The 143,008-nt window shown below is 52.7% G+C and overlaps 2 protein-coding genes across 2 annotated transcripts in view; both read right to left on the bottom strand.

The window, feature by feature from the left end:
• Window positions 1–8,943: 8,943 nt before the first annotated feature.
• OSBP2 (oxysterol binding protein 2) lies at window positions 8,944–103,743 on the bottom strand. The gene is made up of 13 exons (XM_059827537.1): window positions 103,535–103,743; window positions 43,858–44,108; window positions 23,944–24,142; window positions 21,909–22,026; window positions 21,117–21,181; window positions 20,540–20,658; window positions 16,647–16,892; window positions 12,565–12,685; window positions 11,720–11,823; window positions 11,242–11,337; window positions 10,639–10,823; window positions 9,481–9,701; window positions 8,944–9,296 (listed from the first exon to the last, which is right to left on the bottom strand). The coding sequence occupies exons 1-13, from the start codon at window positions 103,728–103,730 to the stop codon at window positions 9,154–9,156; spliced, it is 2,064 nt and encodes a 687-aa protein (XP_059683520.1). The 5' UTR covers window positions 103,731–103,743; the 3' UTR covers window positions 8,944–9,153.
• A 34,735-nt stretch (window positions 103,744–138,478) lies between these two features.
• IQCD (IQ motif containing D) overlaps window positions 138,479–143,008 on the bottom strand; it is a 5,549-nt gene continuing 1,019 nt past the window's right edge. Inside the window, exons 2-4 of the mRNA XM_009815312.2 lie at window positions 141,856–142,089; window positions 140,062–140,133; window positions 138,479–138,760 (exon numbers count right to left, since the gene is read on the bottom strand). Coding sequence (XP_009813614.2) covers window positions 138,479–138,760; window positions 140,062–140,133; window positions 141,856–142,089 — 588 coding nt within the window. The remainder of the gene's footprint in view (window positions 138,761–140,061; window positions 140,134–141,855; window positions 142,090–143,008) is intronic.

Consider the following 143,008-nt stretch of genomic DNA (forward strand, 5'->3'; position numbering starts at 1 on the left):
GAGACGGATCAGAGCGGCACCTGCACCACCCAGATCTGCCCCCCAAGTCCACTCAGCCTCTTGTATAAGAACTGTTGGCCTTGCAGTCAAGTCGGAGCTTCTAGGAAAGACCTGGAGCCACCTTGTACACCCAGCGCTGAGCAGGGGAGGCTTGGCATGAGCAGGTCAAGCGTGGAGGCACGAGGAGGTCATCTCCTCTGCCCTCCCAAGGCATCCCCAGCTCAGTGCACAGACCTAGCCCCTGCGAGGCAAGCTGCTGAGCTTGCTGCCCAATATGCCCAGCAGACCCCACTGTCCCTGCACACCCCCTCTTGTGGGCAGGGTGAAACACCTGGGTGACCTCGGGTGAGCAGCACATCTGGGCTGCTGTGCTCCCCAGCGCTGCTCCCCCTCCCTGCGCGAGCCACAGCCCCCCGGCCAGCCGAGCGGAGCCGGCAGTTTTCCTGTGGCTGGAGGTGACCAGCCTTGGTGTGCCCTGGCAGCTGCCCCCTGCCCGGCAGAGTCCCCATCTTAACTCAAGCTCCGGGGCACTGAGCTGGACTTATCCCGTATCCCCATCCATTCCCTTCTCCCTTTCCCAACCTGCTTCACAGCCTCCTGGAGCTGCTGAAGCGCATCCACCTTCTCTTTCTGGAGCAGCACGTGGAGTTGGTCCAGGGCTTCCTGCCTCTGCCGCAGGAGGGAGCGGGTACGATGCTCCAGCTGCCAGAGCCTCTGTAAGAGAAGCTGGGGTCGTGTCACCCGTTTTGGCAGCCCGCCCCCACCCTCCAGGTCCAGGAAGGCTCTCCCCAAGGGCAGTCTCCGTGTAGGATGCCCAAGTCCCTTCTGGACAGGGTGGCACTGCCCCAGCCTGCTCTGGCACAGGGCCTGATGACCCCCCCTGGCAAGAGCTGAGGTTTGGTGGGGAAGCGTGGTCAGCACAGGGATCACCACGCTGGCATCAAGCCCTGCCTGCACCCAAGATGCCGGCTCTCCCTGCCTCAGCTGGGACTCTCCAGGGACCTTCTGACCTGCAGACCAAAACCTCAGTCTGCGTACAGCCATAAGAGTGGTTTTCCCAACAAATTCTTCCCTTAAAAGCTTCAGCCCCTCAATAAAACCTTCCTGCAGATAAATTGAGTTTGGCTCTTTAGGAATTTGGGCAGCACCAAACACTTCCCATGGGATATGTGCATGCCTGGATAAGGGGCTTAGCCCCTGACAGGGGATGCGATGTGCTTCTTCCCAGGGTCCCTCTGGTGTGATCTTGGCCCCACTGGAAAGCCAGGAGGGCACTGACCTTCTGTAGCTCCAGTTTCTCTTCTTGCAAAGCCGCTGTTTTCCTCCTCTCCTTCTCCAGCCCCTCCCAGCAGTCCGCAAAGGCTCTCTGCCCCTGCCGAGACTGGAAAATCCCCCTCTTTTCCACCTCCCACGTCTTCGGCTCTTCCAGGAGCCAGCTCTGGCCCTCGCATCATGCACAGGAGCAGCACTGCTCTTCTCTCCCAAAGCAGAGGTGGTGGCTGTGGCCAGCACAGCCCACTGCAGCCTGCTGTCCCCCAGCCCAGCAAGGGCACCCCGGGACCACATGCCTTAAGACCCCCCCAGCCTGTCCCTGCCACCCATGGCTGGGCCTGGCCAGCCCCCGCTCTGGCCATCTCAGGGTCATCTCACCATCCTCTCCAGGTCCGTCAGGTCCCGGCGGCGGGCATCCTGGTTGTGCGCCAGCAGCGCCAGGCCAGCCCTGCGGCAGGGACACCGTCACCCACGTCTCTATCTGCACCGCTCCCCGACTCCGCAGGCTGAGACCCCACGGGAAACCCACCCAGCACCCAGGGGTCCAGGACCCTCCTGGGCTTCCAGTGCCATCTTCTGCTCCCAGGGCACTGGCAGGCATCTGTGGGCATGCCTGAGCCTGCAGCCTCAGGGCAGGATCCATCCCTGGAGCCCCCGGCGTACCTGGCTCTGTCACTTTTGCTCCAAATCCCCTTCGCACCAGATCCCAGCTCTCGCATCCCATCCCGGCTCCTCTGCAGGGACCCTTGCAGTGACACCGGCTGCCCCGCTGTACGCTGACAGCCAGGAGCGGGGTTACCAACCCATTTACTCCTTTCCCTGTGCCTTTCCATGGCCACCACGTGGGACCCAAGGACCGGGGCCAGGCTTGGTCTCCCGGCCACATCCCCTCTGCTCTCCACACCCCGGCAGAGAGTGGGGGCAGGAGCCGTTCCCTCACCCATCGCTGAGCACCCGGCGCACCCTGCCACAGCCAGGGCTGTCCCCTTGACAGCAGAAACACCCACCCCACTATGCCCCACAGCAGGGCATGGCCAGCCCAGGGACATACCTTGTGGGGTGGGATGGCTTTCTGCTTCCCACGCTGCCACCAGGACTCAGCTGCTCCTCCTGCCCCGGTTCCGCATCTCCCAGGGGATCCTGCTGCCGTGTTGGTACCTGCGGGAAAAAAATGGCATTTTGAGAGGGCAGCCCACACACCACAGACAAACCCCATGAGTGACTGGGGCTGGTCCCTACCACCACGTCCTGCACGCAGCTCGCTGCGCCTGCCCAGAGAGAGGGTCCCTGGCCAGCCATGCCCCTTCGCCCTTCTTGGTCCCGGTCCTCCATCCTCCTCCAGCATTGCCCCAGCACCCCAGGGCCAGCCCAGACTCACGGAGGGCCAGGCAGGGAGATCTCCTCTGCCTGCTGCCTGCTCCTTCCTTCTCCACGTCATCCACAGCGAGGGTCCCACGTCCTCCAGGCCGTCCCTGGAGAACTGGTGGCTCCTGCTGTCTCCGCCCCGGGGGTTTGCTGGCAGGATGTCCCCTGGTGCCGGCACCATTGGCCCCTGGCAAACCACCGTCGGGAGAGCCCCTCCTTGCCCCGGCCCTGCTCCTGCTGGCAGAGGTGCCCGGGGCTCTCCAGGGACAGCCAGCAGCCGGGTCTTCACTGCGCAAGGCAATGGCCAACAGGTCTTCCCCGGAGCATGGACCCTGGTGCGGCAAGTCCTCCCGGCACGGGGCCGGCTGCGGGGAGGGGGCTGGCCGGGGACCCCCCGAGGCCATCCCCAGAGCATTGGTCTGGCTCAGTCTGGATATCCGCCCTCCCAGAGACTCCAGGCTCTCCCTCCTCATCAGAGGTGGAGTCCTGCCCTGCAAGCGACGTCTGCCCGGCTCCACCGCCAACTGTTGCCAGATGTCCGGTCTTCTCCCTGCAGGGAACAAGGACTCATCCTGCCCAGGCTCCTCTCCCCCAGCAGGGACATCCCCAGCGGGCTCGCCTTCCTCCTCCTCCTCGGAGAACAGCAGGGGCTCCACCATGTCCTCCCGAAACCTGGCAGCGAAGTCTTCCGTGCGGATAGAGCTGGAGCTGCTCCGGTCCCCCAGGCTGGGCTGGGAGCCGAGGAGCTGAGCCAGCCCCCAGCAGCGCTCCTCCCATGGGACAGGGCCGGCGTCACCCTGGGGACACCCTGCACGGTGTCCTTCCAGCTCTGCGTGGGAGAGCAGAGCGCTGTGAGCCTCCTCTACACCCGGGCCGGGGTGGGAAGGAACCATCCCATCTGGCGGGATCCGAACCAGCTTGGAGGCGCTGGCAATGCCTGTTCTCACCAGGGAGCATTTAGTGCACGCCTAAGCTCAAACACGGAAGGCATCGCAAAAGAAAAACCCACAATATCATCCTTTTTTTTTTTTTTTTTTTTTAAACCAGGGTAATTTTTCACCCGGACGGATGCTCCCAGGCTCCACCACGGCAGCACAGCTCAGCGGTGGGCGCAGCTTGCCGGGGCAGCAGGGCACGGGGCTGGGATGCTGTTAGCTCTTCCATCACGAAAAGGGGAAGCCACTGCCTGGTGGAAGAGTCCTGATCCCAAACTGCCCTTTGCAGAAGCCCCTCCAACAACATTTGTGTTGCAGCCCCAGGTTCCCAATTTTGCTTTCCTAGCACTTGCTATTTTGGTCTCTATGGTGCGCTGTTGTTTTATTTAAATAGCTTTAGCTGCAAAATCCTCTGCCTGGGCATCAGAGCATCTGCTGGTCCCCAGCGAGGCATCGCTCTGCAGGAGGGTTTGGACCTGGGGGGCTGGGGAGGCAAAGCAGAGCTGAGAAAGCACCGAAGTGCCCTGTCCCCACTCACCAGCCGCCCAGGAGCCGTCGAGGAAGGTGTCCAGAGAGTTGTCACCGTCTCCGCTGCCGCCGGTGCCCTGCGCACCCACACCGTGCCGCTGCAGAGGGGAGAGTGGGCAACGGGGCCCCGCCGGTGAGCGGTGTTCACCCAACTTCAGTGCACCAAGGGGTGGGACAGGGCAGGAGCACCCCAGTGTCGGTGCCGCATCGTCCCCTGGGTGGTCTCACTGCACTCCCCACACCTCAGCCCCACGCTGTGACCCCCTTCCTGCACCCCACACCTGGCTGAGCCGGGCATCAGCAGGGTCCAGCCCACGGTCCCGGCGTTCCCTTGCCCAGGATCCTGCAAACCCCGGCTGCTTCCCTGCGTCCAGGTCTGCAGAGAAGAGGAAAGAGGCACTGCTGGTCAGGACAGAGCAGCAGGTCTTAAAGCCTGGGGGGGAGCAAAATCCCCCGTGTTTTGTTAGGGGGGTCACAGTCCTGTGGCGACAGGCAGGGAGGGCAGCGGGCAGCAGCCCTGCCTTCTTGCACCCTGGGCTTGCAAACTGCTCCGCTATGGAGTGTTTGGGACAAGCCCCTCCCCAGCAGCACGGGAGCAAAGGCGTGTTGGCCTGGGAGGGGGGAGAGCTGGGCACCCCCATGCCCTGGGTGCAGTGCCAGGCACCAGCATGAGCCTTACTGCGTTTCTGTCCTTTGAAGCCAGCCTCCTCCAGCTCCATGTCTGCCGCCTGCACCTGCAACACAAGGCAAGGTGAGGGTAACACGCTCTAGAAGGCCCCATGAACTCATTAGGCTTCAGAGTGAACATGCTGAGAAGCCACTTCTTGGAGCCCTGGTGCCGGGCTGAGGGCCACACCACAGGGGTGACAGGTGGATTTGCAGGTGCTGCAGGGCACGGAGGTTTGCCTTTCATTAAAGTCAAGATGCCGGCACGCTCCCTGCAGCCGGGAGCTGCCAGGCCCTCTGCCTGGCGCCCCACTGCCTGCACCCAGAGCAGGCAGGGAGGCTCCTCCCCACCACCGGGCAGGCTGCCGGCATGGGCCGAGCGGGTCCGGTGCTGGGGTCCCCCACCCCATCCCCGACCCGTGCTCACCTGGCCGAGCTGGGCAGGAGCAGGCAGGACAGCAGGCAGGACAGCAGGCAGGACAGCAGGCAGGACAGGCAGTGCTGTGTGCGCCTGTCGCCTGGCAACGCCGCAGCGGCCGGCCAGTCTCAACCTGCCCCGGGCTTCCCTACCCTCCTCCACAGCCCCTGCCTGGAGCCTCCTCCACCTCCCCTGGGCCTCCTCTCCCGGGCCACCTACTCTTGGCCACCTTCTGCTCCGGACAACGTCCCCTGGGCCATCTCCTTCCCACCATCCTCAGAGAAACTCCTTCCCTGGGCCACCTCTCCTGTCCCTCCTCCCCTGGGCAACCATCTTCCCCCTTGGCCAACCTCCACTGGGACATCTCCTCCCTGGATGACCTCCTCCCTCCCTGGTCTTCCTTCTTCTGAGAGCTCTCCCTCCCGGAGAACCTCCTTCCGTGGGTACCTAACCCTGGGCCACCTCTCATCTTCCTGCTTTCCTGGACCTCCTCACCCGGGCAACCTTCTCGTGGACATCTCCTGCCTTGGAGAACCTCTGCTGGGCCATCTCCTCCCCACCAAGCCACCTCCCCTGGACCGTCTCCTCCTCTGGGCAACCTCCCCCATGACCCTCCTCCTTCCCTGAACAATCCCTTCCCTGGACCTCCCTGTCCTCTGGGCCACCTCCCATAGGCTTCCTCCCCTGGGCAACCTCCTCCTTTGGACAACCTTCCCTAGGCCATCTCCCCAACTCCTCTCCTAGGTCTCCTTCTCCTCTGGGCTACCTCCTGTGGTCCCTTCCCTGGCCACCTCACCTGCCATCCACCACATGCCCAGGGCCCTGTGCACGCCCAGAGCTCACCCACCTCGGGGTTCCTCCAGGACCCCCAGCTACAGCCTTGAGGAGTGAGTGACAACCTCAGCACTGCGGCTTTCAAAACTCCCGAATCCAAGTTTTATTACCGTGTAGAAGAGGGATCACTCACAATATATTGTTCAAAAAGAAATACATTCAACAGCATTTACAGTGGAATGACATTAAAATCCTCTATGGGGGGAAACAGAAAGACCAGGAGATGGTGCTCTGATTAAGTGTTGCCGCTTAGATGATCTCTGGAAGATACAGCAATTTTTAAAATTAGCCTAAAAAATGGGGGATTTCTGTTTCTGGGGGTGCTCCTCCCACTCCCCCGAGCTCCGCTAAGCTGTGCAGGTCCGTGATGGTGATTTCTAGACAGACGCAGCGATGGGGGGTACATCAGAGAGGACCTCTCGGGGTGCCAGAGCCCAGCAGGACCCTTGGTGCCAGCACTTACTGAGCAACATCTCACTCCCCGCTCTCCTCCGCTGCGGGAACACTCAGATCCTGGTTTGGGGACAGCCTGTGAAGGAGTTTCTCACCTCTCCAAGCTCTCGGGTAACACTTGCATTGACAAAGCGAACAAGGAAAATAAGGCATTTTGAAGAGCTCAATTTCTAGCCCATTTTACAAAACTCCCCCGGGCAACTTCGGTTGCCGCCACGAACCAAGCCAGCGGCATGAAGGTTTAGTACGGAGCATCCTCCGCTCTCCCAGGCAGGTGAAAGCCCGAAGGAGATCTGCACGCCCTGGGGCCGGGACACCCGGCAGCTCTCCGCAGGCTGCATCCCACAGCGAATGCAGAAGTTTGGATCATTTCAGAACTGCACCGGCTTTACCGAGCCACAGGCAAACCTCAAGGAAGGGTCTGGAAGGAGCGAAGATGCCAGACCGGCCGCTCCAACACCCAGAGAGCCGGGAAGCGCCTTGGAGCACCCCACTCCTAAACGCAGGGGATACAGACTGCCGCCCTTCAAACCCCAAACGCATCGTTTCTAGAAGGGAATGTCTTTGTAACACCTTTTGAATGCACTCGCATCCGGCTTTGGAGCAAAATGCTGCTTCTCTACTTTGGGAATTACTCCATCACCATCACCCCTACACGCTAGCTCCGGGACAAGCCCAGGGAAATCGTACTCGTGCTACAAAAACTCAGACAGACACTTCTGTCTTCATTATTTTTCATCTATTGTGTACCATAGAAATTTAAGCAAAATAATTTTATATATATTTATATATATATATAAATTAGAAGCAAATAAATAAGATTAAAGGGTACATTGAAATCAGTGGGTGTTGCCACTCCAATAGCCACTCACTACTGTTACGCCGTAGAAGGTCTATATATACTGTACACGTAGGTTTGCTGTAGGTAACAGGTACGGAGGTGCTGGAAGAGAAGCCGACCAGGAGGAGACCGATGGTTAAGGAACCTGATTGCATAAGTGTCCCATGTGCAGCCTGGGTATTCCAGTTACCATTGCCTCAAAGTTCGTTATTGCTAATTATCTTCCAAAGTGGATGTGACAGTCCGGCTAGGGGTGGCCTCTGACCCCCGGGAGGCAGCATTCAGTACGGTATGATGAAGACCCAGAGAAGACGATGTCAAAAATGAGATCCGACGGGGCAAACGTGGGTGCCCAGGTCCTCCTGGCCCAGCGGATGCCATCTTCGGGGTCCTGCCACCCCCATCCTCCCCTTCGGTGCTGGGCACCGGTGGTACCTGCCTGCGTGGCCGGTGCCTGAGCACCGCTCGCTCCTGGTCCTCGCCGATCATCGGCAGGGCTTGCTCCGCTCCTCCCAGCGGGTCCAGGGCCGCAGCAAGGTGATGGCACGCAGGAGGGGTGAGCAGGGGACGTGGGGCTCCCCCAGCCCCGTGCTCAGGCTGCTTTAGTGGTGACCTGAAACTGCTCCTGGAGAGACCAGCCACGAGGGAGGAGAAGGAACGGAGCCGGGCACCGGGCTGCGGGTGCCCTCCAGGCTCAGCCTGTGACCCCCCGTGCCAGGGGACCGCGGACCAGACCTGTCTGGCTTAACGGGGAAGACACAGGGATGGGAGACCCAGGACCAAGGCTGCATCCCAGGGAGGCTCCATCCCAGCGGCACCACGCCGTCTCTTCCCTCCCCTCCCGCCCGGCCTCAGGCAGAGCTCAGCAGGGAGACGCAGCCTGTAAACCCGGCACCGAGGTCCAGGCTCCTGCCAGCCCCTGGGCTGCAGTGAGACGGAGCGGGAGAGAGCCGACACGCAGAACCCGGAGCATCGCTGGTCTACAGACCTCTTCACTCTGTGTCTGCTGGGCATTCCGACCTCGGCAAGGCTGTTTTCCCCTTCGGATGCGGTTGCAGGAAAACCAAACCAAACCAAACCTCACTCAAATCAGTCCCACAAAGCAGCATGCTAAAGACAGTCCTAAGCCTTGACTAAACACAGCAGACTGCAGGGAATCTGCTCAAATGCTTCTTTAAAAAAAAAAAAAAAGGTAAAAAAAAAAAAGTCACCAGCTGAATTATCCGAATTGGTGTTACTGGGATGACTGGGCACTGTGGGAACCACCAAGAGCCTCCAGGATCCAACACCACAGCCCCTAGAAAGAGTTTTCTGAGCAGGACACAGGGTTGTTCGCGTTCGCCTTTGAAGGAACCTGAACCAGGAGCAGATTTTTTTTTAAAAAAATAATTCCATAAAGTCCACACACAAATGGGGAAAAAAAAATAATGCCAAAGAAAAGAGCTCACACAAATGCACGGCATCCCCACAACGCAAGCATCTTTGGAAGTCGACGTCTCAGCCGATACAGCCGAGGCGCTGAAAGATATAGGCAGCAACTCCTGATAGCAATAAATATGCTAGGCTAAAACCGAACCAGATTCACGTGTCCTCGTTCCTAGTCAGTCGCTGAAAAAGCCATCATTAAAAAAAAAAAAAAAAAGGATGCTATTTATTAGTGCGTAAAAAAATAGGTTTGGAATCCCTGTTTAGTTTTTCTTTTCAAATTTCTGCGTGTATTGACTCTGTGTATGTTAACTGTTAACCGCCGGCGGGACGCTGCCAGCGTGTCCTCACTGTCCCTCTGTCTGTCCTGGTGAACTGAGGCGCGAGGCCGGCCACCCCGGCGCGAGCGGAGCGGCTCAGAAGATGTCGGGGCACGTACTCCAGTCCTGCTTGTCCTTGGCCTCCCAGTAGCCGCCCTTATAGACGCAGATCAGCTCCCCCGTCACGGCATCCACCTTGCGCTCAAACCACAGTGGGATGTAGCCTTCGTAGTCCTTGCCTGTCCGGGGAGAAACAAGGGATAAGGGCTGCTTTTCCCGGTGAGTCCCGCGCTTCCCCCAGCCGCCCAAATTGACGGAGGGTCCTTCCTTCATCGCCAAACCCAGCGGGGTTTCTTCGCCACATTCCCCTCCTGCAGTGAGGGGCGGCCGGCCCCTGCCCGCCGGCATCCCGAAGCATCTCACCTTCCTCCAGGGCTTCCACGGCCTCGGCCTCTCGCCTCCGGCGCACGGCTCGCTGCTTCTCCTCCAGCCGCTGCTTCTCCACGTTGGCCTCGTCCCAGCGGCCGTTCTCCATCAGCCGCTGGTCGGGTCTCAGCCGGCTGTCCGTGGGGGCCACTCGCTCCTCGGGCTCGTTCAGGGTGAGGGCCAGGTCAGAGAAGAAATACATGTTCTCGGCGTTCTCCCTGCGGCCGGAGAGCCCCGATCAGGATGGTGGAAGTGGTACCTACCTCGAGCAGAGCTCCCCAGCCCTTCGTGTCCTTAAGTCTCACCCCAGACCCCCTGATCCTGATCCTGCTACCCCAAACCAGACACGTAGCAGAGCTCCCCAGCCCTTCGTGTCCTTAAGTCTCACCCCAGACCCCCTGATCCTGATCCTGCTACCCCAAACCAGACACGGAGAGGTCCTTTAGGGAGCCCTGCCTCCCACCCTCTAAATGGAGATGCCAATGACACCTCGATGGGCGTCTCGGAGGGCAGCAGACCCCTCCTCTGTTGGCTCCACGTGGGGAAGCTAAAAGCCAAGCCTACGAACTCCGAGTGCTGTATTGCACAGCCGAGACACGAAACAGCTTCGCCCAAGAGCTGCTGGATCCCTGACCGCAGAACTGGTGGCAGCAAGCAGAGGACGCTTTCCACCGGGGACCATTCCAACAGAGCGTCTCCAAAGCAGGGACTCGCTGTCGGTGCTACGAAAGGTTGGAGACTGGTTTGGTGTCTGCGAGCAGCCCCGCTGTGGGTAAGAGTGTTGGAAGAGGGTTGGTCCCCGGAGGGCTAAAGTTACCGGTGTAACAGGATGGCCAGGGACTCACCAGCAAGGCAAAGCAGCCAACGCATCTCCCTGCCGTAGCCAGCAGCCCGAAAAACCTAGCCAGTAACCCCGGCTGCCCAAAACCTACCTGCCAGGGTCCCCCAAAGCCACCCTCCCCTTGCAGGGACCTGCTCTACCCTCTACACCCCAGAAAAAGCCACACAGCCACCCGAGTCCTGGTCCCCTACTCATGTCCTCGGGGCCGGGCACATGAGCCCCCGCCATCCCGTGGGGCTCAGGGCAACACCATTAATCCCCATCCAGCTGTTGCACCCCCGAGCACAGCACCCGGCGCTGAGGAGGGGACTCACGGGAGGGGGTACTTCTTCCACAGGACCTTTGGAGACAGCGTCTGGTAGACGGTTTTCTGCTTGCCCTCCGTGCTGGTGCTGCCGTGGCTGCTCTGGACTATCTTGGAGCACTCCATCTTCTCGTCCCACGTGCCGGACATGACGTAATGGGCTTTACCGTCAGCGTCACTCACCACCCCTGTCACCTGACAAAAGGAGATGGCTCTGGTGAAAAGTGCCCAGAGAACAGGGAGAAGTGCAGGGGGGCAAAACACTTTCCAGGTGTCCCAACCGGAGCAGCTGGACCTGGCGCTGCGTGTCCTCGGACATCAGCTGCGCCCAGCGCAGGGGGAGCGTGGGCCCATCCTGACCATGCAGGTGGGTCTCCAGCCCATCAAACCCTCTCCAGCTCTCCAGGAGAGCCAAAACAGGCTACGCCTGGAGGTGCCCCCCCAGCCCTCCCTGGTGACCCACATCAGAGGTGCCAGAGCGGCTCCTTGACCCCCTGCTGGGGCTCATCCTGGCTCTGGAACTGGGACACCGTGAGCCCGGCTTAGAGGAAAGACCCAGGTCTCACCCCACGCAAGGCTGCCGGAAGGAGCAAGGAGATACTTGGATACGTACCTTTCGGGGGACGTCTCTGGAGAAGTAGCTGTAGGGGGTAAATTTCAGCTGGCATTTATCTTTTGACTTATGGTTAACAATCTCTATTTCACCAGACTAGATGAAAGACACAGAACCACAGCGAGTGAGAGACTTTGCAAAGAGACAAATCAGGCGTTAGTTGTAGTTTGTGCAGGTACAAATCACTTCTGGCTGCAGCCACCACACCGGCTGCCCCCACCAGCCCCACAGCTCGCCAGCAGCAGGGTAAAACCCATCACGCGCAGGACCACCCTGCCCCACGGAGCTGCTGGCCTTGGGAAAAACCAATTAGGAGCTCCAAGAAGCCCCCCCCATCCCTGCCAGGGCAGGGCAGTAGGAGTACGGTGGGGACACCAGGCAGCGCAGGCGTACACCCCGGGGGGCAGTGCCCTTCCAGCCCCCCTGCCCTTCCCGGGAGCCAGGCAGGACCCATCACCTCGGATCCGTAGCCACCGACCTGGTCAATCCAGAGCTTGCCCACGATGATGTTGTGAACAGTGGAGGTGACTTTCCTCCAGACGTAGTGATTCCCGCTGGAGTGAAACTCGAGGTGGATGGCGCCTGCAGAGAGAAGGGTGCCCCGAGCTCAGCGAGGGCAGACGGTGGGGCAGGGCTGCGGGGACACTCCCCTGGAGCACGACGACACCCCAGCACCGTGCTCGCCCCTCTACCTGCATCTCCCATCATCAGCCCCCAACCAGGGCTGGGTCTGGATTCATCCCTCCCCTTGCTGCACGTTCCATGGTCTGCTGCAGACCCGCAAGGCTCTCTGCCCTCCTCCAACTCCCCGAAAGCACTGATTTTAAAAGCAGGTCAGAAACGTGCTGCTTGGTTGTCTCTCAGTGTCACGAGACCAACCAGGCACCAGCACAGCTCTGGGACCAGCCCCGGGTGTCCTGCCCAGCCCAGGGACAGGCAGCAGACAAATAAAACCTTGCAAGGAGGCAGCTTATTGCCTCTGGCTGCCAGGGAGAGGGTTAAAACAGGCAGCAAGCCAACTTTTAAATATCATTTAAGGAGAAATCAATTCATGGGCAAGCAGGATATTTCCAAATCACATCCACTATGGTGCTAGCAGCGAGCAAAGCGGTCTCCCTTTGCAGCTGGCATAATTTCCATTTCCAGGGCAGACAAGTTATCATGATCGGGAGCACGAATCTGTGCTCCTACGTCGCTCGTGACGGAATTCACTGAGCCCTGCGTGAGCCCAAGGGACCGGCATGTTGCTTTAACCTCTGGGGTACTCCATGAGCAGTGCAGGAAAAAAACCATGTCCCGATCCTCTCGGCATAAGTCACCTACCCAGTGGCATGATGGAGAGGTATTTGCCCCTGAACTTGCTGGCGATCGTGATTTCCTGCCACAACGTCCACCCTCGCTTGGAGTAGACGTGATGGGCGGCTGCCGGGGGGTGGTGGCTCACCTGGGGGAGAGGAGAAAAGAGCCCGTAAGGTGACAGCCACCAGCACCGGCAAGCCCTGGCGAGCGCTCGGCCATCGCAGCGTGACTCCTAGGAGAGGCGATAGCTCCACACCAGCTTTGGCCTTGAGGATGGTCCACTGCGCTGACCTGAGCCACCCCATCTTCTCCCGGGCATTGGGGTGAGCTCCTGGGAGGTACCCCGGCAGCACGTGGAGGTGCACTGAGCTCCTGCCAGGATTTTCTAAGGCTCATTAGCAAAGCTTCAGCTGTAAAAAAAACTTAACTTGAGCAACTATGGCTGTGAGATGATGCTGTACTGTGACCCCAGGACACAGCCCCGCTCTCCAGGGATCCTGGCTGAGAAACAGGGATGTGCCGACACCCAGCCCAGATCCCCAGTAATCCCAGTGTAACAGCGTCTCTGCTACCAGCAGTGGCTCCCACTGCTCTGCCTGGGAACTCCCGGGGGACACAGGTCCCCAAGTTGTCCGAGACACATGGATCTGCCCGGTCAAGACTTGGCTTTGCCCGTACAGACCCACTGCGCTGGAAAAGCAGATACGACATCCTCCATCCTGGGGATGACTTGTAAAAGGACAGTGCTCCTGTCCCCCTGCACTGGAAAAGCTGTCCAAAACCAAGGTGGGACCAGAACATCTCAGCCAGAGGGCTCTGCCCTCACCCGGGGTCTCACCCAGCCGACCCGCAGCGCTCTGGCATGGCACACGCCGCCCATCACCCGGGGAACCCGCCAACCACCGAGCCCCGACAGCCACGCCACCGAGTTCAGAGATTATTTGCACTGCTGTAATTACAGGCTGAGCGCCCCGAGCTACTGGATTACAAACGTGAGCAGAGCAAAAAGCTCTCCATTAAATCCCACCGTCACCGGTAGGAGAAAATCCTATTTGGGTAACTGGATTTCAGACACAAGATTCTTAATGCTTTGCTAAGCGCATTGGCGGACTGAGCAGCACACGCAGCATCCAAGGAAAGTTCAGAGGAGTGGGAACATTATCCGTCTGTCCATCCCATGCTGCCCGCACCAACCGCAGCACCAGGGCAAGCAGCACTGCCAACGCTGCGCCGGTGCAAAGCCGTGCTGTCGCCAAACGTGCCCTTTGAGATGGCTCCAGGAGGGAGATTTAGAGGCTCTGCTTGTGGACCGAAGGCTCCAGAGTGCTGCAACGGAGCAGATTTGCTCCGAGTTACAACAAACCTAATTTTGGATGAATTTCGCATGCCGTGCCAGTGAGGGAGGGACTCAAGGACCAGGCAGGAGGGCTGTCCCCACGGGTTCAGCCCGGCTTGCGGCTCAGCTAACGTGGAGGTGTCAGAAATACCAAATTTGGGTACAGATGTGGGAAAACCGGGACCAACTGGAAAAAGTAATTCAGGGCAGGTTATTTATTCGGGAGGGGACAGGAATGGAGGAAGGAGGGTGGTGAAAAGAAGGGTGAAGGAATGAGAAAAGGGATGGCAAGTGGCGTGGTTGGGGCTGTCCAGCGGTACCCGGTGGGCAGCGCTGGGCTTCCTCACCGCAGCCCGAATGAGGGTAATAAACCCATCCTGTTGTTCTGACCGTATCCCGGGAGGATGAGGGGTGGATTGAGCATCCTGGTAAGGAATCACCCGCTTCCTGTAACACCGGGCTGAGCAGGGTGACAGCCCGGGGAAGACACCCCTAATTTCTCTCGGCTGTGCATAAAGCCAGCTGGGGAATTCGGCTGTGAAGCAGGATGGGGGAATCGCCGCCGAGCGAGGGGAGGTGAAGGTGTGATGCTGCTGAGGTGAAGGTGTGATGCTGTGATGAACCTGAGCTCTGTGAGGTTCACAGCAAAGTGCCGGGGGATGCCTGGGGGGATGCTGCCACCTCTGATCCCCCTCCCGGGAGCAGGCAAAGGGACAGGCAGAGCAGGAAGGGGAGGCACATTCGTGGCTGTAGCTCATTACACTCTGGTCGGCAGTGTCCTGGCTCGCTGCAGCCCAGGGCACGAGCTCCCAAGGTGGGGACAGACCATATGGGCATCGCTGGGGACACTCAGAGGTGGCTGACATCGGGCATGCAGCTTTGGATGGTGCGAAGGGACAGCAGAAACACGAATCCTGGGGATTATCTCCTGAAGCACCTTTCCTTTTGTCATGAGCAAGGGGTCACATTTCCAGGACACCCCACAGAGCGTGTTCACCGTCACTGCCTGGAGCAGCACAGCCGAGAGAGACGGGATGTGACAGGAGGTGCTGTCTTGCCTCGGGCCAGAACTTTCCAAGAGTCTGCTGAGCTTGGGCACCTGTTACCACGGAGGGGTTTTGTCCGCACCTACGTGTCCTGCGAGGAGCTGATGGCAGAACATGGCACCTGCTACAGGGGCTCCTCCAAACCTGGGTACGAAGGGCCATGACTTGGAGAAGATGATGATGAGGGACAGAGACAAGCTAAACCACATCAGGGACACTGGTGCAAGCTTGGGCTTCTTCACTGCATATTCCCAGCACGCCCTGTCGGCATGTCCAACATCTGCCTTGAGCATCACTAGCACAGCACGGCACGCCCGGATTAGCAGCAAGACCCTTTTCCCATGGAATGCCCTGCCAAGAAGCCCGCAGGTCTTGGGGGAACGGTCTGCTGAACGGCTCTGCAGGTCTTGGACCTGCGTCGGCCTCTGCAGAGCGACAGAGGTTTGTGATTTTTTTTGATGCTTCTGAACACTGAAAGACGCAACGGTCGCTCTGTCCCCGAGACAGCACAGCCACCCCCTGGAGAACACAGAGCCCCCACCACAATGTCTTGCTTGCAAGGGGTGATAAATGGCCCCATCCCTCCCCAGGAATTCAGGATGGACCAGCCAAGTGTGCTAAATATTAAACAGTCGATTTTCTTCAGAGGTCGCAACTCATTAAGCACTCCAGGTTTTTAATTAAAACCTGCTGTTTGACCGATGCGTGCCAGATGCGCTCTGTGGTTAGAGCATGGGTTGTCAGAGGTTCTCAGGTTGTCCCCAGGATGTGAAACTAAAAACTTTCAGTCCCTCAAGAAAGAAACAAGACCCTGAGACACCCTGAAACAGGGAGGAACCACACCAGAGCTCGCGGGCACCACTGACAAGGCTAGGAGGGAGCTTGGGTGAGGAGAGCTTAGAATCATGGAATCACAGAATTGTTTGAGTTGGAAGGGACCTTTAAAGGTCATCTAGTCCAAGCCCCCTGCCATGAGCAGGGACATCTTCAACTAGATCAGGTTGCTCAGAGCCCCGTCCAGCCTGACCTCGAATGCTTCCACGGATGGGACAGCTACCACCTCTCCGGGCAACCTGTGCCAGCGTTTCACCACCCTCATTGTAAAAGATTTCTTCCTTACATCTAGTCTGAATCTCCCCTCTTTTAATTTAAAACCATTACCCCTTGTCCTGTCGCAACAGGCCCTACCAGAAGTCTGTCCCCATCTTTCTTATAAGTCCCCTTTAAGCATTGGAAGGCTGCAAGAAGGTCTCCCCAGAGCCTTCTCTTCTCCAGGCTGAACAACCCCAACTCTCTCAGCTTGTCCTCACAGGAGAGGTGCTCCAGCCCTCTGATCATCTTCGTGGCCCTCCTCTGGACTCGCGCCAACAGATCCATGCCTTTCTCGTACTGAGGACTTCTCCCTTTCTGCTTAAGTGTTGAGACGTGACAGCAACCCCAGCCCCAGGCAGGCTTCCAGGAGACCCCGGCAGGGTGATGGATGCCCTTCTCCTCCCCTTCTTCCCCACCTCCTGTTCTGCAATGCTGGCATGGGCACACTGTCCTCCTGCTTGGGCTGTGCCCACTTCTGCTTCTGCCAATGCCAACGGGAATTTGCTGGCTGTCTCGGCCAGGAGGAAGGCTCAGCGTGAGGAGATGCTGGGTCTCCTTCAGGGAAGCGCTGCTTTGGCTGGACACGAGCAGCGGGGCAGACACGCAGAGCCCCTCCGCAGACCCCGGCTCACCTGCTCGCACAGGGAACGGAAGCCAAACTCCTCCAGCCGGTCAAGCTCATAGGTTTCCCCCAGCAGTGGGTTGAATGGCTTTGCGGTGCGGTGGACAGTCGTCGAGTAGGAAGACACCGAGAATGCGGCGACGAAGCACATCTGCTCCGTGGAGCTCTCGCACTTGACCGCTTTGTCCAGCAGCTCGTGGTACTCCAGGTCCTCCGTCAGCCTCTGCAGCATGGAGAGCGGCTCGTTGAAGTTTACCTGGAGGGGAACAAGTAAGGGTTAGCAAAGCAAGAGAGATGCCAAGCCGGGCAATTCACCCTTTGCCTTTTTCCCCCAGCACAGTGCCCTGCTAAGCAGCGGCATCCCACACATTTGGCTCTCCGAGCACGGTGCGATGCACACCAAGAGCCAGGGATCCAGGGTGGATGGAAACTGCACCTAACCGAAGCAGCAGCCCCGCAGGACAGCTCACGGCGCGGGGCTGGATGTGCCAAGGCACGCTGCCTGCACGCTGCCTCTGCAGCATCACGCAAACGTTAAATAAAGGCAAGAAATGCGTGCTCTGCCGTGCTCCCCGAACTGTACCATGACAGCATGAAGGCTTTGAAGTTCCCAGCTGAGGCGTACGAGAGAGCCGGCAGCCCTGCGAGCTAACCAGATATTGTCCCAGGTATCACTTTGCTCTGGTGATGGAGCACTAGTGACCCCCAAAATGAGCCTCAACAGCAAGACCAGCTCCCTCCTGCCTCCCGGCCAGCATCCCGCCGGCCACGAGCAAGAGGCGACACAGGGCAGAGCTGTGCTGCTCCCCGGGCTGCCCTCCATCGCCTCCTGGCAAAGCCATGCCCGCACCGGGCTGCAGCCCAGTTGCTCAGAAAACCTTGAAAAGCCGCATTTTGGAGTCTCGCCGCTCCTGGGACTGCAGCCCCACGACAGCACCCGAACTGCATGCGTGAGTTAGAGGCAGCAGCGGCAGCGATGCCCTGTGGGGCAGAGAGCGGAGGGGAAGCTCCGTCCTGGGAGAGCCCAAATGGGTCGGTCGTATTTCCACGCCCAAGTCATTGCTTTGTCAATTAGAAAACTTTGCCGTACGTTGCCAGGTTGGACAGGCTGCAAACATCTCTGGGGGAAAAAACCAAACGGTTGATTTCAGCAATATTTTTTGTTCTGAAAAGAATTGAAATAAAAAAAATAATTGAAAGGAAGATGGAGCTACTTTGTCTCAAAGGTCTTCTGCCTCAAAACCACATGAAATTCACTTTTTACTTTCAGTTCAGAACAAAGGAATATATTTTAGAACGAGCAGATGGTTGAAGGATGGGAGAACCAATTCTGTAAGTCACATTACATTATTTCACACTAAAGAAAACAAACCCCAGATCATTCCACTCAGGGTTTTAAGCAGCAGGGATCTTACAGCATCCAGGAAAGAAAGAGCTGTGTAGAAAAGGCAGCATCACATCCACACAAAAAAGCAAATCACAGCCGGCTTGAGATAACTCTCGGGAGAGATGCAGGCGGCACGAGAACAAAGCCGGCAGCTGCGTTCTCTCCACTGGCACCGCTCAGGCCATGGCAAAGCAAAACCCTTCCACGACAGGTTTTACCCAAAACACAAAATCCCTAAAGCTGTTGTCTTCCTTTCCAATGCTGCAGGTTTGTTTGTCCAGAGGAAAAACTAAGGAGCAGTTTTTCAGTCCATCATGTTCCCTGGGTAGGGGACGGGGTCTCAGAAATGCTCCTAATTTGCCAAGAATTGGGTGAAGCGCACGGAAGGAGAAACTCCCATTGCTCAGTGCACCCAAGAGGCTCACCGATGGTTTATACTCTAATTAACCACGTTTCCCAACAGCCCTCCCCGAGCCGGCTGCTCCGCTTCCTTCTCCTCCTCCTTCGTTCCGTTTACCGCGTCGTCAGCGTGAAAGCCCTCCGTCAGCAGCTCCGTCTCGATTTACAGAGCTGTCGGCTTTTCCTGCACTCCAAGCACACGTACTACAGAGACAGAATTTAAATGCCTGTTGAAAGGAGATTAAATTGCCCCGGCTGCCTTACCGCGGGCTGCTTGTTCTTGGGGTGAATCTCCCAAGGAAATACCGTGTGCGGCTGAGCTTGAGCTGTGCAAAGCATCTCCCTGCCTCTGTATCTGTACAGATATCCAGAGAGAGGAGCTGACAGCGAGCAGCTGACGTGGGGCTGAGCCCCTTCTTTACAACCCATAGCCCTGTTGAACAGTTTACAGAGACAGCAGTGCTGGGAAACCAGATCCATTCGCCCCAGGGTGGGGATGGAGTAATTACATCCCCCGAGCTGGCACGGGGGGTGGCTGCGCAAGCAGAACATATTGCTCTCAGGTTTGGACAGCTTTAGCAGCTCCCAGAATGATTTGATTGATAGGGAAGGTATAAATTTCCTCTCTCCAGGCACCGGCAGCTACTGGTATTTCAAGTCCTGAGCTTATTTCTGTACCCATCACGCCTTTATTTGATATTGATGCTGCTGCAGAAATGCTAACGGACAGCGCTGGGCTGTGTATCTCAGCTCGAAATAGCACAAGGAAGAGACAAACTCACCGTTCTCACTCAGAGATGAAAGAGATGAAATACAATCAATTCAGCATCCAAACCTCTGTAACACACTCCTTCCCCTTTACCCGGCAAAGGAAGGACCCCAAATACGGCTCCAGGGCTACGGTTCACGCTTTGCTGGGCTACTTCCACTCCAGCCAGCGCCACAATAAGCCCCAGCCACCCCCGGCTGTTTTACAACTCTCCCAAGCTTGCCAGGACTTCATGGGTTTTGGGGAAATAGATTCTTCACCCAGTCCCATCCATGCCGCTCACTGGGCTGGTCAAGACCCGCTAAAGAACCGGCAGCCTGGCAAGGGCTGGTTTGCTCTGAAAAAAAGGGCTGCGGTTTTGGGAGAGCTTTGGCATGGGCAGCATTTCGTCCGGGTACGTGAGGCACAGGGTTATTTATCTGCAAGAATTAAACGCACATCCCACTTACCCTCTGTGGCAGCCCATGTGAGGGGACGTTCCTCCAGACAGACCCCTGCCAGCCAAACCCTCTCCTGACCACCCGCAGGAAGTCTTCGCCCCAAGGAGCAAACGCAGCAGTGCTGTAAATCGCCCCCATGGCACCTCCTTCACTAAAGGGCCACCCTTTGCAAGGAAAATAAAGGTACTCTAGGTCCCTGGTGCGAAACACGGCCCTGCCCGCTGTCGGTGCAGGTGGGGCTGCTCTCCGAGCATCGTGTGATCAGCAACGAGGTCTCTTCTTCTAGCCCCTGGGTGAGACACTTGAATCCTCAAGGATTCAAGGCGTCCTGGTTCTCTGCTTGCCTCGGCACCACCTGGAATTGTAGAGGTCACTTGGGCAATGTCCTCTCTGCTCCAGCTTGCCCTGGCGCTCGTGTGACCAGGGGCACGGGCACTCCAGGGCTCTCCGCAGGCACCACAGAAGGGACCAGTCCCAAAGAAAGAGCCGACCCAATTCAAGTAGTCCCTAATGTAACAGCCACGACGTCAGAGCCATTTACCACAAAGCAATGAGCATTACAGCTCCGTGTGACTGAGAACAGCCTCCTCCTTCCTGGCTGGTTCAGCTTTCTGGCTGTGCGGATGGTTTCAAGGGGCAAATAAATTGCAGGGAAAAAAGTAAGGCTTAGAGTCAGCAGAGCTGAGCAGCGAGGACACATCGGTGCTGCGGAGAAGAGTGAGGTGGTTTCAGAGGGCTGGTGACATGCTCCTCTGTCCCGCTCGGGGCTGCTGTGCTGCAGGACCACCTAGAGCTGTAAGCCAAATCCTTTGCACAGCCAAGAGCCGTGCCCAAACTAAACCCTCAACACCGGCATCATGGCAGTACCCTCTCCGTCGGCCCTCGGCACCTGGGACACGCTCACTTACGGGCATGGGGATCTTGGAGAGCTCTTTGCCAATGCAGTTCTTCATGATGCTCCAGAGGTTAAGGCTGTAGTTGGGTTTGTCGGGGATGCGAGTCCGTCTCCTTTTCTTTGGCAGGAGATCTTTGCAAGTGGACTCATTGTAGCTGCTTTGATTTGAGCTTTCAAAGACCTGAGGAAGCAACAGAAGAAACACAGGTCTAAGCTGGACTCACCCCGCACGACCCAAACGCTCCTGGGAGCAGCAACCACAGCTCAGGAGACACTGTGTGAGCTTGTGTCGGGGAGCAGCGCTGGAAGCCTGTTCTCCAGGGCATGGGGGAAATAAGGGTGCAATTGCCCCCCAATGCTGTCCTGCCTCCCTGAGGAGGGTGTTTGGGGTGCTGCTGTAAGATCACTGACATCCGTCCCCCGACCATGGCTCACAGAGCAACCAACTCTGCTCCATCCTGGAGGCATGGAAGGGACCTGGATGGAGAGTCCCTCCAACAACCTCCTCCTCTCCTCCTCCTCTCCTCCTCCTCTCCCCTGGCTTCATCCCATCGGGATCGTCCCTCCCGCTCTGCGCAGCCAACTCACACTGTCCTCCAGGTTCCAGTCCTCGGGGTGGCCCTCGCTGGCCCCACTCAGGTTACTGCCCGAACGCCTGCGGGGAAGAAAGTACCAACTGGAAAACACGAACAAAGGCAGAGAAGAGGAGAGAAGAGCCAGGGTCGGTGCAGCACAGCTACCATCACCCGGAGCATCTCCCCGCACCACCCCAGGGTGCTGCCGGGAAGGCAACAGGGTGACGGAGGCCGTGCGCAGGCATTGGGAGGGGATGCTCAGCGCGGGGTGTCTCAGCCTGGGGGCCCAGAGCCTCTGCGTTTGCCAGCGAGCCCAGCGGTGTGACCGTGGTTCAGACCGCAGGTGCCTCCAGCTCAGACTGAAGCCCAGGGAGGTGAAAGAGCAGGTCAAGGCAGATGAAGGCAAGGTACTCCCCGCTTCTCCCAATGCTCCAAGGGATCTGCTTCCCAGTCTCTGTCCAGGCTCCCCTTGAGCCTGTATCAGCTGCTGGGGAAGAGGACTCACCTTTACCACAACACAGGCTTGACGCCTGCCCTTCCTCGCCTGCTTTGCTATAGCTGGGGCCATCCTCAGCCTCGCTTGCTCCAGGAATGCAAGAGCAGACGGGCGCAGTGCAGAGCCCTAGGCAGAGGCAGCTCCTTTGCAGGGGGACGTGCACGCAGAATAACCCTCCGCGGGAGAGGATGCTGCCCTCAAGCCTAAGCGCAACACCGGGCAAACCGTCTCGCCCCTGCTCTTCCCGCACTGGCAGCAGGTTTCACCAGATTGTACCGTGCAACGCGTAGCCCTGGGGCAGCGGCTCGTACCTGTGGTGCTTGGGGTCTGCGGTTACAGTGATAAAAGCTGGTGCATCCTCCATGGCATCAAAATACTCCGTCTCTTCATCTTCATCACTGGCCTCTCCCTTGGCAGACTGCACACTCCCTGTTGGTGTGAAGGTTTTCAGATGCTCAGGTGCTGCTGGTCCCCTTTTGAACTCATCAAACACGAGTCTGGCCCCAGAGCTCACCCTCCTCCCGCCATGTCCCCCCCCAATGCTGGTTCCCTTTACAGCTTGTCCCACTCCTCTCCATCCCACTCCACGACGAGAGGACGCCGTACCAATTTTCAGCTCCTAAAAGCAAAGAAGTGCCCTGGCAGTGCGTGTCCTGCTCCCCAGCCTGGGCACACAAGGCTTCCCTGCTGTGCTTGGGAGCACCTCTAAAAATGCCATCAGGCTGCCTGAGCCAGACACACGTGCGTGACTCGCACGCCCATCCTCGTCTAACAAGGCTGCCACACCAGCACCACCCCATCTGCCAGGAAATAGGGTTTGGATTAAAATGGGGAAAAAAAAAGGGTCACATGTTTCAGGTGACGCTCAGAGAGACTTCCCGGTTGTCACGTTTTCCAGCCCTGCACTTCTAAACATTTCTCTTCTCTGCTGCAGCAGGAGAGATCGCTACGAAGCCGGGAGCAGATGTTAATTGCAGTGACTTTTGAGAGCCGGTGCAGCTCCCCTGCTCCTGCCCTTCCTGCGCTGCTCCCCGAGCGCAGCCTCACCGCTCTGCCACAAAACCACCGCTCGAGCAGCCGCGCCGAGCAGTCGAGCAGCTGCACCAGTGCAGGACACGCCGCAGAGCTGACCACCTCTCTCGGGACCTCTGGGCGATACTGCTGCTTCGGCAAGGGGGATGCCGCCGGCGTCTGGCACAGCGCTGCCGAGGCCACGTGGAGGGACCAGAACAGCCACCCCGGCTCCAGCCACCTTGCCGCAGCAGCCCGTCCGGCTCAGCAGTTTGCTTGGCTTCCCGGCGGGGTTCGGCAACCTCCTTCCCTGCATCAATCCCACACTCCTCCAAAGGAGCAGGGCCACCCCTTGCGATGGGGTCAGGCCATATTCGTCCCTGTCCTTACAACGACTACACCCCTGCCCTCCCCAGCTGTGCCACAGAATCGCAGAATCATTTGGGTTCGAAAAGACCCTTAAGATCATCGAGTCCAACCGTTAACCTAACACTGCCAACTCCACCGCTAAACCATGTCCCTGAGCGCCACATCCACACATCTTTTAAATACCTCCAGGGATGGTGACAACCACCTCCCTGGGCAGCCTGTTCCAGTACTCGACAGCCCTTTCAGTGAAGAAATTTTTCCTAATATCCAATCTAAGCCTCCCCTGGTGCAACTTGAGACCGTTTCTCTAAGGCCATACAAGAATGAGCGCAGCGCCTGGCACTGCCATCCCCCCCTAACAGCCGCTGTTCTCTCCCTTGAGTCTATAAATCCTTTAAAAATAGGACAAGGCACTATTTGCAGTTTTTGGCTACTAGGCTGTAACTAATGCCTCCTGCGGGGAAGGAGATTTAGCACAAATATGCAAAGCTGTTAGATTTTATTGCCCAGTAACTCTTGCGACCAGCAAATGAGTCCCGGCTGTGCCACCGCCACCCCACGCAGCCGGGAACTCGGCAGCGCCAGGAGACCCTGGGCTTCCTCCGAGCACCACGGCTACCTTCCAGCAGCCAGAGATGTGCCCGCCAGTGAGGGTTAAAGCTGTTGAAATATTCTGAAACAGCACAAGCAAGCTGGGGACACAGCCCTCTCCTGCATCCCTATCTTGGGAACATCCGTGTCCCCAAGCAAGGAGCAGCAGGACAATTAGGGACAATTATCGCATAATGGGATCCATTAAAAAAAAAAATCATGGGCATACAGGACATTGCTTTGTGCATCCTTCCCGACCCTGCCAACTTGCTGGGAGCAACCGAACAGAAAGCCCACATCCATCCCAGGGCTTCCCGCAGGGCTCTGCCCCCCGTAACGGCACCCAGCCCTGCGGCCCAGCTCGCCGGCGCTCACCCTTGGTGGTGCTGGTGATGCCGGTGCTGCTGGAGGACAGGCCGGGAGCTCCGCGGCAGGCTCGCTCCAAGCTGTTGTGCTGCTTGGCTAACTGCTCGATGGTCTCCTCCAGCCGGATCCTCTGCTCCCGTTCATACTGCAGCGCCCGCTGCCATTTTCGGCTGTGAGTTTCGGCTAAGTCCAGGAAATCACGGCAAGCCTGGAAGGGAGGAAGGGACACATCAGCACCCAGCACAGCCCTTGCAGCCCAGGAGCTCATCACGGAGCCAGCGCCAGCACATAGTGACTCCAGAGCCGACTTCCCACGACTCCACCCTCCTCCTCTCCCAAGATCGTGGTTTTACGAAACAATCTCAGAGCTCTGCACAATCCCCCGTATCCGTGGGGTAAGGACAGTTCAACTCTGACCATCCAAACCTGAATCATCTCCAAGGAGATGGCTGCAACACGGACAACTGCCCTGAGTCCATGAAGCTTTTGTGATGTCCCATCTCCCGCGGCAGCCTGGCTTGCCGTGCCCCAGCCCCGCAGCCTGTTCTGTCCCCGAGTCCATCGCTGGCCCCCGGGAGCCCAGGCTGAGCTCACACAAACCTCAGCCAAGCCCAGCTTTTCACGGACACCCTGAGATCTCAAGAAGCCACCTCCATCCCCAACCCTGCAGAGGAGGAGAAGCCGGACAGGACAACGGTCCCTAGGGTGACAGTCACAGCCAGGAGAGGACGGTCAAGCTGGGAGCCGGCGAGCCCTCTGCTCCAAGGAGGCAGAGAGGGAGGATGCCCAGCTCCTCCCCAGAGCCACACAGCCCAACAGGCAGCGAAGGGCCTGGCCTGACCCCCGCAACACACTGACGGTGGCCAAAAGCCCTCTCCTTCAGAAACTGTGGCCAGTGGGAGTAGGGAGGTGATCGTGCCCCTGTACTCGGCGCTGGTGAGGCCGCACCTCGAATGCTGTGTTCAGTTTTGGGCCCCTCACTCCAAGAAGGACACTGAGGTGCTGGAGCGTGTCCAGAGAAGGGCGACGGAGCTGGTGAAGGGTCTGGAGCACAAGTCTTGTGAGGAGCGGCTGAGGGAGCTGGGGGTGTTCAGTCTGGAGAAGAGGAGGCTGAGGGGAGACCTCATCGCTCTCTACAACTGCCTGAAAGGGGGTTGTGGGGAGGTGGGTGTTGGTCTCTTCTCCCAAGTGACAAGCGACAGGACAAGAGGAAATGGCCTCAAGTTGCGCCAGGGGAGGTTCAGGCTGGATATTAGGAAAAATGTCTTTACTGAGAGAGTGGTGAAACATTGGAAGAGGCTGCCCAGGGAGGTGGTGGAGTCACCATCACTGGAGGTGTTCAAGGAACGTGTGGACGTGGCACTGTGGGACATGGTTTAGTGGGCATGGGGGGGTTGGGGTGATGGTTGGACTTGATGATCTTCCAGGTCTTTTCCAACCTTAGTGATTCTGTGATTCTATGATTCTATGTGTGATTCTCCTCTCCACGATGGGCCCTCGGGACCCACCAGCCGCAGGGACACACGCAGACGCACTGGGCACAAAGCACTGGGATGCACTAAGCACTGCCTTGCAGGACACACTGTGGCCCTGTCCTGTGCCACCAGGCAGGGGACAACTGGGACACCGCAACTTAGGCTGACATCAACCTCCGCTGCAGCCCCCCGAGCCCCCATCAGCATCGCCACGATTGCAGGCGTCACCCATCCCCGGGCACGCTGGACGCCCAGCGGGAGATTTCCAGGCGCAGGACGTTTGCTCGGGGATGGGACGCTGCCAGCTCCCGCAAGCTGCTTTTCTACCGTCTGAATGGAGAGAGCCAGCCCTCAGAGTTCGAGTTTCAGGTTATTTTTCACATTAGACTGAAACATCGAGTCCCCTCGGCTTCGCCGCTTCCTTTGCGATCAACCCCAGGTGAAGCTGAGCACAGAGGCAGGGCTGCACCTCCTCCTCCCTCCCCTAAATCTCTGCAAGTTGGGATGTGCTAAACTTCTTCTTACGTTCAAACGTAGGAAAATACGATTTTTATGGCAATTCTAGAGGAGGTTGGAGGCAGGCTGGCAACTCGCAGGCAGATTAACTGTGCCTGTGCTTGGGCTAGGTCGAACTCATCGCCATACCAAGGGAGGTCCTCTTTAGAGAAACGCTGGCCTGAAAAACTCAAAACTATTCAAAAGGACTAAAACCAGAGAATTTTGACTGTCTAACAGACTTCTAACCACCCCCAGGACTCAGTTATTTTCTGTGTTTCCATCTACTTGAATTTCACATGTGATTTATTCAGCTCCGGGCAGGTTACTCTAAATTTAGGCTGCAGGTGGCACCTGAATATCGAGGTATCTCCTGGTCAAGCAACAGGCACCTGAATATCGAGGTATCTCCCGGTCAAGCAACAGGCTCAGGGCTTCAGCTTCCATGACCTGGCCTGATTTTACCAGGATTTGTCCAAGAAAAGCTCCAATTCATCCGTTCTTCATCAAACCTCTCCTTTGGATAGGAGCAGAAATTGAGTCTCATCCAGGGAAAGAAGTTTTTCCTTTGATAACATCAGAAATGAATCTCTGGAGAAGTGACACAAAGCATCAGGTTTTCGTGTTTTAGGTGAAGAAGCACAAAGCAGAGGGAACGAATATCCCAGCATAATAAAGAAAAATGCAGGAGGTGGGTGCGTGTGCTTCCAGTGAGACCCTCACCACCACTACCACGTCCACTGGGAGCTCACGACCGTCCCCAGCCTCACCTCGAGGAGCCCCCAGTCGCGGGAAAAGGCAGGAACCAAACTCGGATCAGATAAACGAAGGACTACCACGAGTTTGCGCCTGTCCTTTGGAAAAGAAAAATCAGCGTAACCCATCGTATTTAAAAAGATGTTTCGCTTTGTATGCACCTCTGCTCTCTCCTGCTTCCTAACATCTGCAGCGTGGAAGGACCTGACCCTACGTCTGTGTTACCTCCATCCCCGATTGCTCTCACGGCGCAGAGCTCAGTCCACCCACGGTTTCTGCAGGATCAATCCCAACATCAAACTGGCCAGGGTGAATTTAAACTCAAAGACCATGCTCTTGCAAACCTGCTATTTTTTCCAGTGCGGACGGGTATATGCAAGCATCCCGGGGGTGAGCTCCAACATCCATCAGTCTTCAGCATCGTTAAGGCTCTCCCATGAGACGCAGTCATATGTGGTTTTGCTAGGCAGAAATAATTCAGCCGAAAAGTGTTTGCAAGCTCTGAACGCGGGTTTCTCCTATGGCGTCACCTTCTCAGCCTCTCTATTTCCAGTTGTGGCCATCAGCAACTCTAGGAAACAACTCAGCGATGCTGTCACACTGACGGAGATACCTGCCTGCCCGAGCTCAGCAAATATTCCCCTGCGAGCACCACGCTGCAATGGCATCAAGGCGGTATCATTAGCCAGGAGAACGGGTGGAAATCCCCCCAGGAAAGGAGAGGGGCAGAGCCCTTCGCCCATCCTCAGCGCCACGACGGGCAACGCGGCTCCTGCAAGCTTGGAGCAAGGCGGCAGGTCGCCCCGCTTTGCTGTTTCTCTGCAGGCAGGGAGGTCCTGTCCCCCCCAAATTCCTAGCTGTGCTCTCACCCTACATCCCCCCCAGCCCGATGGGGACCACCCAGCTCCTCCTCAGGGACCCCCTGGGGCTCTGCAGATGGGCACGGGGAGGTGCGAGACCAGACTGCGGATTTTCAGGGCACTTTGCACCGCATCCTCACCTCGCTCTCGGCTCCTCTTGCTACCCCGAGAAGTCCCGTTGGCAGCCACCCACGGCCACAAAGCCCACGGACGGACGCTGCCCTGATGCCTTCACACCCAACTTCAAGCTGAAGGCTCCTACCAATTAAAACTAACCCATGCCCCAAGCTGGCACGTTGGCTTCTTTTATTACGCTGATGCATTGCAATAAGAGGATGAAACCACAAGGGCAAGTAACGAGATAGTGGCTGCGACCTTCCCAGCCCGGCAAAGCTCATTATCTGCTCCGAAGGTTCCTCTCTGCAAGCAGCCCACATGCAGTAGGCAGAGAAATACCCGTTTTGGCACAGCTCACTGGCACCGAGGACGGAAACTGCCGGCTGTCCCCGGCTCAGGGGGTTGAGTGTTTTAAAACGATGCGCTAGGAGATCACCTGTAATTATTCTGCTGCAATTAAACGCGATTTGTAAGGTATAATGGTAAATTAGGGGGAAAGGAGGTAATTACAGAGGAGCCACGCGAAGGCAGCCCTCCAGCATATCACCAGGGAGCTGGGAGCCACGGGATGCGGAGGAGAAATTGCTCCATCAGTCAATGGAAATCAACGTCCTAAATAAAATCACAGCAGATAAAACCTCAGGTCCTCCCATCCCAAGGCTGCCGAGCTTCGCGGAGGATCCATGCTGTATCCCAAAGGGAAATCTGCACCGACAGGCTTCATTTACAGCCATATAAAAAAAAAAAAAATCCACGTGATGGAGAAGTGGCCATTGGCATTGCAAACTTTCTCCACTGAGCATGGGGAGGTTTTGGGAAGATGACCAGGATGGTCCTCGCGCTTCCCCAGACCCCGCCGGAGGCAGCGGTACCTCCACGCAGCAGGTTGGGACTATGCTTGCTCCTGGGAGCATCCCACAACTTGTGTCCACGTGGATTTAGAGGCCGGCTAGGGTATGTACAGGGTTTATTCCGTTTTCGAAACTGTCGGGCCACCTTTCCGCAGCCTCTTCCTCTGTAATTCAGACACTGGCACAAGCGTCCTGCCCGTGGTCTGATCCAAACCACCCCGCTCACGAAGCATCCACATCAACCCGGGCAAGCATCACGTTTGCCCGTTGGAAGAGAAGCGATGCCGAGGGTGGTTAACAGGAGAATGTCCTGCAAGAAAGATCCCCCAAGCCCAGCTCCCCAGCTGCCGGCAGCAACCAAGTAAATTGAAGTTATTACTTTGGTTTTATACCTTCTACAGCCAGACGGCGCAGAGTTTCACAGGGATGCTCGCCGCAGGTGAGACTGGCACTGAACAGGGCTCAGGGTGTATTTTTCCATCGCCGCCTCTGTTGACAGAGCTCATTCCTGAGCCAAAACGTGTCCCAGACCCCCAGCGCGGAGCAGGGGCAGCACCGCAGCACCAGCCCACAAGCTCCCTGGGCTGCAGGGAGCCGGGGGCGAGCAGCTCAGACATGCGCATCTCCCCCAGGGAGGTCGGTATCGAAGGGAAATGAATCCCAGCCCTGATCGCGGGTTCGGCTGTCTGGTTTTCCTGAACCCCCACGGCTGCTTGCGCGGTCCATGAGGAGCCAGGTCTCGGCCTGAGATGCCTCAGCCACGTCTCTGCTCCATCCTGGCTCACCGCCCGGCACGGATCCCCAGCCCCTTCAGCGGCTCAGACAAAACCCCACCGTGGCAAAGGCTGTTTTGGCCGTCCCCACCTTTGCTGGCAACAAACCAAGACCGGCAGTCATTGCGTTACGGCGTTTCCTTGCACAGCACCAGCTCGAGCGAGGAGCCACCATGACCCTTCCCCAAGACAAAGAAAAAGGCACATCAAACACGGCCGCAAGCCGACATCCTCGGAGTCCGCGTCCTCCTCAACCGTCAGCAGCGGTAATTAAAACGCCGCTGGCTGCTGCCTTCCACCGAAGGACGTGACCCAACTTACTTCTGGTTACAGCTGCAAAAGCCCAGAGAGCTGCACCTTCCCCTTGGACGCACCTTCCTCTCGCAACGAAACCCCTCGCGGCACGCTGTCCCCGTCCCCCCGAGATGCAGGAAGGAGCCCACGGACACACCACACCGGAGTCAGCACGCCAGCGCGGTGCTGCTGCTCGGTGCGGTGGGACACACCAGCGAGGCCAGCCCACCGCTCCCGGGGGAAACAAATCCGGAAGGAAACAGTTCACAAGGCTCCTCCGGGACGGGTCAGCCGGGTTCCCTGCTCCCGGCTGGGATGGCTTCGCTACCGCTCTCCGTGACATCCATCACCGCGATGCTTTTTCCAGCTGGCTGAGCACCACCAGCTCCCAGGGCTGTTTGGTGCTGCCGCGGAGCAAGAAAACGCAGCCAGGAAAATGGTCCTGGAAGAGAGGGGAGCGAAGGGAAGAGGGAGACAGGGTCGGAAAGGGGGACGTCCTGCCAGGTGTGGGTTTGGGAGATGATGGTGAGATCCTGAGCAGCGAGTGGCCGTGCGGGGAAGGGAGGAAGGAAGAGCGACGTTCACGGAGCACAACAGCCGGAGCAGGAGGCGGCACGACGGTGGGATGGTCTCCGCGTGTCTTCCCCCACGCAGAGCCGCAGCAGAAGCTGGGACGGGTGGCAGGAGAAGCCCCAGAGCTGCTACTTCAAAGCCCACACCCTCCCATGAGCAACCCCAGCGCAGGATTTGCAACACCCCACAGCCAGTTGCCCAGGATCAGGCCCGCAGGTGACACCAGCGCGTTCCCAGCAGCACAAGAGGCACACGAAATACCTGCTCTAGGATTTTCCAAAACCGGTCAGGCTCTGCGGTCCCTGAGATGGGGCTTTCACAGGCGCAGCAGCCAGCACCCCGATTTCTGATCGCTCCTCTGCCGGTGGGTGAAACAGGTCAGGCCAGCACCCATTGTCACTTGCACCCCAACCAGCAGCACCCAGCTTGCACCAGCTACAGGTGGGGGGCAGCTGGGGATCTTGGGGTGCTCTGCGAAGCTCCCGTCAATGCAGGGGGTGCTGGCAGACACCATGCACAGCCCAGGGCAGGATTTAACCCTTGGGCTCTTTAATATCAGCTGTCACACACTGTTAGCAGGCGTCTGCTCAGCACCACGGGCATCCCAGCAAGGGAGAGCAAGCGTAGGAATTACAAAGAGGGATCTCCCCACCGCTCTCCAACTGGTTTTCTTGGATGTTTGCAAGCAAGGATTGGAAATCCACTCTCCTAAGAGCGGCACCAGAGGCTCAGGCATCCCCACAGCCGCTGGATTTCTGACAGCCACCGTGCTGCTTTGGTGCGGGGGACCGACGGTGCAGGGTGCAAGCAAAAACGGGGAGCAACTGCCCTACATCTCAGCTGCTGCAACTGCAAAAGCTCTTTGAAACGCAGCTGCTGGGAAGCCCTGACATGGCACCGGCACCACGGGGGTCTGTCCTCGCCGAAGGGGACCCCAAGGAGGGCACCGAGAGCCGGGAGACTTCCAGGGGACCGCAACCCCGAGGGTTTATCTCTTCTCAGGGCCAGACAGAAAAGGTGGAGGTGCAGCAAAATGTGGCACCTCCTCGCAGGAGATGAAGGGTGGGAGATGCTCTCCCTGCTGTCACTGCCCCAACCACACCAGCGGTGCCCTGGGATCCCCGTCTTTACTCCAGCTAAAAGCAATGCCGCAGACCCTCGACCCACTGGGGCAGCCAAGGAGGACTGGCTGCAGCAGGAGATGGCGTGACAAGGTCCCAGGACAAGCTCTGGGAAGGAGATAAATCCCTTTGTGCCCCAACTCTGCCGAGTCCTGATCTCGAACGGGTTTGGCTCACTGCTCTGCATCACGTCGGGATGAATCCCGGCTCCGCTCCCCTCCTGTGCCACTGACCCTGCCGCAACGGCTCAGCCAGAGCTCAGAATTTGGGCTGAAAGTACCCACAAGCTGCTCAAGGGCTGCGCTCACCCTCATCGTCCCCCTGCCTTCTCCTCTTTTGGGAGAAGCCAGGGACTGAAGGGCCAGGGAGCTGCCCACCTTCCCCCCCGCCAGCTCCCACCTTACCTCAAACAGGGGCTGGGAGCACCCGGGGGGGAGCCCGGACCTTCTGCTTCATCGCTCACACACATCGCCGCTTCCCACCCCCATCGGTGGGTCGCATTGCATCATCCCCAACGGCAACAGATCTTGCAAACCACACAGGATAAAGGTGGGCAGCAGTTTTCCGCAGCGGCAATCCTCCCTCTGTAGGCAGCCGAGCCCCAAAGGGATGGCCCCCGCCGGTGACCTCCCGCTGGTGACACCGCAGGGACGTGAGCGGCTGCCTCGGACCAGCCCTGGCGTGGATTAAGGTGAGGGCAGGTGACACGAACCCAGCCGGAACGCCAGCATCTCGGGTCATCGCTCATTCGTTTCATTAATCATCCCCAGCTCAGCGTTTCAAAGGTGAAAACAATTGCAGCTGCCGAGCAGGAGCAACGCCTCGAAATCCAGATTACAGAACCCTTACGGAGCAGTGGCTAAATTTAGTTACAGCTGAACCTGATCTGGGTTGTAAGCAAGCCACAGCCGCAAATCCACGTTACGTTGGTGCAGGGACACAGGCCATCCTCCCAAAGGTGAGCGGGCAAGAGGCTCCTTGATGAACGTACCGCAAAGGAGAGCGCAGCCCCCAGGTTGCACAAGAAAGCAAAAGAAAAGCAATTCCCCAGTGAGCTACATGGCCGGGGTGTCGAGGCTAAGCACGTCGAAGGATGCAGCCTTCATATAGATATCCTCATCGTCATCCCCAGATTCTACCCACCTTGCACCTTCCCTGCAGCGTGGGGTGAGACCACGTCACACCCCATATGCCCACATCCCCCCGAGCCATTGCCGTCACGACACAGCTGCTGCGTTTTAGCAGCGCCTGGATGCACGAGGGGCTCAGGCAGCGCCGACGTTTGCTCCGGTCCCACACAACGGGGCTGCTCCTACCCCCAGCCCAGCCAGGCAGGGACGGGGCACGGCGGCGCTGTGCGTGCAGGATTTCGGGGAGCCACCCGCTAACACCCCGGAGTGGGGTCCATCCTGGGGGCAGCTGACTGCTTTCGGTGCCTCCTGGAGAAAAAGGCGTTTTCTCCCTCCCATCCTACCCTGCCTGCCCAAACTTTATCCGCTGCCCTCCTCCAAAGTCTCCCCATGACCAACCCTCCAGCGAGCAGAAGGGACCGGTGGAGGATGCTGTGCCCATCCCCACGCAGCATCCCACCCCACTGGGAGACTGACTTTAATCCTCCGGCAACCCAGCTGCTGCCTCCCCGCGTACAGAAGGGATGGCAGAGTGCAGGAGGTGGCACAAGCTTTTGCCGCAGGGCCAGAGCTGGATGGAGTCAGGGTCGGAGAGCAGCAGCTAAGACGCTCTCCTGCTCCACAAGCAAGCTTGTTTGAAAATAATTAAGAAGGCGGCGAGGGCTGCTTAGTCACTCCTGAACGTCCCAGCCGGTGCTTATCGCTTGTCGTCTTGCAATTCTGGCAGGTCGCCAATGACTAAAGATAAAAGCAAGCTCCATCCGTCTGCGGTACAAGTGCAAGGTCCCGGGGAAGCCCAGCGCTACCTGCAACCGGGTGGCAGGAGGGATGGAGGTGGCTTCTCCTCCTCTCCACGGCTGGAACAAGTTGTTATAGCAGGTCCTAATCCAGCGCTGGATGGCGGGGCTGTAAATCACCGTTAAGACAAGGAGGTGCAGCCAAGGCGGCCAAAAGAGCGTGTTTTCATGGAAAAGCACCACTGAGGCTCCTGCAAATTCCCGTGGAGGAAGAGGCAAGGTGCCACCAAGACCGTGCTGGGGAGCGGGAGGCGAGACGCAGTGCCACCAGCTCCGTGGTCTGTCCCCGTGCCCAGCAGCCGCTGCCACGATGGGCAAATTTAGCACCTTTCACACATTTGTCATGGCAAATACACCAGAATTCACAGCTTGTTGCAGGCTAACAAGAACGTCGTTAACAGCCCGCGGATTATTTATGCAGCTGAAAACGATCACCCGAAGTCACCCGCGTCCTGCTGAGGTGGTGGTGTCACACACCCGCGGGCATCTCTGCCGAGCGGCAGCGCTCCCGGTTCCTCAACGGGAGCAAACAATCAAAATTAGATACAAGGAACAAAGAGATGAGGCTAATTAGCTTAAAAATGTAAATGATCACATCGAGGTGTGCCAGATTTCTGCCCAGGGATCTGAACCACGGGGATGACAACCTCTCGGGAAGTCCTAGCAAGGCTGAGCGTTTCACCAATGCTGATGGAACGCGCTCAAACCTGCACTCCCACCTGCCCCGGGCGTCTCGAAGGAACAGCTCTGCGAATCTAACCTTTGGGGAGGAAAAAAAACCTACCAGGGAAGCGCCCGCTGTTCTGGGAACAACATTTCTTGCTCCTCAACCAGACCCTTCCTCTGTCTGCATGGGACGAGGACCGCTTCATCGCCCAGGAGCCACACAAGAGAAGGCAACCGCCAGATGCGTTCAATCATTTCTTTTTCAACGGTGAATTACACAGCAAGAGGCGTCACTTCATTCATCAGGGGAAAGAGCGCCTTGCCGTTTTTGCATGCGTCTGGTGCCTCGGAGATAAGTGCTCCCTTCCTTCCTGGAGCCGTCAAAACCCAGGGACACATCTGCGCTGCTGCTTACTGCAAAAACAGCCCCCCAAGGGAAGGGCGATTTCTGATCCTCTTTTTATTTCTGAATACATTCACACTGTGTCAGCACTCCAGGCGCACGACACAGCATAAAAATCAGCACTTTGGATTCAGAGCGCTGAAATACGCAGAGCGTTTGCACCATGAGAGGGTTAATTTGTCCTTCCCCGCCACCGAAATACTCTGAGCAGAAAGCAAAAGGGAAAATACAAGGATGGAGCTGGCCCAAATCCCAAATCATCTCACATAAACAGTCGGATAGCAACGAGACGTGGTTTTGGGTATAGTCATCTGCCGCGACAGCGATGGCACCCACAGCCACGCCGGCGGCCCGAGGCCAGGCTGGCTGGACAGCACCAGGAGCAGCAGCGCAGGGAAACATCCAGATCAACACAGACTGCTTAAATAACGGCAAATCTGTCCCAAATCCTTGAAGTGACCCTCAGCCGGCTCACAAGCATCCCGGCTCTCTGAAGCAGGAGGATGCAGGCACACCGAGATGCTTCTCCCTGGGGCAGGGCTGGTGGCAAGAGGAGACCCTGAAAGAAGGTACTGGGCTGAGCCTCAACAGGTCACAACACCACGAAAAAAGAAGGCGGCGCTGCGTAAAAAGCTGAGAGGACAGTAGGTGCGAGTTCGACGCCAAAAATCATCCCACTCCCTATTGCTTTTCTTTCCATACTTCTAAGCGTTACACTGGAAAGAGCTTTACATCCAGGCAAAATGGGTGCTACAGAAATGCACCGACATGGAAAAGCTCATTAGTGCCCCAACGGGGAGTGGGAAGACACCGGAGAAGCGCAGGCTCCAGCCCACCTCTTGGTGACCTGCAATATGCGCTGCACGCTGCCAACGTCAGCATCTCAGCAAGACCCTCAATGCTCACCCACGGTGCTCCGAAACCGCTGATGGTCCCGTTCCAGGTGGCACCTTGTGCCCCAGCAGTGCCCGTTTCTCTCTGGGGACTGTGGGCTCCCTGAGAGTCAAACACCAACGGCCACGGTGGAGACGGCCACGGTGGAGACGTCTACACTTGGGTGGGAGTCGGATCTGGTCTCGTGGTTGCGTCTCTGGGAGTTTTATTACCTTATCATGTTATTTTGGGCCAACTGCCTAAATGCCCCAAGGACACCAGTGTTCCCCCACCATGAGAGAGGCTCAGCACTGCTTAACCAACCAAACACACCTTGCCCAGGGTGTAGCTCCTCAAAGAGGACCTCACCCCAGGTCCAAAGCAGTGCGGGGCCGGCGCTGGCACGACGGCCAGATTGCCTTCAGCAAGTGCCATTACGGACATGTAATCCACCCCATGCAATAAAGAGAGGATTAGTGTGAAACGGTGGCAAATCCACCAGCCCAGCTGTGTTAACAGGCTCTAATCCCGTACCCACGCAGCCTTTATGTAGGCTACCAAATCCGTAATCATCACGTACTCGGCACAATAAAAGGAAATTTTCATCATGGCTCTAAGAAGCGGAATAAGCCAAAGCTGCCCACAAGTTATGGACCAAAGCGACGCCGGCCGGGACCTGTGGCCTGGGAAAGACGCAGGGTCTGGTTTCCAAAGCGTCGCTCTGTGGTGGAAAAACAACTAAGGCATTTGCTGGATGCTTCGGCGTGCTGGCAGCACTGCCCCTTTCCACCCCAAACCTCACCGAGCAGCGCACGGCAACCTCCGCTGGCCGTGCCGGAGGGTTTGTTGGGACACCGCAGTGTGCCGAGGATGTGCCGGGACCAGTACAGAAGATGCACGGGGAGCTGAGGCTTTGTGCTGGGACCTCCTGCTGCAGACGGGCCGGCCCAGAATCGTGTTCTTGCAGGGTTTCACTGCTCTCCTTTGGCAATGCTCATGTCTTCGGCTTTTCCTTTTGATGCTCTTACCCGCCCGGCCAGCAGCGGGGCCTCTCCGCTGCCCTGCATCCCAAAAATCACCTCCCTGGGAAGCTCCCAGCATCGGCTCTTCCCCCGTGGGGAGGCACTTCCAGGTGGCTGCTGCCGTTTCTTTCTTCCTTATCGCTTGCCCAAACCTCCAAAAACCACCGCAGCAGCACGGGGACCCTCACAGGAGCCCGCAAAGCAGAAAAGCCGACGCCACGAGAGCGGCCGTCTCCACTTCTGGTGCACCTGGAGGCCTGATCCGGGCTCTGGTGTGCTCAGAGAGCTCTGTCCTGCAAACGGCTCTCGCAAAGAGAGATTTAATGAGGCTCTCGCTGGCTGCTTCTTTTCCCGTCTGCCCGATGGAGCGAACTCCAGGCTGGAAGAGCATCTGTCCCCAAGCGCACGGCAGGCGGCTGGGGTGGCAGCGAGCAGCTGTCATTGCCCGCGGGCAGCTCCGACCCTGCGAGCTGGAGGAAGCTGCTTCAGTTTGTACCTTTGTTTCAGCCTCGTGCGATGCCTTTGCAAACCTCTCTGCTCTACGAGAGGTGCTGCAGGAGCAGCGGTTGCCATTAGCAGCTCGTCTGGCGGCAGCACCCCTCTATCCCACTTGTCTCCCGGTGCCGTAACTTCTTCCTGGGTAAATCCATTGGAGAGCAGAGCTGGCATTCCAGTGCCGCTTTCTTCGACAGATGCTGGAGGAAGGAGCCGGAGAGAAGCATCTTGGTGTATCAGCCCGGGCAAGAAGCAAACACAACCCTTCTGATGGGAGGGGCAGAACCCCAGAAGGGACTAACCCTCCGACGCACTGCTGTTTGCCCTCCCCGCGTCCCCATCCTGCCCCAAGATGCCAAGAACCACCAGGCACCGACACGTGGCAGCTGCCTGTGTGTTGCGGGCAGCTGCCAGAGGATCACACAAGGTACGGGCAGGGCTTACCTGATTACAGCGCTGCGTTTATCATCAGAGGCAATGCCCGGCTGGGCTGTCTCATGGTTCAGCAGAGCTGCTGATTAACACCCGGCACTGCTGACAGTGCAATCCCCATCTCCGATGTGCTAAGCCCACCGACAAGCAGCCCCGCTGATCCAGCAGCCGCCCGGGCAGAAATGCTCGAATCACAGAATCACTAAGGTTGGAAAAGACCTGGAAGATCATCAAGTCCAACCATCAACTAACCCCCCCATGCCCACTAAACCATGTCCCGCAGTGCCACGTCCACACATTCCTTGAACACCTCCAGGGATGGTGACTCCACCACCTCCCTGGGCAGCCTCTGCCAGTGCTTCACCGCTCTCTCAGGAAAGACATTTTTCCTAATATCCAGCCTGAACCTCCCCTGGTGCAACTTGAGGCCGTTTCCTCTTGTCCTGTCGCTTGTCACTTGGGAGAAGAGACCAACACCCACCTCCCCACAACCCCCTCTCAGGTAGTTGTAGAGAGCGATGAGGTCTCCCCTCAGCCTCCTCTTCTCCAGACTGAACAACCCCAGCTCCCTCAGCCGCTCCTCATCAGACTTGTGCTCCAGACCCCTCACCAGCTCCGTCGCCCTTCTCTGGACACGCTCCAGCACCTCAATGTCCTTCTTGGAGTGAGGGGCCCCAAACTGAACACAGCATTCGAGGTGCTCTCCTCTGAAACTCTCCTCTGAAGCTGCAATAGAAAAGTAATCGCTCTCAGCCAAAAAACCAGGAGGGCACAGCTGGGAGAGGCATCCTCAAGTGCTGATGCCAGACATGTCCCCCATCTTCTCGCACGAGGCTCTGAGGGGAGCCCCAGGACAGAGTCTGAAGCCTCCTCGGGGTCAGATGAACACAGTGAAGAGGAGAAGGAGGAGGAAGAGAGGAGATGAGAAGCCCCAAGGCACGGTGAGGATAAAGCAAGTTGTCTGCAGGAGCACCAGCCGAAAGCCCGAGCCGGCACAGAGGTCCCAGGGACATGCGGCAAGGTCCCGAGCACCCAGATCCGTGATATAATCTGGCTGGAAGGACTCAGCAACCATGGGGAATGATGATGATGATGATGAGGGGAGCCGGAGGAAGGCACTGCCTGTCTGGACAGATCTGATCAGAGATACCCTCACATGTCTAAATTAAAAAAGCAATTAAGGATGCTCCAGAGAAAGTTGCAGCAGCTCCGAGAGCAGGGGCCGGGCTCCGCATCTCCGCTGCCCTGGACCCCAGCCCCGCTCTGGCAGCCGTGCAGGCAGGGACAGACCCCACGGTGACACCCATCAGCCTCCGCCACCTCCCCCGGGTAACAGCAAAGCACCCACCACTTACTTATTCATCAGCGCAACGCATCCACAGCAAAAACGCCCAGGACATGCGGACCTCTCGCTGCAGCCTTCTCATCCAACGAGGATTAGGGTTGGGTTAGAGATTTAATCCCAAAGCCGGGGGTTTTCTGGGTCGGTGACATGGTTTTCAACGCGCTGATTAGTGCACGTGTCGTTAGCGCAGCACAGATAACTAACACAGGCTGTGGTACAGCGCTGGCATGCAAAACCGGGTTCCTCCTGCGCGATCACCATTGCAATAGTCACGGGGAAGAGAAACCCTGCCCCGCTGCAGGGTTTGCTCTGATTTTAGGCAGCGGAGCATTGCCTGGGGCCACTGAGGGTGGCTGGGGGCAATCCCTGCTGCTAACAAAGCAAATCCAGGGGCTGAAGCCAGCACTTGCTCGCTGCAGTGCCTGAATTAACCCCTGCACTATAAGGATGCACAGGGTGGAGGGCTCCTCCAGCCCCACTGGCTGTACTGGAGTAAACTGGGAGCAGCCCAGCAGGCTGCTATTCCCTCCCTGCTCAGGATCTCTGCCCCGGCTGCTGGGAACGCTGTGCAGGCAGAGAGGAGGTCAGGTCCGTCATCCTGATGGGTTCGGGGACGCCGAGGAAAAGCATCACACACCCACCCGCGCCGGCAGCCAGCCCTGCGCCAGGACCCGGCCAGGTTCGCACCGGCACCGCGGCACCATGCGGTCACCCCGGCATCTGAGTCCCGGGGACTCTGTTTCCTACCAGCTTTAAGCAGTTTTGCAAGCAAACACAGACATATACGGCGGTTAAGCTATCACTAAAATAAACCATTAGAAATTACACACCGGACTGGTGGCTGCTCTGGTGAGCAGGCGCTCAACATCAGTCCGGTTTAATACGGCAACAATTTTAGGAGTACAGATTAATCACAGCAGCATCCCCAGGAGGGCAGAGGAGGCTCAGCGCTTCACAAAAACAGCAGTGAAGTTGGGACACGGGAAGGCAGAGGAGAAGCTCAGAGGAAGAGCATCTTCTGCCCAGGCAACTCGCTCCAGCACAGGCATCCAGGAGGTCTCGAATAAACCGACTGAGCAGCATAAACTCCCCAGCTCCAGCGCTCAGACCCCCCCAAACCCACCCATGGTGCCCACCGGCAGATGCCTCCATGAGGCAGATGCCACTCCAAGTCTCCAGGAGCCAAGAGTGGCCACAGGGAGAGGTCGGCTGCTCCTCAAGCCACCGGTGCGTGGCACAGGACCACGCCGTAATTGCTGCTGAGCCGGAGCACGGCCCCGGAAGGCTCCGCAGAGAGAAATGCTGCCGGGGCCGGAGGATGCAGCCGTTGGGATGCTGCTGGGCATCCCAGAGAGGCTTAAACAAACAGCCCACAGCTACCGTCCCCGGCGGAGAAGCAGCACAGATTGTTAACGATCTCACTTCTGGTTCAATCGCTGTGTTTCACATACTTAAAAACCCTCCCTGCACGTTCAGAGGGTTGAAGGATGCTCTTTGCTGATGTCTTGGGGAGCCGGTGCGCCAGACGGGTCCGTTCCCATGGGAAAGGAAAACTCGGGTGGGAAAGTGAGTCTGCCTTGAAGAGGGTGCCGGCATCCTCCGCGTGATGGGCTTGGGCAGCCACCGGCACGGTGGCCTCTCGTAAGGGCACGCACAGAGTCCTTCGGGTCCCTGGGACAGCCTGCTCCACGTCAGCCTGTGCAGGCTCACAGAATCTCACCGGCTCAGTGTCTCCCACCCAGCAGCGCACCCCGGCAGAGCCTTCCTCCACCGCCGCTCCTCGTAAACCTCGAGGGAAAACGCAAACTAACCCCAGGAGCGACGCACGGCCAAGCCCAAGCCCTGCTGCTCTCCATGCTCACGTCCCTTAAGGAAGCACAAAGCAAGCCAAAAGAAGAGGGCAGCTATTGCACGCTTGCACGCAGTTCAGCCGCCTCCAAGCTTTGCCGTAGCAAACGCCATTCCCATTAAAAACCTATTTCTAGCACCACCCCCAGCCCTGTGAGCTCTTCCTGACGCCCAAACTGGCTTCCTCAGCGTGTCCGCACAGCCCTCCTGCCTGCTGTCTGCTGCTAAATGATGAGACGGGAGCTTTCCCTGCTCCTTGGTTGAGTCTACGCAATTCAGCACAGCGCCCTTCGTCTCTGTTCCTCTAATTATCCCTTTAATTTGTTGCTTCTTACTTTTATCTACCTCCCACTCCTCCCCTGTGGCAGATTGCGACTTGCTTTTCTGCGTCTCCTCCTCCTCGCTCCTCACAGCCTCGCTGACACGGGGCGTCTTGGTCCCGGTGAGGCTGAACTCTGCCGCCGAGTCGTGCCCGGCGTGGTGTTATGTGAGATTTCCAAGTTCAGACGGGAGCAGAGCGAACGCGTGGCTCGCAGAGGTCTGGGCTTAAATTTAAGCCTTGCAACAATCAGTCCCTCCGTGTTTCAGATCCTCACCTGTAACGCACAGGTCCAGCACATCCCACTCTGCCTCTGCCCAAATCTTCCTCCGTCATCCCGAACATCGCTCACACAAGGGCAGCCCGAACCGCTTTCTCCTCCCAGTTTCCGGAGAAGCACCCGGTGTCGGCACCCAGAGCGCACAGCGAGGAGGTCACCTTCGCAGCAAAGCTCTTTCATTTACATATGTATTTATTTATTTCTACTTGCTTGCTGCTGCTCCCGGCGGCTCCGGAGACATTTACATAATCGGATCACAGGCAGCTGGACGGAAACCACAAGCGCCGGCCCCGGAGCATCCATCCCTTCCCGCTGCAGGGAGCAAAGCCCAGCCCTGCCCTGTCCCTTGCCCGCCGGCCGGGGCACGGTGGCCGCACAGGTCCCAGCCAGGAGCGGGACCCAAGCACAGAGCACAGGGCTGCTCCCAGGATCCCGGTGCTGCTCCGGAACAGGGCAGGGGCAGAGACGGCTCTCAGGGGTTTGTCATAGCCGACAGCTCACAGGTCCGAATTGCCCTAAACTGCTCGGGGGTGCAACTGAAAAAGAAGCAAATGCAGCGCAATCTCACCAACAAACGCGCAGTGCTGCGTGCCACCGTCCCCAACCGGCCACGGCATGGATGTGAGCCACAGCATCTCCTGGAAAAGCCGATCTCTGCTGTGCGGGCAGAGGCGATGCCCTGGGAGGCAGGATTCGGCCGTGCCAGGTGGGAGCGCATCAGCGAGGTTTGGTGCTGGGGCAGAGTGTGGACATGGAGCATCCACATGCCAGTACCAGCCCATAGCTGTTGGCTGGGACCTCTCTGGGTTAAAGCCGGCAGGCAAGGGATGTTTCATTTCTCCTGCGAGGAACTACCGGCCCGTCAAAAGCACCCTGTGCTCCCACGGGATGCGTGGCCCCAAAAAGCCCGCAGGGACCGAGGTAGGCAGGAGGAGGATGTATTTTCACCTACTGCCGGGAGATGGCTTGACTCCGGGTGCTTCCCTGTAACGATGTTTCATGTTTCAACACAGAAGATTTCGGGACCTTTGCATTGCACAGAGCCACCCCTCACCCCAGGAGAGACTCCCTGGGCAGGGTCCACGCAGCAGCTCGCAGAAAGCATCACCCCATGCTAAAAAGATACAGCAAGGCGCAAAAAAGGGATCCGCACAGGAAAAGGTGACAACATAGCTGGGAGCACCAGCCCACCATGATGGGGTGGTCAGGCTGTCAGTCCCGCTCCCTCCCGGCCCCCACAACCCTGCTCTGCGTCCCCTCCTCCTGCCTTTCTCATCCATCCTCCCCCAAAGCATCGCTGCTTCATGGGGGTCAGCGTCCCCCTGCCCACACCTGCATCACCACCCCCCGAAACGACGGGCTCGTCAGCAAGCTGGGAGAGCCGCAACTACCACCCCATCCTGCTTCTTCCACGTTACAGCCTTTCTCCTTCGGACATCTCCTCGAGACGCTAAGCAGCGAGCTGAAGTACCAAAGGATGCCGTTAAAAACGGATCTCTGACATCCACCTGAAAACACGTGCCTCACTCCCTCCCTGGCCCCTCTTACCTGCTCGGTGTTTCTACAGTTTTTTCCCTGCACAACAGTTTTTGTGCTGTTTCCCACCATCCAGACGGCCTCACTCAAGCTTTTATCACATCACAACCACCGCAACCTCCTCTCCTCTCTGGGCTGGACACAGCAAATGTTACTCTGTTCATCCCTTCCCAAAAGGCTGTTGGAAAAATCCTCTCCCCAGCAATTCCCTGCCCGCATCCCATCACCGATCTGCCTCCTAACAGCAAACCCCCACGGCTCCTGGCAGCGCCGAGGGCCCTGCCGTCACCTCGCGCCACTCACGACGTGATGCTATCCCCACCCGAAAAACTTCGACAAACTCTCCGCGGGGAGAGCGCTGCACAGGCACCCCCAAAGCTGCTCCAAAATGCAAGACGCTGTCTCAGGAAGCCCTTTCCCCCCATGGCTGCAAAATCCTGTGAGAGGGGACAGGGAAGATGCTGCGAGATGGGGCTCCCGAGTGCTCTCCGGCTCCCACCGTGGATTATTATTATTTTTTAAAAGCCCGCATAAAACAACACACGACCTCCTTTTGCTCAGGGCTGGGACAGCACGGCGACAGCGCTGCTCCATTCACAACTCCCCGAGCTCTGCCTTCATGTATTATTCCAGGTCTGTTAGGCTTTCGGGTTGGGTTTTTTTTTTGCTTTAAATATTTTATTTCGTTTTACTCTCTCTTCCCCACCCCAAAGCTCCCCAGGGAAAATCAGGCTCCCCAGGAAGAGCTGTCTCACTTCGATGGAGGCAGATCCACACCCCAAAACAGAAGCTGTCCAAAAAATAATCAGAAAGCACCATCACGCTGCACAAGGCAGGGAGCAGAGCCGGTGCCGGCACACGCTTCACAACCTCCAACCAACCGGTCTGGGAGAGCACAGCTGGCACGAGACAGCTCTCGGACCCCGAGGGGGTTAAATCCCCCGGTCGCGTAAAACAAGGGCAGCTTTATGGAAGTCAATGAGGATGTGAGTGATGTGGGGATGTGGGTCTGAATCTGCAGCCGGCAACAGGCTCCGAATTGCTGTGCCAGCCGGAAAGGCACCCCTGGAAACGGCTGAAAACCCCTTTGCACCCTAAGCCTCCGCTTTACCCAGCTTTACATCCAAAATGTCCTATTTTGGAGCAGCCTCCCCAGAAAGCACGCTGTAAGGATGTAGCAGACCTGTGTCTCGGGGCATTACGCGTGCCCATGCCCACTCCCCGGGCTGCGCCTTCCCAACTTCCCATCCCCTCGCCATGGCGCTGAGCGGGCACCAAGCTGGCACCGAGCTCCCGGCCGTGCCCGAGCCCCGCGCCAACACACTGCTCTTGCAGAAAGCCGGTGCACGGGGAGGAAACGGGGCCGTGCCAGAGGGAAGAAGGACGATGGAGGAAGAGGAGGAGAAAAACGCTTCTCCCTCTGCCTCCTCGCAAACGCGGCGGCTCAGCCGGCAGCACTTACGTTGATCATAGCATTGGAGGTGATGCGGAAGAGCGTGGCTCGTTCGTTCACCGCCTTGATCTTCTCGCCGCTCTCAGCCGGCAGCTTCAGGTTCTCCAGCTCGCTGAGCGAGCGCTGCAGGGCCGCCCCGTGCTTCGCGATCAGGTCATTGCAAGTGCTCAGATCCTCCAGCTTACTCGAGAGGGTTTTCAACGTGCCGTGCAGCTCGCTCTTGTCTGACTGCGAGGCGGGCTCCTCGTCGCCCGAGTCATCTGCAAAGGGAGGGATGGAGAAAAAACAGTTTCCATGGTTACCCCCGGACCGTACTAACCCGCCAGCGCGGTGGGCAGGGGGACCTCCTGCCTCCTCCCGCACGCCGGCAGCTCTGCCAGGGCTGGGGGTCGTGGCCACCGCGTCCCCCGGGAGCAGAGCATGGTGCGGAGGAGTGATCCGAGATGTCACCCAGCGCCCTGAGGAGGCGTCCGAAGGGCTCCTGTGGCTGTCACTGGGATTTGGTTCAGGGCTGGGTGACGGAGGGGGGCACGGGGAGCCGTGTGCTGATGCCACCGGGGAAGGGTCATGCGCTAAACCTCTCATTTCCGTGCGCGGTGACGGGAGCCAGGCACAGTGTCAGTGCGCCCTGCGCTGGGACCAAACCTGGTGGGGGCTCTGCAAGGTCTGCTTTGGGCAAGAGAAGCTATTTCACCCAAGGAAAAGGCTGCAAAGACACAGGGGGGAGTAACAGCCTTTACCCACAACCATCATCACGCCTTCAGAGGGCAGAAAACTCCACGATCAGCATCTCAGGTACAGCAGAAATGGAAATAACATTCCTGCAACTCCAAAACACTTGGATGACTTAAAACCAGAAAACCAAACCAAAACCGGGTAGCGAGCATAACACAGCGTTTCTTCAGACCGTCCCACCGCTTGCCCGGGGGAAGGCGGAGGAGGTGAGCGGCTCCGAGAGGCAGCATTGCCCAAAGCAAACACACAAAAAGCGAGAGCAGAGCAGATCCTGCGCAGGGTCTGCGCCCCATCCTTATGATCACAGTTTAGCCGAGGTCTCTCCGGGTGCACCCAAAAACCACTAAGGGACCAGAGCAGGCAGCAGCCCCTTCATTTCCCCTCCCTCAATCATCTGTTTCTGCATTAAAAAGAGATGGGGATCGGCAAAACGTGCCTGCAGCTTCTCTGCCAGGACTGGGAGAGGTGAGCGGGGGGACTGGGGGGCAGACGACGGGACACAAGGATGTCCTCCCAGTCAGCCAGGCTGAGAGACACCGCGATGCTGCAACGTACGGACCTCGGGGATGCCCCAGTTGTAACGGGGGTGCAGCACATCCCCTTTCTGGGCTGCAAGGAAAGGAGAAAAACCTCATACTTCACTGATAGGTGGGTGTTTGGTTTTTATTCCTGGCTCATTTATAAGACCTTTCAGAATGCTGTAGATACTGAGAGTGATGTTCAGTCATCGCTCGTATCGATTCCACTGCTCTTGGGCCAGCTAAGGAAAATGAGGGAGAGAGAACCCTCATTTAAGAGTACCAAAGCTATGTTTCTAAGGCAAGAGCCCAAGCAATCCGGATAATAAAAAAGGACCATCAACCAGGAGTCGAAGCAGGAGCGGAGCAGAGTGCGGCGCTGCACCCGGTCTTGTGGCTCTGAAGCTACCCAGAAAGGATGCGATGGGACAAGGAAGTGTAGCCCAGGGACAAGGCTTATCCTACACAGCGGGATCTACCCCAGCGGCCCAAGGACAACGGGAGAACAAAAATCAAAGCCCTGCTGGGAAACAGGGCACAGAGCAAAATGCAGGCGGCTCACGAAGCACCGGGGCAGCAGCTCCCAATGCAACCATCTGGTCCATCTGCAACCCAGCCCCGAGCGTCCACAGCACACCAACCTGCAGTGAGCACAAGGAGCAGATGTAAAAGCCAGGAGATGTAGTGGCTTGTGGCCACCAAGGACGAAGGACCATCGGTGCCGGCATTCACAGCAGCCCTGGGAAGCCAACCGAGACCTTCCCAAGGAGAGGGCAAGCAGCCAGCAAAGGCGCTGGGAGCAGAGCCGGCTCCCCCCGAAAGGCTGAGGAGCTACTGAGCTACACGGCCGGGTGGGAACAGCCCCGCTCTCGGGGAGAGGACCGGCATTTTGGAAGCAGAGGTGGCACCAGGAAAAGTTTCCAGCACAGGAGGAGGAGATGGCCAGGGAATATGCAGGATTCAAAGGGCACCATCCCAGGAGGGTGCACAGAGGTACCACAGCGATGGGTATGGTCTTAGCCCACGAGCATCTTGTATGTGCCAACTGCAAAAGATCTAGCAGGAAAATTTAAGTGACTTTTCTACCAGTAAGGAAAGTAGCCAAAGCCTCCCTAAGGTCCACTTTCTGCTTCAAGTGTTTCCACGGTGCCTTTCATCCTGGGGCACACAAAGGCACTGCGGGTCACCGGCAGTGTGTATACATCCCCCACGAGCTTTGAATATTCTCTTTGTACCTGTCCTCAGCCGGTGCCACCGAAGGACAGAGCACACTGTACCCTGCAGCGCCCGGACGTTCGCTGGGAGAGGTACACTGTGCTGCTACTGCTGCTGAGAGCCATCTCCCTGCGGCTTTCCAGGGCGGCCTTGGGCAGAGGCTTGAGTCCATCTCCTTTCGTGGTCTCCCATGCATCTCTCCTTCACCATCAAATACAGCATGAGCTTTCACCGGAGCTACTGCGCAGCAGCACAGCTTCCAACTTGCAAGGTTCCGTCTGCAGCCATCGCCTATGACCGGGCTGGAAACCCACTCCCCTCGAGCTGCAAGGTCCCCGCACTGATACTGTGTTCAGTGTTGGGCCCCTCACTCCAAGAAGGACATTGAGGTGCTGGAGCGTGTCCAGAGAAGGGCGATGAAGCTGGTGAGGGGTCTGGAGCACAAGTCTGATGAGGAGCGGCTGAGGGAGCTGGGGTTGTTCAGTCTGGAGAAGAGGAGGCTGAGGGGAGACCTCATCGCTCTCTACAGTTACCTGAAAGGGGGTTGTGGGGAGGTGGGTGTTGGTCTCTTCTCTCAAGTGACAGTGACAGGACAAGAGGAAATGGCCTCAGGTTGCACCAGGGGAGGTTCAGGCTGGATATTAGGAAAAATGTCTTTCCGGAGAGAGCGGTGAAGCACTGGCAGAGGCTGCCCAGGGAGGTGGTGGAGTCACCATCACTGGAGGTGTTCAAGGAACGTGTGGACGTGGCACTGCGGGACATGGTTTAGTGGGCATGGGGGGGTTGGGTTGGTGGTTGGACTTGATGATCTTATAGGTCCTTTCCAACCTTAGTGATTCTGTGATCCTGGGGCCCTGCCCTCATCCCACGACACCGCACATGCTGGCAGCACACATACCCGCAGGCACCGATCCAAACACAGCCCAGACCTCAGGTGTGCAATCTGCACAGAGAGTAGGAACGGGACGGTGGTGGCATTTAGACAGCTCAGCCCAGCCACAGCCACCTATTTCCCGTTCAAGAGCCCATGGCTCGCTCCAGGCACGCATCTGCGCCCTCCCCACGAGCATCCCGGCAGCCTCTCCTGTGCTGGGCAAGCTGCCTGCGCTCCAGCATGGGGATGGGAACCCCCTCTCCATAGCATCTGGCGATCTGTTCACTACCGAGTCCAGTCTTTAATGCCCAATTTATAATATATTATAGTGTTTTATAACTCTACCAGAAGCAGAAGTCAACCACACTAGCTCAGTTTTCAGCACAGACACCAGCCAGGCAACTATCGCTGCTGTCAAAAAACACCACCACCTCTGTGGGACTCAAGGGGACAAACCAAATTTGGGATTTTTCTATTTCTAAACACCAGTAAGACTTCCCAAAGATAATTTTATCTGTTTAGAAAGGCTGCAAACATTGTGCCAAGCAGGAGGAAGCATCTCCCTGCCCATCCCCAGGCAGCATTTAACCCCAAAATCCCTCCTCCTCCCAGATCACAGCCTGGGGATTTTGCCCATCATTAAAACACTCCAATACAGGGACGGCACCGCACGGCGACGGGCGGGCTCCAGCCTTTGCCAGGGCATTATTTCCTGCCCGTTGCTGCCCGTTTGTCGAGGCTGCGGGTAATGATCCCTGCCTGCGTGCTCAGCTTGAGGCAGGAGGCACGAACGCAGCGCGTCCCATTTTTTTTTATCACTGGGCAGAATTATATAAACGCCCCTCAAAGCCCAGGAAAAAGGGGGAAGGCACCTGGGTCAGACCACACCACTCGTGATGCTGCTCGTTCAGGCTGAGTTAGCCGAGCTGAACATCCCTCCCCAGCTCCCCGCCTGCCCCAAAGCTGCTTTCGTGGCCGTGCCGGTGGGGCAGGCAGCAAGATCCCACCTTCCTCCTCCTCCTCCTGCCCATGCAAACGGAGGGAAGGGTGTCTGACCCTCTCCTGAGGCTGCAGACTTCAAACAGGACCTTAAGGCTAGAGGGTCACGATGCACCCATGGCGGAGCGATGCGCAATGCTGTTTCGGGAGCAAAAGCGCACCCAATGCAGAGGATGGAAAACTCGTTACCTCCCCTCATCCCCAGGAAGCACATCCCCATAACCAGCACTGCCTCCGTACCCGCAGCCCCAGTGCCCAGGACACACGGAGACCTGGACCTATTCATGCTTCTGTGACGCACGGTAAAATAAAAATATCTCAAGCAAGATAATTTGCTGTAATTATCTCAAATCAAAGCCCAGGAAGAAGGAAACACAACGGCACAGCTACAATCAAATCACAGCAAGTTAATGCAGAAACGATCACGCAAAGAACCCGAACAACCTCACTGCCATCCCACCGGGCAAAAGCACTGACACCGGCTCTGAAGATGGGTTTCCAATCCCCAGGAAATACTGAAACACCTCCCAGCGCTGAAATACTCCGCTCCTCGCTGCCCTCGCAGCACCAGCACGGGCCAAGCAGGATCGACCGAGTCCCTGGAAACTCCTTGTCCCTCACTTCGCTCCCTGGAGGTTTTTTGACTGTAAAGATGGTTATTTGTGAAATCCTGGCTCTGGGAAAGCGAGGAGGTTGAACGAGGTCTTGGCTTCACTTACAGGCACAGCACTGCGAAAAGTATCCTAAAAGGGGCAGGAAAAAGCAAACCGCAGCCCCGCAGGGACCACCATCATGAACAGAAGAGCGGTACGTGCTCTTCTGCTTATTTTTTAAATTATCCCCCCGTTTCCTCCATCCCATCCTTCTGCGCTTGCTCCACACACAGCGCTCACCGTAGACTTCGGCATTCTCCAGCACCGGGCTGCCGGCAGCACGCTGCTCTCCAGCCCAGGGAAGGGAGGCTTGAGGACCAGCGTTGCCATACTTCTTTCTCCTGGGAGCCCAAGGGAAAGCTGACCAAAGCCAAAATAAGCAGAGAGACAAATCCATCTCTTTCCTCAAGCAACCACCAGCCTTTCAGATCTGCACCAGCTTCAGTCCATCAGCTTGCGGGTAAGAGCAGCCCCAAATCCGAGTGGAGGAACCCTGCTTCCACACCACGTTCACCCAGCGTTCCGGCTGGTTTCTTGGTACCACCAGGACAACCACCGCAACGGGAACGTTCGTGCTTGTCCCTGCGGCACAGCCGGGAGGGTGGGGAGGGTGGGCAACCCCTCGTTTCCCCATCTGGGGGATGATGGTCCCAGGGAAACCGCTTTGCTGCGGCACCGCAAGACCCCATCAACTCCTAGGGTCACCTATGATTATCTCTGAAGTGCTGCGGGAAAGATGAGCAGCAACATTTATCCTTATTGCTGAGGAGAAAGGATTCCACTCATCCAGAAAGGTGGAACAGCCACGAGCCATCGCCTGGAGGTCTTCGCTTGGAGCATGGCCAAACGCAGGGGCGTTGGGGATCCTTCCCTCGTTCGAGCCTTTGTATCAACTCAGCCAGGAAAAAAAAACCCAGGATTTTGCTTTGCTAAGACGGGTAAAACACCCCGAAGGTCAGGAAATACCCACAGAGAGAGAGAGACTCTGTCTGGGGCTCCTCATTCAAGAGCAAAGACCGCAGGCGATTTGCAGAAGCAAACCTGCAACCTGCCCAGCAGACTCGCACCACTCGGGACTTCAGCAGCTGCCCGAATGGGGGTTTTCCTAATCGCAGTGATTCAAGATCACAAAACCCCTTGGAAGCTGGAGAAACTGATATTCCTAAATGCTTGGGAAGAGAAAAACACGACTCCCAACTATTTTTTCCATCCTTGGCGATGGCCGATAGGTCCAACTCAGAAGAGACGTGTCGAGGGCAAAGCTGATCCTCACCGAGACCCAGCGTGGACACAGCACACCGGGGACATCTGCGAGGCTTTGCTGTAAACTTCGCAACACAAGAGATGAAAAATCAAAGCAGGGCAGCGCAGCATCCCTCCCCGGCCCACCACAGCCCCACGGCGACGGGAGAGCTGGCAGAGCAAGGACGGCACGAGGGCGATGGCGAGGAACACCCAGCCGCCCCGGCATTGCCCAGCAGACTCCTGCTGCAAAGTTCTCCAGCGCAGCAAGCGCGTCCCAACCCAAAATGAGTTTTCACGATGGCGTTGAAGGGGGGTTTCCAACACAAGCAGGGGATGAGAAGGAACCAGAACCGGGGCAGTGAGGACTTGCTGAGATGGAGGATGCTCTGTGCTCGTTGCCTCTGGACGCCGCCCTTACACCTTTCACTTTTGGCCCTTTTAGATCCTCAGCTCCACGCCCAAGCTGCCGCCCAGCAGCTCCTAAATCACGTTAAACCTCAAACCAATGTCTGCTAGCTGGGCAGGGCCAGGGCGAGCCGGGGACTGCGTGTCGGGAACCAGCAAAAAGCTTGGAGGCTCTGCAGGAGCCAGGATGGCATCCCTGCTCCCTTGACACAGGGAAGATCCTTCAAGGACACAAATATTACTTTAATACACGGTTTCCAGCCGCGCCACCCTCCAACGCAGCCCCCAGCGCACCCTGTCCCTGCAGAGGGAAGGGGCTCTGCCATGAATCCCCCTCCTTCTGCGAAGGACAGCGATGCTTCTACCTGACCCTCGGCCCTCTCGGCGCCGGGGCCAGCCGGTTCTGCCGGCAGCAGCTCTGCCATCCGCTCTCCGCAGAAGAAAGATCCTCCCTAAAGTAGCAAACCTTTAGTGGGTTGGCAGGGGGGACCCCCCACCCGTGCTGGGATGCGGGTGCCACTGGATCCCTTTGGGGAGCAGCACATCCCCGGCTCATGAGCTTCACCTCGGCTCACCCTGCTCCTCAAGACGAGAGAGGTTTATAAGGAAGACCGACATTTAGCAGGAATTCACGTCACTCTTCTACAGCGAACAAAAGCTACTCAAAAAAATAAACACGAAAGGCTGGCAGGAAATATTTGACAACAAATTGCGAGGTTCCTCTCAATCCTGTGCCTTGGATGAGTCAGCCCAGTTTCCTCAGCATCATCCCAAGGTTTCCTGCCCTTCCCAAACTCCGTGTCCCCTGGAGACCTCCCCGTGCCCATCGGTGGCACACGGGGACCACCGATGATTTGAATCTGTTCCCCCTCTCCCTCCAGCAGCCAAGCTTTGCACCGACCACGCGCTGCTCGGGGCAGGGCTCACCGCTCGGTACCGGCGTCTCCAGAGGCGATGCCTGCCGGGACCCTGGGCTAGAGGTAGCCCCAAGGCAGAGGTTTCAGGCTAGGTCTGCGTGCAAGGTGCCATCAGCCGCGCGGGAGCACGACCCAAGCCCAAAACCGCTGCTTTTGCCCTCTGCTTGCGGTATCGGGCAGGGCTGCCGTGACAGGCAAGCGTGGCAGAGCCCGCCTGGCCCCCAGGCACCACAATAACCCACATAACAGCTACCGAGGTTTGCGAAATCCTCCTCTCCCTCCTGCACCAAGAAGGTTTTACAAATGCAGTCGCCGTTTTACGTTCCGCGTTTCTTGTCGCCCGCGACGTACGCGGGAAACATCTGCAACCGCGAGCTCAAATACGACACACGCTGCCATTAACAGCAGCTTTTAATGCATCTCCGCTCCGGGAACACGCACGCTTATATTTCGCACACACTACGCACCCTAAAAACACAAGCCCCTGCAAGCCGAGTCCCTTCGTTCCCCACCTCATACTTTGTTTTGACTTGCGAACCAACTTAAAGGCAATCTGTTGTGATTTTTATTTGTAGGGCACTGACATGAAGCAGTTGCTATAGGAACAGCCAGCCTCACGGTAAGCTGGGAAGATTATTTTTGGAGCTGTGATGCTATTTAATCTATGTAAAATGGATCAGCAGCAATCGGCCGTAAGCCTCTTCGGGCTTGTTTCTCAGCCTGGAGAGCAACATGAAACCTCAGCGCCCAGAGCAGCATCTCACGAGGAGACCATTAAGGCAGAAGCTCCCTTTACGCCCCCGTTTTCTGCCTCTAAAACTTCCCTCAGCTAAATGTTTCCCATTGCTTGCAATTTCTCCAGAGCTGGTGGAAAAGCTGCTGGCTGGAGGCACGAGGCAAGCACTTCCCCGCGCTGGCGACACGGCGGGGCTTTGAATTGCAGCTCACAGGGAAACCTAGGGACACGGCGGAGGCACCGCCACGCACAGCACGCACCCCGAAATCATGGGGGAGACCTGGAGCAAGCCCAGGGTGCTGCTGCTCACGGCCGGGCTGTTTTGGTGCTGCTCCTGGACGAGCAGAGCTGGGAAGAGCCTTTTCAAGGGGAAGGGGATGGAGCAGGGGGAGGCAAAGGGATTGAAGGGTTCAGCGTTAGACTTTCTATTCTAAAATTCCCAAACTGCACCTGGAGCCCGGCTGCAACGTCTCCAGTCCGAAGCACCGCACCATGGCTCGGGCAGGCAATTAATCCCGGCTTACCTTCATCTCCGGGTCCAACACAGATGCTCTCCTCTTCCTACATCCCGCACCTTCCTTCTCTTCCCTGTGACTGGAAAACCTTCCTTTCCCGAGTATCCTTGCTTTAAGAAAAAGTTCTCATCCTTCCTACATCACCTTGAATTTCTCCTTGAGCCTTCTGCAACCCTGAACCGCTCGCCCACCGCTTCGCCAAAGCCTCTGGAGCCTCTCAAAGGCAGGGCTGGCCCTGCGCAAGAAATTAAATCTGGCTTTCTGCTGATAGGAAAAGGGAATGAGCAGACAAGAGGGGTGAAAGCGCGGGATCGATATTGCAGAGCGAAGCCGAACCAGACCAGCTCCCGCACCGCAGAGGTGCTGAGCTCTGCAACGCCCGGCTCCTGCCGAGGAGCCACGCACAACCCAAAAGCAAACCGGGTGCTGCAAGCTGCCCTCTGCATCCAAACGCTTTCATTTACCTACAGGGAAAAGAGAGCATTGACTGCTGTCCACGGGGAAAACCGTAACGGAATAGCAGGAGCATTGATGACGTTCATTACAATAGTATTCCTGGGTTCCCCCAAAGCCACCACCAACCACGGCAGCGAAGATGGGGTATCTCGGCGGCTGCCTTCTTGCCTATCGGCGGCAAGAACTGCGCGTCTGCCGGAGGGGAGCTGAGTTTTGAAGCACCCAAGTCACCAGCCCGGCAGCACCTGCCCTTAGCAGCCCCAGGCCACCATGGTTGCTCCCAACGTCCCTAGACAAAGCTGTCTTAGGGCTGCCCAGATGACCACAGCACCAGAAGCGAGGTGTGGCTTGTTCCTCCATCAGCTCGCCCAGGAGGTGGAAGTGGTCAAGCCACCCCTGGGTGAATTCAGCATCCACCTCTGGAAGAGGAAGGGGAAACAAGAGAACCCAGAAACAGGGCCGGAGTCATCGACTGCTACGTACACCTCTTTGAATGCAAAGTTGGTTGCGCTGAAAAAGGAACTCAACTGACCTACTAGTCTTAGAGCAGCCCCGCGGAGCGGCGGAGGCTGTACGGGCTGAGGGTAACAGGCGCGGAGCAGGCTGCAGGTGATGCTCGGTGACGTCGGGCTGTCCAGAGTACGCCTGGCTTGTGTCTGCAGCTCATCTCACCCACTCCTGGAGACCGTTTCCCCAACGCACGACACGTGTCAACATCGCCAAGCCCCAGTTCCAGAGCACTTCGGCTCTGGACACGCAACAGCACCTGCAAAGCACCTCTCCCCTTCCAGCCGCATCCTCCTCCAGCCGGCCACCACATCCAGCGTCGAGCTCAGGGACGCGAGCGCTGCAGGAGCTGCAAGCCCTCAGGTATCAGAGCCACAACAAAATGGCCATCTCAAGTTTGCTTTTCTCAGATGTGGGAAAGAAGGTGCCGTCCAAGGCCGCTGGCAGCACTGGAGGCTGTCCACGGCGCAGCGCTGCACCCGAGCATCTCCACCGGTGATGCGTCATGCCGGGGTGGTACCGCAGGCATCACCGAGAGCCGAGGCTGCGGTGCTGTGCTGCAAACACACAGGGCAAGTATCTCGCGTGCATGAGAAATGACAGGGCAATAAAAGACTCCATTTCTTCCAAATAAAACCCAAATCACTTCACCAACGTGCTGCCTGCACAGCATGGTAAAGCCATGAAGTCCTACTGCTTAAGATAATACCAGCCATGCGTCAAGAGCGTGTTCTGGCTGCAAGAAATCCCGCGACTCTTCTCACTGTATCAGCAAGGAGCTAAGCAGGATTAGCTTGCCATGGAAAAGCACTTTTCCCGGACGGGCAACAAGCCGCCCAGCAGATGCACGGCTGCAAGCAGCCCCAGCCCAACAGAGTCACCACCGAAATCCCAGCGAGACGCTCTGCTGACGCAGTGAAAACTGCCGTCGAGCGCCAAGGAAACCCCACTGCTGCCCATTTCCACAATCCACAGCCCAAAGCACTCACCCTTCCACAGCAGCACAGCCCACAGCTGGTCTCCATCAAAAGAACCTCATCCTCCTCATCAGAGGATGCTGAAGGGGTAAATCAGCAATTCCTGACGCCATTTGGAGATGGGCTTCATCATGGCCAGTTGATGCCGACACTCCTGAAACGTTGGAGCGCTGCTGAAGCAAATGGTGGAGCAGCATCGGTGCTTTTAACAAACCCCACGGTGCTAACGAGCGTCTCTCAAAGCGAGAACCAGGAGAGCCCAGACCCGTCACTGCCGTGCTCTCCCAGGTCCGACGGGCAGCGGGTTTAGGGGTCATTTTCCCCATCGCTATGGAAGTGCTGCAGCACGTGATCTCCTCCCTATCACGCATTGCCATGCAGTGACTCTGTGACATGACTTTGCCCGTCTGGGGACAGGAGGCTGCCCGCAGCCAGCCCGGGCAGAGCACGCAGGCTTTAAGAGGCACCCGAGATTCAGGAGCTTCCCTGCCACTAAAGTTTCCAAGGAGAAAGTCAGCACAGCCCATGCCCTGCCTCAGTCCAAGCCTTCTCTCCGAAGTTCTCACCAGAGGTCTATTGGAAAGCCCAAAGAGCCCTTCATCATCCGAAGTGCGTCCCCTGGAAAACTCCCCGGTCCACAGCGCAGAGGATTACAAAAACGGGTGACTCGAAGCTCTTCTTCCACCTCACTGTTTTTAGGAGCTGATCCAACCCAACTTGTTTCTGATGTTCCCAGCGCACCAGCGTGTGATTGTTGTCACAGATAATAAAGCTTCCTACTAAAAAAGCAGAGCTTTATCTTTACCTAAAAAAAAAAAGGTTTAGGTTTGGCTCTCATGTCGGTGTTTATCACCACCTCAGGACACTGCAAACACTTAGCACCCACATTTCTTTGCAAAGCTTACAAAGGAGGATGCATTTAATGCCTCCACTTTTCTCTCACCTGATTTTGGGGGGCTGAACAGCAGACCCATCACCCAGCCCTCGCTGGGTGCTCCCACGGGGAGCTGCCAGGGCAGGAGCAGCCTCCGGAGCCACTGCCCGCTCCTCTGATAACAGGCAGCCCCGCGTGACTCGCTCAGACATCTGACTTTCAGATGTCTGACACAGGCTAAATTAATCTCTGCTCAAGTCTTACCTCCTCCTTTCCTCTCCCAGGGGAGTAAAAAAGCACTGGCCATCACATTCTGCATCCCTGTCCTGCAGCGGATGGTGCCTGACCCGGCTGCCTGGGGAAAACCCCGGCCGGGAGGATGAGGAAGGACCGCGTGGGTCCAAGGATGCTCAGGGCGATGCAGTGTGACACGCAGCTACAAACAAATGCTCCTACAAAGAGGAGCGGCCCCGGCACGGCCCCATCGTACCCACGCCGAAACCGTCCCCTGGCTGAGCCGCTTGAGGTGTGTCACAGACTCTGCCTCCCCCCTGCCTCAGTTTACCTCCCGCTGCCATCCAGAGCCGGTGCTCAGGAATCACGGCACGTTTCACAGAATCACAGAATCATTAAGGTTGGAAAAGACCTGTAAGATCATCAAGTCCAACCATTGCTGGGTTTGGGGACGATAAAAAGAAAGATGGGGTGAGACGGGGATGGGGGTGGACAGGACACAACACAACTGCAAAATATAATGTGAAAAGAGCCATTTTTCACTCTCAGACTCCTTTTTTTCAGTTCTACTCTTGCACACTTTCTTCTGCCTTTTCCCACAGCTGTCTAGTTTTGTACCTAAATGTACAAAAAAAAAATATCACACTTATTTGGTAAAAGCCTTATTTCCTCCCCACGCACAGCAGAGGAGGTCCATGAGGACAGGAAAGCATCAAAGCCAACCTCTGCTGCAGCAATCCCAGACAAACCTCCAAGCCATTGCTCCTCAGAGGTGTTTTCACAAGTAAATACCACAGAAACTAATCCCACCTCTTTAGAAGATTCCCTATTTATCCCATCACCAACCAGCTGACACCATAGGTTTGATTCAGAAACGCCAGCTCTTCCTGCCTGGGATTATCCAGATATCTTGGAAACGTTGATCACCCGTCATTTCTCAACCGGAGCAATTTCCACGTTGGCTCTAGAAGACACATCTGCTTTCATCACTTTTAATAGCTATGAATATTAAATGGAAACGGGTATCTATATTTAATAGCCTGACGTGGCTGCCAAAAGATGGATGGATTTTCACAGCATCTGCAGATGCAGGCACAGGCGGTACTTTTGGGGTTATAAAGAATTACGCTGGAAATTTATCATCCAAATAGTACAGCAAATAATCATTCAGAAATCATTCCAAATTTGGGTGATCACTTAGCAATTATCACCAACCTGGCAAGGCTATTTCTTCTCCTTGCTAATGCAAATGGAAAGCTGTTCAAGCAAATGGAGGCCTAAAAATAGCCAACATGGGCTGCTTGTGACAAGCTGTGACATTTCCTGAGGTCACAAAATCACTAAGGTTGGAAAAGACCTGGAAGATCATCAAGTCCAACCACCACCCCAACCCCCCCATGCCCACTAAACCATGTCCCGCAGTGCCACGTCCACACGTTCCTTGAACACCTCCAGTGATGGTGACTCCACCACCTCCCTGGGCAGCCTCTGCCAGTGCTTCACCGCTCTCTCAGGAAAGACATTTTTCCTAATATCCAGCCTGAACCTCCCCTGGCGCAACTTGAGGCCATTTCCTCTTGTCCTGTCACTTGTCACTTGGGAGAAGAGACCAACACCCACCTCACCACAACCCCCTTTCAGGTAGTTGTAGAGAGCGATGAGGTCTCCCCTCAGCCTCCTCTTCTCCAGACTGAACAACCCCAGTTCCCTCAGCCGCTCCTCATCAGACTTGTGCTCCAGACCCCTCACCAGCTCCGTCACCCTTCTCTGGACACGCTCCAGCACCTCAATGTCCTTCTTGTAGTGAGGGGTCCAAAACTGAACACAGCATTCGAGGTGCGACCTCACCAGCGCCGAGTACAGGGGCGGAAGCAGGTAGTGGGCACGAACCGAGGAGGGAGGACCCCAACCCGTCCACGGGGCTCCATGAACAAATCCAGAGTTCAAAGACCACTGCTCCTCACAAAATATCCCATCAGATTTGCCTGAAATCTGTGGAGAGAGGTGAAACGCGTTAAGTTTTGTAGAAATTTAAGCCTAAGGATTTGAGTGACGTGATGTACGTTGGCCCAAGGTTGCGCAGGGGCTTGGACCAGAGACCTCCAGACCTAAGTTCCTCCACGACTCTGTGCTAACTGCGACTTTGTCACTTGTACTAATTGCTTTTGGTTAACAAATTGGATGTAACGCTAAGTTGCAATAACAAGGGAAATTCAGCATACGTATCCGGTTAAAAATTAATAGGTAAAATAAGTAGGATACAAAAATGGGCTTAAAAATTTATGGAGCCTTTCGTTGTGTGATAGCTTGGACAACATCGCATCCTGCTTCTACCAGGCCATGTTGAAATAAAGAAGGCAAGCAACTTCTTCCGTTTTCATTTAAAAAAAATGTTCCTGCTATCTCTTGATTTCTGTATCTGTGTATTCCTTAATACTTTGGTGCAGCTGGTTGGAGCCAAACCTAAGGGGAGAAGCGATGCTTTAACGTGGCCCTATAGTGCTTGCTTTTTTGGTAAGCAAACACCACAGGGAGAGAAGGACTGAAAAGACTATGAACAAGAGACCAAAGGGATGAAAAGTAGCTGGGGTTAATCTCTCTGCCTCGCATCCAGGATAAATTACAGCTTACAAGACAAGCAACCAGGCAAATACGCACCATTACAGCAGGGAATGTGTCTAGGGAAGCCAGGACGCCAAAGCAAAGGCATCGAGTCTGATCCCATGAAGATGCCTCCTTGGAAGGAACGATGCTCCTCAGAGAAGGCTGCACAAGGAATTTCTTCCAAGACATCAGAAAGTTGACGCGATCAAGGGGGCTAACCGAAACGATTGATAGGTCTTGATCTACTCCGGCACCCGCCCTTCGCCGTTCTCCTCGCGACTGATGCTTCCGCGTCGATGAAGACCCGTTCCCAAACGAGGCGAGCAGTCAACTCCATCCTGCCCGTCGCACAAAAACCCACCCAGGCCACCAGCCTGAAGCAAAATCCACTTTATAACTGGAGCTGCCTTGGGACCACAGCCTCAGCGCTGCACCGGCACCCACCAGCCTGCCCGAAACAAATGTTTGCTTCAGTGCAGACCCGACCTGAAACTTCTCTCACGTGCTGCAGGAACACCAGAGGACCACGTTTCCAAGAAAAACCTGCACTAAGTTTCACTTTCAGGATTCAATTGCCAAGCAAACCGTATTTGTCCCAATACGGCACAGGACCATATAGCAGACCTAAACTCACAACCTGCTTTTGGCACAAACTATCCTTGCCGTAAGGGTCTTGAAACCAGTGAAGCTACACCAGGGATGAATTTTGACCCACCTTACATTATCTGCTTCCTTTCCTATGAAATACATATGAAAATACAAGCCTGAACGGAGAGCGGACATACCAGTCCATTAATGCATGTAAAGGACTTCTTGTTTCTTGAAAGAAAAGCACTGGGAAAGCACAAAGTATTTTTATTACGATTACTGCAGCATTCCCAGTCCAGCTATTGAACATTTTATTGCTGCAATTAGAAAATGATGATGTTACCAGTCAATAAGCCTCAGCAGCAAATGCTGCACTTTATCTGGAGTGCGGTCATCCTCTCTTTCCGGCACATACGGGATTTTCCGATTACCCAATCACCTAAACAACTCTAAGAAGCTGATAAGTTAGGCTACAAAGACGTACAAATGGGTTTAAAACACACCAAAAGGCAGGGTTTAAACTCAAAATAAACTCACATTGGAGAAATGGAGACTAAAATACAGGACATGATAAATGCAAGATACCACGCTGCATCAGTAGGGAGAACCAAGCCAGCAGATACCGGGCAACCGCCTGGTTAGCAGAAAAGGAGCCAATAATCATGGCTTATTATAAATCCAATATAAATTACAACGGAACTTTGAAAAGCAACCTCAAAAAAGCAAATAAATTCAGGGTTATAGGAACAGAGAAGTTGTACCTGAGACACACAATGTAATTTCCGGTGAGTCCCCAACAGCCTGTGCCAAATTTGGGACGCGGCACTCCTCAGACGGATGTGCACCGTAAAAATTCACTCATAAGGATGACACTGGGGCTGGAAAACACATCCTGCAGGGAGAGACTGAACGAAAGGACAGTGTTTCTCAGAAGTGGGAGAAAATCGACCCGAGACATGCTAAGAGTCTAGAAATAACAACTTTTATTAAGTGTAGAAGGGACTGATCTGTTCTCCGTGACCACAAGAGACAAGAGAAGAAGCCATGAGCTTAAATGGTGGCAGTGACACTGGGTATTTGGGACAACTGCCTCAGCCCGGGGGCAGGGACGCTGGCGAGGCTCTGGACAGGGACCAGGGGACTCCGGCGCTGGAGACCTCCAGGGACAGGAACAGCAATTGTCTGTGGGCATCACTTCGAGGGAGCTGATTCTGCCTTTGAGCAGACCGGTGAATTCAACAGGCTTCTTCCAGCCTCCTTTTGCAGGACTTTATCATTTGAAAGAAACAAAAAAGAAGAAAGGGCTAGAGACGACACCAAGTTGGGAGGGAGTGTTGATCTGCCGAAGGGTCGGAAGGCTCTGCAGAGGGATCTGGACAGGCTGGATCGATGGGCCGAGGCCAATTGTATGAGGTTCAACAAGGCCAAGTGCCGGGTCCTGCACTTGGGTCACAACAACCCCCTGCAACGCTACAGGCTGGGGATGAGTGGCTGGAAAGCTGCCCGGCGGAAAAGGACCTGGGGGTGTTGATCGACAGCCGGCTGAAGATGAGCCAGCAGTGTGCCCAGGTGGCCAAGAAGGCCAACGGCATCCTGGCCTGTATCAGTAGGACCAGGGAGGTGATCGTGCCCCTGCACTCGGCACTGGTGAGGCCGCACCTCGAATGCTGTGTTCAGTTTTGGGCCCCTCACTCCAAGAAGGACATTGAGGTGCTGGAGCGTGTCCAGAGAAGGGCGACGGAGCTGGTGAGGGGTCTGGAGCACAAGTCTGGTGAGGAGCGGCTGAGGGAGCTGGGGTTGTTCAGTCTGGAGAAGAGGAGGCTGAGGGGAGACCTCATCGCTCTCTACAACTGCCTGAAAGGGGGTTGTGGGGAGGTGGGTGTTGGTCTCTTCTCCCAAGTGATGAGTGACAGGACAAGAGATCACTCAGGAAGCAAACCTGCAGAAAGGAGCAACTACAGAGATCAGCTATGTCATGAGCCAACCTCAAATCCTTCTGAGCTGGACAGGACTCTCCTCTTGCCTTCATATATACATACATATATGTATTTTATATATATATAGATTTATGGGATGAAACACGGGCAGGCATCAGTGCTGTTTCCACAAGTCTTTCAAGTGGATTTCTTCAAAAGCTTTCCAAAACTCTTCTCAAGAGAAGCCAGGAGGACTTTGCAAGGAGATTTCGGTTTGCTGGCTTTTGGAGAAGGTAGAGGTTTAGGGTTTGGTTTTTTTTTTTTGCTCTGTCCTTTGACTACAATATTCTGCTCTCCATTTCCATTAGAATAAAATTCTGGCAGCCACCAGGAGAACTATGGAGCCAGACCTCAAACCAGAGTCACAGGGCCCGAAGAGCAAAGCTGGCAGGGAACGCAAGAAGAGAGAAAAATTACTCCAGCTGATGCTTTTGTTAAAACGCTGGAGAGCCAAAGTTAGCCCCACTGGACACGGCCAAATGTCTCCTGCGGACAGTTCTGAATAGCAATGAAAAAAATGGTGGTGAAGGTGTGATTATAGGGAAATAACTGCTCATTATCAGATAATTGGCGGCTCACACTGCACATCCCATCACCAGAAAATACTAAAAAAAAAAAAAAAAGCTTGATAAAAATAGAAACTTTTTCATTATAAGCTTCGAACAGCAACAACACACAAAGTACCGACCTCCCCATAACAACGCAGGGGGCAACGCTCTGCTTCGCCGCCGGCACGTGCTAACCCCTGCCTCCTGGTTTGCAAGCAGAGCTATCGGCGGGCCCCAGGGAGAGCGACTTCGCTTTTATTCGTACCTGCAGAACTGGCCAGGCTGCTTCCCTGCGAGGGGATCCTTGCGGGAGAGACACAGACTAGCCCCACCGGCACCACGGCGGGAGGCAAGCGTACGATCCAGGTGCCTGCAGCATCACCTCCCGGCTCCTCGTTTCCTTCGTGAGCCCAGGAAGGGTTTGGGGGACCCCAGCACCTCCAGCCGGAGAGACTGGAGAGATCAGCAGGAGCCCAGCACGCCTCCAAGGGGTGCCACGTTTCAGTGGATCAAACTTTTATGGAGCAACTAACACCAGGGAAGGAAAAAAAAACCTGTTTATGGTCACCCCATCCTGGGCAAGGATCAGTACCAGGAACCGTGATGGAGAAGGTCTCCGATGAGACCCTACGCAGACACACGTTGTGCTGCCACAGACCACCTTGATGGACTGAGACCATCCATCAGGACCTCAATTTCCCCATACATCCCTGACAGCTCCGAAACCGCTTGGTCCTCCTGGAAGAAGCCTGAGGAGCACTTTGGGGTTGGCTCCACCCAGCACACACGCAAGGCAACAACCTGCGTGGTTCTCAGAGCAGGTATTCTGCAGTAGCAAAAGGGTTTCTGCCACCCAGCCTCCCGTAACACCCCTGCCTCCCCTTCCCCAGGGATTCAAACCGCAGAAGGCATCCCCTTTTATAATCACAGAATGGTTTGGGTTGGAAGGGAACATTAAAGGTCATCTAGTCCAAGCCCCCTGCCATGAGCAGGGACATCTTCAACTAGATCAGGTTGCTCAGAGCCCCGTCCAACGTGACCTTGAACGTTTCCAGGGGCATCTACCACCTCTCAGGGCAACCTGTGCCAGCGTTTCATCACCCTCATTGTAAAAAATTTCTTTCTTATATCTATCTGAGGACATCTCATCTGCAGAGGGAACCTGTTCCCTCTTTGCACCTTTAACAACCACCGCTTTTCGTGCCAGAATTTCATTCACAAATCACTTAAAGAGTTTGCTGAGTACAGAGGAGACCTTCCAAGCTGTTACAAGATCGAAACTGCGCGCTGCACGCTGGGATCGCTCTGCCGGCTCCCTGGGTATCACTCTGTATTAAATTAAATTAAAGCAGACATTGTAGGACACTGCCCAGAGAGAGGCTCCAGGCTTGCTAAGGAAGCCAACCCCAAATCAGCCCGTGTGCACCACCCAACGACTCTCAAAGTCCAGCCGCTCCTCTTCTGCAGATTTCAAGAAAGAAGGAACGATGGAAACACTGCAGAGCGAGTCCCCAGCCTGCGTCTGGTACCCAATTCCCCTTTCAACACAACCGCCGGCATGGGAGTTTGATGGTAACATTGAGATCCTCCCTTTGGAGTATTCCTGGGTCATTAAATTACTCGGCAGATGAAACGGAGACCAACAAATCCATAGTTCAGGCAGCCCTGATAACGCTTGTATTTAAAAATATCCCAAATCAAATTCCTGTGGCAAGTATCAGGTTCAGCCCCGGAAACCTCCTTAGGTAGAGCAGATCCACCCTGGGGCTGCCAGCTGCGTCGCACGCTCCGTATTCTTTCATATTCTACTTTTCCATGGGGTCCACAGGCCACCTGGCAGAAAGCACCGGGATAAGGATGCCTCCAGGCTGCCAAGCCCTGGGTGATGAGGCGCTTTGCTCTTCTGGGAGACGGTTGGGATGGGGAGCTTGCAGGAGGCCCCGTCTCCTCCCAGCATCCCTCTGAAATTCTGCAGAGAAAGGCTGGATATTTGGTTACTCACTCCACCAAACCCTACGTAAAACTGCCTGCGAAAGCATTTATTATCTTTGGATATATTCATATCAGCAATACAGAAGCAAAAACCTCCATGGCCCATTCTGCATCTCCAGAGCCAAAAAGATCCACATCCAGATGAACATCACAAATTTGCACTTTACTAAACCATCCCTCCTCTCAGTTCTACGTACACTCCGAATTCACAGCCAGCACGCAATCCAAGACAACTCTGCAGGGAGGACTTGCACTACCTACAGCTTCAGGACCACCTCCAAGTAGACCGGTGAATATTTAGCCCCACAGACACAAGCGCCATCAAAAATAATTGAAAAGTCATTTGCTCTTGTCTAACAGATGAACAAAGCACATGAAAAAAATGTAAAAACTTTGTGATTTAATTGTGTCTGTCCATTTACTCACTAAATCCTGTAGTATCGAGTGATTACTATGAATTTGCACCGCTCCCCTGTGCCAAAACGAAGGAGCCACTGCAGTTCGGTGGCACCGGGAGCAAGGGAACAAGAAGTCCCTGCGTCTCTGCAAGGGCTGCGGGCAGGAGTGGGTGCTGAGCGGCGCAGGGCTGTGGGCAGGAGCAGCTTGCTTAGCCTGAAACAAGCCAGGAGAAACGCAGAAGTAGCATAAAATTCAAATGTCAAGATATTTCGGAGGAAATGAGTTTTCTTCAGAGCAGAAAGTCGCCGAAGAGACCACCATGGAGGACGTGGGGTGAAGCCTTCCTCTTCCACGGACAACGGTAACGGGGCCCTGGCACGCAGCTACTGAAAACCGTGGAAGGCCTCGGATGTCTTCCTAAATGCATCACCAAACATGCATTTTTAATGATGCTTAAACATTTTCCAGCCTCAGGTCTAGCAACCATTTCAGCAGTGCGAGGAGGGGAGCTCACATACGGGCTGGCCTCTCTTCCTGACATCCATTGGCGGGAGAAGGCAGTGCTGCCGGGACACTGCCGGGACTCGGGAACCGGGCAGCCTTCGAGAGACACCCCAGCTAACAGGAGCTCCCATCCTTCGCAGGATTACGTGGTCCCTGGTGTAACCAGGACGGCTCCCAGGGGGTTCACCACACATGAACCTGGCCCGTGATTTTGTTATTTTCTTTTTTTTACCAATAGTGTCTTTTTTTCCTGGAAGTCGCCCATCAGCAGGGAACACACAACCTGCCTCGGGCTTCCTCATCCTCGCAGAAACCAGCGGGAGATGTACAAAGGACACTCCTACATTCCTGTCAGCTCTCTCCTTCCTCGCTAAACCTCGGTAACGAGAACGAGATGACAAGGGACCTTGTTCCCAGGGAGGGGGGCGGGCAGTGACACAAATGAGGGCAGGGAAGAGACTGCAGGGCTGCAATAGCACCATCCCCGTCAAACCTGCAGCTGCCGCAGGATCACGCATACGACAGCAAAATTCATCAGTGCTGGGGGTTTCGGATGGCTGGCACCAGCGCAACAGCGGTGAAAGTCTGCTGGGACACAGGGGCTCAGCTCCCATGGGTGCACCAGGGGCTGGGCAGCCCGTCCCGAAATCTCTGCTGCTGCGATGCTGCTGGGAGCAGCTCAGGAGAGCGGCACGCTGCAGCCTCCCTTCTCCCAAACCGACCAGCTAACGCGCCCCTCGCCCTTGAGACCCCGGGGTTACGCACAGCAACATCGCTGCAGGCTCCTAAGCTCAGCTCACCCAAGATTTTGGAGAAAGCCTTCGACAGCCATCCAGCCTGAGCTGGATGTGACACCCTCCCGTTAATGCATGCCCTTATGTGCATTCAAATCCGCCTGAGCCGCCTGCGCTCAGCTTACTCGCGTGTAAGAGGATCGGGGCGGGTGTAAGTTACCTACCTTCCTCCAATTCCCCAAAGGTCAGGACATGCCAGCGGAAAGGGAGGGATGCTGCAAGACCTGGAAGTCGCCCAGGTAACTGAGAGCCCCAGGCACGGGGAGGGTGAAAGCAGGTCATAAGCAGCCCCGAAAAGGCATCTGAGTTACACCCACTTCCCACCGCTTCTGCCTTTGGATTTAAATCCTGCTCCTTCGGTACTCACACCCAGGCAAAGCCCCGGAGCACACACCACCACTAACCTCCTCCCGAGCACCGGCCATCGGCGGGGGACAGACTTCTGAAGGGTTCGAAGCAGAAGGAAAGACACAGCTTCCGTTAGTCCCTTGGTAGGGAAGATTTTTACAGTGTAGGGAAGATGTTTACAAGGGTGAAGCTTCAGTAAAACACAGAATTTCACCTAAAAGTGAGAGACTTTAAGCGAGGGATATAGCAAACCCGCACCGGGACAAGCGAACGCATCGAGGGCGCAGCGTCGGGGACATCACTGCGGGCTGGAGGGCTCAGATACACGTGGTGACAGATCCAAACCCAAGTTAACTGGATGCACGCCTTTACAAACTAACAACCGCTAACGAGGCTTCAGTAATTACCGGTAATCTTCCCCTGGGTAAGGCAGCATGAATGCCTGCCCAAGGAAATGTATATTTTACTCGACTACATGTCCATTAATTAAAAGCTGCAGTTTATCAGCACCGTTCAAGCCTTCTTCATTCACAACGAATAACGAAGCCGCACATACTAATTAGTGGGCTGCACAGTATTATATCCAGCTCGCCGCTAAGCTGCCAGCGCTGGTCCTGGTCTGACACTGGCTTGGCACAAGAGCAGGAGCATGAGGAGGAAGGAAGCACCTATTTTCCCCGCTTCTGCAAAATATTGAAAGGCTTAAATGCTGCATGTCAGAGGATGCTACGGCACAGCACAGCGCACAGGCACGCCGGCGCTCGCACCGAGAGCGGGCTGGCACCGTGGCACTGGTCACAGTTGCCTAAGGGGATACCTTTCCCTTCTCCTTTTCCCTCCTTCCTTCCACTTGCTGGGCAGCGAGACTTCCCAAATACGCCAGAGCAGGCAACAAAGCACTATTGTCCTCGAGGGGAGCAAAAGAGAAATCATTAACGGGCAAACAGCCCTAACAACCCATTTCCTACAAATGGAAAGGTAATTTAATGAGCCCCACACGGTGACAAATCGGCCCTTCATGGCCAGGGCTCCATCAGATGTTTAAATAAAATTAAAGCACTAAGTAGTTACTCCAGCACCGCTGATGAGTGCCTGTGGTGGGAACCCTTTGCCACACACGAGTGACGGACCATCACACGTGGGCTCCGTGCCCGGCACCTGCCGCCTTCACACCCCCACAGATCCCTTCTGCAACATGCTCCAAAAGCCTACAAGGTATTACCATCATCATCATCATCATCCATTCTTTGGCTTCCACTTGATCTCTACAGCTCCCAGATGATCCCACACAGCTCAGGGCGATCACAGAATCACAAACGTTGGAAAAGACCTGGAAGATCATCAAGTCCAACCATCACCCCAACCCCCCCATGCCCACTAAACCATGTCCCGCAGTGCCACGTCCACACGTTCCTTGAACACCTCCAGTGATGGTGACTCCACCACCTCCCTGGGCAGCCTCTGCCAGTGCTTCACCGCTCTCTCCGGAAAGACATTTTTCCTAATATCCAGCCTGAACCTTCCCTGGTGCAACTTGAGGCCATTTCCTCTTGTCCTGTCACTCGTCACTTGGGAGAAGAGACCAACACCCACCTCTCTGCAACCTCCTTTCAGGTAGTTGTAGAGAGCGATGAGGTCCCCGTGTCTCTTTTTGTCCCTCTCTCCCACCCCACAACATAAGTCCAGCCATGGGCCCGATGGTGGTGGAGCTGCAGCATCTCTCAGGTCAACAAGAGCCGGCTGACGCAAGAGCTGCTGAGGTGACACAGCGGGACTATGGAAGAAGAGAGAGAGGAGGAGGCACAATGTGAACTCAAGTTATTCAGGTTTCATCAAGTTACTGGAAATCGGAAATCTGCCTGGGAGAAATTCTGTATTTAACGAGAGAGAGAAACTGGAGGAGACGGAGGGATGGGAGTAAGAAGAGCCAGGAGACAGTCCAGCGATGTGAGGAAGTCTGCAGACAAGGGCAGCGTTTTGCTGCCTCCCTTCAAAAAGCAAAAACAAACCAACAAAACAGAACAAAACCCCCCAACCCGCTCTCCCTCCCATATCCTACAGCTTGGACAACTTTTTCCGAAGCCTTCCCAAATCCCTGGTCCTGTCAGAAAACAACAACGCAGTGAAGAGGGCAGAAGTGTTTCTCATAGTCCCCACTGATGACCCACTGCAAGAACAGCGAGGGGGGACTGTGTCAACCCCGGGGACTTCGGGAGGCTGTGCCAGACCACACAGCACTATTTGGGGGAGCAATCCTACCGCCAGCCTACGTTTACTCCACCTCCTTGTGCCAGGTCTGTCCTCACAGCTCTGCTCCTTTTTATCTGTTCCAGCTGGAGGTCCTGTTTTTTGAACCCAAGTTATCCAACGCAGGAACACGCCCCGCAGACGCCGCAGCTACACGGGAAATACCTGCAAATACCCAACCTGCCACGTCCCCCTTCCAGCTTGAACACAGCATGAACAAGAACGGGCATGGACGAGAATACGTTCACGTCGCTCTTCACGATGGAGGGACCTTCCCAGCCCCACGCTGCAGTGCTTCTTCCTGTTTTTCTTTAGAAGAGTTCAGCTCTAGAGCCCACTCGCTCCCCAAGGGAGGGATGACGGCATTCATTGCAAGCTGTAGAAGCAAAGCAAGCTGTCCCCTCCAGGCTGGTTCGGGGTGGGATGCTGATGCCCCCAGGGAAGACACCAAACCATCTCAATGACTTGAGCGGTCCCCATTGGCTTCCTTCTCCCTACCCAAGGGCTAACACCAGAGCGGCTCTGCCCGTCGTGCTCCCCGCCACACCGGTCTGCCGGACCACATCGGCACAGAAGCCTGCGAGCCACAGCGACCCGGATGGACTGACAGGGCAAGGCACGGCGCTGCCCGCACAGGCTGAGCCTTCGGTGACCGTGTCCCACAGCTGTCTTCCTTTTGGGAGCGGTGGAACACAGCGCTTCCCTCGCCCGGTCATTACGCAACTGTTCCTGCCGTGTGCGAATGGAGCCAAATGCTTTTTGGCATCAAAATCCCGCCCTAAGGTCAACGAAGTGACATCCATCTCTGGCAACATCACAGCCAGGCTGCACTGGGGCTCAGGGAAGATGAACTGCAAAGGGAAGCTCAGCGGGGCTTGCACTATTTGGGGCATCTTTATATTCTCAAACACGATAGCTCTTCCCTGGAGACAGTACCATGGCTGTGTTTTACTCTGCAAATTCAGGGATCACCTAGCCTCGTTTTTTTTCTTCTGGAGATGACGTAGATGACTGCCCTGGGACGGGGAGGAGGTTTCAAGAACTGAGCTCCTCCACCTTCACCCTAATGGACAACAGGTTAAAGCCACCCCCTAAGCTGCCCAAGTCCATGCCAGGACCGGGGCGATCAGGGAGCCTCAAGAAGCACTTTGAGGCTCCCTGGCATTCATCCACCCCCGCAACGAGACGGGACAACTCACCAAACCACACCGTACCATTCCTCCTTACGGCCAGATAAGTCTCCTGCTGGATTAGCAAATGTAAAGGCAGTTTTGACCCCCCCAGGATCTACAAGCACAGCAGCGATGGCTGCAGAGACACGTGCTTTGACAGCAGCTCTGCAGGACCACAAAGCAGGACAGGCAGTGGCTCTGCTTTCTACACAGCAGTTAGTATCGATGATTTACTGCAAAATGATCCCCTAAACCACCAGTTTACCCCTGGAATCGCTCTCCCGTCAGCAGCCCGCATCCCGGTTTGGCTGGGGAACAGCACAGACAGGGAGAAGGGCAGTCACTCCGATGCAGCGTCTTCTCCCTTGAAGTGCTGTGCTGGCTGCCAGTGCTGCCTAGTCAGTAAAAAAGGAAAAAAAATAAATCCATTTCTGCTGTACGTAGGGCCTCTATTTGCAGACCAGTTCAGATGGAGCTGGGAGTTCATCTCCGTTCTTTCCAATTCTATAAATGCATTTCTGGTCTCTAATTACACCATCAGGCTGTCAAGATGGCCACTTCCTCCCTAATTACTCCGCTTTGTATTTAAGACACAGCTAATAAGCCCACATTGTTAGTGATTGCTGCCGAGTAGCTCCGAGGATGAAAGCATCTCCTGCCTTGCACTGAGCCGCTCTGGCACCGATCCTGCACCGCGAGCGCCCGGGCAGCACGACCACTTCCACCGGCACCTGCGCGTCCTCGGGGTGCACGCTGTTCCAACCGCGCTAGACGTGTACGTGGGCAAGAACCCACCTCCACAACTGCTGGAAACGAAGGGGAGAGGAGAGGAGAGGGCATCATTCGGAAAGAAAACGAATGGTCCCTGCCCTCGGCGCACGCTTCTGCTACCTTGCTGAATTTTGAGGGCTCCTTGCTGCGAAGGAGGTGGCTTGGCCAGCTCAGGAGGCAATGCAATGCTCCCTGTTTGCAAAGCAAGATTCCCATCGGACGCTCGCTGCCCTGCAAGCTCATCCTAGCAAGCCCCGAGGGGCTGCAGGGGCTGCCCAAACCGCTGTGCACGCAGATACCTGTACGTCCAGCTCCACTGGTCGTGGGGGTCGAGGGCAGCTGGAGGGGCAGCTCCTTCTTCGCTTCTGCAAGCGAACATCCCGGCCGCTCCTCCCTTTGCTCACGCTGATTAAAATAACAGAGGATTTCCACAACTTCAAACATCTCCAAACGTCCCCATGGACACCCCCACATCACTATTTCACCGCTGCAGCTGGTAAAACCATTTAGAGCGAAGGAACCCAAGTAAGGCACTACATAAACACACCCTACGTAATACATCTGATAGATGTAGAGCATTCAGTCTTTATTTTAAAAAAGATGAATCTAACAGCCCTGGTTATGGACTTTAAGCGCTTTCACAGAGGGAAAACAGCAGCCACAAACGGCTCTTCAACCGCTAAAGTCATAGCAAATCATCTACCGCTCTTCAGCAGCTCAAGCCAGGCACAACCCCAGCGCAAACTACAGACGTCTTCGTACCCTGATAGCAGCTAACGCAGGAACAAAACGACCAAGGAGACAGTGGGTTTAACACCTCTTCATGCTTTTACATCTCGGCGAGATACCTTTCTAGCTGACTTGCTTTCCAGAGGAACTACATCACATAGGAGAAACAGTACGGGATGTGCCTGTGGGTTTCACGGGACAGATATTAAATATTACTTTCTATTTTGGGCTTCCTCTGCTCATGGATGGCCAAGGAAGGAGGTGTCAAAACTCTCAGGCAAGAACCTCCCTGGGAGATGTATAAATAAATCTGGAAAAAGGCTGAATCAACATTTCTGCTTGTGGAAGTGGCTGCAGCGTTGTCCATCATCAACGGTACAGCAGCCGCGTGTGCCTGCTTCCTCCTTGAAATGTAATCCAACATTCATTATATAGCAGGCTCGATCTGTACATCAACTTTATACATTCATTTAAATGGTTTCTAGCTGGGCCATGAAATAAATACACACTGCTGTCTATACAGCTATAGAAAAGTATTTCTTCATCTATTTATTTTATGGCCTGGGTAGAAATTACTCTTACACATGTGCACCTCAGTGCAGGTGCTCATCACCCACAAGCCCAACGTGCTGATGACCCACCCCAGAGAGCCCTGGTCACTGCCAGGTGGCAGCCCAGGATTTGACTTTCATTAGATGATTATCATCCATGTTACCATCAAATTTTAATGACAGATTGTATTTGCCAAGCAGGGGACGTGGTAAGAAACGCAGGGGCCGGCACCGAACGCACCAAGCGGACCTGGCAGGGGTGTTCCTACGTATTTTCCTCTGCAAGCAGGAGCATCGTATTTAGTCACTTCTGCTGTAAAAAGCTTTTGAGTTCCTCAAAATTAACTAAAGATAAGCTAATTATCTTTATCTGTCAGCTACCTACCAACCTTTTCATGCACAGTAAGTGTGGTCTTTGTATTCCTGCCAGCCTGTACTCCCGTGGCATAAGGCAGGGGGCTGTAAGCCGTTATCGTAATACAGAATAAAACCCGTTATCATAATGCAGAATAAAACACTTCACTCTTTAGAGAAAGATTTCAACACCTCAATCGTTCTTCCTTAATTTGGCCGATGTCAATGAACCCAACAGACAAGATCCCATCAGCTCTAACCGAACCGGATCAGCCCTTCAACATACAAACACAGAGGAGTAAAAAAAAAAAAAAACCAAACCATCCCCTTAATTCCATTTTCACCTTTTTTTGTCACTGTCTAATCACAAGGTCTGCATTGGGTACATCTTACGAGCACAAAAGAAACTATTAAAAGCAACCCAAAGCCTCCAGACTGAGCGCTTTTGTTTGCAAGGAATCTCCTGCCGAGCAAAAAGCCGGGGCCAGCTTTTCCCTGGGCTGCTGGTTAAAAGTCATCAGCATTTTAAACATACCTCAAACGGTTCCTTTTTGGCGAGATAAGTGGATTTAAGGCCAAAATTTTTGTAGAAAACAACTATTACAGCATGAGGATTTCTAAATGAAAAGCAAAGCATCTTTGGGAAATCTTTGCGCTTCCAGAAAAAGTATTGCATTTCCAATGGGGAACGTGCTTACCAGAGAGACTTTTCCCACAGAGTTTGCACATTTCTTACAGTAAATTCCTTTTAAAAACCAACGTTGTCCCAGCTTTGGGGTCCAGTTTGTTGCTAAAACATGAAAAACATTGGCTTGCCATGTCCCAGGGACAAGACCTCTCTGGGTTTGCTAAATACGCTCCGCATGCGGCATCGGACGTGCCCCCTGCCATACAGGGAAAGCTTTATACACGTCAATGCAAAGCTTCCCAAAAAGCACCATTTTCCCACCAGATAATGGAGGAAAGATGTTTTTGGGGCAGAAAAAGACCAGACCAGCCAGGAAAACAACCTCATCCTGCCGGTGCGAAGCACCATCCCAGAGCCGCTGGATGCTCCTGCATCAGGAGTGGCTGGAGATGCGTTAAAGGGAGCCTGATAAACTAAATATTCACTGAAATGAAGGGGAAAAAAAAAAAAAGAAAAAAAAAATCAGGCTGTGATTTGGGGTGTCCGCTCCAAGGAGGCTGCATGTTGCCTTCAGCCCCTGCCAGGAGTCTCTCCCTTTGCCCAGGGCTACGGAGATCAGGTGGGGCATCTTCGTTGATAGGAAAGGCTAATGAAAGACATCTGAAACTATTAAAATCACATTGATATTTTGCACATATAATAGAATGTGGTTTACATTTTACACGTGCAGTCCCATGATGAAGACGTTCCAGGCGCGCAGGAAAAGGAGCGCTCGCGTCCGTAAGCAGCCACAATTATTTTGCCTGCGCCAGGCAGGAGGGTTGACACGCTTCAACCAACGGCCGGGCGAGACTACGGGGAACCAGCACAGGCAGAACTACGGAAAACCCTGAGGATATTTGAATTTGAAAGTTGTTAAACCAAAAAAAAAGTGCTGCTTTTTAACACTCCCGGCTGCAAAGATACCAAGGCCACCTAACGCCTTCCCAGTCCCAAACCAGAAATAATCTGCCCTCGGACACACTCGGAAGACCTCTCCCTAGTTTCGTTCCTTGTGGTTACGAAGGTCTCCCCAAAGCCCCAGTCACCATTTCTCCTGCGCTCCCCACTCATCACCTTCCCCTCCATTTTCACGCAACAGGGAACAGGCTGGTTTCAGCTTTTTGTGAGAATAATTCTGGTTTGGAGCATTTTATTCTCCACTGAAGCCTAGTTACATAAACTGCTGTGCACGCGTGTGCAGATCTCCTGTTACATGCATGTCCTTACGTCACCCAGTTAGAAAAACAGCTCGAAAAGAAAACCAAAGGAAAGAGGACAGTCTGGATTGGATAAAAAAGCTTTTTTTTTTCCGTCATCTGAAGCCTGCTGTAAATCCTCAATTGCTTGAATTTTGATTTGACCTATTTACATTTCTCCTTTCCGTGCCTTTTTCTGGGGGAAGGAAATTACATTTAGAAAAAATAACTTATTGTGAAGTGATGCTTGAGAGTAGGACGGAGACGCGCGTCCACGTGCAGTGCGCGGGGACCTGATCAAGCTGATGCTCACACACCGCTCTGCAGAGACAAGCTTCATACCACGCTTTAATGAAAATAAAAGGAGACCAGCGTTTGGAAGTGGCGACTTTAAACACTTGTACCTGAAGAAGATGGGTTGACTCATCTCACCTACCTCTGACAGCCAGAAATGGAACATCCAAATCTGAGCAGATCCCCCAGGCTTCCCTTAGGGCTGGAGACGACCTATTTTGGGAAGAAGCAAACAGCTCTCGGAGGTGCCCAGTTCTCTACTGATGACAAAGACAACTCCGGGTCAAGAAATCAGGCTTCAGCTTTTAAATTGGATATAACATGATCTCACCTAGAGTGAGATGAGATGAATCCCACGCAGGAGATAGTGAGGGGATTCCTAATGATTTTTTTGTAGGATTTGTGCATCTTCCTTCCTTAAACCTATTAATTACGCCAAACTACATCAAAAGAGCAACAACTGGATTTGACCACCAAGGAAGTCAAGGTGCACATCACCCAGCGCCACCAGTTCCCAGCAGGAACAGACCCTATGGGCACTGCAGCAATACAAATCACACACAGAATCATTAAGGTTGGAAAAGACCTGGAAGATCAAGTCCAACCATCAACCCAACATCACCATGCCCACTAAACCATGTCCCGCAGTGCCACGTCCACACGTTCCTTGAACACCTCCAGTGATGGTGACTCCACCACCTCCCTGGGCAACCTCTGCCAGTGCTTCACCACTCTCTCAGTAAATATAGCACCGTAAGCAACGAGTTGTTAGTGCACAGGATCAGAGGAGCCTTTGGTGGTTGGAAAGAAAGGTTATGAGCATCCTACAAATCCTCATTTCTCACCATCATCCCTTTTCTTTGCTGTGTGAGAAGCGTGGTTTCGCTTGGCCCCTCCGCCAATGAAGCAACACAAAAGTTGTCCGAATTGAAAGGCAGGACCTCCCGGCAGACCGGTTCTGCTTCGTCGCAGGATCCAACCCAGAATAAAAACACACTAACATTGTTCGGTAGCACTCACGAAACAGGGATTTCTGCGCCAAACCAGCGCGGATTTGGGCAGAGCATCGCTTGCCCTGTAAAGAACAGCACTCCTGCGTGCCCAGTGCTGAGCTCTCCTGGGACTGGCAATGGGAAAAGCCTGGAATAACCTACGGAGCAATAACAGACAGGAGATTATAGCACACAGCCTTAAGTTATAGCTCAGCGCCACTCAGGTGCTCCTGGAGAACATCTCTGCCTCTTGCCATATGTCAGACTAAAGCATGGGCAGGGTGGATTGCAGTGCAAACACAGAAACGCTCTCATTTCGTCTCAACTGCAAAGTAATTTGGCTTATAACTAAAAATTATATCTAATTTACTGAAACCAAGTAACAGGTCCAAACAGACTGCCACAGGAACTAATTTACCCATTACAGACAAACCAATTCTTCTTTGTGATATTAAAAGGCGCACAAAAAGAACAAACTATCATAAAATGTAACCTTCTTCGCAGTAAAACTTAGTAAATCTGAACCATGGGTGATTTACTGTATTTTTTAAACACCTCATAAAGCGGAAAAAGAAAGCGCCACGCACTTTATAAATCTCAAACCAAACTGGGAAAGGACGCAGCACGCGATGCCCAAGAGCCCCGTCTGTAGGCAAGATGCCGTGCCGCCCCGCAAATGCCACCAACAGACCCGCAGAGATGATTTTCCGTCTATCTCTGTCTTCCAGGGCTCCTGCGGGGGGTTAAACACCCCCCCACCCCGGGAAGGCACCTCGCTAACCAGAGCAGCCCCTCCATCGCTCCCCAGTGCATCTGCACGGCAAGGGAAGGCACCACGCCGGATGCCGAGGGAGCGCACGCTGGGCTGGATCCGTCCGGCAGTGACGGCAGGAGGACGCCGGAAAGGCCACTAACCCTTGTGAAATTTATTCAGACAGCCGGCGTTGCAGAAGGAACGGATGGATCCCGTCTCCCAGCAGCCCCTACCCTTCATCCCCACAGCGGGATCGCTCTCGCAGAGGCTAGGCACTACATGGCTGTTAGCTTTAGGATGGAAAAAAAAGAAGAAAAAAAAAGAAAGAAAGAAAAAAAGACAATGTCCTTATTCAGCAGTCAGCCAGGCGGCTGCATCGCTGCACTTCCAGTTCCACATTTCACATAATAAATTCTCGCCACATGCTGTTAGCAGAGCACTACGGCACCCAGCTCGCAGCAACCATCAAACCACCCTCTTACCGGCATGCACCACGGAGCAGCCCTTAACTCCATCTCTGCCAGAAACAGGCATCACCCTGCCAAAAAAAAAGGGGGGGGGAAGACAACACCGGGTCCCACCAAGGAGAGGGTTCGCTGGGGCTGTCTCCGGAGCGATGCTGAACAGGCTGTCGGATATTCAGTCCGAAAAACCAAAGGGATGCTGTTTGGGGGCGATGAAGTTGATACTTGGAAGCTTGTCCCTTTAAATGCTGCTGGAGGTTATTTTTAGGACACTTGCTTAAAACATATATCAGAATCTATTTATTTTTATCCAAAACTTCATTATACATTTTACTCACGCAGCTACGTTTCGCATCCCCCCCAACAGCTCAGTAAGAAAACCTCCGAGGTTTCACCACCGCATCCTCTCCTGATCTCTATTTTCTCGCCCCTCCGCTGTGGGACGATTGGATTTTCCCAGCCTTTAATATTTTACCGGTCTCGGGAGAACGAGCAAGTCCGGAGGAAAAATGCGGCGTAAATCACAATTCAGTATAAGACGAGCAGCTGCAGCCAAGGTGTTCCTGCGTGATGTGCAGCGAAATACACAACCACGGCTTGGGGAATTGGAGACGCAACCGCTGTCAAGTATTTACAAGTATTAATAGTTTATACTCGATAGTTTTCTCCCACTTTAGCTGGATTGCAAGGCTTTGGTAGCAACGAAGGAAAGGCTTATATTCCAACTTTTAAATTGCAACCACCCTCTGTGTATAAGTATTTTAAAAAAAAAAAAGAGGCAGGGAATTTGCAAGCATTTTGGGTGGAAAAAGGAGAAATTCTGGAAAATCAAGCAATCACCACACTACATCCTCAAGACAGGGAAAACTAATGCTGGCAACGCACGTGCAAGCAAAAATCTCATTAATTTGTTTGCATATATAGTCATGCTTTGGGGGTAAGAACCAGCAGTTTCTCAAGGGGAAAAAAAACCCACAAACACCACAAGAAGAGCAATTTTTAATTGGAGGGGAAGGCCTTGATGGGATTTAGCTCAAAACAAGCACTTCCATTTCTGTTATCAGATCCAAGAACCAGATGGGAGTCAGGATCTGTGTTTTGACGCTAAGATCAGAGCCAATATGTATATACATCTATATATCAGTATATGTATATATACATACCAAGATAGACACACACACATACGTATCTACCTCTCATATACTCGTCTTTCACGTACAAATACGAAAATCATGAATACGCCTATGATCAGCAGAGCTGTGATTTCCTACAATCGCTCCGTTTCCCCAGAAATCAGACCGTTTATGATCAGTTCAGGCGCAGTTTCCAGCCCAGACCCCCGCAGATGACACCAGACCAACACAACCAACGTCTTTTTCTTCTTAGGGCCAGCTCTGCAGCCCAGGCTTCAAGCACAGCCTGCTAAGGAGAGCCAGCAAGAGAGGGTTTAATGGCGAGTTGAAAGAACCTTCCACTTGGGTTTGGAAGGTAGGACTGCAAGAGGGAGTCGGGCATGGAGATGACCATCTCAGCCTCGCGGAAGTTTGCTCCGGCAGGGAGTGAAGGTCATGAAGCTCAACTAGGCAGGACAAGCAGGGCTGAGCTAAATAACCTGCTGGGTATGAACACGTTGATACAGGGTCCCAGTCAAATATAGAACCACAGAATATCTCAAGCTGGGAAGGGACCCATAAGGATCATCGAGTTCAACTCCTTGCATCATCCCCGGCGAGGTCTCGTCGCTCGCCAGACAAACCCATGGCTTGTAACTCAGTGATCTCCCCCAGTTTACTAGAGGAAAATGCACTGGATGACTGTCTAACTCACTAGGGAAAAGCTTTTCCACGAAGATACTCTTCGTTTTGCTCTTCTAAGCAACTTCCTTATTCTAGTGGTGGCTTGAGCTACACTCCTACTGCAGTAACTGCAAGGAAGGATCACGGAAAGCAAAGCTAAGATCCTTTCGATCAGTCTAACATCCACAAACCACTATAACTAGCTCTGCATCTCTTCTGCCAGCTCCCATGAACCTTCTCCTGCCAATATTTCAGTCACACCCGCACTTACTCATCTAAATGCTTGAAGAATTACTCCTGAAGTCCCCTGTTTAAAAACAGATTGCAGATTTAGCCCTGAATTTAATTCACTCCGCTCAAAAACTCAAAAACAGTTACCTCGGTCGCAGCTTCAGCAAAAGGTACCTGGGAAATGCTCCCTGCCGTGTCGCTAGACATCAAGATGAAATTTCTTCTTGCTTGCTTTCTATGAGAAATACTCAAATGGTGACGTTTCTTCTTGCTGAGCAATAGAAAACCGGTGGATGAGTGACTGGTGGGAGAGGATGCGGGAGGTGGGGGTCACCCAGGGCTGGCCGAGAAAAGACCAGGATAAAATGATGAATGAGGGGAGCCAGAAAGAGAAAACTCATCTCCCTGTGGCACACCCAGCATCCCTACGGATACGCGCCGCCTCCCGGATCACCGCCTCTAGCCTCAGGCTCTATTGGCAGTATCAAACCATTCCATTTCCAGAAAACTATAACACGCTTTAAAAACACACCATCCCTTGCAAATTCTACCTTCCGAATACTTCGTGGGGAAGAAAACTAGGCAGGAGGGTTAGGATGATGACTGTAGTTTGGTTTTAGTCTGACACCTTTGTCCAAGTTTGATGAAATTCTAAAACAAAGTGGAGAAACTTCACGTATTTTCTGTTTTCCCGTTCCCAAGCGTGACCACTAACACACATATCCACCAGAAATCTGAGGGCTATATACTTTACATGACCTTTCCTTTTCTCATCATTATTATTCAACTAATCTTTTAAGCATCCTTAATTAAGTCCTTAATTTTCTAGCATCTTTATGGCTGTGCCACATCCATCTTCAAAACCAACCGATAAAAACATGGGATGAATTTTAAAACTCCAGAGCTCTAATAGGATTAATGGTACTAAAACAACCCAAACTCCGGCTCATCCATTAAAAAACAATCAGAAACGCTTTGTTTGTAGCAGTCGAAATAACTCCTCCCTGGTTTAGCCGCAGAAAGCAGCGCTGCGTACGGTCAGGAGGAAGGGCTGCCCCACGCACGGACCCCCGGCGTCTCTGCAAGCTCTGAAGACCGCTTGCATAGGGGCAGTTGCATCACTTTAAGAACTTATATGTTAGTTTAAGCATCTAACCAACTTCAAGGTCTCTCTCAAACACTTTCATACCCATGACACACCCCGAAAGGAGCACAACCCTACAGGCTGCAAAACCCAGCACTCTGAAAGCGCCAAAATTTCGGTGGATCACACGTGCCGGACTCAGCCCACCTCCTGCTTCGTTATAGTCTATAGGTATAAAATTACATACTGCGTTTTCCACAGCACCTCTTCCTCATTCAGAGCTCAGGAGAAGCTCAGCTCCGGGAATTGGGGACGTGCGGTGGGAGATCACAGCCGTAAGGCTCCGACCGAAGGCGATCTTTTCCCTGGGGTGCTCTCTGCAGGCTCCATATCCTCGTTCCTTCCCTTTCCCTCTCCTCTCCGCAGCTCTTGGGGCCGGGAGATGCCGCCTCCTCCTCCTCCTCCTCCTCCTCTCCCCGCATCCACCACGCGCAGGCAGCTGCCTGCGCTGCCCCAGCCCATCGGAGGGATAAAACAGGTTCGGAGAAAACAGAAACCTTGGAAATTTCAGCCATTTGGCTTTTTTTTAAAAAAGTTTCTCATGGAAAAACCCCAAACCAGCCCCTTTTCGCAGGCCTCTTCTTGAGGAGGTCGGGGCAGATCTGTATCGCGAGAGCGACGACGGTCACACAAAGACCGGCTCCTCGCCGAATTTCAAGTCCTGGCTTCAAACCGTATGGGAAGCAGCGTGACAAAACCGCCTTGAAATAATTCTGGGGACTTCTGCCTGCATTGAAATACCGTATAATATTGAAATACCGTATAATATACTAAGTATAATATACTAATTATAATAACTATAATAATATACTGTATAATATAATACCGCATTGAAATACCCTTACCAGAAATGACCAAATATTCCCAAACAAAGCAAAAAAAAAAAAAAAAAAAACCTTAACCACAAAACCCAGCCATATGGATACAGCCAGGACCTAAAGAAACAAATCAAACAGGTAGAGTTTAATACAACTACAAGGAAATGGAGACTCCTATAAAGAAAAGCATTTCACACAGGTAACAGCGAAAGGGGTCTATAACGTTTACAGCAGCGACGTAGGACTGGAAGGGGTATTGAGAAACACCAAGATAACATCAGCAGTAACCCTACCACCTCTGACACCGGCTTGTCAAACCCTCTCTTGAAAACGTTGCTTCCAGATGTTCCTGCTCTAGGACTCGCGGAGTTTGTTAGCGGAGTATTATTCTCACCAGCTGAGTTATTTTCTTGCTCTGAATTGAAGGGATTGCCTCTGCCCCCTGCAGACACAAGGAAGAAATGGCCACCTCTCTTCTACGCAAAAACCTTCGGCGGATGGGAAAACATGTGGCACGTGGTCAGAATCTACTTCTTTTTTCTTTAAAAAATAAAATAAATTATATTTTCATGCTTCCCGCATTGCTGGCTATTCCGCACAACTCTCCAAATGCTTTCTACCTTTTTAAAGTACAACGCCCCAGAAAAACTCACATATTCATCTACACTAGTGTGAAGTTAAATGCGTCTTGAATCTAATACCTGCCTTAAAACAGCCAAAACCAATACTTTTTTTTCCCCCCCCGCAGTACTTCGCCCCGGCTTTACTAAATTTCATCTTCTTGATATCAGACCACTCACCAATTTCCAAAACCTCTTCTGGATTCTGACCGGGACTTGTGTTCCTCCCGTCCCTTCCAGGAAAAGCCATTCACACCGCGTCTACACAGCAAGAAAACTCTCCAGACTTTCAAAAGGAAAACACATTTAGCATTTTAAACCTCCTCCTGCCAGCTAGGGAGCACCGTACCTTCTCCCTTCTTCTGTGCATCAAAGGAAGAATTATTTAAGGGATAAAAAGTAAAGAAAAAAAATGTAAAACATAATGGTGTCTTTGCTTCTCCGGGTTTTCGACTTTCTCATTCCTCTTCTCTCTGCGAGGAATTATTTTGCTATAACCTTATTCTTAAAAACACTTAAACACAACCAGTTTAAACAACTTAAACCAGTTTAACAACTTAAACACGACCTGGTTTTGCGGTTATCTGGCCCACCTCTGCACCAACAAAGGACGCTCACAGCAGTTTTGTATCAGCCCTGCGCCGACCGGACCAACACAGGGAATATTGCCACAGCCCGCCCGGCCCAGGGATGCCCCTCGCTCCCGTCTCCCCACCCCAGGGATGTATCGCCCACCCCGGGAGCCTTCCCGCTGCCTGCTCCCTCTCCTACAGCTCATCCACAGAGAACCCGGCTCCACCCGCCGGAGCCTGAACCTCCAGCCTTGAAATCCCAGCAGCAGGGCGGAACGGGATACGGCTGCGATGTCTCCAAGTCCTGCGACGTCTCCAAGTCCTGCGACTTTCTGCTTCTCTTCCCATCCCCTCCGGTTCTTCTGCTGCCCTCGTTCCCTCCGGGTTCAAATGGGGCAGGGTGCCCAACACACCCGAGCCCCACAGGGTATGAGCATCACTGATGCAGCTCACTCTCAGCATCGCAACCATTTCAGGAAAGGTCTTTTTTGCGAATTATTTGGTTCTAGAAAAGCAGAGGAGCATTAAGGAGCAGGCTCATGCCACATAGTCCCTCGGCTAAGCCTTCTACCCACACCACGCTGGCCCCGATGCCATGAGCTGGAAGGAACAGGCACACAGGTACCACCACCAGTGACGGGTGCAAGAAGGACCGAAGCATCGCACACCAATAATCGACATCTCGAATCCTCTCTCCGCATTCCTTTCTGCTGTGTTTAGTTTTCCATCGTTGCATTCAGTCGTTGGCAGTAAGTCAGCACCAGCGTGGTAGCGCGCAGCTCAACAGACATCTCCGTGGAGCGAATCCCCCTCAGCCCCATCTCGTCCTCATGTACCTATTTTATTTTATTTTTTACGGTCAATGGGTTCACGAGCAGAGTCTGAGAACCCAGAGCTGAAACTCTCCCCCCCAGACAAAATGCCATTCGGGGAAAGACAAGCTCACCACCCCGTCTGACCTCCCAGCCCCACCGTGCGTGCGCACTGTGCAGAAAAAGAGGGCAACAATTGCAGCCGATTATTATTGGGGGTATTTTCTTTGCCCATTGAAAAGAATTTCAACCTCTGGATATGAACAGAAAAACAATGTGTGCAGGTCCGGAGCAGTTTAAGACGCATCGCACCACTCCCAGGCTGCAAATCTCAAACCAGGGACGCCCAGAAGCAAAACCGCTTAACTTGGCCAAGGTCACGCAGAAAGGCTGTCTCCGGAGAAACTGATCCCTGAAGGCTTTTCATTAGCTTTGCCCAACAATTGGCTTTTTCTTTACATTTTGCTCCTGCCTTCATTTATTTTATTCCACTCAAAAAGCGCTACTGGAGTGAAAAGAAAACACCCACGGGCTCCACCTTGTTCACACTGAATCCCACGGTGGGTTTGTGCGCTACGAAAAATGTAAGATTAATGAAGAATATGCACTTCACCCTTGAGATGGAAATAAACAGAATAATCAAAATAACCTTTTTCTAGTGTAAATAGGCAGTTCAAAACACTAACACGTGGATCGTTCATTAATGCACTGATGGTTCTGCTCGCGGATGGCTCGACCACGGCTGCTCTTCAGTCACTGCAGGTCACAGCCTCCCTCGCTAGGTACCATATACTGTTAAAAACAAACGGCATTTTATACATGACTTGTCTGTATTTCTGTTCGTTTAGCTAGATTCTACTCTTCGCATTGCCCCCATCAAGGGATGCAGGAACAACTCGCACAGAGAGCTCAACAGAGGGAATTCAATGCACAAGGAACAGCTACCAAAAAATCCATTGAAATGACAAAAGACACCAAATTTGAGCTATTACCTTGCCATTTGTCCTTCGTAATGTGAAAACCTAACAAAAATTTGTCTCGTTTAAGTATTTTGGCTTGATACATACTCCAAAATCTACAGGATTTGGGATCACTTGCTGCTTTGCTGCCCCGCGTCCATCAGTACCCATCAAGAGCACACAAGACTAGTTACCAGTTTTACGAATATGTCAGAACATTTTTTCCCCATGGTAATTTTAATCTTTACTGGGTAAAAAACTGGCTGGACGGCCAAGCCGAGAGAGTCGTGGTGAATGGAGCGAAATCCAGTTGGCGGCCGGTCACAAGTCATGTTCCCCGGGGCTCAGTTTTGGGGCCGGTGTTGTTTAATGTATTTATCGATGATCTGGATGAGGAGATCGAGTGCTCCCTCAGCAAGTTTGCAGATGACACCAAGTTGGGTGGGAGTGTTGACCTGCTGGAGGGTAGGAAGGCTCTGCAGAGGGATCTGGACAGGCTGGATGGATGGGCTGAGGCCAATTGTATGAGGTTCAACAAGGCCAAGTGCCGCGTCCTGCACTTGGGTCACAACAACCCCAGGCAACGCTACAGGCTTGGGGACGAGTGGCTGGAAAGCTGCCCTGCAGAAAAGGACCTGGGGGTGTTGGTCAACAGCCGGCTGAATATGAGCCAGCAGTGTGCCCAGGTGGCCAAGAAGGCCAACGGCATCCTGGCCTGGATCAGAAATGGTGTGGCCAGCAGGAGTAGGGAGGTGATCGTGCCCCTGCACTCGGCGCTGGTGAGGTCGCACCTCGAATACTGTGTTCAGTTTTGGGCCCCTCACTCCAAGAAGGACGTTGAGGTGCTGGAGCGTGTCCAGAGAAGGGCGACGGAGCTGGTGAGGGGTCTGGAGCACAAGTCTGATGAGGAGCGGCTGAGGGAGCTGGGGGTGTTCAGTCTGGAGAAGAGGAGGCTGAGGGGAGACCTCATTGCTCTCTACAACTACCTGAAAGGGGGTTGTGGGGAGGTGGGTGTTGGTCTCTTCTCCCAAGTGACAGTGACAGGACAAGAGGAAATGGCTTCAAGTTGCGCCAGGGGAGGTTCAGGCTGGATATTAGGAAAAATGTCTTTCCTGAGAGAGTGGTGAAGAGGCTGCCCAGGGAGCTGGTGGAGTCACCCTCGCTGGAGGTATTCAAGGAGCATGTGGATGTGGCATTGTGGGATGTGGCTTGATGGGCATGGTGCTGTGTGGTGTGGGTGGGTTGTTTTGGTGTGGGTTGTGGTGTATTTTGTGGTTTGTGGGTGGTTTTGGTATTTTTTTGTGTGTGGTTTTTTTTTTTTTATGGTTGGACTTTATGATCTTACAGATCTTTTCCAACCTTAGTGATTCTGTGAAACACCAGATCCGTCACCTTACCTATATGTAGAAGGTCAGACACAGGCTTTGCTTCACACCCAAAGGACGTTCTTCCTTTTCTTCAAAGACCGGCAGCGTAGAAGACGTGGATCCAGCGCAACACTACTGAGGCTGCGCTGCTCCAATGAGGATCGGGCTGCCCCTGTTTGGGACTACAAGGGCTCCACAGGTAACCAGAAGTCACAGAAACCAGCGGCTCAGCGTCCCCGCTGGGTCCTGGGCACGGCCGAGGGACCCTCACCGCGCTGCTCGCCTCCTTCCACCTCCTCTCCATCTAGTCTGTCCACATCCCTGCTCTCTGCGGTTATAAAACCGCTCGAGAAAAACTCTAATCAACATAGACGTGGCAGAAAAGCCAGGGAGGGGTCCAGACAACAGGCTTCAGGAACACCCATTCCACCCATTCCCCACGTGCTCCTGAAAATCCCAGGTACATTGGGACCATCTACTTCCACTGCTACAAGAAGATATCTGCTGCATCATCAAACCTTTATGATGACGACTGCAAAGTGCTTTTTGTAAGTGCTGTTAGTGCTCCTGTCCTCTTTAAACCCCGTCAACCTCCTTCCTCAAAATCCCTTGTAGTTTAATTTCGTATTTCTTTCTCGCTCCATCCTAAACTGCAGTTGAACGCTCTTATAATATTTGCAACAGCTGTATTTCAGTGACAGGGGAAATACCTCGCGTCTCGCCTCTGTGGCAGTCTGAAGTGCCCCGAGGAGGAAGGTAAGGGCAGCAACCCCTCGGCAGCGTGCGCAGGCTGCAACGCGTCATTCGCAGCACGACGCTGCACAGCGCATGCGGCTTCACCTCCCCTTACCTGGAGGAACGCTGGTCCTTACCGAGGGGTTTCTTGCAAGACCGTTCTGGTCATTCGTTCTGGTCACTTTAATTAACAGAGCAGTCTCTTAATTAGACCCACCACGACCGCAGCAAAACATACTCCAGCTGAACACCTTGGGATTTTCTCCAGCACCCATCCCGTAATGCTAACATTTAACTGGGATGTTATAGATGTAGCAGAGAAACCATCAGCATGAGAGGAACCATCAGCATGACAAAGAAACCCTTCCCAGTGACAGGTTCTCATCACAAGCCCTTTTGGGCAGGTTGCCCACCTCCCTCCGCGGCAGCCAGGGCAGGAGGGGGTTCCTGTAAGCCTGATTCTGCCCTGGTGCCCCCAAAGGCTTTTTCAGACCTTTTAAAGACAATATCAGAAAAGAAAAGCAGTGAGTTGGGAGGCATCTGCAAAAAAACAAATAGAAACGCTAAGGACACTGCTCACTTTACTGCTCATAAGCCAGACACCTTCAAAGGTCCCCAGAATAAAGGCAATGAATTATCTCACTGTTCCCTTTGGTGACCTTTATCAGACAGATGCGACTGATCTCCTCCCACGACCCACGCACTGTCTGGGCTAATGAAATCGGGCCATGTAAGGACGCATGGAGCTTCCTTCCCTAGATGAGACAAGAGCCATCGCTCTCCCCAGCAGCAGATATTCCTGGCTCGGCTCAGCGCTGCAGCCATTCCCTTCCCACCAGCACGTGGATTCACCGACCGAGCTGACGTTCCACGATCACACTTGCTTCGGGAGTGTGTATTTTAAATATAACACAGGCTATTACCTACCATGAGGCTACCTGCAAGAAATACTCGTGTTGCAAAAATCAAACACCTGAAGTAAGGACACACAGTCAGCATCAACCCTGCAATTACCATCTGCCCCCCTCGGCTCGTTCGCCGGGAGGCGAACCAGCATCCATGGGAGACAGATTCCCTGCTGCACGTTTATTCAAACACAGAGCACACACGTCAGGGTCCCCGGGCGTCCCTGGGGACACGAATCCGCTCCGCACACCATCTCGTAGGTCCCGTCTCCCTTCCCCAGCATCAAGCCACGCTGGGTGTTTGCCCTGTTGCTGTCTGCGGTCGGGCAACACCGAGATCAGGGAGGACTCAGCTGAGCCAGGATGCCCTTGAGCCAGCAGCCACCTCCTGCCATCCTCCGGTGGTGGAGACACGGTGCACCCCCGGTGAGACATTTTGGCTTGTGTCAATGCCACAAAGCCCTGCGGAGCACGGGGCCTCGCGCCGCAGGATGATGCACGGCACCGCAGTACCGACTGCACTTGGCAAAGAGGCAGGGAAAGGAGAGTTATGCACTGCAGCTATAATGAGAAGCGACTTGCAATCAATTAGAGCTATGCAAATGAAGCTGCTGGGATTTTTAATTGCAGATAAGAAAATTCCTGGGACTGGATGACCTCCAGAGCTGCCACCCAAGAGTGCTCCCATGCAGCTCTTCCCTCCCCGCAGGACTGAAACCACCTGCAAAGGGCTCAGCGTCCTGCAAAGCTCTCAGGCAACTCACCCAGCCTCACGGCTGCCCCACCGCCTGCTCCGTCCTCAGGCTCTCCTGCCACACGGATGCGGAGAGACGGCTCGCTGCTCTGCCTCCACCTTCCTGCACCAGACGCAGGCGCTCCCCGGGCTGCAGATCCCCCGGCACTTCTGAGCTGTCCCGCGTCCAGGGTCACTCCACGACCACCTTGGTCAACCACCATTCCTGCTGTCCCCCACGCCCTTCCCGACCAGGGGGGACCCTGGAGGACCCTTCCCCAGTGGTGGGGGATGCGATGTGCTCAGCCCAGCGGGGCTGAGACCCCCCCAGCAGATGCCCCTTCGCTGCCTCCCAGCAGGAGCAGCACTCCATGCATCCCACCTCTCGCTGACGGAGCTGGCTGTAAGTTATTATGAAAGAGAGATTTTCTTGAAACAATATAAAACTGAGCAGAAGAAAAGTGGCATTAAATTCTCTTGAAGTTGATCTTCATTTCCTAGCATGACAATTTTAATTTAAAGACTCCTAAACTCAACAAGAATTATAAATTTCCCAGGCTGGGCCTGAGGAAATGCTCCAAAGAAGCATCTGTCGGTGTCAAAGCCGATTTCAGCGCTGGGAGGAGACGAGGCGCTGCAAGAGCACAAAGCACCGCAAGATGCCAGCACAGACCGGTTGGATGAGCTGCTTCCACTCTGCCGTCTCGGTGCCGCGGATGTTTTGGGGTCCCTGCAGGGCACCGCGTGCTGTGAGCGGCCTGAAGCATGCCTGGACCTGGGGAAAGAGCTGAAATGCTGGGGAGAGGAGCAGCAGCTCTTCCCCACCAGCCCCACCAGCAGAGGTGATTCTCCTGCCCCACTGGAGAGCGTTCAAGCAGGGTCTGGCCGCTAAACCCTTCTTCTCTAAGTCATCCTTGGAAAGGGCAGTTGCAAAGCCAAGCATAGGCAAGCAAATATCTTCAGCACCTTCAATGTGGGCTCTCTGCAGGGACATCTCTCATGCAAGAGCTGGGGATCCCAACGGCAAATCCTGCCACGGGCAGCCGGGGTTCCAAGAAGGAACATGCCAGGAGAGGGCAACCCACTCCTGCTGCATCGCCTCGGCTCCCAGTATGGAGCAAACCACCAACAACCGGTGAATCCCAGCATCCCTGAGCTAGGGACACGGAGAGCAACGTGATGCTTGGGAATAAAGTACCACCACAACCCTCGGTAGGTGGTTTAAGAAAACCAGGTGGAAGTAAACGTCGTTTTTGGGGAGTTTCTCTTTCCCTTGGGGCCAAGCTGAGGGGTGACGAACCATTTGGCAGCACTGGATGAAATGCTCCGCAGGGTCCTCAATGTCTGCAGTGCACTCAGATATCCCCTTCACCTTGTCCCGAGGGATGTCAGACATCCCGCAGGAATGGGAAGCCACACACGGCTCTCCAGGTACACCAATGCCATCAGACCCACCCAGCCGTGAGTCCCACCAGTTCACTGACCTCTGAACACAAACGAAACCATCGCACCCAGCCTGAAAAAATACAAATTAGTTTAGCCACAGGAAGAGCCACGGAGGGACTCGCCATGCCCTGCGAGGGTGACACAGGCTATTTGTGCCCCACCTCAAGCTCAAAACCAATTCTCCCTTCTGTGGACAGGGAACAGGAGCTGATTTGCTTCGTTATACAAAAACCACACGCCAGAAGGGTTTCCTTCCAGCCGTTCACTCCTTAGTGTAAAACAGCTCTGCCACCTACACTGCTGCCCCAGCGCAGCCACCAAAGAGATGCCTTCAGACATTTTAAAGGGATCAGCTTTCATCTAATGACTCATTTTTAATTAGTGAGAATTGTTACGATTTTCAGAGTTCAAAATTGATTTTCCTCCAACAGCCTTTTTCCATGCCAGTTAAAAAAAAGGGGGCACTTGGGAATTTTAAATGCCTAAAAATAACACTGAAATACACTGAACCGATTATCTGAGCTGGAAACACTCCCCCTTGGTGCTCCCAACCATATGAAAATCCCTGTTACATTACTAAAAACTGTATTAAAAACTACTTACAGGTGAAACTTGCTTGGCTTAAAAATTTAAGTAACAAGCATTCATTTTCAGCACTCAGTGAGAGTTCAAGGCAGAAGAGCCAGCAAGAGCCCGGGTGTGCGAGGACCCAGCCGCAGGGCTTTGCCCTCCTTCACCGCAGAGGCTCTCCAGCACCCACAGCGCCGCGTATCGGCATCCCCACGAGGACACCGTGCCACCTAACTGCACCGGGAAGGTCCCAGCGATGCGACTGTGCAGAGCAGAAAAGCCTACGTGTTTCAAGGTGTGAGATTTCAGCATCTCCAGATGTGCCAGCGGAGCCCCGCTCTGCCACTGAGCCCAGCTCGGGGCTGCCCGCGGCACTTGACGTAAGCGGTGCCCGTGGCACAAGGCAGCGTCACCCGGCAGCGAGGGCAGGAGGAGGCAAAGCCACACCAGCTGCCTGTTTTCCCCCTCCCCGAGCAGTTCTCCTCCTCTGCCACCACTCCCCGGTGCGACCCAGCCATCACGTGCTGCAGCCAAATGCTAGCGGCAGCTCTGGGAAATCCCAACGGAGACTTTGTCGGGTGGCAACAACGGTCAGAAGTCAGGATCTGGACCAGATGTCCTCACTCGAGAGTCGGCTTGTTCTTGATCGGGCGAGTACCACGAATGGCAAGCCCGCTTGCTTTGTTTCTCATTACAGGCACAGGCTGCCTCCCCATCTGTGTCAACTCTAAACGAGAGCACAGCTTGTTTGCAGCACCCTCACGTTCAAGATGTGCTACAGCTGCTGAACTGCTGGTCCCAACCTTACACAGCTCCAGGTTCATGAACGAGCTGCTGTAGGTCACGAACATCAACTGTGCAGACCTAGAGGTACAACAGCAAGTTAAAATTTGACCCGGGCAGAGCATTAAAATCAACAATCCACCACTGGCGGTCAGTAAGAAGGGACCATTCGTGTTGACTTTCATCCCACCACCAGTTATAACTGTTACCAAAATGACAAATCAAGCTAGTATTAGCAAGCGCAGCAGAGAAAAAATGACACAGATCATCCTTCCCACTTCTGCCACCCACGCAGGAACGGGGATTTTTAAGATCCCAGGGAATATACGCTGCACGCCTGGCAAGAGCCAAGGAGAGACATGCCCTCGGTGACAAGCTGGGACTCACCAGCTCTTTGACTGCACCCGCTCTCCGAAAGACAAGCCAAACGGCAGGATCAGCGCAAGGATGGCTTACCAAGGCCAGCAAAGATATGCGCTTCTCCGACACAACCTGCACAGATAGAGAGCTGCTCACACACATCCAGGTATTTCAGTAATTGAGTGACACGGTTATCTGCTTGTTGAATGAAAGAGGAAAGTTCGGAGCTGAACAGCTGGTTGAACCCGTAACAGAGCAACTCCCCACACCAACGGTTTGCAGTCGCTAACTGGAAACTGAGACTGGCTAAAGGAATAAACCAGATTGCACACTTAAGCTAAGTCCTGAGCAGGAGCTGCTCCCACCCCGTGCTTTCACCACACCAAAACCATGGCTAAAGGGACCTGAAGAAGCCCTGGCAGAAGAATCAGCACTGCTCGCCGCAGCCACAGCCAAGCCTGGTAGTACGTTCCGCTGCTGAGCCGAAGCCTTGGGTCAGCAAAGGTGCCCCCAGCCAGTGCAAGTCAGGGATACACCTACATCCAGCCAGGCTTTTCCCAATCACAGCTCAACAGCTCCTGAAAGCTTCTTTTAAGGCAGAAAGCATCCTGCCTGCACGGTCCCGGCCCCATCTGCAGACCAGTGGAAATCCTGGGGGCTTTTTGCTCGCTCCCCAGGGTTTCCGAGTGCTGGGCCAAGCGCTCAGGAATGGGATGTGCATCGGCCACTGCTGCATCCCAGCCCATCACCAGAGTCTGCTCTCAACCCTATGTCACAGAATGAATCACACAATGACAGGGGTTGGAAGGGACCTCTGGAGATCATCTAGTCCAACCCCCCACCAGAGCGGGTTGCACAGGGATGCGTCCGGGCGAGTTCTGAGTATCTCCAGAGAAGGAGACTCCACCACCTCTCTGGGCAGCCTGTTCCATGCTCTGCCACCCTCAAAGGAAAGAAGTTCCTCCTCCTGTTTAGGTGGAACTTCCTATGGCCAAGTCTGTGCCCGTTACCTCTCGTCCTGTCCCTGGGCACCACTGAAAAAAGCCTGGCCCCATCCTCCCGGCACCCACCCCTCAAGTATTTATAAGCATAAGATCCTCCCTCAGTCTTCCCTTCTCCAGACTAAAAAGACCCAAGTCCCGCAGCCTTTCCTCATGAGAAAGATGTTCCAAGTCCCCTAACCATCTTTGTAGCCCTTTGCTGTACCCTCTCCAGCAGCTCCCTGTCCTTCTTGAACCGGGGAGCCCAGAACTGGACACAGTACTCCATCTCGCCTTTGCTTTTGCTTAAGGATAATTCTTCCCCCAAAAGCAGCCAGCGGGATAAAGCTCCAGAAAGCCACCCACACGCCAGCTCCGTAGCGAAGCAGTGATTCACATCACAAACAAGGCAGAGGGCTCGAGCGTGGCCAAGTGGGAGCTTCCCTGTTCCCAATGTTTTCCTTTCCAATGGGAAAGGCAGCCAGCTTCTGCTGCAGCAGCCCGAGGCCATCCCACCTCCGCTGCAACCCAGGCGGCACCGTACACCAGACCAGCAGCACCAGGCTCAACCTGGAAACTCAAACACTTGCGACGCCAGCCCCCCTGAAGTCCGTCAGAGCGGGGATCCCAGCCACAGCGTGAAGAGCGACCGCCAGAACCCACATTCATTCACCACCGTGCGATAGCTGCACCCGGCATGGTGCCACCCCGCCCTTGGTCACAGCTGCCAGGGGCTGGATCGCTTCGTACTGAGAGCAGCTTCGCTTGCAGACAGATGGAAATGGGCCACTGAGGACACATTTCATTAAAATGAACTCAGGACTATTTCAAAACAGCTCGCAGGCAAGCAAGTTACGAAGGCAAAGGAGCCCAGGTTGCCATCGCTTTCTCAGGACACATGGTCACGCCACCCTGGAGGGACAAAGGACACAAACAATGAGGCAAGAATTTACTGTGCGTTTACACAACAGGAGAAAAGGGCAGGGGAAAAAAAAAGAAAATGAAGAATTTACACAGGCAAATCCCTTCCCCGGTCCGTGCAGAGCAGTCCCATACCCTAGCATGAGCAAAAAGATACTAAACCTGGAATGGGGACAGAAGAGGGACAACGTCAGCTCGTTCCTGCAGCCTTTGAGGAAGGGAGAGGAGACAGCGAGGGGAAGGACAGGGCTGGGTGGGAAGGCAGCTGCTCAAAGCACTCTTACCTCCGCAGGGAGCAGGACCTTCAGCTGCATCCCCAGCCCAGCGACAAGATCTCGGGGGGGATTTGGGCAGGGGTCAAGCCCTGCTGCCCACGAGCATCCGAGTCCTGCTTCGCTCAGGGCATCGGAGCTGGCAGCCTCCCGGGGAAGCCCCGTGCTGCAGAAAGCCATTACTGAAGGTGAGGGATTTGCTTCTCCAGGTGGAAAGGGCTGGTACTTCTGGACTGCCATGGCACGGGGCCTGGGCTCGCTCCAGGGGTCGTGCTGTGATCTCCCAGCAAAAGGGAAGCAGATTTATCTCCTCTATTTCTCTTGCAAATGCATCTGCTAAGGGATGCAGGCATCAGGCCAACAGTCTCTACCATAGCACAACGGAGCAACAGCAGCCCTCTGCTTCCCCCTACCAAACTGCTCCGAGGACCTTGGTGCACCGAGGTTTGCAAACCGCCGCCAACACATCCTCATTCAAAAGGATAAAAAAACAACATTAATGCAAACTGAAGCTACTGCCTCCGTTCTTCTGCAGTTACTGTTTAAAACCGGTCAACATCATATGGACCAAAGCCGAAGGGATCAGGCGATTAATCCCCCCCACAACGGGGCACAGGATTCGACCCGAGCTGCGGGCAGCACTTACATGGCAGTGTTTTTTGAGCCGGAAAGCAGCCAGCACCGGCTCCCGGGGCACGCTCTGGCCTCTGCCCGCCCGTCTCTTTACAGGGATTAACGCAGAGGCAGCAACTCCTCGTTTCCTTCACACGCTCAAAAACGACACAGGGAAAGAGCAAAGCAAAACTTTATCCAGTGCGAGCAAAGGATGGGACCCTGCAAAGGCTGTTTCAAACCCTGGCGAAGTAACAAAGTGCCACTTGTCATTCTCTAAGTGAAATAATTAAACATGAGTTAAGGTAAAATGTGTGCGCAGCTTCCCAGGTTTTATTGATTTTTGCTTTGCAGTCTTGACAAGAGACCTTGATCAATTCTTTTGTCAAAAAAATTGTGTGGAAGTGATGAAATCAAATGAAAGCAACAAAAACCCCACCAAGCATTAGACAAAGGAAACATTTATTTACAAATAGCAGAAAAACATGAAAGGATGGAAATCACACTTACTCAAGCCATGCACTCACCCACAGCGAATAGTGGCGTTTGTCCAGAGTGCAGGGTGAGAGATCAATAAATAATGAAATGAGCTAAAAACACAGATTTTAAAGAAAGACAAAAGATGAGCACAGGAGAAAAATAAAGCAATGACACACTACACAGCACTTTTAAAAACAAGAACAAATTTGTAGTAAATATAAACATGGCAAAACAGAAAGCGTTTTGTCACCATTTTTCCCTGATACTTATCAATTCAAGGAGCAGCGCAATCCTCACCGCAGATATTTATCCCTCTCCCATTTTTGCTGGTGAAGCATTTGCTCTTCAACTCGCCAAGGGGAAAACAGAGCTGATCCCTATTGCTACGACCGGCTACTTTAGTCACCTAATTTTGCCCAAGCTCCAGCTCCTCCAGCCACGAAGCAGGACCAAGAAGGATTTTTCCTCCCTGTGCACTCGCACCAAACTCCTCCTAACTCAGCTCAGCCAAAAAAGAGGCTTTTCTTTCACCGCACCCATCCCAGGCCCCCCTCGCACAACCCTTTGCAGAGGAAAGAAGGGGCCCGAACGGCTGGTGCGGCTCAACGCAGCACAGCTGAGCCAGCAGATTTCAGCGGACTTGAAAATATTTGCAAGCTGCCAAGGCAGCATCCCTCACCCCAACGCCAGCCGCAGACAGAGGGCATTCTGCACAGGAGCCACAGCGGCATTAACAGATTTGTAGCCTAAAAAGGAATAAAGTGGGTTACAATTTAACAGCAACGCTTGTTCTATACTTAAAAAAATAAAAAAAATCAAAGGTTTCCTTTAAGACCACCGTGAAAACAACTTTTCACTCAAAGAATTCTATAAATCACAGCATCAGTGACATCTCGCAGACCTGAAGTTTGCTGCGTTCACACCCGACATCTCAGGTCTTTGTCATCAGCTGATATCCGCGTGCCGCACATCCCGTCCCCCCTCCTCCGGCAGGAGCATCTTTCCGAGCACCCGTGTAGGAGCAGAGGCTCCTGCCCACCGCTGCACCGCTCCTGCTGCGGCAGCCGTTAACAAAACCCTCGCCCCCTTCCTTCCTCCGCACAGTCACGTTCAATTATTTATTTTTCAGGGGGTTTATTAATGCAGCCTCACCTGTAACACCGCGTACACAGGAGCCCAAAAAGCTCCAAAAAGCAGCTGCACTGAGAGCCGGCGGCAGGCTCGGTCACAGCCACGGAGCACAGCTCACCGTGCACAGCTTACTTAAGCTCCAACTCTGGCAGCTGTTATTTTAGGAGCCCTAAAACACGCTTCATGAGTTTGTGTCACAAGTCTGCCAAGAGCATAAAAGCACAGGATGACTGCTTGGAAAGCGAAGCACCAGGCTTCACCCTTCCTCCTGCTCCCCGGGCAGCAGCACACGCCAACGGAGGCGGTGGGGACGTACCTGTGGTGTCAGGCAGGTGTAAGGGCATGTCCTGCAGAAGCGGTGGAGAGCGCCGTGAGCTCAGACATCGTTTTCCATCCTGCTTCTGAACCCCGCTTGTACACCACGTGTTTGCAACGGTAACACGTACTGCCTCCCCAATACCACTCCACACCTGATTGTGGGGTTTTTTAAATTATAAGATCATCTTGGAGCATTTTGCCAGTCCTTCCCTTGCCTTTAGCCACTGCTGTTGCACAACAAACCCTCTTCCACTGACACCATGCCAGCGACGCGCTAGCAGCCACGCAGCACGTGCAGCAGCACAGCTCCCTTGCTCACTCCGGAGGACGAGGCTGCGGCAGAGGACATGGCCTATATACTGCACTGAGCTCCCTGCTGTAAAGTTTAATTTGTGGTGTTACCGTTTTCCGTGTTCCTTCACTATAAATGATTATCACGGATTACATCTGCAGTAGAATAATTATAACATGGTATTGCACCTGGGAAACAAGGGAAAGATCAGCACCAAATCGAGGAGATAAGCATATTTCTTGGGTAACTCTATCCTGACATGCAAGTGGAGTGGAAAACAGTAACAAGAATTAAAACCAAATTAGCAAAAAAAGGGGGGGGGGACGCGTTCCTGGCTTGTGAAATACAGGAAAATCCTAGATTGCCCCCATCCTCCTCGTGTTTGCATTGCCAGGCAGCAGCCCAAAGACGGGAGCAGTGGAAGGCTGCGCAGATCTCCCACTGCTTACAGCCCATTTCAGCGGAATGTCCATCCATCAGGATCTCATCAGCTGCAGATGTTCAGACAACCTGGTCAAGTACTCGCCCCGCCGGGCCTCCCATCTCAAGGCCCACAAGCTTCTCCAGTTGAGAAAAATTCCCAGGCTGATCAGACACACTCTAAGCAACAAAAATGGGAAATGGCTTTTTTTTTCCTGATGCTTGAATTTCCTAGAACATGCAAGATATGTGTTCAGACCACTTTAACCACCCGTATTTAAAAAGAAGTCAATGCTTCATAACCCTCCAGGTTTAGGGCAATTGCCAATAGTCCCATCACCTGCGAATCCCCAAGCATTCAGCTGCAGCAGATGTGGAGGACCACAGCCACCTTCTGCACATCCAAGCCCCAAAGCTCTTTCCTTGCCTGGCAGAGCCCTTCCGTTCCTCGCAAGATGCCCGGGAACCTCGTCCCATCACACCGCGTGACAGCGAGGGATGGATCTTGCCCCGCATTTACAACGTGCCTGTGGCAAGGCAAAGGCTTGTGAAATGAGGAAGGGAGCCACAGGAGACCGTGCCTGCACCATGCCACCAGCACGCGGCTTTGCCTGCGAAGCCCGTGGGTGCGACACCAGCCAGATTACGGAGGGGGCTGGAGAAGTGAGGATTGCTTGCACGGTCTCTTCCCCAAGGTCAGTAGCGAAGGCAAAAGGTTAGGAGATCAAAAGCAGCAGCCTGGAGAGCACAGAGGACAGGCAAAGTCTACCAAACCCACCTGAGGTGGCTCTGGTAGCCCACTGGCACCATTTCCACAGCAGCCGGTAGAAAGCTTCGTGCTCTGATATCCTCCAAACACACCCTGGATCCAACCCTGAGCGTCAGGCCCCACCAGACAGGCAAGGCTGATAACTAGCATTATTATTCCTAAGTGAGCCTAATGTAAGGGGAGGTTCAGGCTGGATATTAGGAAAAATGTCCTTCCTGAGAGAGTGGTGAAGCACTGGCAGAGGCTGCCCAGGGAGGTGGTGGAGTCACCATCACTGGAGGTGTTCAAGGAACATGTGGACGTGGCACTGCGGGACATGGTTTAGTGGGCATGGGGGGGTTGGGTTGGTGGTTGGACTTGATGATCTTACAGGTCTTTCCCAACCTTAGTGATTCTGTGATAACCTTACCGCACAGAGCATAAACGCTCAGAAATAAGATCGGTATCAAGCCTTGCGATTCTATTAGTGACATATCACAGCTAGCACAGGGTTACTACCAAGAAAGGGCTGAAACAGCCAGCGGGATTATAGTCTTTATCTGGATACCACTAGAAAGACACAAAGGATCAACAAGGACTTTTCAGAGGCTAAAAAATATATATATATATATATATAGAAAAACCCGAAGGCCAAGTACCACTGTGAAGCCCTCAAAGAAATCCCATTTGCTGTTTCTGGAAGGGGGCGACTGGCTGAAACTCTCCAAAGTTTGAAAAAAATCTCCATTTTGCCACAGCAATAAACCCCTCCAGCGGCATCTAAGAGCAGGCATGGCTCCAGCCATCCCTCCTCCACACCGCCTCAACTTACAGGGGGCTCACACACCCCGTGCCGTGGTGCATCACAGCATCCCTTTGGCTGCAGCAGGAGAAGCTGAAGCGTTGAGTGCAGCTCGCCGGTGGTGGCTGAGATGGAGCAACCCATCCCGATCGCAACTTAACAGGGGAACGGAAGAGGCAGAGCATCCCGCCAGCTGCGGAAGGGAACATCAGTGAGCAGCAGAAGGCACTGAAAGGAGACAGGAATCATTAGGAGGGGGAAATCCAAGCAAACAGCTCTATCTCAGCAGCACTGCCAATTGTATTTTCCACGGCAGCAGCTCCTGGCACAGTTAACGGCAGCCGGCTATCCTGGGAAAATGCAGACTCCAAGGATTAAAAAGACAATTAGAAGAGCAAGGTAACTGAGCACTGGCAGCCAGTGCCTCTCCAGGCAGGAGCCCTACAAACAGAGGGGGAAAAGATTGCAATGGGATGAAGAAACATCACAAGGGGGACGGGAAAAGGGAGCGCTTTTGTAAAAAGAGCTGGAAATAGCAAGGACTATTCCAGCAAGCAACGAGCTGGCATCGAGGGTGTCCGGACAATGAGGATTGTCCAGTCCTGCCACAACTAGAGCAGCAGCACAAGCCAAGGCCACCGGGCCAGGAGCTTGCTGCAAGGAAAGGGGGGAAGCAACAACAGGGTAATTCACAGAGCGGGGCAGGGAAGGTTGCAGATGCTTTGCACTATCACATTCCCAAGTCAAAATGTCTTTTGCAAACAACCGCCTTACTTGGAAAGAGGGGAAAAAAGCCAAAATACGTCAAGCAACAATACTGACATTATCACTAGAGCAATTAAAGGGAAAGCTGAGGAATAACTAATTATGGATCCTTTTTAATACTGCTACAAAGGCACCACGACTGGATCTGGCACGCTGAAGCAGAACTACTTGCTGGCAGCCTGCTTGTGTGAGCTGCAGCCTCGAGAGCTGCACCTTGGCTCTCGCCCACCGAACCACACACCTAACCTGCGGTGGGATCACCGGCCTCTACGTCAGCGGCGTTTCTCTGCAGAGTTGTGTTTTCTACTGCAGCAGAAACTCATCCCAGGAGCCGAGCAGAAAGCATCACCAGCACTAATAACCCTTCTTCCCACTTGGCACAGCTCAAAGCTCCCGCTCTCCTACAGTCTGCAAACAAGCCCCTATAAAGCTGCTTTTAATCCTTGTTTGCTAAGAACAACCAATTAAGGCAGTAAGAATAACCAGAAAACCCAAGGAGTCAACCCCCGTTATCCCAAATCCCAGACCCACACCACACACAGCCACGCCGGGGTGTTGGTCTCAAAGCGAATCTTCCCCCGCGTGACACAACCCTGAGAGGCTGAAAACACCACGAGAAGCCCAACAGGCACAACCGAGAGATTTTGGGGAGCATCGCTCCAGCGGCAGCCTCGCCGGGATGGTCGCACGAGGTCAGCCCGAACACCCAGGCAGCTTCATCTCTTCTCTAGCAAGCAAACCATAACTAGTGTTTAGGAAATAGGATGAAGGGACAGGGCACATGCAGTAGTTTTTCTGGGCATAGCTGCTTAGCTTTTAGTGCTGTGCTGCTTAAGGCCCTCCTGGGCTGCATTTTGTATACAGAAAGTTACAGTTTGTATTCATGAGTGATGAAATTGTGCCCAAATCTGTTCAGTCTCTCTGGGTTTTCTGGCTTCCCACGAGTGCCGCCATTTAATTTTGTGTTGTACAAAATATTAATTATTCCTGCTTCGTTTAAACCTATGACCTGATAATTTCCTCCTTGTTCTTGTTATAAGCAATTGTCCCCATCTTTTCCTGCAGTATTTAGTTATCTTCCACACGGCACCTTCAGCTGTCCTTCCAGAGGGAAAATTTACTTTCCATCATCCACCTTCCCTTGGTGGAAGAGGTTTTATTTGTCTGGTTAATCTTGTGCCTGTTTGGATATTTTTAAGTTCTGCTGAAAACTTTGTGAGCTGGTGTGATGAGAAAAAAACCTACTTTTTCTCTTTTCTTAGCGATTCCCAGCTTTGTTGCTGCACTGACGTCTCTTGAGCCCCAACCCCGGCGCGAGGCATCGGATGCCTCTGGAAGAGGTTGGCAGGTGAGCTGATTCAGGCATGGATGTGAGCACTGACCTACCCAGTTAACTCCTGCATTTTTAGTACCGTGCACATCAAAACTGCCTTTGGTCAGCCCAAAATCTGCACTGGTTCAGGTGATAACCAGAATCACAGAGTGGATTTCACCCTCTCCTCGCAGGAACCCCTGAGCAGGGGGTCAAAAGATGTCACAGACTCCCTCACCTCTCTAATCAATCACCAAGCAACCCAAGTTCATTTTGGGGAGGTTTCCAACACAATACCTCGTGTTTAAAACAGCGGTGACAGATTTCTACCCTCCCCTTGCAGGCTTTTCTAAAGACCCCCTCATCACATCGCCAAGGAAATAATTCTCATATATTCACCATTCATATAACTAATTCCTGTATCTCTTGATACTGCCCTAAAAAGAGAGGATATTTTTACTGCCATAAAAAAGGTGTATTAACCACAGTCATCAAATACTTTTAAGTTCGCATCCTCCAAGCCACGACTGCAGAGAGAAGAGCGATCATAAAGAGCAGATAAAAGCATTTCTTTGCCACTGCCACCGCTCTGCAAAGTTGAAGCTGTCGAGAGGCCGATGCATGAGCTGACAAAAAACCAAGGGGTGATGCGGGCACAATAAGGTGAGTGGAGAAGGCTGGAATTATTCAAGAGTTTACAGTAATGCAAACAGAGGGCGATTACAGAAATCCGGTTTTCAGGACAGAGAAACAGCACAGGGCCATACCAAGCACATACCGCTCTTCCCATGGGGTGATAGAGCTGGGTATCGCACGGGCAAATGAAGTTTACTACGACTTCACCGACATTTTATAAACCCAACTAGAAACAGGAACGCCAGATTTGGCTGAGTATAGAGGAGAGCCATCCAGCTGGGTCTGGGACCCTTCTGTCCTAATGTTACACTATACATTTATTTTAGAGGAATTAAGCACCGTACGGTACTTGAGGAGAGAGATAAGACAGCAACTCAGCTCTACTCTCACTTTCTGCCACTAATCCACCCGGTATCACTGGGCAGGTTTCTCACCAGTGAAGCAGGGTAAGGACAGCAAGCTTTCTCAGGTGACATCTATCAGTACTCACCCACGTCCCAGCTCATGGCTTGTTACCAAAATAGTCCCAGCTCCGCACCGGGTAGAGGGGAAACCAGAGCTCCTTCGGTTACGCACAAGAGGGAACAGCAAAGTCTCCCATCTCATACTCGGTTTGGGTATAGGTTTTGCTGTTTCTTAAAAATAGAAGTGAAAATCAGCCCTGTGAAAACGGCATCTCGGCGCGCAGCTCGAGCTAGCCAGCAGTCAAGTTAAAAACGCTTTCCTATCTGTTTATTTCAAGAGAACTACTGGGGGAAAAGACTCTTTTCACCCACCCCAAAATAGTCTCCCAGTAGTCAAGATATTTGCAGAGTTAACCCAATTTGCCAGTCCTACATCCCATCAAATCTGAAATGCCAGGAAAGCAGTAAGGGACCGCTGATTTCTGCAGAAACGTAAATGAATGGAGAGCCCCAGCTTACCCGCGAGCATGTTTTATTTTCAGTAGCGACTCAAGTCTGGCTCATCTTTAAAACATTTCCAAAATGAGGTCAAACTTTTTTTTTTTAAATTAATTAATTCCACACTAACACATTGCCCCTTTTTGGATACAAGAAGGGAAGGACTCCAAAGGACCTCAGAGCACCAGGAAGCAAGGACACCCCCTTCCCTCTCCTGGGTGCTCCTCGCCCGCTGAAAACTGTCAGGAGCCCAAAAAGCTGCTCCACACGTGAGACTGCCCCAGCACTCATCAGCTGGAGACACCTCAGAAGCAGCTGACTTGAACCCAGCCATCTCCTCCCCAGACATGCCACCTCCACCAGAGCCCCCACGTTCCTCAGTGCCAGCGGGGAATGCCGAGGACGGGCTCCTGCCGCATCTCCCTGCAGCAGGCAGCGCCCGTGAACGGAGATCCCCATAAGGATGCTCCTTGTGTCCGTTCCCAGAAGGGCAGGCAGCGTTAGACACAAACCTGCTTCGCCATCCTGCCCACCTGCAACGCTCTCCCACTCTTCTGGCCTCCCAGAGCCGTCGATGCTCCCTCCTTGTCGGCACAAATCCATATGGCTGCTCGCCACCCTTCGCGCCCGCCAGCCAAGACAGCCCCGATGCGTTGACCTGGGCTCTGCAGAGCAGCCCTGGGAAACACACGTGTTTTGGGGATCACTCAGGATAAGAGGAGTCAACGCAGAAGACCCCCCCATGTGAGCAGACCTGAAGGAGCCAGGGACGACTTCAGCAAATCCAGAGCCTCCTCCCTCCACTTGCAAACACCCACGTGCAAACACGCCCGGCACTCATAGGGAGCCAACGCTAAAAATTTTATTTCAACTCAAGCAAAACAGTCAAACCTAACGCACATTTGTTCTTTACCTTAATTAAAAGATCTCTGATTGGGTCAAAACACCATCAGCCAGGTGAACATTAAAGTGTAAATAAATTCACCGATGCCCTCAGCTCTAACTCTACAGCACAAGGATTCAGCGCCCATTTACAGAGCATCTTATCCCCTTGGTCCGGATCAGAAAAGCCTGGAAAAACAAGAGTTTGATTTGGTTTTTATCTCCCATCAGCTCCCTGGCCTGGATCACAGCATTGCCCCACAAACAGCTGAGTCAGCACAACTGCGAGGCAGCACAGGAACAAGCATCCGCACCCAAAATCAGCACTGCTGCCACTGTCCTTACCCTGAAACTACAGCCTGAGCTCGCTGGAGTTAGGAAGTCAGCACGTCCAGAGCCTTAAGACAGGAAGTCTCTGCGTTTGCTATTTTTATGTAAAGACACAAACCAAAATAACTGCGCGTGACTCCGGAGGCAGCATTGCTGACATCCTCCTGCAGCCTCACGCTGGGCGGGAGCTCAGCAACCGGCTCCCTGCGCCGTTCCATGCCTGCCCCTGCATCACCCAACGTACAGAAAGGTGAAGGTAAAGGCACGCACCAACCTCTCCCGCACGCGAGATCCTTTTCCAAACACCTACCCAGCTACAGGACTTGCTTCCCGCTGCGGGGTAAGTGATGTTCACAGGACCAACAGCCATCGCACCCAGTGGTGAGCTCCCTACAGCCATGACCTGGCATAATGTCACGCTCTGCCAGGCAAAACACACGTGCCTAGAAACTTCCATCTTCTTCTCAGTCGGCTGTATTCTCCATCAGCATTTACACACACTCCAGAGCTGCAATATTAAGGGACAGAGGGTTGACTACAGTTTATGTAATTAATTCCGTAGATGCTAGCGCCCCGAACACAGCGTACTTAAACAATTATGGGAAACGGCTAAGTGGCTCACGCACTAATCAACTTCTGCACGACCTTGTGGGACAGCTAATTATACAAAAGTCAGACCACATTACTCCAGGAGTGGGAGCTTATTCTCCTGCAAGTCAAACCGTTGACACTCTGGCATTCTGCTGCTTTCTACAAACCATTACATTACGCACAGGCTCTGCCTGCCCCTGGCAGCCAGCATCCCAAACGTCCATCCCACTGGTACACAGATGAAAACATTAACACGTTGCCTTCCAAAAATGCGGTTACGCGAATTTTACGCTGACTGTATGTTTTCATAAGCCAGCAGCATTAGAAAGCAGTCTCCATCCACACAGCCTTGAGCGCCGCTGAGACGGAGAGCTGCACCCCACAGCCACCCCATGGCACGTGGTGGTTTCGGTGTGCAGGCAGCAGCGATGCCCCTGGGGAAGCAGAGGTTTTTCTTGATGCACTGACCCAACCACAACCTTCCTTAGCGGTGACTCTGAAAGCTAAGCTTCATGAACTTTAAGCTAAGCTTTACCCACGGATGCATATTCACTGCAGTTGATAGCACAGAGCAGCATCTGCAGGTGTCCCAAAGCCCAAACCTGGACCAGGACAGTAAGATGCTACATAAGCACCAAACCAACACACTTTCTTCCCTGGTCTCGCCTTCACACACCCCCTTTCTAAAATATTCAGACAGTTTATGAAGCTACATTTTTATTTTAAGCAGAGCGTTACAAAAGCAGGCGTTCACTACATTTTTTTTTTCTCTTGCATAAGGTCTGATTTCCAGCTTTCAAGGTCTGAGTGGTTTTATTTTAAGAGAGAGGAGATGGCCAGCTTTAATACATTCATGGGGTTTGTTTTCTGCAACTTGAAGGCACGCTTATTTGTGGAAGAAAACAAGTGTTAATCCCAGAAGAGTTACGAACATTGAAATATTTCTAAAATACTCTGTTTGTTAAGCACCTAACCAATCCATTACACAACGGAGCAGTAAAAATGACACTCTGGGGAAGAGCTGCGTAACAGGCAGGGGCTCCGACACCTTTACGTAATGCAGCTGTCCCAAACGTACACTAATAAATACCCCACCACAGCACAGCATGTGCAGGGGGGAGAAGGAGAAATACACATAGAGAGAGACAGCTCAACTACATATACGTGCCATTCATCTACTATCCTAAGCTATGGGTGGATATGAAAGTCACGGCTCCGGCACTTTGCTGTGAACTGGTGTTCCCTGTAGCACCACTGACCACTGCACTTGGTGCCTCTTACAGCATTCCCCGACCACGCAGACCAACGCAAAGTCTCCAGAAGAAAGGAACATACTTCTGCCTTCCAAAAGAACCATCGTTAGTTCATTTTTACTGGCTCTCTACCCTTTACAGTCATTACCAGGGGCTTTAAAGACCTGTTCAATGCTGCACGACCAGATGAGATGACGTTTGGTGCACACAGTATTGTTTAAAACCCTTTGTCTCTCTGTGAAACCGTCAGCTATTTTTAATTGCGTATGAAGTAGTATCTGCCAGGGTTTCTGCACAATTTAGCAAGCACAGAAGAGCAGGTTTACAAGGAGGTTTTAAAAAGGATCCAGTTGCACGTTCGCAAACTAAGACGCACTCTACCTGACTGGTTGTTCCTCATGCGGATGGCTTTCGCTTTGGCCAGCTCCAGGGCCGTGACCCAGCGCTGCCTCTCCACTTCCGAGTTCGCCTTTAAGTGGTAGGTCCTTCCCCCGTTGGAAAGCACGATGTTACAAGAGTCCTCCGTATCGATATGAGCCGTGGACAGGTTGATGGTGCCGCGACACGTGTGGGCCATTTCTGCCTGTGTCCTGCACGGGAACAGAGGGAAAAGGAAGCGTCAGTCCCCCTGCACCCAGCCTGTCCCCGAAACACCATCAATGCACCCTCCTGTGCAGCAGAGACCCCCGGAAACATCCTGAGCAGGCAGCAAGCCTGTCGAAGCTACCAAAGCTAGACAAGGGTCCTCAAACAGAAAAATAAGGACAGGGCTGCAGCATTTGGATTGAGCTTGTTCCCTCCTACGAACATCACCCCCAGCATTTAGGCTGCTGGTTTCGCATCCTGCTGCGCCCATTACTTCTGGTTGCCTTAAAAGTAAGATTACCAACTGCACAGCACTGGCCTTTCCCATCTCATTTGCACTGCTGCTTTTCTCCCTTCTCCCTAAATATCCCACCTCCAGCATCCAGTATTGTGTGGCTCTTTAGATCCTCTCCCTTCAGTCATTGTCTTTTGTCTAGGTGTGGTAAGATCTTGCATGCAAAAATCTTCATTTGTAAAGCAAATGAAAGCAGCACAATTCCTCTTCAGCTGTTAAAACACCTTTACTACTTGACAAAATTGCTTCCTACTTCACTAGGCTCACCCAGATGAGCAGAAGGCTGTCCTGGGCTGACCTCCCAAAGAACTAACCCTCCTTCCACCCCAGCTGGGCATACCAGGGAGAATCCACCCTGCAGCAGCCTTAACCCCCTCATCATCCCACTGCTGAGAGCCGCATCCCTGGATTTCATGCCTAAGGGCCAAAGCCCCCCAGCCCGGACGAGAGCACAGCACGCCCCTGCCCCACACCGCAGTTCTGCTGGCCCCAGCCAGGGACAAGGCACAGTAGGTTGCTTCAAAGTCATGACCCCTCCAGCATCCACGATAGCTGCTGCTCTATCATGAAAGTATTTCTACATCTTCAGATGTTCTTAGCTCTCCGTGGGCTTTTAGCTTTATCAAAGCTGAAATGATCACTTAATTTTTTTTATTTATTAGTTTTCTTCTTTCCCCTCGCCAGCTCTCGTGGCCCCAGGAGAGCAGCCGGCCCCACGCTGCCTGCTCGCTGAAGCGGCTGCAGGTATCGCGCCGGCTGAGAGCTGCCTTCTTGCTCACAGAGGGATGCTTTGTCTTTTCAGAGCATGCAAGCTGCGGAAAAGCCACACAGAAACTGACAGCCAACTCTTAAAACATGACTTAACATAGTGTTTTCAGAAGCAACTAAAGTCACCTTCTAAATAAAAGAAAAGTCACAAGGACTAGGGTTTCTAAGGCTTTTGGGCACAAAGATAAACGCCTAAGTAGTTCCAAAACTGCCTCTACACCCACTGCTGCATTGCAGACGCCCAAAACAGCTCTACAAGCATTGAGCCAGCGAGTCCTCCAGGTTTCCCACCAGCCAGCGCAGGCACAGCCGACAGCGTCACCGACGCCGTACGAACCCCGCCAACACCGGGGCAAGCACGGCAGCCACCGGCCTCCACCGCCCCGCTCCCATCCCGGGGGCTGCGTGTTCTCCAGCCGGGGGGTACAGAGGCTGTAACCCCGTGTCCCTCCAGCCAGGAGGGGCTGAGCAGCACCTGGAAGCCAGGACCTTTGGACAGGATGAATCCAGAGTGTTTTCCTTGATCCTCGTTGTGTTTTTTCCATATTTTACCACCCGTCTTTTATTTTGTCCATCCCCTTTCCCATCCTGTTCAGCTCTGCTGCATACCCACCCCTCAAGCCTCATTCCTCACCCACCCTGACACCCTTCCCGCTGCCCAGCGCCCTCTCCCCCTTACCACACTGCCTATCCCTCCCCAGAAAGCGGGACTACAATAAATACACTTGTCATTAAGCCACTTCTGGGTCCACAAATGTTCCATGTTCCCCTCCAGCACCCATGGACCATTTACCACCTTGCATTTATGCTGCGCAGCAAGGTGGGATCCTTCCCAGGTTGTCCGTGCTACTGATCTCGTTAAAGAGTTGACATAGAACAGACATCATTAATGCTTAGAAAATTCAGTTCCTCCACGTCTTCCTTCTGCTGCCGGCTGTCACTTCGCATGGCACAGTTTAATCTTGCCCAGCATGTTCACCATTTTTACCCCATAAGTAGGTCAAAAGTCCTAGGAGAGTTTTAAAGACCCTAAATCCCTCTAAGTCCAGGTGACCATCCTGGGGGAAAGAGATGGGAGCAGGACGATGCTATCGTAGGATATATGAGCCTCATGTATTTTTAAATGCCTCTTGTCCAAGTCATTTCCAGAGTCCTCTCTCCAACCCTTTTCCTGATATGAAGACATGCTGGAATTGGGTAGATGTCAGATAATCATTGGAAGGATTTCGCTAGTATTTTCAGCAAAATACATTACTACGCAGTGGCTCATTAAGTTGCAGTAGCAGGAGGAATCGCAGTCATTTGTAGAAACTACCGGCTCCTTTCCTTCCCCCGAGCCTAGCAGCACAGTCCTTACCCAGGAATGTCCCCCCAAGTCCGTCATTCCTCGGTTCTTGTGGACAGACGCCTGTTTGAAACACCCCGGGGGTACAGAGGGAACCAACCAGATACAGTGGCAGGACAGGCTCTTGCTTCATCACACCTCATCAGCCTCGGCGTTTTACAGAGCAGTTTGCATGGGCCACAGGCAGCTGGCGTGAGCGCCAGGCGTGAGGATGACCGTCCCGAAACCATTCGCTCAGGATAGTGAAGTAACTCGGAGCACAAGGTCTAGTGAAGAACCGGTGCTCCTCATCCACCCGAGTGCTTTTTAAAAAAAGTTCAACCTTGTTACTTGAAGTATTTTCCAAACAGTACACAAGGACGGGAAAAAAACCCACTTATTTCCAACTCGTTTTGAAGGCTTCAAGGCTATTTGTTGCACGATAAAGCACCTAACACTGAGAAGACCTCACCCCAAACACCCAAGGCTGCCTCAGGCTCCAGAAGCAGAAACCCACCCTTGCTCACAGCCCGGAATCACCAGTTACGTAGCTCTGCTTCAAGTCTCATGTTTCCCTCTCTCTCCACCACCCTTCTGCTATTTTTCTGCACTTCTTCCTTGTTTCTTTCCCCTAGGTGTCTTAACCCAGCTATTTGCTCCTAAAAATACGGCACCCCCAGACCCAGAAGGTGATAGTTCATCCTCAGCTGGATTTAAGGTGCCCCAGCTGGGCAGATGCCTTTGCTGATCCTCACACGGCAATGCCAACTCTCTCCCTCTGACCCCGATTCCCCCTCTAGACACAGAATCCTCCCCATCTTCATTCAGCTTCTCATTTTGTCAGGGCATTCCCAGTTACTCCTTTTTTCCACCGCTAACAGCCTCCCTCCATCTCAACAGCAGCCACCCATCACGCTGCTGCACAGCTCTTCTCAGCTCTCAAGTCACTAATGACACCTCCATAAATGCACTGAAGTCCAAAAGTGATCACTGGTCACAGCTTTTCCAAAATTTTAAAATTAAGTCACATCTTTAAAGCCAGGAGCTGAACAAGTCATCAGCTGCTAAGCACTAGAAGCTCACATGAAGACACACAACACCAGCTCGGCAACTACAAGACCATTCCCACGTGCCAGGAGCATCTCCCCTTATTCCCGCAACATTCAAGGCAATTTGCTTCCTTCTCCACGGCCTTGAGCACAGTGACAGCCCCATCACGTCACACGGGCAGGGGTACGGGGAATCTCTGATTAGCAACGTGGACCACACGCAGCGTCTGTAAAAGCCACCACGGGCTTTCTAAACCTCCTGGTCCTGCTCCACATGCTGATGCAGCGGGAGAGCAAGACCTCAGCTCTTGCTCCCCAAGGAATGCATCACCAGGCAAAAGTCTCTAGGTCTCTCGAAGGAGGTTTTACAGGCTTATCCTAGAGTTGTTTTCAGAAAGATGGAGTTTATTATGGGATGGAGATATGGTCCCTACCAGGGGAGAATGGGCAGCAATCCAGTGAGATACTCACTACTAGGTGTTTAAGGAACATGTGGACGTGGCACTGCGGGACATGGTTTAGTGGGCATGGTGGTGTTGGGGTGATGGTTGGACTTGATGATCTTACAGGTCTTTTCCAACCTTAGTGATTCTGTGATACTAACCTTATTGCTGGGGTTACGTGATACGCTGAAGGAAGCTGGCTGAACATGAACTCAAATCCCCAAATCCCCACAACCCCAGCTACGGTATTCCGACGACTTCTCTCGCCTGCTTAGCCCTGACGCTGTTTTCCAGAACAGATTTAACCTTGGGCCACATCCGAGCTCGACGTGCAGACAGAGAAGCCATGCAGAAACGAAAGCCTCTTCGTACCTCCTGACGACTTATGGTTCATGTCTCACAGCACTGCAGGTTAAGTTCAAACCCAGTGTACGGTGCGGTTACGCTTGCTTGCGGGGGGTGAATTTGGCTCCAAACGAAATCAAGCACTGATTTTCATTTCCAAAGTCATCCTCCTCGTGATGCAGCACATACTGACGTGTACCCAGGAGGGATTGCTTCCCACCTTGAGAGAACTGCTAAAATTATTTTCTCTTCTACACAAAACAAAGGTCTCCAAGGTGACTTCACTAAATCAATTTAAGTCATATTAAACAGCCTTGCTCTCCCACCCAAGAAAACTGTTTCGGTACAGGTTTTTGTTCTTTAAGCTACCTCCCCGTGCCAATCTGCATGGGAAATCAATTCCTATCAATCAGCACCCACACACGAGGCAGGCACCTGACCCAGCCCTGAGCCAACAAGCAATCTCCTCTGCCCGCATGCAGGAAAAAAAAATAAGAGGTGCCCTTCAGAAGCACTTGTGGTCAGATGGATCTGCTTATTCACCGCTAGCAGCTCAACTATTGCATAACACGATCCAGGCAGATTTTCTGATTCTCGACTTTCTGCAATAATCTGAGTGCCACACATATGGGAGAGCACGTGGGCAGGCTGCAAAAAAGCTGATGGGAGGTTAAAAGTGGACATAGACCACACAGAGGTGGATGCTGCTGAATATCTGGGATATTTTTGCTGCTCCCTCACAAAGCTAATCGATGGGATTTGCCTTCAGAGATACAAAATCATAGCTGTGCACGGGAGAGATGGAAGATGATTGCCTTGCACGTAGCCCTTGCCGACCTACATGGCGAGAGGGGCTATGCAACATGAGAAAAAAATACCCGCAGGTGTTAAAAAGCAGGGAGAGTTGGACTAAAGTGCCTGTCCAGGAAGGGGAAAAGCTAACATCTTGGGTGAATATAACCCCTTCCACCCAGAGCACAGCAGCGAGATCCTCAAAGCACCAGGGCAAACTCCATGCAAGCCTTGAGCTATTAACCGAGGCGCAGGCTACCGTGCCCTGCACAGCTCGAGCACGTGGCTCCAGACAAAAAAGGCTTATGTCATGGCTTATTCTCAAAGTCACTCTTGTGGCAAGAATGGTGCTGCTCATAGATAAATTAGGATCATCAGAAAGGAGTTTTCTTGCTCTAAAAACACAAATACACTTTATCATGATGCCAGCAGGTCCCTATTTCAGCTGTCAAACCTGCTCTGGATGCACGGGTCCCAATTCCTGCACAGATTTTGTCAAAGCTATCGGAAGATGCTGCTCTGAATACAGCTGTATGCGCTTTTTTTATTTCAACAGCATGTAGGACACAGTAATAGAAATTTCAGACTGGCATCATCACTCAGGCACCCTACCCACAAGTACAGCAAAGCTCTTCTATCACAGCAATTTGCAGAACGCCGGATTTTGCAAAAACCTTCAAAGATCTTTGTGTTGTTAAAATATTATTTGCAGCATTTTTGCCCTTTCTTTTGGACTGGAAAAGCTGCTTCGGCTACTTTAATACCACAAATCTAAACATACAGAGCTTGACAAGACAACTTACCAGCATCAGTTACTTAAAAAAGCCTTCAGTACAAAACTCCTGGAGTCTAAATTTTAGCAACTCATATTCTGCAGCCTGACAGCTCAGCTGCGTGCCGTAGTGCAATAAAAGAAGAGCAAATCACGATTTGAAGACCTGCTTTCCAGTTCTGAAAGAATACTTGAGCTACACGAGGCTGCTCAGTACGCCAGCGCTATGCAAGAGAACGATGGTCCCACTTTTCAACAACTGTAAAAAATCTTACTATATATAAAACAATGAAATTCCTTTGTAAGAGCTCAGAAGACAGATTTATCAACAGAGCAAAGAGAAGGTGGTGAAAAAATAGATAATAAAATGTTTTTCATCTACTAGCTCCACAGCTTTGGTTTTGGTGATATCACAACAGCCAAAGATTTAGCTTCAGATGCTGGTAAGGTGTTGCTCATACGGATTTCGTAACTATAACCGTGCAGCTCTGCTGGAAGTTAATAGCACGCAGCGAGCAATGAACAGCCCCTGCTCACGCTCTGCTCCCAAGCACCATTCATTTAAAGCAAGCAAGCACAACGGATGCTTGTGGAATTTCTCTGCTAAGATTTCCTTTCCACCAACAAGGCTCAACGCCATTTCTGGGTAGCCTCGTCTCCCCTAAAACTTGACGACTTCTTTTCTCACAGATCAGATGGCATCAGGCAAAGAACCCCAGCAGGGAGCCGAGACTGCTCTGCACAGCACCCACTTGCCAGGCAGCCAGCAGTATTTCAGCATGCTTTACAGCTTGAGCAATGACAAGGAGGTCAGGGAGAGCACAGCAGCCCAACTTTGAGACCAGAGGCATAGATCTGCAACCCTGGCAGCTCAAGAGCTACTTCAGTTTAAGCGAGCAGAGTGGGTATGACACGTGGAGGGACCTTGTCACAGTACGTCCCGGCTAGGAGCATCCAGCTTCACGAGGGTGCTAAAAACGCTCAGGCTAGTGAGTGCACAGCTCTCCAAACTGGCTTATCCACAAAAAACTCAGCAGAACGGTTACACAAACACTGACCTGAGGTTTCTCTCCTAAACTGGGAGTGCCAATACTGCCTGCTCATGGGTTTCCAGCATCGCTCCATATCGCTAGGCACCTTCACAGAAAAATCCAAACACAATTTAAGTTATACCCAGAAAAATGACCTCCTGAAATATACTCACTCTCTCTTCCTAGAGCTCTTTCTCCTCTTATCTCAAAGTCATTTGCTTGCTACAAGCCTCAGTAACCAGCACACCTGATTCTACATCTTAAATGCTAAATTCCCATCTTATCACTGTTACAGCCGCTCTGCGTTCTGGTGTAAACGTAGGTCACTGCAGGGCTCAAACTCATCCCCGTGCTGATGGCCACAGGCACCTCCCTGTGACAGCCTCGAAGAAGCACGAGGTGAGCGGCATTTAAAGACTCCCATGTCTTTCCTATTCCAGCATATCCTTCATCCTGGGGTTTCGCTCACTGCAGTTACGTCACAACAAGTAAAATTTGGGCACGTACATTAGAGGCTGCATCTGAACCTCCCAAGTCTCCGACCGCACACTTAAGTGAATTCACCCCCAGCATAAGCGAAGATGCTGAAGCCAGCACGGTTCACGAGCAGCCGTCTGAGTCATTCTTCCCTTGGGAAAGCAGCACCGAGTGTTTCAACAGAAATCTGCTGTGAGCTACAGCCCTGGCAACTGACAAAAGGTATCAGCAGACATGCTGGACCATTTGCCAGGTTATCACTCAGCTGCTTGGTCACTGTTTACCAACCAGGAAATATTTTGTAATTTAAATAGCATTTACAGGAAAACCTACTGCTATTGCTGTGCAATCTTCTTGGTTTTTTTTTTTCCTCCTCTCAATGATTACTTGGGCTGTAACAGCTCACAATGCGCAGCTGAAGTTTTGGAAGGAAGTTTTACTGTCCTTTTTGAGTTTTGAGTGCAGGTCCAGAAACAGCCTCCCCAGCACCGCCAGCATCACCGTGACAGCCGGTTCCTGCAGGTCATGCGCTTTGCCTGGGGTGATGGACACAGGGCAGGGACGGAGCCGAGCAGTTCACTGCAATCAGGGATGCTCCCGGCTTGTCCTCCATTATGAAGGATTCAGGGAGAAAATAAGAAACGTATTAAAGAGTCTGAAAAGGAAAAGCCATAACCTGTCAAGAAAGACAGTGAAATTATTTGTGGTTTGGGGTTTTTTTTTGAGTCTCTGGTACAAAGACCTTACAGCAACATTGCCACTACGCGCATGACATGAAGCTGGACACAAATCCCAGGTCCATTTCTGGAGCTGGCAAACAGACACCTTGACGAGCTTCCCCAACGACCTCCACCACCAAACTGTATTTGAAGAGGCAAGAGCTCGGAAATGCTTTTTGGCTGTCATATCTGAACAAAATTACAAATCTAGGCTTCTGCATTGGTGCTGCAGATCACACCCAAAAAGCAATCCAACACAGCCAGAAGTAAACCCCGCACCCTTGTAGCACAAACCCAACAGGTCAGGGCAGCCCCCAACACACCAGGAGATCTAGAAAGGATGGGATTGATAAACACGTTAGTCTGGAGATGCCGGTACACCCCTGGTGTCAAAGCAGCTCAAGGTCCCAAATCACAACTCGCAGCTTAAGAACTGAAGGGTGCTGTAGCAAGACAACTGTTGTCAACCATCCTCGAACACCTCCATCCTGGCTGCCCTGGCCGCCCTACCAAATTCAGCCAGCCCAGCATCACCTTACAGCTTAGCACTCGCACACCGCCAGATAAAGAACACCGGGCTTTGTATCCGTTCCCCAGTTTCCTCAGCAAGATGACGAGGATAAACATTTCCATCCTGATCTATCAAGAAGAGAGCAAGGCAAAAGAAACTCGTAGCGTAGCAGATGGACTGCAAAGCAACACAGCCAGGAGGTACTTCCCCAATTAGAGAGAGGGAATCCTGTTCCTGCGTCTGCTCAGGGCTCCCCGACAGCCTATTCCCTCCCGCGGGGGGAAGGTAAGTCCCCAGCATTTGCAACTCAGGAGCAGTAGGTCAGCATATCCCAATCCCAGGGAGACCGGAGGGTTTCTCTGCAGAGGGCTGTGGAAGAGGATCACCTCCTGCAAAGCACAGCAGTCCAAGACACAGGCACAGATCGCTGTGCTCCTACCTTGCACAGCATGACCATGGATATGCAGGTGAAATAGGACAGGTATTGTTGTAACTACCAGGAAAAAAAACAAATGTACATTGAAACTCATTTAAATGTGGGCGTTTTTCTGATAGAGAAGCAGTGCCTCACCAGAAACAGGTAGGAAACCCAAATACAAAGGGCTGCAAAGCATTCCCCCTGGCTGAGTCTGCTAACTGCTACTATTTCTGCCAATATTGTGAAACAACGCAGGCATTTGATACAGAAATCATGCAGACCTCTCACGCTCGTGTTTGTACAACAAGAGTATTTCATTTCAGTTAACCTTGCGCACAACATGAAGACCATTCTCTGGTGGCCAAAGTGTAGATGTTTGACCGCTCTTATCACTCCATACCGGATTACACGGGGACCAGTCTCATCTCTGCCTTTGCCTTCTCCGCTACATGGCAACCTGGAAACATTCAGAAGTTCAGACAAAAAACATATTTTCAACTCCTGTCCCCCCTGCAAGAGAAAGAAACTGTAAAGCCTCGCAGCTGACGGCCTTGCTGCTTCTTACACCACTGACTTCTCCTGACACGGAGATTAAGACCTATTTTTCCCACTGTATCTTTCACAGATTAAGTTGAAACCAGTTTATTCATTTCATTTTCCTATCACACTGGAAAATATCATATCGTTAACTAAGTTAAGGGCTCTGCAGCCATAGAGAAATATTTATACCAGCTGCCTAACTGGGAAATGCCCTTTAGAGTAAGCTGCAGAGACTGCTGCAGGCAGAGGCAAGAATAAAAATCAAGGACAGGGAAACAAAATAAGCAGAACTGGGCAACACAATAGATGGGGACAGAAAAGATGAGATACCGAATGGATTTACACTCTGCCTGGCCCACAATAAGAGCAATGCATTGAAATACTTTCAGCAGACCTTTTTTTTTTTTAGATGATGCAGAAGAATCACCACAGTCCACAAGGGTAATCAGGCTGATCCTTTTCTTAATTAATTGAGGACGGAAGTTTCTCTCAGGGGACTTTGTTTCATTACCGGGAGTGGGGGGCAGCACAAAAGACGACGCAGTCCCAAGCCTCCGTGGTGCAGGAAAGGCCATGTGTGCCCGTCTGCCGCACAGCCGAGCAGCAAGGCTCGCTCTTCCCACGGGACACTGCTCTCTGCTTGCATTCCACGAAGCACAAACCAACTCTGGACGATGCACGAGGATTTCCATGCAGAAGTCACAGTCTAACAAGACTAGCAGGATTAGGTCGAGCTCTCTGATCCTTCAATGACCTCGGCGGCACGGCCAGCACCCACCGGCGTTTCCACATGGCATCACCCGCGCCGGCCAGTGGCTCCCTCCCCACCTCGACACCAGCTTCCAGCCCTGCAGCAGCACTTCTAGCCCCACATCATGCCGCTTTGGGGTCCTCCAAGCCCGAGCAGTTCATCCGCACTGAAATCCAGTGCTCGGTTTCACAGTCACCATCATCCCATCCTCGATACAGGAACATATGAAATATTTCATGCAGAGCAGCCCCGTAGCTGGGTTACAGAAACCGATCTGCACAAGTGCTTCGTGGCACGTTTCCCAATAAACTGAGATTTTGCACATCCTTTGTTCAGAATAATTGGGGGTATAAAGCCAGTGAAATCTCTGCATTCACTTTTATGCATGAGGAATTCCAAAAAGCATTTTAAAACTGCTTTTATTTTGAGGCCAAAAGCTCGCATGCCTGAAGTCAGGGGATCTAAGCATGAACACCAAACCTCTTGGGGTTATTACTCTTCCTTGGTTCAAGGAAAAAGGATTTTTACGATGACTCAATTCCAGGACACAAATGCCCAAGAGAAAGCAGGCGCGTGGCTCGGGAGGTATTTTCCCAGCTCACGCAGTAAGCAGTATTCATATTCAGCACACCACAAGCTGGTTCAGCACAGCTCTCACAAACCACAAGCTCCACGTGACGAACAGCTCAGATTCTTTTCTTCCTTCCTCTTTTTCCCTTCACCAAACCTACCAAATCACAAACAAAACTCAAAGAAGCATATGGCAAGTGTTGTACTGAGGTATCTGCAAAAAGATAGAATTTATTTCTATTTAAAGGCCGATTAATCTGCAACTGGCTGCAGTCAGGATGGGCACAGATTAGTAACGATCAGATTTAAGGGAAAAAGCCTGCAATCCTCACCGGCCGGAGGGATGTCCTCAGCTCAGGCACCCACCGCCTCCGCAGATCACGGGACATTCCCCCGCTCCAGCAGCTTCCCAGGCCGGCTTTGGGTCAAGCCCCTACCCGCACGCGGGACCCAACGCCGATGAGCCTCAGCCAACACCACACATAGTCGCCAAGCAAGGATTTAGGGGTGACATTACTGTAAACCTCTCTGTAAATAGACGGACGCAGTAAGCAAAGAATCTGGATTTCACGCTCCTTTCTCCAGTGCTTTGCCACTTTAGTTTGGCTGCAACACCTACCCCAGCGCAGGGCAAGCCTTTGCAAGGAAAAATCTGGAAGACAGTTGTGTTTCGCGTCATTTACAAATAGACTTTTGTCTCTCCGTGCTTCGCAAAGAGAAAAAAAAAACCCTACAAGGGAGCTCGGGGAAGGTAATTTGTCAGAAAGACATTCTCACCCACGCCACTGCAGTGTAGGACAAGGCACCGCACTCATCCCTGACGCTGCGTGCCATAAAGGTTTAATGCAGAATCTCACGAGCACATTCTGCAAACGTTAGCACTTTCAGGTCGGAGGCATCTTCCATGTAACAGTGAGTCTCAGAAAACTCACTGCTGGCAAAGCATACAGATTTAAGAGATGGTCAGGTCAAGAAAACCGACAACACTGCCAAGCTGAAAGGTTTCTGAAAACACCCAGGCTTCCCCGCTGCTTCTTTTCTTAAAGAAAAGTGCAGCAGACCTGCTGGCTAGATGGCTGAACAGCGCAGCTAGCCCTATTTGGCTCATCAACAGGCAATCTCTTCCGAATGCGTAATATATCCAAGCAGGGTGCCTGAGTATAGGGCCTCTTGTTTCCTGAGAAAACAGTGTGTAAAGCCTGTGTAAACGCACGCAGACTTACAAACGCTAAGATCAGAACCACATCAAAATGTGCAGACATGCCCCAGTTCCCTTCCCCTCGCTCGCCAAAGAGGAGATGTTCTGCTTCTACAGCGCTCCCACAAACAAGACCGTCACCCCAAATAAAAGGATACTCTAAAAGCAATCTATCCCGTTGCGTATTCTTCAGGATTAGCTTTTATAACACATTTATGACTTTCGCATGTGCACAGTGCAGGTTTTCTGCCGGGAAACCTCAGCAGCAGTAGGGAGGAAAAAAAATAAGCCATCATGCAGATAGCAGCAAGTGCAAGATACAGTCTGGCAAAGGGACTTTGTGTTGGGTTTTTATGAAAAACAGAAGAAATACAACAAATAAAAAACCAAACAAACAAAAAAACCAGTCACCAGCAAGCATCCCCACTCCTCCCACCACGTCGTGCTGGGTTTTTTATGAAAAACAGAAGAAATACAACAAATAAAAAAACAACCAAAAAAAAAACCAGTCACGAGTAAGCATCCCCACTCCTCCCACCACGTCGTGCTATCTCCTCTCCACCTCTGGAGAGGCTGGTGGTGGCCCCGGCTGATAAGGGTATCAGCCCTGTAAGGAAGGGCACCCAGAAAGAGCTCTTCGAGCCGCTGGTTTGGGTGAGCGGCTTCACCTGCTCCCCAAGGTGAACCGTCACCTCGTTCTGTAGGGCAAGAGAAGCTCTCCATGCCGGTGTGACACTGTACAACCGCGGCTCTGCTCCAACGCAACACTGCTGCAGCCTCCCAAAAAGGGCTTTTACTCCTCCCCTTCCAGCAGAAGCAGAATTAAAGGCTGTAAAGGAACTCAGCATGGGGATAGCAAAGCAAAGCGTATCTGGTTGGGGAAATATCCTAGTACTTGGCCAGAAGGAAACCTCGTAAGAGCGTACCAGAGTACTAAGTGTCCCATTTACGGCAGTCAGCCAGCAGCTGATACAGCAGACGTGACACACAGTTGTCCATCTCAGCCGAGAAATCCAAACCACGAAGTCAGCAGCTTTAGCAAAGCCGTTGCTGTACGGCTGGGCAGGGGGAAGGCTGCAGCGAGCTGGGCTCTGCATATGGAGCTGCACCTCCTGCAACGACACTGCTGATGACTGCAACACCATTAGGCACAACGACAAAAAGCTTCTGGGGAAAACAGAGTTGTCTTTAGCACCAGGCGCACCGGTATCACCCTCGGCACTCCCACACCTGTATTTTGAATGCACTGGATTTCCTCCCATTTAGGCTCTTCTCCAACTAGTTGCCTGGATGCAGCTCCCAAAGATAAAACCTCGGTTCAGGGGTATGTTCCAGTAACTACAAACACGTATGAGAAAGTGCCAAATTGCAACCACCAGACAGAGCCCGGAGCTTACAGCCCAGCAGGGACACTGGCAGCTTCGCAGGAGGCAGGCACATGCTCAGCGTTCAAGAGAACCCTGTCAGAAACCCTGTTTGCCTCTTCTAAAAATGCCAGAGGAAGGACCCCAGATTACTGTTTTCACTACTTGCCAAGCAAAAATGCTGAAGATCCAGAGGGGAAAAAACCCACCAAGATTTGCGGGCAGTACTGCTGCCAAGTTTACTACATCAATTAAAAGTTTATGGAAGGTCTGGTCCAAATCCCATCATCTCCACAGAAGTTAGTATAAACTAAGACCTGGGCGAAGCATGACTTACATGCTTGGTGGCTCATTTTTAAGCCAAAACAAACAACAAATGACCATACACAAGGTTAATTTGACAAATGCTCTTACTGCAGAAGAACGCTGAAATAAATGCAATCCAGCAGATGAGAGCCTTAAGCAGTAATTTTTCTTGTTACAGCCTCTGCTTTGAAGTTTTCACTGGTCCTTCAGCCTTTGGGAATTGCATTAAATGATCAGAATAAAGATCAGCCACAGTCAGCTCATGTTTATGTTTTCTCATCACCATGCCCAAGAACATAAGAGCACACAGGGCACAGCACAGCCAACATTAAGACCCGATTTTTATTCCTATACCACTGATGTGCTTTCATACTTTGGATATTCAGATTGGTAAAGATGTCCTGGTTTTTCAGACTAGAGAGTTTGGGGGGTATTTGCTTTGAGCACAAGCCTTACCCAGTCTTTCGGAGAGAGAGCGTGGATACAAGAGCTTGCTTCCAACAATTTTTGCACTGCTGCAAGCAGCTCTCTTTACACAAGTTACCGTCAACGTTAAAGTTTTGAGTACCAAATACATTTTCTTCAGAGACACTGCAGGAAGGTCACTGCCTGTGACCTCGAACATCACTTTAAAGTCATCACACTTCTGACATTTTGCCAACTTTCAAACAATGCTAAAATTATAGCTCAGACTTTCTTTCTGGATGAAATCTTTCTTATGGATAGATATCCAGATGCAAAGCCTGCACGGTTGCATAGACATATTTCTTCCTCTACTTGAAGGCCCAGGCACGAGAAGACAAAGCTAAAACCTCACGTTTAAAACCCGATCCAACTGTTGCTTCTCAGCCCTTGACTGTGAACTCCTCAGTTCGGCAGCTATCTTGCTACAGGGTTATGTACTGTACAGGGTGAAGGCTGGTTTCTAGGTGTGCGCCCAGTGCAGATCTGGAAAGCGGTTCATTCGGTTGCACTTTCTCACCGAACACGACAAGAAGCTGCTTCTGCTCAAGGCAAATACTCAACATCAACAGACAACATCAACGGACAACAACAACTTCTGAGGCCTCCTAGAACCACGCAGAAACTTTACTCCGTGACAGAAAATGTGTTCAGCTCTACAACCAGCATATCCTACTTTTGGTAGCAATTACCTCTTCTTCACAGAGATCAGCGCACGCAGCTGCCTGCCTTTCTGAACAGATTCAAGTCGCTGGGTAGTGGGCATCAAATTACTACCCAAGTCTGAGCAGAAGAAGGGAGCGTGAACTTGAAAACTGAAAGAGACACTTATGTCTACAAGATACCTCCACAATTTCCATTATCTATGAGATGATCAGATTATCCTTCGAGGACGCGCTCCTGAGGAGTGCGGAGGTTAGCAGTCCAGTGAACAGCTATCTTTTCCGTAAGAACTGATGAAACAAGAGAGGGGAAAACGCAAGCAGGAACTTAAAACATGCCTGCAATTTAAGTGTATGGGGCAGTGTGACACAATGTAAGATCTTTCCCATTCCTTATGACACTGCCCAAAAAATAAAAAAATTTGGCAGCTGGCTTTTCAGCCACTGGAGAGGCCAAGAGCTTTTTTTTTTTTTTTAAATAGAAATTGCGAGTTAACTGCTTACTGATCCGTGATTCAGACGGACAGATCTCTTGGATCAAATCCTACAGATGCCCAAGCGACCTTGGCCAACCACTTCTGGACAGACCTGGCACATCTCAGCTGCTTCACCTGCAAGATCGAATGCCCAAAGCAAGTCTTTCAGCCCTTAGTGCCTCGAGACCTCCTCCTGAACAGTTACATTTTCATTACCACCAGCCTTCTTAGATGAATGCTGCTCATCAGGGTCAATCAAGCCAGTCAAGGATGAAGCATAGAAAAAAGTTACAATGGTTAGAGCAAGGTATTAAATTTAGGGTTTATGTATATACGATGTATGTATATATTGTATATATGATACAATTAATTTATATTGTATCATACATATTGTATTATCAGTAATATATTGTATTATTTTATATAACTTATATTCTATCATATAATTTGTGACAAAATTCCAAAATAACAAGAAAGCACCAGGTCAGACTGTGTTACTGTATTTACCTTCACAAAATAAACGACAGACAGACAGTCTGGACAGAAAGACTGCTCCTGGCCCTGGGAACACCACATTGCCTCTAGCCTGTGCGCAGGAATATTCAACCATACAAAGCACGTATAGGTGCTTTCAGAAATTTATCTTGGGGATCCTAAGTCATGCCAGTACTCTGCATTGGGATCAGTGTTTGGGGGCTATATATCTTCTGCAAAAATCCGACGGATATTGACTGTGGGCTACCAGGAACAGAAGAGTTAAATCTATGGCCAAGAGGGAAGGCGAAGTCATTGACCTTCACAAGGGACTGCTCTCGCGTGTAGACAAGGATGAGTTACAGCTTTAAGTGAATTTCCCAACTGCTCAAACCAGACTTTCAGTGTTATTTTAGTGTACTGTGTTGCAAGAAAACTTCCGTGGCGCAATAAGATGCTTGGAGTTTTTTAATGCAGAAATATTCGAGCTGCTTTGGCACAGTCCAAGACCTGCCCTCCACTCTCACCAGCTTCGTGCTCCTCAAGCCTAGGTGCTAGTCTCCCAGACAGCACTTCACAGGACACCTTCAGACCGTCTCAAGAAGAATCAGCTGCCATCCCATCTCTCTCCTCCACGCAGGCAAGGTTCAAATCCACAAAAGCAGCATCAGCACTTTATTCAAAATCACTACCTTTCAACTCAGCAGCCACTTTGGGAAGCCAAGGGACTTCCAAAGAAGCCCGCTGTACGCGTACCACGAAGGCAAACAAGCAATTAATGAGCAAACCCACATTTTCCACAAACGGGTGCTTTGCTCGGCCAGGCGACCCACCCCGGCACACCCAGCTGCTCAGGCTCTTGGGAAGCAGAAGGATTTTGCCAGCAGGTCCAGGCCCCGGTGCTTCCTAAAGGGCATTAAAAACCTCCGACCCTGAGTACCCGAGAGTTCGTGTCCAGCAGTTCCTGTCAAAGGGACAGGGCTAGGAATAGCTTATTTTTAGATCTCAGCCTCAGCAACATTGATTTCCGTAGGAGATGCATCAAACACTTACCTTCTCTCAACACCTGCCTCCTCTGCCTCTCTAACAATTTCAAAATTGGACTGCTTGAGACAGAATAACAAGATTTCTGTTTGTTAATTAGGACAATTTAAACTGGACAAAGCAAGCAAAGAGCTAACATACACAGGGGCAACAGCCAGTTACTCTGCCAGTGCAGAAAAAACAAAAAAGTGAGAAGAGGAAAAGCAGAAAAATACTTGCCGCATGCGTCAACAGCTCTCTGTATTGATACACACTCCCCGAGCACGGTATGAGATACAGATAGTTACACCTTTGAAAACAAATATTGACAAGTACAACTCAGCACCAGAAGGAAACCAGTTTTCTGAAGCTTTTTCACAGCTTTACATTTTCTCCAGCCAACAGAAAAGAGATTAATTCTGTTGCATAGCTTTGAAGTATAATATATTGAAGACCAAACATTTATACAAAAGCATTAAGGCTGGTCCTATACAAGAAAGGCCAAATTTGGTCTAAAAGCCTCTCTCTGCACACACGTGCTCCTCCATTTAAGCGAACCCAAGAAGGTGCTGGCAGGACAGTGACTCATGTCCCGTGTCTTTCTAGCAGCTGCTAGGAAGGACACGGCGCCCCGGGGGGCTCACCCCAGCAGGTTCAGCTGCTGGAAGGTTTCCACCAAAGGAGCCCCAAGCATTGCAGGGCGGACACGGCAAGTCTCCCCGGGGCGGGGAGGTAGACCCCAGCTGAGCTGCAGAGGAAAGCAGCCGGTTTTCAGAGCGTAACTTCATGCAGGTGATAAATAAAGCTGTGTTCATCCTCCTCCTTTCTGCCCAGGAGACACCAAAGTGCTTTTATGCATGAAAACTCATTTTTCTTACCTTCTCTGCCCATTTTTATTTCTTTATTCTTGTAAGGAGGTGCAGGAAGAAAAGCAGGTTTAAGCCTTCAATATTTTTTTTTTTTTTTACTATTTTACCAGAGGTAAAAAGAAATGCTGTAACAGGGAGTAGAAGACAAGCCACTAAGAAATCTTCCCATGGTCCCATATCAACTTATTAAGGAGTATACACCAGTGAAAAAGCAGTGAAATGATCTTTTCCCAAGTAAGCGAGCTAGACCACATCATATTCATGCTTGCTTAAGTGTAAACTAAGCTGTTCACACTACAACACCTGCACATGGGAGCAGATTCTTTTTATAGAGATCTGCCCCAGCAGAAACGCCACTCTTGAGGTTGTATTAAAGAGATAAAAGGTGCACTTCGCACCAAATAGTATGATCCGCCTTCGCTAATTTCAATCACAAGATTGCACTGAAACCGGACAGTGATTTTAAGCATTTCTGCTATGTTTACATCCCTCAGGCTATAAACTCGCCCTCAACACGCCATACATTACCACCATGTTCTTGTCTTTGTTTTTGTCCCGTACAAAGCCAACAAACCTCCCCACATTTACTCCCATTAGCAACTACAGTAAAAACATTTAGGGTGCAATACAGCTTTGCAACACCGAGCAAAGCCCATCGCCCCAAAGGCCGTAACATCTCAGCTGGTAGGTCCCACGACAACAGGCTTGGGGCTCGCATTTCATACTGCTCTCCTTCCGCCTGACGAAGATACAATCACTTGAGAGGAGAAAAAAGGCAGCCGTCCCAGACACACACTGCAAGTGAAGTACCAACAATTCACATGCAACTCTTGCACGTCCTCTAAATTCTCCTTGGAAAGCCAAGAGGGTATTTTGATGCAAGACTTGATGCACTGTGGCTTTTCTTAATGCAATTCCTACCCGGGAACCTTGACTGATGCGGCAGCAGGAGGGAGGCACGAGCTCACCTAACAACGTGCTCTCCATGATGTCTTCTGCACGTCTTAGGCTCCAACCCCAGCTAGACAATGTGGGACCTGAAGCCACATACACCCTGCTGCCAACCACAATGCAAGGTATCGATCCCAGGTTTGGGCAGCATAGAAGTCTGATCAACAAAGCCTTACCCCATAGTCTTGTCCAGGCAGGGAATATGTTTAAAGGCATTCCTGCTGGCAGTATGTGGTTTACTGTAACACACACCCCCCATGGGTTATTAATACTTGGTCAGTTGTATATAAAATCAACAGCACAGGTAAACCAGCAGGTCCACAAATAAACCACAATTTGTAAATTAAAAATACACCTAATGGTAACAGTGGAGTTTACTTACATGACACTTGGGACAAACGGCTTGCTAGATTTAACCTTTTTCCTTCAAAAGGCAAATGGAAAAGAGCAAAAATATTTACAGAATGGTGTATTGAATGCAAGATAAAAATATAATTCCCTCCATACCTGCGACCATGCCCTGGTTCAGGGTAATGCCTGCTATGATGAGAAGCCAGCTTACTATTGGCATTTAAGCCAGTTACTTTACAAATCCTTCCTTCCTAAAACTACAGAAATTCTAAATCTTCATCACGGAAACACCTCGGACCAAGTTCACAACAACGTTAAAACTACACTATGTTAAAGATTATGCCGCACCTACTGCCGTTACAACCATCCAGCCTTACCCTGTGAAACCCAGGGCACAGCAGTTACATAGGAAAGCTCCACTGCCACACTCCCAGTGCTTCGTTACAAATGCGTCACTGCCTCCCTGCAGCATCCGTAGGGATTTCTCCCTAAAGCTCTCAGTGCTCCATCTACACTGACAGCAGAATTTGACTCTCGGAATCATTAAGCCTGTTACAGGTATTGTGCACTTGGAAATCAAATGTAAAAATCCTGATGAAATCAGCCTCGTTCCCACGGCACGTGCTTTATGCTGTCTCTAAAGCAGGGGATGACAGGTAATATATTAACCTGTAACGTGCCCAAAATGGAAAATATCGGATATGGGCAGCCAGAGAGATATTTCATTACTGCACTGTAAAGGCAGCTTAGGGCTGCAGACGTGAAGTAGAATTCAATCCAATCCAGTACTTACGGACCATATCTGTGCTGAGATACAGTGCTGCACCGTCTAAAGCTACTTAGAAGTGACAATTCAGGGCTTGATGCCTACAGCCTGTAAGGAGGAAAAAATTGGCTTATTACAGGGCAACAAAGGACGACTTGCTAAGACCTCTGCACATCAACTTCCAAATTTAAAACTAAACTTCCAAGGAGCTTGCATCCATAGGTTTTCCACTTCAAAGCAGAAGTCTTTAGTGCTTTTCTTGTGGTGTAAAAGAAAGGGACGGAGAGGAAGAGGTAGACTCCTCACCCAGTGCATACTCGAGGTCTACCTACATAAAAACGCAGGCTCCTTGGAAAACAGTTCAAGGGCAGCACCACAGCTGGGACATCCCAGAGACTACAAAGGCAAAAGCAAACAGGTAAGAAAATATTAAAATTCCTGTCTTTCAGCTCCTAAGCAAATCCCACTCCTAAAGGGATCATAAACCCAACCAGGTCTTTACCTCCCCAAGCGTCCCAGCAAAACAGTTATAAGCTTTAACTAATAAAACCACGATATACCAGTAAAGCACAGTTTAATCGCATCATCAATTTCAGACATGCATTTGTATTGGCTTGCCAATCCTCAGGCTGTCCCAGTGTCAGGCAGAAGTCCTTCCCGCAATTTAGGGGCCAACTTATAACTTCAGAGAATAGAACTGTACTGATTTTTTTTAAGAAAAGTAGTACAGCCACAAGCAGCGCAGGAATCGAGAGCTGGAAGGGCTGGATGAGTAACGCTAGCTTTTTCAAAGCCAAACTCTCAGTACTATTAAAATGCTCAACTTTAGAACCAGCACAGAGTGCACGGCAAGACTGCATTGTTCGAGCTGTGCTGAAAGCACCAGTGTCCCGATTCCTCACCAAAGCGGCTTTTCAGATTTATAAGCGGATCCTGCTCATTTCCGAACGCGAGGCACAGAAGAGCCCCAGACCACAGCAGGAGACATACGCTGTGGTCCATCCCTTCCCACCTCCCCTGGTCGTGACATGACTCTCGCCCGTGGGGCAAGTGGAGCAGGTACAATGCAAGGACCAGAATGATGGAGTAAACCACCCGTTATCTGTACACCCCCAAAGCTCTGCAAGCCCCAGTGAGCTCTCCTCACTTCACATTTGGAGACCTCCCCATGCAGATCTTTCCATCAGGCGTTCTGCCGACGCAGGTCTCCTTCCCTCCCCAAAACCAGCACCCAGCTACAGCTGCCTGTCCCCGATACTGGCACTGGAACATGAACTGGGGGGGAGAAGAGAGTAAATGAGGGTCTTGCGCTGTGAACTCCCTGTAGCAGGAACAACGCGGGGTGGCATGGAAGTGGGGGAGTCTATAAAACAGCCTGAAGTGTCCAGACACAGGAATCACCGGTGCTCCCCCAGCACTGCCAAGGCAAGCCATAGACATGACAAGGCTTTTCTTCATCCGCCATCAGTATCTGGAGAGCTGAAGGCAAACCTACCAAGTTTTAAGCAACCGAAACCAAATAATGACAGAATGGTACATTAACCGAACCTGGAAGGCACCTCAAGGTGTTTTTCAAGGAACTTGTGGACAAGGCATCGTGGGAGATGGTTTAATGGGCATGGTGGTGTTAGTTGATGGTTGCACTTGATGATCTTATAGGTCTTTTCCAACCTTAGGGATTCTGTGATTCAAGAGGCCTCAGGTCCAATCTGCTCTGAGCAGAAGCAACCAGATCAGGTAGCTCAGGACCTTGTCTAGCAGCAGCTTGAATATAGTCAAGAGTTTCCTCCACCTTTCCAGACCCCTATCCCAGTATTTGCCCTCCCCCCCACCCCCCCCACCCCAATTAAAACATATTTCCTTGTGTCCACGTAGGGTTTCCCATGCTCTGGTACCAGCCCATTGCCTCATGCTGTCACAAGCAGAGCCAGGCTCTGTCCCCTCCGCACCCTCCCATCACATAGCTGTGGGCAGCAATGAGGTCTCCCCTTCTCCTCCTCTGCTCCAGGCTGAGCACATCCACATCCCTCCACCAGTCCAGCCTTGTCCTAGGGAGCCCCAAACTGGACCCAGAGCCCAGACGGGCCTCCCCAGTGCTGAGCAGAGGGGATGGTCCCTTCCCTCGACATGCCGGCTGCTCTTCCGCTAACGCAGCCAGAGTCAGCTGGCCTCTGATGGCTCCTGATCACCTTGTTGTCCACCCAGACCCCCCCAGGGGCTCTTCTCCAAAGCTGCCTTCTAGCCAGCTACCCCAGGGCAGGGCTTGCGTTAGCCTCTGCTGACCACCATGAGATTCCCATCATCCCGTTTCTCCAGCCTGCCACGGTCCCTCTGAAATCCAGACCTGCCTTCTGACATAGCAACCTCTCTGCTCCATTTGGTATCAGCCACAGACTGGCTGCAAGTGCACTCACCCATTAATAAATACATTATAAAGCAAATACTGGGACTAACACAGTGTAATCTTATCATGCCTACAAAAAAAAATCAAATTATATGTTCAAACACTACACGCTAACAAACATGAAGCCACACAGTACTCCTAATCAATCCTTGATGGGATATATGGCTACTGTAAGCATCAACACTACAACAGCTTCAAAAAAGGGTCCTACACGTTGTCGCAACACGATGGAAGTACAATACAATTCAGCAGTGCGAGCTGATGGCGTGCCGTGCATGCTCAATACAAATCACACAGAATTAAGATGATCATCTCCTTTCGTACCATTGCAAAGTGGCTTTTGTACTCTCTTCCCTCCTGCTTATAAAAATTACATCCCAGGAGAGATTCAAAGCTGGGGAGCCTGCAGCAGTCTCTCACCAACACAGATCATGGAAAGACACAACTGACAAAGAAAGGAAAAACAGCTTGGATAAAATAAAAGCCATGTATTAGTTTCACCTGACCACACACTATAAACCTGTAGTAGTTTTTGCTCCACAAGCTCTGCTGGGGAACACCCCAGCAGTAATTTGGGAATAATAAACAGCAGATAAAGAGCATCCAGCATCAGTCACAGTGACACACACACTTGGAAACAGCAAAGCTCGAAGGTCTAGGTCTTTTAAAAATAAAGGATGGGACTTCTGAAGTACACAGCCCTGACAGCTAGCCGTGCAGCACCGCCGGAGCACTCCTCTCCAGATGCCTCCAAAAAGCACTTCACACCAAAGGCTGAAACAATTAATTCTTTATTAAAGAGCTGCAGGCACAGGTGGCACCCCCCACCTGCTGCACATCATCTCCACATTTTTAAGACAAAAAGGTGCTTATTTAATCTTGTACCCCCCACTCATGCACAGTCCATCTGGAGATAAGGGGCACGTCTCTGTCCTATTGGCATGAGCACATCTCAGTTAGCCATGGCCATTCTGGAGCCAAATACACCCAAACTCACCCCGTCTTCCGAACTGGGACCGGTATATTTTTCACACGTTTCCAAGAAGAGCCATCACTCCTGACAGTTGCAGAAGACCTGAAAAAAAAAGTTTGTGGAACCACCCCTGTGCATTTCACAGGAAAAGAGAAACCTCAAAAATCATGAAGATTCACAGAACTGGCGAATTAGTTGCCATGGATATTTTCCGCTGTGACAAATATTGTAATTTCGTGCTCGATTGCGTGACAGGCACAAAGCACCAAGTCAGCTGGGAAGTGCCCGACACCGCACTTCTGAAAACGCAGCTGCACTTACAGCCTGTCGTCACCGAACGCTGTAGGGAGCACCCCTGAGGAAATAAAGCAAATAACACGAACGCATGGCCTGGCAGTAGGAGGTCAACCATCTTCCCACAGGAGCTTTGCTGCCCGTCCAGGGTTACTCTTGCAAGCCATCTGACAGCTATGCCATGGAAAGAAGCAGTTTGCTGTTCTTTAAAAGACCATGCAGCTGCAGCGTTTAGGTATCCGTACCAATCAACAAGCCTAAAGTAAGAGGATCTTATGCATGTAGCAGTAACATACCAGCAGTAGGTGTGAAGGACAACATTCTCCTGCTCTTTCTTACAAAGTGCTTAGCAGAACCCTGCTCTAGTTATTAATAACAGATTAAGAATCACTGCTTTGTGTTAAAGAAGGAAAAGAGAAGGGCACAAACTCCCACTTCACCATATTTATCCTCACATGCATTGCAGAGGCTGCTTTAAACTGCTGCGTGTGCCCAGACACTGCTTTAAACTGCTGCGTGTGCCCCCTTCATCTAGACAGATTTGGAGAATTAAGACTATTTTTAGGGAATGAAGGACCTCCCCCTGAGTCACTGTAGAGACACACATCTATCCGGTCATGATTTCAAAGCAGAAATATCCTTGAAGAGTTAGATAAAAGATCAAAAAAAAAAAACCCCAAACAGGAAAGGTGACAGAAATACAGTTCAGCCCAAATTAGGGTGACAGGAAGGACTGCTGGATGCAGGGCAAACACGCGACAACTCGTTTCTAACACGCACACAAGCCAGCCAATACTGCTTACACTGCAAAAAAATTCATCGTTGGCCATGTAAGCACTGTGAACTGCACGACATAACTCACAAGCAGCAACAAACCCAGCAGCACAGCAATGTCATACAGTTCTGAGCAACATCACCTGGTGACAGCGGGAGGCCACGATGACCGAGAGCAGCAAGCCACGTTTCAAAACAGGACTCCGAGGAGCCCATGCTTGCAAAGGTGAAGCGAATCGTGTAAGCGCCTGGAACGGGACCAAGGAGATTTGTTCTGCTTTTATCCCAGGGCTGCCACTGCCAATGGAATCATGCCACTGGCCCAAGTACTGTGCCTTCAATTTGCATTTTTAATTCTGAAGTTGATTCGTACATAGCTTGAAGGCTCAGCGCTGCCGTCCTCGGACACATGCCTGTGTGAGTCAGCAATCACTGACCCAACAGCAACATGCACATCCAGCTTTGTTATCCTCCAGCTTTAACTCCGTCTGCCCAGCCTGCAGTCATCAGACAGAGAAATATTAAGTAATTAATTATTAAACAAGCTTCTTGATCGAAACCAAACAAAGGTTGATATAAAATGTAGAAAGATTTCTGCCAAGGTGCCATAGGCACGATTAAAATAACTGAACACATAATGAGGACCTGAAGGGAAATTTAACACCTCCAGACAGCTCAGGTTTGGAAGCACTATCCTATTCAGGGGACAAATCTCCACGATGTTAAAGCACAGCGAGCTGCCTGCCCGCCAGATAGCAGGCTGGGACAAGTCACATTTCAACGTGATGACCTGAGATGTTGGCCATCAGCACCAGATCTGAAGAGACCTACAAGAAGCAAAGGTCTCTGATATCACTGCACACTTAAGTTACCTAAAATTACCCGAGTAAGTTACCTAGCTACAATGCAATTTATACGTAAGCACAACACAATACAGAAAAGAAGCTCAACAGTCTGACTTGCTGCAACATAAAAGTCAACCTACAGATAATGAAAGTTCAAGTCATTCAGAAGCGAGTTACAGTGCTCTAAACACTGCACGTTGCACTGATTGAAAACTCTTCGGAAGGAAATCAGGTGGGTTAAAAGGGATACTGCAAGGAAAAACACAGCAGGTCGCTCGCATTACGTCTGACAAGGAAGATCAGCTCCTTCACCACTGACTCACTGTGGGTACAGAGCATGACAGACCATGCAAGCACAAATTTAAACCTGTAATTGGAGCAAGCAAAATCAGAGCTGAATACATATTACCCTGGAAAAAGACAGGCATAGGAGCTGCAGCCAAAAGGCGGGTAATGCCAGTCACCTCTGCGCACCTGGACCAGAAGAGACAGCCGTATCACTTCTCGAGCCTGCCCAGCGGCACACACGGAAGGAAGACCAACCCAAAGGCTGACAACAATTTCTCAGAGGTGACCAAAGCCACTGCTGTCACAAAGCAGCAGCCAGCCCACGCAAGCCCTCAGCTGCAAAAGGCAGAGCCGAGCAGCAGCTACCAGCAGCGTGTGGAAGAAACACAGGACTGGAGCAGTGACCCTCCCCTGCAGAGGACAACAGAGGAAGGCTACAGCAAAGGCGTAACGACACCTACGTGTTCTCCAGCAACAAAGGCTGGAACAATTGAGACCAGAAATGGATGACAGGCATCTTACTCTCCCATAAGTAGCCAAGCAGCCGAGCCCATAAATACGCTTCATACCTGCAAACAGCTCCAGGACCTAAAGTTGCAGTGAGGGACACTACCTGAAAGTTCACGATGCAATCAACCTTGAGACAGCAATACAGGCTGCAGTCATTCTGCACAAGAACCAGAACGCATTGCCTCTCTCAGCATTTAGTTCTGCACAAGACAAACCAGTTACTTCTGCTACAATTTCATCAAATGAAGCATTTGGGCCAGTATACTCAATTTAAGGTTACACAGGTAGAAATAAAGCATCAAGCTAGTTCATAGCTCTTGTTGGCAGTTTGCAACCAGCAAACAGAACTGGGCAGAATACTACAACCGAAGGAACAGATATAAAAATCCTCATACAGCGCTAATAATCAGGCCATGATGAAAACACCCTTAAGGACTATGATCTGTGTCTCATGCTCTCCTGCAGTGTCAGCAGCAGTGGCTGTTTGGAGTCAGGTGAGCCCGACTCCCACACCGCAGCACTAAACCGGGAGCAGAGCAACCAAGCCTGCAACAAAAAGCCCAGCAAAGAGCATGCTTGTCTTGCACCACGGCAGCACTCGAGTGCTGCTCTGACGTGCCGTGCCTCGAAGAAGCCGCACAAGCAGCATGTCCCCGGTTACAAAGCACGGAAGAGGAGCTTCCTCAAAAACGGGCAAACGATGAACAGTGATCAACAGCAAAGCGCCATATGGATAAAGCAAGTATCATCTGAAAACAAGATGACTGGGAACAAGCATTATTAAAATGCTGTTTAAAAACAAGTCACCATGCAGCTACAGGGCTGTCTTTGAAACCCAAGGATGATGCCCCAAGGATGAAAAACAGTCAAGGACATTCAGCTACTTCTATGTCTGCGGAGAGACAAGCTGTTATAAAAATCATTCTAGGAGGGTATATCTCTCTCCTCACGTACAAATTAAATAAGGAAACATTTTTCCCCCCGAGGCTGGTCCAACACTGGAAGAGGGGCCCAGAGAGGCTGTGTAACCTCATACCTTGGAGCTGCTCAAACCTCAGCGGCTCAAGGCCCTAAGCAACCTCATCAGGTGGCCCCATGTTGAGCGGGGGTCGGACCACAGGCTCCCAGAGGTCTCTTCTGGAAGCCCTCAATTCCTCCGCAACTCTAGTATCAGTGGTGGTTTTCAAGCTCCTGCCTGGACTTACCGCCTCAGCTTTCAGCTGGGGTCTCAGCACCAGAAGCAGGAAAAAAAACCCTCCGGGTTGTACTCAGGACCTTACAATGCTAACCAAGAGTTAACTGTTGGATAAACAAAGCTAGTGAAGAATGCTGCTCTGGGAAACACAGCTTTTCCAGCGAAGCCAGCTTTCCATCCCCTCCACCTTAGCAGGATAATGCAGACAAGGCAGCTGAACTGCCCCAGGCATCCGTCATTCCTCTAAGAGCAGACCCAGCAAGGGGAGCTAAGGCTCCTTTCTGGTGAGAAGCCTTCCATGTCACAACAATGACCAAATCACACACAGCATGAAATGTTTTTTCCTTCTCCATTTGGCACTGCTTTAGCTATTACGTCCTGTGACCACAGAAATTACTGCTGAAGGCTCTTCAGACACCTAATCCACAAATAACGGACTACGGACCAAACCCACAGAGGAGGCAACATGAAACTCAAGCTCTTTGAAATATGAGAAAGCTGCTTGGAGAAGACAACACTCATCTGGAGCATCAATCACAAGAGCCAATGCCAATCTTTGATGAATTAATACTTACCTAAAGATCCTTTCTAATCTCCTTGAAAACACTTATCTGTTCAAGGTGATTAGATTCTCCTGTACAGACAAGCTAATTATAGATAATGATACATCTGTAAGTGGCAGCCTGCAAGAGCAGTTTAGAAAGAGAGTTTTGATCACGAGTGAGTGAAGTAGACCAGCTGTGCCGCGCTTAAACTGCCTACCAACACAGGCATCACCTTTGTGCTGTAGGTTTCCAAGTCAGCCAGAAAACTTAGTCAAAAAACAACCTAAGAGGGACAATCGAGGGCAATTAAAATGGACCAACTATCTGGCTGTGCAACTCCTGGAAGTTCCTAAATCCACACGTCTCACTCCAGAGGAGCGTACCGCAAAAGAATTACTCAGCTGTTACCATTTTCCACAGGTTCAGAGTAGGGAATATGAACCAAGAGCACACGTCCTGCAGGGAAGCTTTGCTGGCACTAAGACTTGATGTCTTCATAGATTTTGCGAAGATACAGGAGGCTTTAAATACTCCGTTTGGAACGAAGACTCTAATTAGAAGCTTTAATTCAGCAAACTGCCCCTGTGAAGCCAACTGGGTGGAAAACAGGCGTTGCACCTAGCTGCCCAAGAAAACCCCACCGAGCAGCTCGGGTCGGATGGCAGTGCACCCACCCAGGCGCCGTTACAGCGGGAGCTCCCAAGAGGCCGCGCAATATTTTAAAAGCTCAACCCTACAAACAAAAAACGTATCAGGAATCACCACCCGGCAACGTGACCGGCTTTTTTTTTTTTTTTTAAAAAGTGAGTTAAACAGCAAGCAGCAGGAAATTCAAATGAAATTAAAAGCTTCAATCTGGAACTAAATCAATACACACATGGAGGCCACTTGGGCATCATGGTGCAGTTTTTCCAATTAAGATGACTTTTAGCACACAAGCAAAATGAAGTTTCTATCAAGCTAGTCCTGAATAGTCAACAGCTAAATCACCCGGGTTATGCATCAGGGCAACCACCTTCCAAGCTCAAATTACAAAGGCATCAAAAGCCACAGAGACGAGGAGCACATGGTGATCCACCTGCAAGGGCATGATTTAACCTGCAAACCCTTTAGCAGCAAGGGCAGAAAAAGAAAATTCTGTCACGTACCTTCAGACCTGCAATGAGCACAAAAACCCAGCAGAAATTGAGACACGTGGCTCACAGAATAGCAAGAGACCTTTATAGAAGTTATTTCCTAAATTCCCTGGAAAAAAAGTCAAACGAGCAGCAGTCCACATGTTGCCCAGAAGCCTGCTCACATAGAAGAGGTCAATGAAAATGCACAGCCTGATACCCGCAGCTTCCTTGCTCCTGTCAGTTAGCTAGAAGTTGTATTAATACAAAAATGCCAGTTTACCCCAGATTGTCTCACAGGAGCGCTCTGCGATCTGCAATTCAAGCTGACACTCGATGAGTCCGCATGGCCACTATTTAAGAGCGTTGGTTTTGAAGAGTATCGTGGAGGTTTTGTTCCATTTAAGAAACACTTTACCCCGTGTTCTGTACTATATTTTCGTACTCCTGACTCCAACCAAATTAACTTAGTTCTCATGGAGCCCAACGATGAAAACAAGGCATAAAATCCTCCAGCATCACTTTTCCCAAGCAGCTGCTGCAGGTCTGCACTGGCTGAAAGCTCCACAAAGTAATACAGTTTCAACTCCTTCACATGCTGCCCAGAATAACTTCCCTGGGTGTTTTTGTTTGTTGTTTCAGCCCAAAACAGATCAAATTGTCTTAAAATAAACCTAGTTGTTCCAACCTAAAATAATTGTTGAAGAAAACCACTTGTTTGCTCACGACAGACTTGGCACCAATACAGACAAAAGAAATATTCTGACATGGTTACAAGTGGAGCATTAAACTTCAACAACCTTTTCAAGTCACATAGCTCTGCTGGTCCAGATCTGGACTAGAGTTAAAGAGCATAAGCATACCAGAAAGAATTACAAGTAAATTAGCTGAATTAGTGAGAGGTAACTACATTCTTTGTGGGGGTGTTTGTTTCGGAGCATTTTTGTTTGGCATGAGTTTGGGGATTTTGCAGGGGGGTTTAAACAACTCCAAGTAAACAAACACACCATTGAACTTTTGACCTGTCACCTGCCACAGTCTGATCCCAGGACCCAGATCTCTCTTTAGGGCTACAGGAGTTTATATTAACACCTAGCAGTGAGCTGAAGCTCAGGGATCTGCCTCAGGCTAAGTGTCATCAGCTGTAGCAGAGAGGAAACCAGAAGATGAACTTTGTGTCAGGAGGAAAAACAGCTTTTGCATAGCCTTTACAGAGAAGTCCTCACTCACAGGCTTTGGTACTTTAAAGATGTATTCTTTTATAAAGCTCTAACCATCTTTAATATCCAGGGTTGTTTCCACGTTCTGAAATACAACCAACACATACCCCACGATATTGAAGGTGACAGCGCTTGTCTTCCAAGGGACAAGAATAAACATGATCCTTCCTAAAGGATAAAAACACCAAAATCCTACAACACCCATACATTTATATTTTTACCATTCAGCTGATACAAAGAAATACAAGAGAACCTAAGACAACATCACTTTGGATCAAACCTCACAGTGTCCAGCCCCTGCATCCGATACACGGAACCTACAGCCCGTCCGTATAAAAACCATCGCGTTAGACAGCGAAGAAAGCCCGGCAAGACTTTTGAGTCACCGCTAAGTGCTATAACTTCCTTCCTTCCTCCAATAACACAGCCTCCTGCCTCGGCTGCCTCCCCAAGCACAACATCCCAGGCCATCCTTGCCCCTCAGCAGCCGCCGCAGCGCTCGCACTTCCACGCACGGCTTTCGGAAATATTTTCAGCCTCTGGTCTCCTGCGCGACAAAAAAAAAAAAAAAAAGGCAGCAGAAGCAGGTTATAAAAGCAAATCGATTTTAGGCGAGAAGGGGGGTTGGTTTTGTTGGAAGCCCTATGATTTGGGCTTTAAGGGTGGTTGTGGCAGCTGTAGCTGCTGCTGCAGGAGGCAGAGGGGTGGGAGCTCGAGGGGAGGCCCATCCCCGCGGCCCGGTCCCGGGGGGGGGGTGACCCGCACCCGGCCCCGCACCGGACCCCGCCGGCTCCTCGCCACGGCATTGAAAGATCGAAATCCGAGTTTTGCTTTAAAAGAGAGAGGGGGGGGGGGAAAAAACAAAACAAAAAACCACCCAACCCAAAGCTAAACTCAGCAAAACGAAGAGGCTTTCGTTCTGCAAAAGCGCAGACCCCGCGGGGCGCTCCCGCGGCTCGTCCCCCGCCACCGGAGGCACCTGCCCGGGCCTGGCGGGACCGGCCGACCCCGCTGGCGGCCCCGGGCACCCACAGCCCGGGCAGGCGGAGGACAGCGCGCGCCCCGCACCCGCCGCGGCAGGGCCGAGCCCCGGTACCGGCCCGCTCCCCCCCTCCGCCCCCCGTCTCCGGTACCTGTAGTAGCTGAGGAGGCCGTTGCTGAGCACGAACCAGCGGCGCTGGTAGCCCTTCAGGTAGTTGGTCCACTTGAAGAGCCAGCCCTTGTAGGTGTCGGAGCCCGGGGGGGCGGCGGGCGGCCCCCCCGCCGGTCCCCCGCCGCCCCGGCCCCCCGGCTCCGCGCTCATGGCCGGCAGCTCCTGGCAGGCCAAGCAGGGGACGGCGCTGAGGAGAGAGACCAGCCCGCGGGTGCTGCTGCTGCTGTTGCCGCCACCGCCGCACAGCGCGGCCGCCTTCCCCATAGACCCCGCGGCGCAGCGCGGCCCGACGGCTCCGCTCCCGCCGCCCCGCTCCCCTCCGCCGGCCACCGGCGCGGGGGCGGTGCCGCACCCACGTGACGCGAGGCGGGGGGGGGAAGGCACGTGAGGCGGCGGCGCGGCGCGGGCGCCCCCTGGCGGCGGGGCGGGAAGAGCCCGCGCCCCCTTCCCCCGCCATTTTGGCCCCCGCCGCCATTTCGCGGCCCCCCCCCCCCCGAAGCGGAGGGTGTCGTGGCTTCACTGCGCCGACCCCTCTTTTACAGCCGGGCTGTGAGGGCGACCGAGCGGTCGGTGCCTCGGCAGAGCGTCGCGGGAGGCTCCAGAGAGCGAGGGTGTTTTATATGGCCCAGCCGCAGGCTGGACACCAGAGCTGTGGCCTGAGGAGCCCCACAGCATGCCACAGTTGTGCCATTGCTCCAACATCCCTCTCTAAAAACGCTGAAAAAACACACTCTTACAGCTGTTTTAGGAAGAGGATGACACGGGGAAGAACACAAACCAGCAAGCAAATGTGGAAAACCCATGAGATCGCTACGTAAGCGCACGTGGGGCAGAGGGGCCAGCAGGAAGGGCGGCAGTGCTGGGCCAGGGGGAAGGTGCTGACACAGCTCACATAAAAATCCTTGGCGCTGCTTGCCCAGCCGAGAGGAAAAGCCCTGTCCCCTTCACCTGCTCCTCCCCACCAGCCCACAGTCCTGGTTTTTATGAGCTGGGTCATGTTTGAGGGGGATCTCCCTCCACAGCGAGCCCCATGAAGCCCCACAGGGACCTGTGGCAGATGCTGCCCTGCCAGGCATCCCTGCGTCCACCGAGGCCCCTTCACGCGCCCGCCCTCCCAGCTCCGGGGGATCGCCTTTCTCTGATCTCTCTAATCTTCTCTGATTCCCCCTGATCGCATTACTGCTCGCCCATCACCTGCACATGCACCTCTGCCTGCTCGCTCATGGCAGCCCTGCCAGCACAGGCAGCTCAAACCAGGAGCTCCTGCCAGCCTTGCCGGGGTCTCACAGGGGCCTCATGGGCTGTGAACGTGGCCCTGGGACCGGCCATCTCTGTCTTGTGTGACAGCTGGGCCGTGGACGCACCACAGGGCAGGGAGGCTGTGCTGCTGCACTGGAGGGGGAGCCAGCAGGGTGGCACAAGGCCCATGAGGAACCCCACAGCACTTAAGGGGTTCCAGCAGACTGCCAGCAAGCAGCGAGTAAAGGTCTTGTGAACAAGCACCATCAGCACTGAGTGGCCAGTTTGAGGCTGAGCAGCGGGATGCCAGGCTGGGGCTGGCCATGCGATGAGCAGCAACGGGTTGAGGTGTGGGTGAAGGGGCTCCCCCAGCCTCTGACACCAGCCCTGGAAACAGCTCCAATGAACACACTTGGCTTCAAGACTGAGGATCTGGGCTAGGCAGCTCCTTGGGTGAAGCAAGAAGTAGGCAAAGTCCATCCACTGCTCTGGACAGAGCTTGTTCTTGTCCCCCTGAAGCTAGCTGAACATTTCCTCCCATTCTAAAGAGATGCCCCTGAGAGTCCTTCAGCCATGAGCAACAGCACCTCTGGCACTAGCAGACACTGAGGCAGCTCATAAGGGCAAGTCCTATGTCTGGAAACAGTCTGAGAGTACTTTGGACTCTGAAGGCTGGCATGCTCCCATCAGAAGGTGTTCTCGGTCTGTCACCCAACTGAATGCCTCTCCAGATAGGCTTTGACATCTGGAGGCAAGATCTGGAGGTTTTAGACAACCTCTGAGACAGGAAGGCGTTAAAATCAGTGTCCAACAGCCCTTGCAACACCCCGACATCCTCTAATCTAAAAGCGTGTCCAGACCTTTTGCCAAGAACTGAAGGGCTGTGGGTGTTTGTAAACTGAAGATGCAAATACACCCTCTGATACTGCAAATACACCTCCTGATGCAAATACACCCCAAACTACCCACATGGGTACCAACACCTGAAAGTCTCCACGGATCCTGCCATCTCTTGTGGCCACAAACAAGGAAAGAAACTTCCTCCAGCCTTGTCTAAGGAGAGAGGGGCCTCACCTGATCCTGCCTGTGATTCCTCAGTGATTCCAGCACGCACTTGGCATCAGGCCCTGCATAAGTTTACACACAGGAGGGCAAAAATCCTGTGATGTGTATTGACCATGTTACAGACAGGTCACGCTGACCCTGTGACTTTAATCAAATAAAGAGTCAAGGACAAACCTATCATGGCCTTGTATTTGGTACTTGGGGTGCTGCTGTGGGGTCTCTCCCTCATGGCGAGCTCAGCCCTTGAACATCTCCAGCCTTTGTCCTTAGCAAAATGGCCCTCTCTCCGACTTAGTTTGCATTCAGTGGTAAAAAGCATCTCAGCCCTTTTGCTACAGGTACCCATTTATGAACAGGGGCAGAGGGGCAGCCGAGGACTGGGGCCTGGTGGCTATTTGGCTTTGCAGCCAGCGTCACTGCCCTCTCCGGGGAAGAGAGGCTGCAAGGAAGGGCCACTGAAGTTGGGAGTGAAGAACTGTCCCTGGGAATCTGGATCCAAAATGCTGTTTGCTCCCGGCCTTGTTAAATGCAAAGAATATGTGAGAGGAAGTGTCTGGGCCTTTATGGTAACACATAACAGCCTAGTTCCCCAAGAAAATGAAACAAATAAGACGTAGCGCACTGTGTATGACTGTATCCATGCCCAATTTCAGCCCTAGCAGGCAGAGGCCAAGAGAGGAAATAAAAACATTTGACTCGTGCCCCCGTGAAAGGGAAAGGCTGCAGCGTGCTTTCGGGGCATTAGACACTGGAGAATGCAGAGGAGAGGGTGCTGTCAAAAGAGGGATCTGCACTAAACAGGGCACGGTTTGCTGCCTGTCTTATGGAGAGACCTGTAGGGTTGGGAGCAGTGCACAAGCTGGGCTGTACCACATCCCGCCCTTCAGATGTCCCCTGCCAAAAAACGCAAACTGCCAGGGGTGATGCCCAGTCAGGACTTGTGTCACTTCTCTCACTGATAAGTAACAGTCCTGCAGCTTCCTCCTGTAGAAAGGAACATGGTCCCTCAAATCCACACAAGGAGAAACCACATTAGATGAAGGGCCTCATCCCACCCCCAGGAATTATTTTATTGCCACCTTCGGTAAGAACAGAATTGGGCCCTGACACACAAGCAAGGTATGGGCAAGCAGACTAAAGCCAAGGAGACAAGACAGAAACCTGCACTCCTGGCCCAGTCCCTTCATCAGGAGACATCCTCCTCCTTGCAGAGGTAGCAAAGCCAAACCTAAAATGGTGAGATGTCTTCACGCCACTACTTCGATATACTCCAACTACAAGAGGCAGCCCAAGCCCTGGAGAGCCTGGGCCTTAATGCAAATGCTCTCTCAAATCTAATGCTTTTATCTGGAAGAGCTCAGTCTCAGTGGAGTCAGCAGCTTTGCCAGGAGGAGAGAGAATAGATTTTGTGCTTTATTTCTTGATCTTCTTGCCCTTGCCCTTCTTCTTCTTCTTCTTCCTTTTTGACTTGAAGAGGGACCGGACCAAGTAGCCTCTCCAGAAGGCCTGGATGCGGATGGCTGCAAGGGTCATGGTGGTGAATTCCTTCAAAGCCTGCTCCTTCTTCTTCTGACACATCCTGCGCTCCTCCTCAATCTGGGAATACTCCTGGAGAAGCACAGCACGTTTCTCCATCAGCAGGGACAGCTGGGCCTTCTCTTCGGTGTAGGCAGCATGAACCTCCTCATACTCAGCCTAGCAAGACAGCAGATACTAGGTACAGCAATTCTGAGGGCATTCGACAGCTCCTCCTTGCACATCCCTAGGTAAGGGTTCTTAAACCAATCCCAAATCCAAGAAGAACCATGACTGGGAGCTGAGCCTTTCCAGAGGGACTCAAAAAGAAGGCATGTGCCCAGTACCTGGGGAATTTCATGAGATGCCAGGTCCTAGTATCTTCATGCTCATCTGAAAAATACTCTCATAATAATTCTCCCTGTGTTGCAAACAGCATCGACCCTCAGCTGGGAACTCTGACCAGGTAACACACATGCGGGTCAGAGCCCCTCCTGAATGCTCTGTGCAAAAAGACGTATCACTGCAGTTCAGGTGAGGCTGAGCCTGAGCTAACAGCTTTGCTAAGAAGCTGTTTAGATGAGTGGCACTGAAGCCCAGCTAATAAGCTGTACACTGCTGAGAGCATGAGGAGAGCCAGACCGTGTCAGCCTGGAAAAGGCCAAGGACAGGTAGTTTTAATGGTGTTACTGCACCTCCAAATTCAGCAGCAGTTTATGCCTTTCCTAATGCCTTTGAAGAAGTCACGTGGAGGTGGAAGATTAGGGGAACCAGCAGTGTGGATGTGTGTCTGCCTTAGCAAGTCCTGCCCCAAACCTGCCGTGACAGGAAACCACAATAATGACATTGTTAAACACCTGACAAGAGGGAATAATTTCTTACAATTAGCAGCCAGCTTCTAGGCCCCTCCCTAAGTTTTGCTTTGTTAGTAATCCAGCAGCTTTTATCCATCTCCATAAATAGGGCAGGAACAGGAAAGCAAGTAGGGCCTTCTCAGAGGTGAGGCTAGTGGGTGCTGATGTGATTCTCAGCCTGTTGTGGTTAAGTTGGATGCCAAGGCAGCGGTATGCAGGCTGTTCGGTTTCTTAGCGCTTGAGAGACACCTCTCAAGGGGGACAGCAGAAACAGGAGCATGATTTGGACACCAGATAGGGCCACAGGATTGGGGATTGAAGCAAAACTGAAAAACCTGTTCCCTAGCATCAGGTGGGCATGTCTGACAGAACGTGGCAACCTATTTGCCCCCAAATACTGTGAGATTTAGCAGTGGATGTAACTTTTTCTAAAGTCAAAGCAGCAGAGGACTCCTGAATGCATAGGCAGGACAAAGATACCTTTCCTTCTAAAACCTGTACTTCTTCCGGATGGAGAACTGCCCCTGATTTCCACGACCTCCTGTGTAAGAGCCACGTGTCCATTTGGACAGGGACCTGCCTGAACATATCACCTCATGGGAGAGCAAAACACTTTGAAGAGGATACCTGTTTTTCTCCCATGTCCGCGTCATATTTCTGGATCCAGTTCACAATTTCCATCTCCACTCTGCACTTCCTCTGAAACATAAAACAAGTTAAGTTCCTTGCAGGCACCAGAAGCCTGGTAAAAAGTAGCCTGAGTTAGAAAACAATATAGCTTTGAGTCCCAGCATCATTATATTTGCGTGTAACACCTCCTCCTTGTGGCAAGCTTCCTTCAGCTGAGACATGTTTTGTTTGCCCTGGTTTGGGGATTCTCACGGGACATTCCCTGAGGCCCAAAGGGCCTTATTTCATTTACAGCATGGAGCTGGGTGAGGGCTGAGGATTGAAATGCATCTGAAAGGTGCATTCTGCGGTAGGAAATGAACGTGTCTGAGGGAATGTGGCAAGTCATCAACAAACTGGGGCAACCACCCTAAAATTGACGCAGTAGAAAACTGCTAAACATGAAAGCAGGACAGGAAGTACTGAAAAGTTGGAGCCTTTTAAAACAAAGAGGTATTTCTAGCTGTAAAACAGTTTAACAATGACTATACTGCAGTATAACCAGGTATGGGCAGTTTATCCCAAGGTGCTCTATCTGTGCTCTGTGGACTCATCAAGAGAAAGATCAGCTACAGCCCATCACGAGTGCCACACGATATCCTGGATGACACTGACCCAGGATGTCCCAAGGGCTCCCAGGCCATCATGAGGTCAGCCCTCAGCTGTTTAGACCACAAATACAACTTTGGGCCACCCAGGGCTAGGGCACGTGCTAAGGAGGGGGAAAGGAGACCTCTGTGGTCAGTAAATCTGTCTGCCTTAGCATCAGAATGAGGTGAGCAACTCATCAACTAGTACTGCAGGGGCCTGCAGCCTCGGAATTAACTGCCTGATAAAGCCACTCCATTAAAGGAGGTGTAAATGGGTGGATTTTGGATTTTGTACCGCGGCTCTAACTTACGTTTGATGCTTTGTCAGTGCCCAGCCCCACTTTGCTCTACCTCATCCAATACAAGAGTGAGAGATGATCCATCACCCATGTGTGCTGTCCTGCCCGTGGGAGGCCAGTGCTTGTTTGGAGGAAATACCAAGTAGGAACAAAATGAGGAGGAAAATGCTTTTTCCAGTTCTAGATTATCTGTGCCCTGTGTCACCAGCATACTCTGCTCAGGGCAGAGCTGTGGTGCAGAGGCCTGAGCCTGCCTGCTCGTCCTGTTTGCCTGCTCATCCTGTTTCCTCCTTCTGTATCTAGTCAGCACTGTGATAAATCACATTTTCCTCTCATGCAACTCAGCCCGACTCCTTGGCTTGTGTCTTCAGCAACATGTCAGAGTAGGAACTGCTTAGCTCCCAAGATCAGCGACGCTCAACCTTGAATACTACAATCAACTCTAAAAGATGGCTTTATATAGAGCCAATATTGTGTTTGCTCTGCTTACCCTACACCAAATCCCTCGTTTCTTAACATACGACTTGCCTATCTTGCTGTAGCCTTGCTTCTCTGCACTCTGACTAGACCACAACCTCTCTAGCGTACAGTGTCACAGCACTGTATAAAGGTGTTTTCAGAGCTAAGCCATCAGGCAGGAGGAGGACCTGTGAGCAGCCTACTTCCCCGCTGTCGCTGCAGGGTTGCTTTCCACTGGAATCAGCAGAGCATGAGGACAGGGCAGGTATACTCTGACAAACAGCATGTGCATCCTGCCAGGATCTAGCAGGAACCAAGTAATTACTTGCAGCAGCCAGCAGCCAGACCTGACAGCACTACAAAAGGTTGTAAATCTCCCATTCTAGAGCTCTTCTCCTGTTTACCTTTCTGAGAGCCAGCTCCGATGCTCGATGCTCCAGTACAAGTGCATTGAGTTGTGCTCCTAGCTGCTGAATATCCTGCTGTAGCCTGGCACACCTGGCCTGGGAGGCTTGCAGCTCCTCTTTTTGCTGTTTTTCTCCTTCCTGCTTGATCTGCTGGATGCCAGCCTTGCAGTCTTCAGTCAGATCTTGCATGCTGTTTTTCAGGTCTTTGATCACATTGTCCTTCTTGTGAATCTAGACCCAGAAAACAAGAGAAAGAAATACCGTCGAGAAATGCAGGTGAGGCATAAGGTGGGCAGGAGAAGTAAGGCACCCTTGCAAAGGTGGAGGAGATCTAAGAAGACACCCTGCTGATCTGGTAGCAACAGGGACCTGCCACTGCTGGCTGAGGGAACAGAGTTAGATTTACACAGGGTGCTTTGGAAACCTTTCCCCACTGTTCCTCTGGGGACCTGTTAATAAAGGTGGAGAATGAACAAACCATACCGAGACCCACTGGCACTGCCGTCTGAGGAAGAGCCAAAATCAGAGCCACTAAGCAAGCCCCATGGCTCCCTCGAGCTTTGGATTAGGCTCAGAGTGACTGTCTGGGGGACGGCGCTCAGTGTGCTGCCTGCAAGAGAAATCCTCAGCTGGGACCAGTGAAACAGATTTATTCATGATGCCCTGGACAAGCTGCCAAATTGCATATAAAAATCTCAAGTGTCTCGATTCACAGATCTCCAAGGAGCGGAGGGAATGGGGAAAGCAGGCCCTTGTCTCCGTTAGCACCATTCAGTGCAGCGAGCACATGACAAAACCTTCCCCTCCAACCCCTCTGGCAGGAAGGAGAAAGAAAAGCATACATATAAAACAAAGGATTGCTTGTCAGGAGTTCAGGGGCTTGGATGCTGGCACAGCCCACGGACTCACAGAAAGAGCCTGGGAAATGCCCATTCATTTATTTGTCTCTCAGTTGCCTTCACTGAAAAATGAAGGATTCGTATAATCACACATTAATCAAAAGCTCTAAGGCAGCTAGTATTACAGAGTTGGAAGTCAGAGAAATGTTGGTTTTAAGCAAGAGTGAAGGCAGAGCAGGTATTAAAAATGGATTTTAATCAGAGCAATCTCTGCCTGGAATGACTTTCCATCATTTCATCAGCAGTGAACG

The sequence above is a fragment of the Gavia stellata genome, chromosome 21, assembly GCF_030936135.1.
Source record: "Gavia stellata isolate bGavSte3 chromosome 21, bGavSte3.hap2, whole genome shotgun sequence".
Taxonomy (NCBI): domain Eukaryota; kingdom Metazoa; phylum Chordata; class Aves; order Gaviiformes; family Gaviidae; genus Gavia; species Gavia stellata.

Bases quoted from the DNA above. Each gene is read 5' to 3' on its own strand.
- OSBP2 (XM_059827537.1), bottom strand. From the start codon at position 103,730: ATGGCCCACACGTGTCGCGGCACCATCAACCTGTCCACGGCTCATATC. The intron at 24,143-43,857 runs GTAAGTGCTGCC...CCTCCCTTCCAG, and splicing joins CCTCCAATGCTATGATCAAC to GCTTGCCGTGATTTCCTGGA. The intron at 16,893-20,539 runs GTAAGTGAGCGT...GTTCCCCTCCAG, and splicing joins TCTCCAAGATCCCCATGCCC to GTAAACTTCAACGAGCCGCT.